This window comes from Callithrix jacchus, chromosome 10 (genome assembly GCF_049354715.1).
Source record: "Callithrix jacchus isolate 240 chromosome 10, calJac240_pri, whole genome shotgun sequence".
In the NCBI taxonomy this organism is placed as follows: Eukaryota; Metazoa; Chordata; class Mammalia; order Primates; family Cebidae; genus Callithrix; species Callithrix jacchus.
In genome coordinates this window covers 7387642-7509537 of record NC_133511.1, presented here as the reverse complement: position 1 = coordinate 7509537, position 121896 = coordinate 7387642, and the positions used below count along the sequence as shown (strand labels likewise).

Below are 121896 nucleotides of genomic sequence, written 5' to 3'. Positions count from 1 at the left end.
CCTCACCATGGTGTACAACAGCGTCTGCTAATATATAAATTAGATGTGTTCTTTTCAGATGAATATATTAAGTAATTTGTCATAAGATCAATTGCAATTTTTAAAATCCCTCCTGTTGAAATCTCTTTTATAGTAACATGATTAAGTCATCATGGCATATGATCTGGCGTTTACTCTGTGAATTGAGATATATTTGGCCGTCATCAGCTAGAATCTCAAGTGATGGATATGTCCCCTGTATGTAGTAGCTTCTTCTCTCTCTTCTCAAAGAAATTTCAAACGTGGGAGGGAACAGAGTCGGGTGATCTATCCTTTCATCTATTCCACCATCTCTCTTTATTTTCTTATTACTTTATTTCTTCTGAAGGGTTTATTTATGACCTAAACAAGATACAGAAATCTAAGCCAAAACATTTTGTTTCTTCAAATAACAAATAACATGCCTATAATCTCAGTACTTTTGGAGGACGAGGTAGGAGAATCACCTGAGGCCAGGAGTTTGCAAACAGCCTGGGCAACACAGTGAGACTCCATCTCTAAACATTTTTTTTTTGAGATGGAGTCTCACTCTGTCACCCAGGGTGGAGTGCAGTGGTGCCATCTCAGCTCACTGCAATCTCTGCCACTTGGTTCAAGTGATTCTTCTGCTTCAGCGTCCTGAGTAGCTGAGACTACAGGTGCGTGCCACCATGCTTGGCTAATTTTGTATTTTTTTTATTAGAGACAAGGTTTCACCGTATTGGTCAGGCTGGTCTTGAACTCCTAACCTTGTGATTTGCCTGCCTTGGCCTCCCAAAGTGCTGGGATTACAGGCGTAAGCCACCATGTCTGGCCTCTAAAAAAAAAATTTTTTTTAATTAACTGGGTGTGGTGGCATGTGCCTATAGACCCAGCCAGTCAGAAATCTGAGGCGAGAGGATCACTTGAACCCAGAAGTTCAAAGCTACAGTGAGCAATGACTGGGTTACTGCATCCCAGCCTGGGCGACAGAGCAAGACCCTGTCTCCAAAAAGAATAGAAAAGAAAGAAACAAATAATGCAGGAAACCCCCTGTAAATAACACAAACACAGGTGGTTTCGGCGATCAAACCAACTGGCCCCAGGTGTAGAACTGGAGCAAGACGTAGTACCCCCCCTCCCCCCCCCACTGCCCCCCACCCAAAGCTGAGAACCCTTTGCCGGGAATGAGCCTTTCTGGAATCTTTCCTGCGGGCTTCCTTAAAAGTTTCACTTTATACCCAACACATAAACACATACACAGCAGAGGGCGCCCCAGTATAACCCAAGAGCCCCAGGGCCACTGAACAGCTCTGAATTCTTACACTTCTGGTGATGTTTGCTCAACAAACATCTAATGAGCGTTTATTACGTGCCAGGCACATACTCTCTTTAGGTAATTCAGACACAAAGCTGAATTTGCCTCAGTTCCTGTTCTCAAGAAGCTTGTATGCAGTCAGGCAGGAGAGATGAGCGTGTGTGTTCACTAAAACTATCAACAGCTAACATTTATTTCCCAGTCACTGTGCTTCCGGCACCACGCTGAAGGCTTTGCCTGTGTAATCTCATCTGCTCTTCATAAGAGCTTTCCAAGGTAGGGCTGGCATCGCGCTGTGAGAAGTGTTATAATCGAGGAATGAAAGTGCTTGGAAAGGAATAAGAAGGACTTACGTCTACCCAAGGAAGTTAGAGAAAGAAAGAAGTGACTTATTTACGCCTATGCCTTTTCCTCAGCGGTCAGCTGGTTGAGTGCACAGGCTGTTTTGCTCAGAGGTGAGACCTCAGTGCCTTGTCCCAGTATCTGATGAATGAATGAATGACACTTGAGCTGGATCTTGAAAGATATTCACAAGACAGGAAAGAGAAAAGGGCCTTCTAGGCAGAGGATGCAGCATAATAAAGTCATTGACACACGACTGTGAGATACTCAGGGAATACCAAGTAATCTGGGGTAAGAATCAGAGTACAAAGTGGGAAGTGGGAGGGTCCGTTGGCGTCTTATTTAGCTCCTGCTGTATGACAAATCACCCTAAATCAAATGGAGTAAGCAATAAGTATTTATTATTGTTTATACAAGCCCTCTGGGGGTTTCTGTCAGACGTGACTGATTTCATCTGGGCTTGGTCATAAATAAGCAGAAACTTGGGGGTCATGCTGGGGGCTGGCTTGCCTAGTGTGGCCTCATTCACACGTGTGTGATTGGCTGGATGTTGGCTGGGTGGATACGGGTGACTGGGCCCTGTGTCTCTGATCATTTAGTAGGCTAGTGTGGGCTTGTTCATGTGGCAGTGGCAGGGTTCCACAAATGTGAGTGGACATGGACAAGGGCTTTTGAGACCTAGGTTTGGAATTGGTACTCTGTCATTTCTACCACATTCTATTGACCAAAGAGCGTCAAAGAACAGCCTAAATTCAAAGATTGGGGAAACAGACTCCACCCTTTAATGGGAGGAGCTACAAAGTAAAATTAGAAAGGGCGGGGATACAGGGAGGGGTGATGAACTAGAGACGTTTGCACTTAGCTACTTCTGTTGAGACTAGATACCAGAGAGTTTTCACCATCTGAATGCCAAGTATGGACTTTATTTTGCAAGAATGGGAAGATCTCAAAGGCATGATGTAGGTTTAGGTCTTAGAAATATAACTGTGGTAGTGTGACATGATACAATGTTTGAAGGGAGGAGAGATTGAAAGCTAAGTGCCTTTGAGGAAGCGAATTCAGCAGTACACGATGACGTAGGTTTGAACAAAATCTACGCTGTGAGTTTATTCTGTCCAGTCTGCCAAGTTAAACCAGGAACATCTTTATGCTCTGTCCCCGCCAATTCATTCTGCATAGGGCTTTAAAAATGTGAGTTTAACTATGTGGGGAAGAAATCAGTTTAGATAATTTCCAAATTCCTTCTGCATGCTAAGTTCCCATCATTCTAAGAAGAGCCTTGTCTCCGTTTGTTTCAAATGCCTTGAGGATAACATACCATCTAAAGGTGATTTTTCTTACATAAAAATTGTGGGGAATCGAGGAGGGTTTTTTAGCAAATGAAAAATGTGATCAGAGCTGCCTATGGGAAGCTAAATTTAACAGATGAGAGCAGAACAGATTAATGGTGGAAAGTTGTAGTGGGGGAGCCATTTGGAGTCCATAGACATGGTTCATACTCAAATTCATAAGGACCTGGATGAGTCAGGGAGTAGGCAGTTGGGGGTGGGCTGTGGACCCTGGGGGTGGGAGAGGAGGAATGATTTGCAGGGGAGTTTATTAAGATTAGAGAGAGGCCGGGCTGGTGGTTTACATGTGTAGTCCCAGCACTTTGGAAGGCTGAGGTGGGTGAATCACCTGAGGTCAGGCATTTGAGACCAGCCTGGCCAACATGGCAAAATCCCATCTCTATTAAAAATATGAAAATTAGCCAGACCTGATGGTGGGCGTCTGTAGTCCCAGCTACTCAGGAGGCTGAGGCAGGAGAATTTCTTGAACCCGGGGGGTGGAGGTTGCAGTGAGCCAAGATCGTGCCACTGCACTCCAGCCTGGGCGACAGAGTGAAACTCTGTCTCTCTGTTGTTTGTTTAGGAGCATTCTGATGACTAAATAAACATGCATTTATTTTTATTTGATAACTAAATAAACATGCTTTTCTCACATGAATTATAGTATAAGGTTTTTTCCCCCCATATTAGTACCTATTCTTTATTACCATCTCTTCTTGGCTATATGAACCCAGGTAACATCTGTGCCTCAATTTCCTCATCATAAAAAAGGGATAATGGGGCCAGGCACAGTGGCTCACACTTGTAATCCCAGCTCTTTGGGAGACCAGAGCGGGAGGATCACTTGAGCTCGGGAATTCAAGACCAGCCCGGGCAACATGGAGAAACCCTGTCTGTACCAAAAATACACAAATAAGCTGGGTGTGGTGACGTGGGCCTGTAGTCTCAGCTACCAAGCAGGCTTAAGAGGGAGAATCACCTGAGCCTGGAACACAGAGGCTGCAGTGAGCCCAGATTGCGCCATTGCACTCCAGCCTGGGTGCGAGCAAGACCCTGTCTCAAAAAAAAAAAAAAAAAGCGGGGTAGAATAATGGTAGTGTTTTTCTCATAGCACTGTTTTGAGGGTTGAGTTTATTTATTTATTTATTTATTTATTTATTAAGACAGAGTTTTGCTCTTGTTACCCAGGCCGGAGTGCAATGGCGTGATCTCGGCTCACCACAACCTCCACCTCCTGGGTTCAGACAATTCTCCTGACTCAGCCTCCTGAGTAGCTGGGATTACAGGCACGCGCCACCATGCCCAGCTAATTTTTGTATTTTTAGTAGAGACGGGGTTTCACCATGTTGACCAGGATGGTCTCGATCTCTTGACCTCGTGATCCACTCGCCTCGGCCTCCCAAAGTGCTGGGATTACAGGCTTGAGCCACCGCGCCCGGCCCGAGTGAATATATTTAAAGTGCCTTGAATAGTGTATGTTACAGTGTAAGCGCACAATAAATTTAGCTTTGAACATTATCATTTTTTATTATTAATATCATGATACAACATTATTCAGCACTATGGTATTATCTTTACCTATTTGGATTGTTTTCATTTTAAAGTAGAACAAAATGGGCATCTCTTTTTTTTTTTTTTTTTTTTGAGACAGAGTTTTCCTTGTTGCCCAGGCTGAAGTGCAGTGGCGTGATCTTGGCTCACTGCCACCTCTGCCTCCCTGGTTCCATCGATTCTTCTGTCTCAGCCTCCCAAGTAGCTGGGATTACAGGTGTGCGTCTCCATGTCTGGCTAATTTTTTGTATTTTTCGTATAAATGGGGTTTCACCATGTTGGCCCGGCTGGTCTTGAACTCCTGACCTCAAGTGACCTACGCACCTCAGCCTCCCAAAGTACTGGGATTACAGGCATGAGCCACAGCACCTGGCATGAGCATCTTTTTACATAAAATCTTTTTTGCTTTATCTCAAATTACATCCCAGGGACTGAATCCCACAAGGTTAATTACATGGTTAAAAGCCACACTCTGTTGGGCTCCACAGCCTTGTGATTTGACTTTTAAATCTCTGCATTACTCTGTGTGGTTGAAACCAAGGAGATTCAGGCCTAGCTTGAGGCAAAGCAGAGGTGAAGCTGAATGTTATCTAGGTTCCTCTGTCCTTCCCTGTACCACGATCTTTTCATATCCTCCTCCTCATTCATTTCTCAATTATTCCGCAGAGAACCCGCTGTGTAGCAGGTGCTGCACTGAGCAGGGCTTGAGCAAAGAAAGCCCAGTCCCTGATTTCAACGAGCTTCAAGTCCAGAGGCACGATTACAATTTGGCAATGCTGTTTTAGTGGGAGAGGACTTGAGCTGAGCTAAGCGAGCAGCAGAAAGCTCCCCCCAGTTAAAACTCTAAAACCTAGGGGTTCAAGGCTTTCTGGCGGAGATAAAATTTGAGATGAGTCAGGCAGAAGATAGCCAGATACTGACAAGAGTTTGACTCGGCCATTTTTATTTACTAGACATGAGGCCTAAGGCAGGTTTCAAACTTCTCTGGGCCTCAGTTTCCTTATACATAAAATGGGGGTGATTGTGCCTACTCCAAAAATTGTTGTGAAAAACAGAGTTGTTTGTGAAGCACTCGGTATATAATAGCCAATAATGATGGAGCACTTTCCAGGTGCCAAGTATTATACTCATTCAATATATTGTTGGATTTTGCAGGCAGTTACTTCAGGCAAGATAACTCATGAGTCCTCATAAGGACCCTATGATGTGGCTGCCTCTATTATCCCCATTTTACAAATGAAGAAACTGAAGCCAAAGGTATTGTGTTCGTCTGTTCTCACACTGCTATAAAGAACTCCCTGAAGCTGGGTCATTTATAAAGAAAAGGGGTTTAATTCACTCACCGGCTGTACGGGAGGCATGGCTGGGGAAGCCTCAGGGAACTTAACACTCGCAGGCGGAAGGGGAAGCAAGCACCTTCTTCGCACTGAAGAGCAGGAGAGGGTGCACGGGGAGCTGCCACACACTCTTCAGCCAGATCTCGTGAGAACTCGGTATCACGAGAACAGCAAGGGGAAAATCCACCCCCGTTATCCAATCACCTCCCACCAGGCACCTCCTTCAACAACGATCAAAATTCAACAGATTTGGGTGGGAACACAGAGGAAAGCAGCTAGCATGTTACATCGTTCCTAAGTAACAAACTGGGACTTTAACCTGTGCTTTTAAGGGCTACATTCTAGAATCTCCATAAAGCATCCCCACAAAATTGTGAATTATTTATTTTTTAATGGTATATTTTAAATTTTTATTTTTGTTAAAAATTTCAACTTTGATTCTAGATACAGGAAGTACCTGGGCAGATTTGTTACATGGGAATATCGTACGGTGCTAGGGGTTGAAGTACGGATCTCGTCACCCTAGTAGTGAGCACAGTGCTTAACAGGTGGCTTTGAAAAATCTACTCCCTTCCCTTTGCACTGTAGTACTCCACAGTGTCTATTGTCCCCATATATATGTCCATGTGTGCTGCTCCCACTTATGAGAACATGTGGTATTTAGTTTTCTGTTCCTGCATTAATTTGTTTACGATTATGGCCTCCAGCTCCCTCCATGTTGCTGCAAAGGACACAATTTCTTTTTGTGTTGCCCAGGCTGGAGTGCAGTGGCATGATCTTGGCTCACTGCAACTTCCGCCTCCCAGGTTAAAGCAATTCTCCTGCCTTAGCCTCCTGAGTAGCTGGGATTACAAGCACCTGCAAGCACGCCCAGCTAATTTTTGTATTTTTAGTAGATACAGGATTTCACCATGTTGGTCAAGCTGGTCTTGAACTCCTGACCTTGTGATCTGTCTGTCTCAGCCTCCCAAAGGGCTGGGATTACAGGCTTGAGCCACTGCGCCCAGCCTCATTCCTTTTTATGGCTCTGTGGTGTATGTGTACTGCAGTTCTGTATCCAGTCTATCATTGGTGAGCACCTGAGTTGATCCCATGTCATTGCCATTGTGAATCATTATTAAAAGAGGAAGAGCACACGATGCAGAGGAATCGGTATATTAAGGTCTGGGATGTAAAAGACGCTGTGACTTAGCCACATGACAGGTTCTGGTGGAATATCATTGAATCGGGGAGGATTTTTAGCTACTAGCAATAGAAATGAATTCAAGATAGTGTAAGTTAAAGGGAATTTGTTGGTAACATCAGGGGCCCACACAACAGACGTTAGGCTGAAGGACCAGGCTTCAGAAACATGCAGAATCCACGGAACTCTCAACAGGCATTGCGGGGAAGGAATCAGCTGGTGAGCAACAGCTAGAAAGAATGACACCCAATCCTAGCCCCAGCTGGCTCACATCCAAGTCCTCCCAGGAAGCCTCCTATTGGCCGGGCTTGGTACTGCATGCTAAGGCCAGAGGAAGGAGGATCCTAACACTTCATCTTCTAGTGTGAGAAATGTTTCTTTTTTTTTAATTGCATTTTAGGTTTTGGGGTACATGTGCAGAACATGCAAGACAGGTGCATAGGTACACACATGGCAGTGTGTTTTGCTGCCTTCCTCCCCTTCACCCACATTTGGCATTTCTCCCCAGGCTATCCCTCCCCAGCTCCCCCCCACCCGCCGCTGTCCCTCCCCTATTCCCCCCAATAGACCCCAGTGTGTAGTTCTCCCTTCCCTGTGTCCATGTGTTCTCAAGAAATGTTTTCCAAGAACCATCCCCTCTTCATGACTACACAGCGGAGGAGTTACTCACCTGCCAGAAAACGGAGACGTTAGTAGAGTGGGGGTGGATATTCGAAGCTCGGTAATGACCTAGACCACTGCATGTATTGAAAGTGATGACAGGTAATGTCGAAGCACTGTTCCCTAAGTCACCAAACAGGTATTCATTTGAACTCTGAGACTGTGTGTTCCAAGGAGAGGGAGAGACAGAGAGGTTTGATCAGTTTTCACACTGTCAGAAAAAGCAGACATAGTCCTCATTACTCTTGGGAGATTTGAAATGTTTCTGGAAAAAGATGATAGCTGAAAGATGACTCTTTTTCATCACACCTTTGAAGTCTAATGTGTACAGCTCTCTCATCCTTGGCTTTCAAATGACAGATTGCTGGCTTTTTTTCTCTTCTTACAGCTCCGTGATGAAGAGTTGATTCTTCCACCAAAATTAGGGTAGATGACAAATCCCCAAAATGACATTTTCTGTTTTATGCTGGCTTCTTCTTTCATATAGAGAGTTGGAGAATTTCAGAAGTGGAGAAACATTAGAGATTACCTAATGTCTTCATTTTCTAGATGAGGAAACTAAGATCCAAAGACATTCTGCGGCCAGCCCAAGGTCAAGCAGAAATAAAACTCAGATCTGACCTCAACCCTGTTTTTTCCTTTCTAGCATATAGCCAATGAAATAATTTTTTTCAGATTTTTTTTTAGAGCTTGCAACATGATTCAGATACTTCAGAAAACTGAACTTCCAAATTTCTAGGGAATATATTCTCCCCATTTCATAGGAAAATGTGACTCAGTTTCTCTCCTTCAGGCTGCTCCCCTTCTCCAGTTTCGGCGGCACTCAGCTCCTGTATCTTGCCAGTGTGCATTCGACCACAGCACAAGGATTGTTATGCCCTGCTCATTGCATGAATATTGTCTGCTCTCCTTAGCTCCTTTACCTTTGCCTAGACACACTGACAGTATTTCAATACCTGACAGTATTTCAATCAATGTACAAATGAGAACTTGTAAGTTGATTGGTTTGATTTGTCAGTCGTCTTTGTTTTGCAACTGACCTCTGCTTTCAACACTTCTTGGTCCTGCTCTCCATGGCATTGAGCTTCCCGCCTGTCCACTGTAACAACCTGCCTATGCTACAGCCATTGTCATTCCCATTCCGGCTATCTTCCCAACCATCAGAGTCAGCTCATTCTGAGTCTCTTAGGCTTAGCTGCTTCATTAACTTTGATGATCATATTGTTAGATATACATGGAGAGTGTTTCAGATGCCTATGGCTGCATTATCGATCACCACAAAATGTAGTGACTTAAAACCACAGGTTTTTATTGTTTCTCATGGGTCTACAGCTGAGTGGCCCTTCTGATCTGGGTTGAGCATGGCTGATCTTGGCTGGGCTGGCTTGTGCATCTGTGGTTAGCTGGCGGATCAGCTGGGGACTCGGTCTAGGATAACTTTCCCAAAGACAGCTTGACCTGCCTCCACACGGTCTTCGGTTCTCCAGCAAGCTAGCCCAAGCTCATTCGCATGATGGTGGACAAGCTGAAACAGAGGAACAGGAAACTCAAAGCTTCCTTTTCTAGCCTCTGCCTGCATCAAGTTTGATAGTGTCTATTGGTGAAAGGCAAGGCATAGCCCACAGTCAGTGGAGAAAGTGAAGAGAACAGATTCAGGGAGGTGCGAAAATGGAGGCTTCTGGTGCAATCAGTCTAGTACAGCATCCATATTAAAATAATTTAAAAACTATCCAAGCTGGTTGATTGTCATACGTATGCATATATGTAAGAATGCACATGTAGATAGAGAATGTCTATGTGAGTGCAGTTTTAACCCAAAGTAAAAATAATAACCAATGGAGTAGACATTAGTGGTTTTCTGTTGCCCTTCTCCAGTGTCCATTAGAAGTAGGAGACTATGTCTTCTAAAAGTCCATGATTAATTTGAAGGTGAATGACTCCTCCTCTTCTCCTCGTGTCTGCAGTTTTGGTGGAGTGGCACATGAGCGCATTTAGTCAAAGCACCACTCTGGCCTAGCAGCTGTCATTGTTCAGGGATGAGAGCGTGTCTCAAGTTGGGCTACTAAGAGACTCAATTCCAGGCCTTTATTTAAAACAGGCTGCCCTGCCAGAGTTCTTGCCAGGACCTGAACCTGATGGTATATAGCATGGGAGCTGCTTCAGTCACTTTGCCACTGTGGAGCCAAGGGATGGAGACAGACTCAATTCTGGTGATATTTTTTGAGCGCTATATTAATCTATGTCTGAAGCCAGATGTATGATTCATTTATTGATATTTATGGATGGAAATCTATAACTTTTTTATTTTATTTAAAGGAGTTAAAAGATTAGTACATATAAAGTGCTTAGATACATTTCTAGCAATAATAAGCACACAATATGTGCTATTATTTGTTTATAGCAGTTTGAGCTGGGTTTTCTGTTATTCGCAATCAAAGGAATTCTAACTTAGGCAAGCAAACGGGAGAATAAGATATTAAAAAGAGCCCATTTATAATAGTAATAGAGAAATTGCAAAAAAAAAACCCCAGCCGAATCCATAGGCATTAACCTAATAAGAAATGAGACCTGTATGAAGACAGTGACAAAGCTTTATTCTCCAAATCTGGTTCTTTGTCTATATACGCACGTCCACAATTCTAGTTTGGGCCCGGACTGCACGACCAATCTCCCAACAAGCTGGCCGCATCTTTTTGATGCTTTCAAATTCAGCCTAAAGTTCCAGCTTTTTTTTTTCTTTTTCTTTTTTTTGAGACACAGACGCTCTGTTGCTCAGGCTGGAGTGCAGTGATGCAATCAATAGCTCACTGTAGCTTCAACATCCTGGGCTCAAGCAATCCGCATACCTCGGCCTACCTAGTAGTTAGGTCTACAGGTGTGCACCACCATGCCTGGCTAATTTGTTTTTTTTTTGAGACAGGGTCTTACTTTATTGCCCAGGCTGGCCTTGAACTTCTGAACTCAAGGGATTCTCCTGCCTTGGCTTCCCAAAGTGTTGAGATTACAAGCATAAGTCACCATGCCTAGGCAAATTCCAGTTCTTCAACGAAGCCATCATCCAAGATCTAGTTGCCATTTGACATATGATAATGATTTGTGATCCTAATGTCTCAAAATGGAGTCACTCAGGTCACGTGATATTGAGCCCACAGTGAAGTTGTTTACCACATGTGTAATGAACTGAGGTAGTAAGATAAGGCTTGCTGTGGCCTAGAACCACAGACCTGAAATGAACCAATGAAAAGTGAATTTAGAAAGGTGGCTGAGATACTGAGAATGGCACACCCCTGGAGGTCCATAAATGCAGCGAGAACCTGACCTTGTCCAAGACGCCTTTTGACCCTCTGATGCTGAGGCATCCTCCCAACTTGGCATTTGCCCCTTCCCCACCCACTCGTGAGGCTCTGCCTGGGAGAAGCAGTGACCTCACTGCTGATATAAGTCAAGAACTTCCAGACCCACCCGACCACGTGTTGGTCTCCCAAGCCATCGCTGTGGTTTGTTACCTCCAGCGACTGCTTCTGTGGATGTTATACAGGATATTATTGCTTCATTAATCGTGTGTGACTCTCTTGCAACAAACTGTGAATTTGAGCACATGTCATTGGCTATTGAGTCATTGTGAAAGTCACAGTTAGCACACCTGGACTGCATGAACCTAAGTAACACAACACCATTCATACCCCAGCTCCCTGCTCTCTGACAACACTGAATTGCTTGTAATGCTCTTTCTCACCCTAGTGCTTTCATTCGTGTTGTCCTTATGCGTGGCCTCTCCCATAACACCTAGGATTTGGTACCAACCATTGCCCTCAGCTCGCTCTAGCATAATGAACTGTTTGTATGTCTGTCTCCCAACTCCTGGACCTGCAGGAAAGGAGTAGGTCTTATTTCTCTTGTATCCAGGTACCTAGCAGAATGCCTGGCATGTAATAGGCACCTTGATGAAGATTCCCGGAAGCCTGGAAAAAAGAATGCAGGATTCCCCAACCCTCTGATTGTGCCAGAACAGGAAAAATGAACATTTCTTTGAGGGATATTCCTCCCGCGAAACAGGACCATAAGGAAGTCAGCCCCAGCATGTATGAAGCCGATGAGAGGGAGAAAAAAAAAAAGACACAATACTCAGGATTGAGCAGTGAGATGGAAAATGAATATGGTCTCTTGTGCTAAAGCTGTCATTCCCTGCAGCAGCGGTAATAGCGAGACATAAATATTCATGAGGTCATTATTTAGAGCGTTATGAAGTGTCGGTGGAGGATGTACTGTCTGGAATTTTTGCTTCAGTGCCCAAATTTATTACTGGTAAAATTAAGCAAAACAAAACATACACATAAACAAAACTCAGTGGTCTCCGACAGCCAGGGAGATGGTGACAAACTCTCAAGGTCACGGCTAAGCAAAAGGACGTCCCTGGTCGGTGCCAGCCCAGGGGGCTCCTCTCTGACCAGGCTTTTTTCGGGAATATAGTTAGGGTTGGCCGTCATTGCTAATGGCAACCTGGCCTGAATGCTTAAGAGGATCTCCTCTTCCCTGCAAAAGAACATGCACAGATTCGCTCTCCTGAGGCTGTTCTTTCTTTCTCATAGAGTTATTTGTGTTATTTAAATCAAAACATTTATTATTTTCTCCAGATTACAGATAGCATACATATTCAGGGAAGAAAACATGGCAAACATAAACAATATGTATAAAATAAAAATAACTTTGAATCCTACCACCCAGAGAGAACCGTTTTGGTATATTTTCTCTCAGTTCCATTTTAACAGAATTTAAGTGCTGACCTGGTGGGATTGGCGGGTGGTTGTGGAATAAAGACCTGAGCTGAGCCCGAAAAGCTGGGTTTGCAGCACATCTGTGCTAGTTTCTTAAAGTGGGAAGCTGTAAGCATGGCACTCGGTTTTCTTATTTGTAAAGTACGGATAAAGACAATATACCACAGAATTAGTTTGAGGGTTAAAAGAGAAAATGATCCGGGTGCAGTAGCTCATGCCTATAATCCCAGCATTTTAGGAGGCTGAGGCGGGTGGATCGCCTGAGTCCAGGAGTTTGAGACCAGCCTGGCCAACATAGTGAAACCCTGTCTCTACTAAAACTATAAAAATCTGCTGGGAGTGGTGGCAGGCACCTATAATCCCAGCTACTCAGGAGAATTGCTTGAACGCAGGAGGCGGAGGTTGCAGTGAGCCAAGATTGCACCACTGCACTCCAGCCTGGGCAACAGAGCCAGACTCTGTCTCAAAAAAAAGGAGAAAGTGAATTGGTCCTAATATATTAGGACCATAAGCAGGTCTAGCCCATGGTGCGTGAAAGTGATAAGTGGGAGAAAACAAAGCCAGAATACACTTGACCCAATGAACAGCATGCATGAGGTGGCCAGTCATTGGTGGCCACCACTGTTATCACTGTATTCATAACTTAAGTCATCTAGTCTCAGAAATCATCCTACCTTCTTCTCTATACGTCACCCCTGCTTCTAACCAGTTACCAAATCTTGCTGATATTACTTATTTTGTGCTATGCAATATATCCCTTCCTCTCTGTGGGGATGAGATACTCAAATACATCCTCCAGTCTCTGCTCTGGTTTAGGCCCTCAGAATTTATTCCCTGGGCAACTATTCTTGTTTGTTTCTTTTTCTGCTGCCTTCCAACCATTCTTCAAGGGGCAGGCAGAAAGGATTTCTTACATAGATGCAGATGTGACCATATCAAGCCTCTGTGATAGTCACAGGGCTGCCTTATATGTGCTTCTTTATACTCATATTTGCATGAATATACATGTGCACATGTGCATGCATGTGTGTGCATGCGTGTTTGTATGTTTGGGAATTCTGAAGTTGAAGAAAGGGGTTTTGTGCTTTGGCCCCAGGAAAGGGATGGAGGACATGGAGTTGTGTCTAAATGCCATCTGGGCTTGGGTTCTCCCAAATGGAGAAGAAAAATTTGTGCAAGTCTGAAGACACTGTTTCTTAGGCATCTTTGGTGAGGCTATCGTGGCAGGGACCTAGGGACCGGGGGGGCTCTGAATGATTTGTCATAACATCTGTGTGACCCACAGCTGCAGTGTCAGCTTCTGTAGCAGCAAGGAGGCCAGGAGGGTTGAGCTTCCCAGCTGAGCAGCAGAAGGCAGCAGCCTACTGAGGGCTCTGGCATTTGCACCAAAGCCAAGGCCAATACTCTCTCTCTCTCAATCATTTGTGGAAGAGCACATCTGGATGTGTGAGTATTTCTAAATCTTCTTCCAGGAAAGATTTCGAAGAAAGGATCTGTGTTCCTGAATACGAGCAGACCTGCATTCAAATATGTGTCTCTCACCTATCTGTGACATGGAAGCCCCCTCTCTGCTTCCAGTCTTCCTTCCTTCCTGGGTCCATACCTATCGGAATGACTAAAATAAAACATAGTGATAACACTAAATATCAGGGAAAATACAGGGAAGTAGATCATTCATACATTGCTGGTGGGAATGTATGAATACAGCCAATTTGGAAACAGTTTTGCTGTTTCTTATAAAACTAAGCATGAATTCCTATATAACCTAGGAACTGTACTCCTGTGTATTCATCTTAGAGATATAAAAATTTATGTTTACATAAAAATATGTACACTAGTACTCACAACGTTTATTTTTAATAGCTCAAAACTGGAGACCACACGAGTTTCCATCAACACATGAAAGGTTAAACAAACTGGGGTATGTTCACTCCATGGAATACTACTCAGCAATAAAAAGGAGTGAATTCCTGATGCACCCAAAACCTTGGATGGATCTCAAGGGAATTGTGCTGAGTGAAAAAGCCAATCCAAAAACAGGTTATCAACTGTATGATTCTACTTATGACATTCTTGAAATGATCAAATGATGGAGATAACAGATTAGTGATAGCCAGGGCTTATGGGGCTTGAGGGAGGGAGGTGGCATATTTACGGTGATGGAACTGTTCCAGATATTGATTGTGGTGACGATTTCATGAACCTACCACATGCTAAAGTTGCATGGAAACACACACACACATACATGTAAAACTGGTGAAAGCTGAATACGTGGGTAGATTGTGTCAATGGCAATTTCCTGGCTGTGATCTTGTGCTATGCACGATGTTACCATTGGGGGAAACTGAGTGAAGGGTAGACGGAATCTCTTCGTATTATTTCTTACAACCTCATATTGTAAAGAAATACAATTATCTTAAGAAGTTTAGTAAAAGATGCTTTTGAAAGCTGGAAAAAAGTCCCCCAAATTAATGTACTTAAAAGGTATTAATTATAAAAACAAATAGACCCATAGCAAGTTAATGGTATTTTAAATAGATCCTGTTTAGATGATCCTTGTGTTCTATGTTAGTGTAAACAGTAATAATTTTTTAAAAAAGAACTTCTTACATTTGTACCGCATGTTCATCCATGTTAATTCAGTTTTTATTTAAATAGAGTCAGGAATATAAGTTAAGCACGGAAAAGACCTAAAGCCAGGAAAATAGCTGTGTGGCTGATGCTAAGAATGCACATAACCCCAAACCTACATTTTCGTAGAAACATGTTAATAGTTTTCTTATAATTGGCTAGTGTTTTTAATTGATTTAAATTCCTCATCTTTATTCTAGATCGCTCAAAAAGATTCAGATGGGTGACATTCTTTGGTTTACTTAAGAATGGATTCTATTCTGAAGCCACTTGAAGTGCTAAGGGAGAAAAAAAGTTAAAAAAACGAATGGATTCTACCTTGCTGTGCAAATGTTTTGGTATTCTCTTAAAATAGGGTTAGTCTGAGTACAATGTCTCATGCCTGTAATCCCAGCATTTTGGGAGGCCGAGGCGGGTGGATCACTTGAGGTCTGGAGTTCGAGACTAGCTGGCCAACATGGTGAAACCCCGTCTCTACTAAAAATACAAAAAGATTAGCCAGGTGTGGTGGTGCATGCCTATAATCCCAGCTACTTGGGAGGCTGAGGTAGGAGAATCACCTGGGAGGCAGAGGTTGCAGTGAACCAAGATCACCCCATTGCACTCCAGCTTGGGCAAAAGAGCTAAATTCCATCTCAAAAATAAAAAAAATTGGGTTAGAATAATTGGGCAGCAGAATCGTACTATTTTGATTGTATTGGTGCCTTTGAGCTCCTGGGTTCATTCTGGGAAGCACAAAACTCAGACTTCAAATAACTTCTCGAAATACTTGCTGCTATTTACTGAATTGTGCCTGCCCTCCCCCGCCCAGTTTATATGTTGAAGCTCTAACCCTCAATGGGACTTTATTTGGAGATGTGCACATTTGAGGTGATTAGGGTTAAATGAGGTCCTGAGGGTAGATCTGTAACCTAATAAGACTGGTGCCTTTATAAGAAGAGTAAATGGGGCCAGATGTGGTAGCTCATGCCTGTAATCCTAACACTTTACAGTGTTGAGAGGCTGAGGTGAGAGGATTGCTTGAGACAAGGAGTTCGAGACTGGCCTGGGCAGCATATTGAGGGCCGTACTCCCCGTCTGTAAAGAAGAAAAGAAAAAAGAAAGTTATTGAGGTGCAGTGGCACATGCCTGTGGTCCCAGCTACTCAGCAGTCTGAGGTGGGAAGATTGCTTGAGCCCAGGAGTTCAGGGCTGCAGCAAGCCGTGATGGCATGACTGCACTCCAGCGTGGGTGACAGAGTGAGACCCCGTCTCAAAAAAAAAAAAAAAAAATTCTCTCTTGCTCTTTTTGCCTGTGGTTGGGGAAAAGGCCATGGGAGCAAACAGTGAGAAGGGGGCCATCTGCAAGCCAGGAAGAAGGCCCTTGCCAGCACCCAACCATGCTGGCACACTGATCTGGGACTTGCAGCCTCCAGAATTGTGAGGCTGTTGTGTAAGTCACTGAGTCTATGGAATTCTGTTGCAGCAGTCAGAACAGACAAATGCCATCACCAAGCTGCAAGTAGGTGGTTCTGGTTAGTGAGGGGAAGCAAACAAGCTAACAAGTGAAGAGTCTACTCATTTGTTTTCTCCAGCATCTAGGAGGCTGGCCCTCCTGACAGATGGGCCCTCTGAGAAAGGTCATCCGTGGGAGTCTACCTGGGGGGCAGCACCAGCTTTGGCTACCAATGGAAGCGTCCCAAGCAGCATGGAGTGGGGATAGGCCACCCTCTGAGTCCCATGTCCAGGGTGAGGTCCTTCTCTCCATGCCAGCTCCTGTTGGCACCTCTGGGCGATGACAACAGAACACGAAGTCCTTTGTTAGAGGTGGGAGCAGGGTCAAGTTATAGCGATTGTGTAAATTGAGGGAAAACAAGGGAATGTTCGATTGATTTCTAAATCGTCGACAACTGAGACAAAATCTTGTCAGCTTTCAGTGAAGAGCAACTGGATCAATAATCCCTAGAGAAGTGCTTCTCAGCTGAATGTGCACACACGTCACCTGGGGGAGCGTTAAGATGAAGATCATCTTTTGGCATGTCTGGGAGGGGGTGGAGATGATTCATCCCTAACAGTGCTCATCGTGGGGGTCCCAAGGCTGGGCTTGGAGGAGCCGGGCACTAGATTTAGACTGTGAGATCCCTGAGACCAAGGCCACACTGTCTTGTCTCCCATGTGGCCCCCAGACTTGGCCTGGTGACTGGGACTAAAATAAGTTTTCAATAAATATTTGCTGAGTTGAATTAGTGGGGAACACTGGCCCCACGGACAGATTTTCTTGCTGAATTCTTTGTTAGAGGACACTCACAGCCAAACACCGGAGGGATGAAAATTGAACCATAATTAAACCTGTGTTTAACTAGCATTTTGGCGTTTCCCAAGCACTTATAGTTAATAATAGCTTATTTGATTTTTGCTCCTACAATAATCCTCTGAAGAGGAGCTGTCGTTGTTATATTTATGTCACAGGTGGCAAAGGCAAAGGCAGAAGGAGGAAGTCATTGACCTCAGGAAGATAGCGGCACGTGCACTAGAACGAGGGAGGGTCTCCGGGTTGCTAATTTTTCCTGCTGTGCTTTGCAGAAAGAGTAAAAAGTTCCCCGGAAGTGGATGATGTAACTCTTGGTACCAGATAGCTTGAGGCTGTTGATGTCCCTATTCCTCTATAATTGCTATACGCTTGGTATAGAGAGCTCATATGTCAAAAATGTAAGTATATGGGTGTAATATGAGGAGATTTCTCAAGAAATAATTCATGAGCTCTCTCTGGGCTTCTTGGACAAACCAGCTGCAACAAAAAGCTCCTCTCTCTTCCAGCAGAGAGCCTGCACCAGCTTAGCTTCCCTGAGAAGCAGGGTTCCTCCCGCAGGGCCACATCCCACAGACCTCAAGGTCTGCAGGTGCAGGCAGCTCCCACTTAGCTCCCAGCTGGCTGCAAGTCAGACTGCCTGGCTGCAGGGTGTTCTGATCAGACCCTGGCCCCTCTGGCAAGGTTGCTTTCATGCTTGCCGTAAAAGGAAGAACAACAGGGGGGCAGGACTCTCTCCTGCTGAGCTCAGATCTACTTCACCGGGCACTGGTGTTCCCTGTGAGCATGGGAAGTATCCTTGCTTTAGAAATCTTCCTAGTAAAGCTGATTCCAAAACCCATGCCTTGTGAAGCTGTGGAAATCCGCTGAGCCTTCGTAGGGTAGGTGCAATCACAAATGGACCATTTAGCTAGCATGACACAGGGGGCTTTTCAGGAGTCATCTCCGCTTTCTCTTCTCCTTACCACTCTTTCCTAGTTCCCATAAACTCTTCTGTGGTCTTTCCCAAAGCAAGCACAGTGCTATGAGAAAAAAAATAGTCCAGAGTTGGAGCCCCGTAACTTGCCCTGACCCTGTCCTACCCGTCCCTGTGGGGCTTCCATGAAGCATCCCAGCGTGTTGGCGGACAGCACAGTTCCTGTGAGTCTCTGAGTGGCAGCATTCTGAAGGCCATGTCAAGTCAATGAGGCAAAAGGACCTGAGCTGCGAAGGGAAGGTTTTATTTATGAAGAGCGCACACGGCCTAAGCCCTGCGTGGTTCTCCTTCCACGGAAACAAATGCCACGGAGCTTCCGGCCCGAGCTTGCACGGGTCCTGCAAACCCACCTTCCCGAGGCTCCCCTCAAGGGAGCAGGAAGGAGTAGGCAGTCTTCCTCTCCCGGGGACACAGGGATCAGGAGAAAGAGCTTGCGGTTCTAGAATTGTTCTTTGAGTATTAAGGGGAAAGAATTCTGGTCAAAACTGTGGGCAGTCCCGAGGGACAGTATGGCAGCATTTGAATTCACCGACATCTGAGTGAGACATATTTATTAATGTATCTGTTATCACTTGGGGCTCAGTGTGGGCGCATCTGTGTGTTTGTAATTCACCAGTGCCCTGACCGTGGAGAATCCCCGTTAGACAGGCAGCAGCATAGTGTCTAGGCTCAAGGCCTTGCGTTCAAGTCCAGGTATGCCATTTATTAGGCCGGTGCAAAAGCAATTTCAGTTTTTGCCATTACTTTCTTTTCTTTTTTTCTTTGAGATGGAGTCTCACTCTGCTGCCAGGCTGGAGGGCAGTGGTGGGCTCTCGGCTCACCACAACCTCCGCCTCCTGGGTTCAAGTGATTCTTTTGCCTCGGCCTTCCAAGTAGCTGGGATTACAGGCGCCCGCCACCACACCAGGCTAATTTTTGTATTGTTAGTAGAGACTGGGTTTCGCCATGTTGGCCAGGCTGGTCTTGAACTCCTGACCTCAGTGATTCCCCTGCCTCGGCCTCCCACAGTATTGGATTAGAGGTGTGAGCCACTGTGCCCAGTTGCTGCTACTTTCAGTGGCAAAATGGCAATTACTTGTGCACCAACCTAATACTTCTCTCTTGAGATCTTTGGCAATGTATCAAATTATCTAAGCCTTTTTGTCTATAGAAACAAATGCACAAGCAAATAAAAACCCATCTGATTCTCTGTGTTGCTAAGGAAATGAAGTGATGCAAGGTAAGGACTAGCACAGTCCTGGCACATGACCTAAGAACTGGCTAATTGTAAGCTCTTGAAATGGAACCTGTGCCAGAATCTCCTTCACATTCCAGGACTTGATGTTCTACTTGGTTCTGCTTTTCTGCCGTTTTGTCTCTAGATGACGGCAGCGACCACTGTTGAGCTCCCTGCAGAGATAGAGGCATTGCTTTAACAGAGTGTGTCTGTCACAGGGGCTCAGTGGCTATGGGCCTAGCTGATACCTTCCTTCTTGTCTCTCCATCATCTCCCATCTCCTATCCCCATATTCCACCAATTCTGGTCCCCCCACCTCACTCCCCTTCAATTTGGACCTGGCACTGTATGTTATGGATCAAGAAGATTTGTTGCCATGGAGTTTGACTGCCAGGTTTTATTTCCCCATTGCCAACTTAGGCCCCATCTATGCAGCTGAATTTCTCAGAGGAGCCCATACCTGTGATGGATCTCTAAGATTTGGGGTAGAATCCTGAACGTCGATGTCTGTATGATGGACTTCTCCTGCCAGAGGCTCCAAAGTAAAGACACTGGGTTATGTTTGCCTAACTCAGTTGCGGATGGACAATCCTTACCTCTGTCTCTTGGTCTCTCTTGGCCACGTGACATCTCAGGTTTCTTAAGCTGCCCCAGTTTACTCTGTTGTTCTAAAGACACAATTCATGGCATCCCCCTTCCCTCTCAACAGTGTTCTGTTTTGGTAGATGTATCGTAAGGTCACCGTGTCTTTTGGGATTGGTATTTATTTAAGCCTCTTTTCAAATACGGAAAAGATGGTGGATTACCAAGCACAATTTTTTCAGTACGGTGCCACAACACGAACTGTGAGAAGGAAAGTCAGAGTGAAGTTTCAGAAACAGCGCTTCAAAAGGTTTCCTTTCTGTAGTGCAAATGGGAATGTGTTTCTATCACAGCAAGCAGTGTTTTGGAAAACCTGGAAGAGGCTTGCCACACAATTTCCATTTTATGTGGTCAACCCTTATTCAATGGAATAAGATTAAGCAAGCTAAGAACAGTCAAGGGAAACACATACTCTCTCTCTCTCCACATGATGTTGATGCTTTTGAAACCTTTCCTCCTGTTTTTCTCACCTCACTTTGTGTCACTGGGTGGATGCATCTTCCACAAAGTGGTGTGAATGAGAAATCTAATAATACTCAGAGCTCAAAGGAACTGTCGGAGCTTGTTCATCCTAAGATCGTGCAGCAGTGTTCAAATACAATAGAAAGAAAGCATCCTAGGAGCGGAGCATCAACTATCTCTATCTGAACAGAAGAGACACGAGCTGGTGTAAGTGCCACATGCCGTCAAGCCGTGACAGTGACATGGGACCAAAATGGATAAAAAGAGACAATGAGCACATGTGGCTGGCAAGGCTGGACTGCATGTGGAATGATGCTCTCATCTATAGCAACTGCAGCTAGGGTGGAAAGTCAGGGCTCCTCAGGCAGGCCATTTCCTAGGTTCACAAGTCCTCACTTGCTTGGGAGAGGAATATACATTCTTGTCATTACTCGTGGTATCCACCATGTGCTAACCAACTCTTTTCCCTTCCTCGAGCTAAGAAAGGACACAGGGCCATAAGAAAGGCAGTGCAAATGCTGCCACATGGTACCTGGCTGAAAGGGAAAGGATAATGCAATCCCAGAGGGAGAGAAAGGACAAGAAAACAATGGGTGGTTAATGTTTCTGCTTTTATCTAGCAACAGACTTGCCGGGTTTCCTAGGAAGTGATGAGCGCATTCTAACTCACACCCAGTAGCTCTGAATGGTGGCGTGATTTACAGTCAGCTCCAGGTTGTCTCTCTTTGACATTCTATTCACTCACACATTTGCATATTCAGAAGCTGGATGAGCACAAAAATATTCATATGAAACCCACTGTATGTTACAGTAGAATGACATGTAATTTATTCATATAACTGACAATTAGGCAGTACTCAAAATTCATTTAAATAAGCAAGTGATTACACAAACATCTAATAATACTAAAATTGATAGTCAGAAGGTATAAAATACCATGGGTATGAAATGCCATGGTAAATACTATTCAACAGACGGCAATCGTAATTCCAAACTCAATCACGGTTTCTAAAATGATTTTCAGCAGTCCTGGAACGATTGCACTTTTCTCCTTCTAAGCAATTTGCTTCTTCCAGTGATACAAGGTTGTTATTTTCAAGAAATATTGCAGAGGGACTTAGCTTCGGGTGCTCTCTTGAAACCCATTCTTGCAAACTGTTTTTTAATATTGCCTCTTGACATAGAAAACTAGTGAGCACTTAGTTTCCCAAGCAAATACGCTTGGATCAGTGCCAGGGTATAACCCAGTTCAGCAAGAGGCAGGCAGTGAAAAACCTTTTGCAGCTTTTGAAATATGCTTATTTCTTTTCTGAGGCTCCAAGCATCATACGCTTAGGCATCCAAGCCAGTGAAGTTATGGGAATAAAACAGTTTGATATACAGATGACTGTGACACAATGTCAACTGGGCTGAGGAGAAGTTACAATATAATTCTGCAGTACTTCAAAGAAAAACAGCTCCTACCTAAAGTTACTTCTTGTAAGCCTCATTACATTTTCATGAAGCGTAGCTATGTTTGCAGGAATAGTTTGCTTATCATGTGTCTGCTGTATTATTTATTTGATTTTATTTTTTTGAGATGGAGTCTCACTCTGTCACCCAGGCTGGAGTGCAATGGCGTGATCTCAGCTCACTGCAACTTCCGCCTCCTGGGTGCAAGCAATTCTCCTGCCTCAGCCTCCCGAGTAGCTGGGTCTATAGGCATGCACCACCACGCCCAGCTAATTTTTGTATTTTTTGGTAGAGGCGAGGTTTCACCACGTTGGCCAGGATGGTCTTGATCTCTTGACCTTGTGATCCACCTGCCTCAGCCTCCCAAAGTGCTGGGATTACAGGCATGAGCCACCGTGCCTGGCCCTGTCTGTATTTTAAAGTCTTATACTTTATCAGAATGAGGTCCAAGCATGAGCCTGGCTTGAAAAGTTAGCAGCAGTAGTCATGAAACATATCAATAAATTAAAAGGCTTTCACAGAATGAGATTCAGCTAAACTGCCTACATACAAAATACAGCTAGAGAAATACAATTCTTTAATGCTGAATTATGAGGGGGAGGAAAAAAAATCTAAAAAAATAGAAAACTCTCTCGATACCTGGGTGTCAAGGCAAGGTGTAACACTGCATAATGCCACAATATGAGCAGTCACTGGATGACAGATACTCCAGAAACAATGGTCTCTGGGGATCTCGGAATTAAGACCAAGAGATGAAAATACTGTACCAAAAGGCATGCATGCAATCACCGTGTGCATTCAATGTGTGAGCTGCGACCTAAGCAGAGATTGAACGAGACAATGAGGCAGTGTTCCAGGGTATCCATTAAGACCGGCGTGGGGAACTACATGTTGATTAAACCTTCCGAGGCAGCAAAATGTGGGCACAGCGCCATGTCTGGGTTCTGCAGCTGCTTTACGATCCTCTTGCGGAATTTCTCCCGCACACGGTTAAATTCCATTATGTCCATGGGGTCCTCGTCGATCCAAAACTTATGAAATTCGTGCATCAGATAGCCTGTTGGAGACAATACAATGATAAGAATGCGGGAGAAAAAAAGTCCTTAATCACATTCAAAATCATTCTGAATGCTGAGGGAGATGCTGAACCAAGCCACAGCAACTACGGAGCTCCAAGACGTTAAAATCTAGAAAATACCACTGTTACCAAAAAAAAAAAAAAAAAATCACTGTTTAAGATGATTCTTTCAAACCGGTGCAGTAGAGGCCTGCATCTGCAAGCTGTTTGCAGGTGGCCCTGGAATCATTCTCGCTCTTCTTAAGCAGGAAGACAAATCAGTTCTGCCATCTCTAGAGTATGAAGCACGCTGAGCACATCTCTGAGAGGCTGACAGTGACTACTTCGTCCTTCTCCTCCTGATTAAATTAATGTAACGGTCCAATTTTTCAGAATTACCCCACTCAGTCTTTATTCTCTTGCTATGTGATGTAACTTAAGTTCTAAAATTACCCTGACAAATCAAACAAATGCATTCTGACACTCTATTATGAGACAACGAAAACTGTAAATCAGCCCCGAACAACGCAGGCTGGTCATTAAGCCACGTGACATTGTTAATAAGACTTCCTTGCTCTGAAGCAATAATTTCATATTCAAATACGTTCGTATCTCAAAAATGTTATCCATGAGTGATCTGGATGGAAACAATTTGGGGGATAAATGTTAAGTATTTCATAGAAGAACCTATTCATTGTGTTTTGTTCCCCACTATGCCCCTTCCCACTACCACATCTGTTTAATTATTTTTATCTACCACATTTAGTATTGAAATGTGAATAGTGTTTTTTTTCAAATTACTAGATACTTGTAGGTGGCAAACGACTCCAAGCTCAGATGTCTGTATGTATTAGAAAGACAAGTATTTAATGAAGTAATCCTAGTTTCAAAGAAAGAAATGCAGCCAGGCATGGTGGCACACGCCTGTAGTCCCAGTTGTTTGGGAGGCTGAGGTGGGAGGATCAGCTGAGCTCAGGAGGTCGAGGTTGCAGTGAGCTGTGATTGCGCCACTGCACACCAGGCTCGGCCACAGAGTGAGACCTGTCTCAAAAAAGAAAAAAAGAAATAAAAAGAAGACAAAAGAGAAACAAACATTATGCAAAATTTTGTCTTAACATTAGAAGGAGGTAGAAAATAGAAGACAGCCTTCCGGAGCCAGCAACCTGGTTTGAATCCTTGCTTTTCCACCTCCATGCAGAAGTGAAATGGGGAAGGGGCGAATGAGAAGAGAATTTGGAATAAACATACTCAATTCTAATAGTACTAAAAAAATCAATACTTTTTGTTTTTCTGGTAACTAGCTATATATGGAAAAACCCTCAACATCATTTTATAAACAAAATTTAAAAGCTCTTTACTCATATTTTATTTTAATTTAATACAAAATTACTGCCCCCAACACACATGGCCGGCAGCTGGTCCATTTCCACAGACCCTTTCCTCTGGTTACTTGTCTCATTACATTGTTAAGTATGCTCCTACTTCTTTAAGTACGTGGTCTCTCTGCAAATACAGGAGAAGGAGTAGGAAAGATTATTATACATTTTCTTTGGGTTGATTGTTCCATTTCTTTCTTTTTTTAAGTTAATTAGTTTTTTAGAGGCAAGACCTTGTGAGGTTGCTCAGGCTGTCCTTGAACTCCTGGCCTCATGTGATCCTGCTGCCTCAGCCACCCTAATAGCTGAGACTACAGGCACATGCCACTGTGTCCCGCTTGTGCCATTTCTTTCAGGACTACCCTGACTTTGGGCCCTCCACAGACAAGATGACTGTTTTTAACATTTCTGATGAGAGCACACACCAACCTTCACCCTGCTGGCCTTGAGGTTACACAAGCCAGGGCTCCACTATCACGGTCGTGGGAACCTGACCACATCAGAAAAGGTCCAGATCAGAAGTATCAGTTGCCCTGGGAGCCACCTCATCTGTCTCTGTGCATCTGATGCTTGGATTCCTGGAGGCAGCATTCAGGCCTGAACTTCTCTGGGGACAACACTGACTGCTTTTTCCAGGATGAGGAACCTGATTCTTAAAAGCTTCTTCCTTGCCAGGCACTGTGGCTCACACGTGTAATCCCAACACCTTAGAAAGCACAGGCAGGAGGATCACTTGAGGCTGGGAGTTTGAGGCCAGCCTAGGCAACATAGGAAGACCCCGTTTCCACAAAAAAAAAAAAGAAATTTTCTTTTCTTGAGACAGGGTCTTGCTCTGTTGCCCAGGCTGGAGCACAGTGGTGAATCTCGGCTCACTGCAGCCTCCATCTCCCAGGCTAAAGCAACTCTCATGCCTCAGCCTCTCAAGTAGCTGGGACTACAGGCGTGTGCCACCCTGCCTGTCTCATTTTTGTATTTTTGGTAGAGGTGGGGTTTTGCCATGTTGGCCAGGCTGGTCTTAAACTCCTAACCTCAAGTGATCCCCCTGCCTCAGCCACCCAAAGTACTGGGATTACAGGTGTGGGTCAGCATACCTGGCTTACAAAAAGCTTTATTAAAATCAGCTGACTATGGTGGCTTGCACCTGTAGTCCCAGCTACTTGGGAGGCTGAGGCGGGAGGATCACTTGAGCCCAGGAGTTTGATGCTGTAGTGGGCTATGACGATGCCACTGCACTCCAGCCTGAGCAACAGACAGACTCTGTCTCTAAAAAACAAACAAACAAATAAACAAATCAAGGTTCTTCTTCATGCTGGAACCAAATCTGTTACCCTGTATTTCACAGAACAATTCCAATCCTTCTCCAGTTCAAGTGTTCGAAGTGTCCTTTATGCCCCCAGCTTTTCTCTCTTCCTGTTTCTCACCGTTTGTCATACACCATGATTTGGAGCCTGTTTGTCATCTGGTTGTTTTGGTGCACACCAGCAGAAACGTGTTTCCTCTGGTCTCAGTATCTTATTCAACCAACCAAAAGAATTTAATCGCCTGTCCATTTCAGTGACTGGGAAAACTCCTAAATTATCCGCAGAATGATCTGAGGTACTTGTTAGAAATGCAGATCCTCTCAGGTTTAACCAGACTTGCAATTCAAGAAGATGAAACTCATGTCACTAAAGTTGAGATCCTTTGGTCTAGAAGATTCTCTGACCACATAGAATTTTTATGGTTCTAAAGTAAATCTATGATAATTTATAATTTCTTATTTCCTTACTATATAAAATACATACATAGTTTTTCTGACTGGTCTCTGAGGTCAAATAAACACAGCCATTTTGTACACAGAATCAGGTTTCCAATACAATGAATTAAAATCATCCATAATACATCTCATTAGTATTTCATGAGTGACAGCATGTTTTCTCCTGTTGACAGTGATAAACAGGCAATATAAAAAGTCATCTTTTAATGAAGAATTCATTTTCCTGCAATATACATAAAATGTTCACTTTTCAACGACGTGCAGGAATATTGGCGGCTCACTCTAAGGTGAGGTAGCGTGGCACAGTCACAGAAGAATGAGGATTCATTTGGTTTCCCCGTTTTCACACCTTACACACAATTACAGAAAAACATCTTGAAAGGTTTAAAGGGCTTGGGTTAGGGTAGAGGAGGGGGTGGCTCCTAAACTGACACTGTTCTCAAAATTCTTCCTCCAAAGATTGAGGACTGATTGCCTGGGACTCTCTATATCATCAGGAAAATAATTAGAGATTGTGTAACACAATCTTAATCAAAATCCAGAAATGGTGGTCTGGCTTCCTAGGTGCATATTATAATCATAAAACTCCACTCATTTATATAAACTGCAGTGTTTGAAAATTCATTTGGTCTGCTCTGTCAGTTAACTCATCTGCCCACGAACAAATATGGAACAGACACAGGACCAGGTACTGCAGATGAAGAAAAAGGCAGACGTCCTGGGCTCCCTAACGCTCAGTCTGCGGGAGAGGGGCAGACAGGAGTACATTTGACCCAGGACCAGGTACTGCAGATGAAGAAAAAGGCAGACTTCCTGGGCTCCCTAACGCTCAGTCTGCGGGAGAGGGGCAGACAGGAGTACATTTGCCGCTGATGATTTGTTCGCTAGGGAAGCCAACAAAGCAGCATGGAAAGGAGAGGGAGAAAACAAAGGCCAGGCTATGTTCCCAGCGTCTCATTGCATTTTCACGTCAGCTTTGTGGAACAGGTAACACAGACACTACAAATCCATCTTTCAGGTGAGGACATGGGGCTTAGATGAGTTCCTTGAATGGTCTACAATTACAGGCACAGCTGAAAGCTGGGAACCAACGCCTGAAACCAGCTGAACTTCTGCCACGGCAATAGGCTGCCTTTCCCAGTGCATTCTGTTCCTCTGGTTCTTATTCCTACAGAATAGTTCCTTCTTTTGGAGGTCAAAGAAAAAATAGTTTTCTTTTTCTTCTTCCGGCCATCGTACTTTCCCTTCTGCTCATTACACCTAACCTCATTCCATTTCAGTGGAGCTTCAGACTGAATGCAATTTTTGTAACATACTGCCTTGGCAGCTCAGTGTTCACTGAAGAATACTGTGAAGTCAGAAGGATAGAGCCATTATATTCTTATATTCTTCTAGCTCGATGGAATACTTGTTTTGAATACTAATTTGGCTCTCTGACTCCAGCCTGCAGCATATTTGTGGCTGCTTGAATGTCTCGGTTTTGCTTCACTGCATTCGGTCAGTCGAGAGTAGAGACATATGCAAGGACACAGGTAATTGCAAGATATTACAGAGACGTGCAGAACTGATCATGTCTGATTGAGGAACAATGACTCTAGGGTGCAGCGTGTTTCCCTCAGAGAGGCCTGAGTCCCTCTGCCTATATACACCACAATCCTAGGGGGATGACTGCTGCTTCCAAAACCTGACGAGGGCCTTCGGAAATATGTAATCCTACTGCATACTTGCTCATCTGGGCTAGGATTATCTTGGAAGTGTATCAATCCAGGCCAAGACTAATATTTTTTTTCTTTTGTAGAGATGGGGTTTCACCATGTTACCCAGGTTGGTCTTGAACTTCTGGACCTAAGTGATCCTCCCGCCTCAGCCTCCCAAGGTGCTGAGATTACAGGTGTGAGCCACCACGCCTGGCCTAAGTCTAAAATTTCCCACAGAAAGTAGACCCTCCTTTCTCCTGCAAAAAACATCAGCCAATACTTTGTCCATCCATCCATCCATGCATCCACCCACCCACCCACCCACCCTCCCACCCTCCCACCAGTTACTGAGCAACTCCACCCTGTGCCAGGCTCTGTGCTGAGGATACAGCAGTGAACAGAAGAAACCTGCCCTTAAATGCCAGTGTTGTATGACTCTAACTTTGACTCTTTCCTGGGAGCACTCCCCCATTGTGTGGCTCTGATATTCTCCCAGGTGCTGATGAATCAAAATCTGTAGCTTGCACCTTTCTAATTCTTCAAGAGCACTCCAGGGCCCGACATTATTAGAATGCCCACTCTGCAGCCCCATATGGATTTCGAAGAGCAACTCACCCTCAGTGTGTCTAAAACTACACTCTACCTTCCCTAAGAACTGCTTCCCTGATTTCCCTAATGATCATGGTCAGTATAGAATAGGGCAAGTATAAGGGGCCAGGGGAACACAGCAAGAGGCTTTCTTTATCTGCACGTTGATGCTCTTTGACATGGCTTACAGAGCTCTTCAGGACTGCCCTCTATCCTGCTTGTAGGCTTCCAGTGCCCTCTAGTTACTGCCCTGCAAACTCTGTACTCTGTTTTCTTGAATCCACATACTCTTTTGCTTTGTGGCCTCCACTGGACCACTCAGCCACCATTGCCTTATTTCCTGCCACTCATCCTTCAGGTCTCTTCAAAAGTGGCATTTGCTTTGGAGAAACTTCCCTGAATTCCAGGCTGAGTGAGCTATGGCTGCCACAGACATTTTCAGTGTTTACTTATTTATTTATGAGCTATAGTCTCATTCTGTTGCCCAGGCGGGAGTGCAGCAGCACAATCTCAGCTCACTACAAATCTCCACCTCCTGGTTTCAAGAAATTCTTGTGCCTCAGCCTCCCGGGCAGCTGGGCTTACAGGTCTGCACCATCACAACTGGCTAATTTTTGTATTTTTCATAGAGACAGGGTTTCACCCTGTTTGTCAGGCTGGTCTTCCACTCCTGACCTCAAGTGATCTGCCCTCCTCGGCCTCCCAAAGTGCTGGGATTATAGGAGTGAGGCACTGCGCCAGCAAGTTTTCAAATTTTTAGAAGTAGTATCTTTACTTCCTCAATCACTAAATTCTTCCCATTACATTTTATTTATTTATTTCGAGTCGGAGTTTCACTCTTGTTACCCAGGCTGGAGTGCAATGGTGCAATCTCGGCTCACCGCAATCTCCGCCTCCTGGGTTCAGGCAATTCTCCTGCCTCAGCCTCCCGAGTAGCTGGGATTACAGGCCCGCGCCACCATGCCCAGATGATTTTTTGTATTTTTAGTAGAGACGAGGTTTCACCATGTTGACCAGGATGGTCTCGATCTCTTGACCTCGTGATCCACCCTCCTCGGCCTCCCAAAGTGCTGGGATTACAGGCGTGAGCCACCGCGCCTGGCTACATTTTATTTTTTTAAAGACTTTTTTGTTTCCCTGAAGATAATGCTGGACCCGCTATATTTCAGGTATTTAGATGTCTGTCTTCCTCCGCACAGAACCCGATCCATAGTAAAATCTGAATCGTATTTGTTGGAGGTGCTCAGAACTGCTATAGGAGTGAATATAATCATCCAATTATCAAAGCAGGAGCTGTAATAATGTATGTAAGGAACTCACATCTTCCATTAACAAGTTGTAAACTATATGTGTTTTATAATTTCCTTTTCATTTTTATCTAAGGTATACACGCACATTGTTCAGAGTCAAATAGTTTAACAAGTCTTGTTACAAAAACAAAAAAGAAATGTCAAAAAAAAGCAGTTTCCTGCCCTAATTTCTGCTTTTTTAAAGCAACATTTCAACTCTTATTTATTTATTTATTTTTGAGACAGAGTCTCAGTCTGTTGCCAGGCTTGGGATTAGTGGCATGATCTTGGCTCACTGTAACCTCCACCTCCCGGGTTCGAGTGATTCCCTGTCTAGCTGAGACTACAGGTGTGTGCCGCCATGCCCCACTAATTATTTTTATTTTTATTTTAGTAGAAATGGGGTTTCACCACGTTTGCCAGGATGGTCTCGATCTCTTGACCTTGTGATCCACACGCCTTGGCCTCCCAAAGTGCTGGGACTACACGTGGGAGTGACCGTGCCTGCCCCATTTCAACTCTTTCAGCTGATTATTTTGGTTATTGATCTGCATAGCTCTAATCAACATGCTTTTCATTACCTGATAAGATTTTTTTTTAATAAGATAAAGATTTAGCTCCCTTTCACTCACCCCAGTCACATGGTCACTTATTTCCTCACCCTTTTCTTTACTTTGTATTAATAACTGCCTTCTCTGTTTATTTGCCTGGCTTCCCCTTAATTTAAGCCCATACTATCTCTTAAATATGCCAATGTCCTCTCAATATGTTAAAACATGGTAATATTCTGTCAATTTCACCTTCTTCAAAGTGTCTCTCTCACAGCCTTCTGACCTAGAATCTGGATTTATTATTTGCACCAGTCACACAGATATCTTGGGCTTTCCTTTCACTGCCCCCCTGGGATAGATTTCAATATTTTCTAGACCCTGTCTATTCCTTTAGGATTACTCTTTTATTTTGTGGAAATAAGCTTCCTGACAAAGGTGCAGGGAAGCAAAACGTTAAAAGACCTTGCATTAAAAAACTGCCTTTATTCTACTCCCATACTTGATGGGTAAGGCAGTAAGTTATATTGGGTGTAAAATTCTAAACTGGAAATCATATTCTCGTAGTTTTAAAAAATATTCTCTTAGCTTTGACTGACTGAGATGGGGTCGGGAGCGCAGTGGGGCAATCATAGTTCACAGCAGCCTCTACCTCCTTGGGCTCGAGCGATCTTCTCGCCTCAGCCTCTCGAGTAGCTGGGATTGTCACAGCTGGCTAAGTTTTTATTTTTGTAGAAACAGGGCCTCGCTATGTTGCCTGCGCTGTTCTCAAACTCCTGGGCTCAAGCAATTCTCCCGCCTCAGCCTCCCCAAATGCTGGGATTACAGATGTGAGGGGCGGTGCCCGGTCTCTCTTAACTTTTGAAGACAATATTCTATTTTTTAGGATACAATGTTGCTACTGAGAAGTCCAATGTCATCTTGATTCCCCATTCGTTATGTGACAGCTTTGGAAATTATCGGGGTCACCTCTTTCCAATGTCATTCAATTTCACAATGATTAGGACCTTGGTGTGAGTCTACATTTTTTTGTTGTTGTTGTTTGTTTTTGTTTTTGTTTTTGAGACGGAGTTTCGCCCTTGCTACCCAGGCTGGAGTGCAATGGGGCTATCTCGGCTCACCGCAACCTCCGCCTTCTGGGTTCAGGCAATTCTCCTGCCTCAGCCTCCTGAGTAGCTGGGATTACAGGCACGCGCCACCATGCCCAGCTAATTTTTTGTATTTTTAGTAGAGACGGGGTTTCACCATGTTGACCAGGATGGTCTCGATCTCTTGACCTCGTGATCCACCTGCCTTGGCCTCCCAAAGTGCTGGGATTACAGGCTTGAGCCACCGCGCCCGGCCGTGAGTCTACATTAATCTATGATGTTGGTGCTAATTAAGTATGAAAACTCATACTTCAGTTCCGAAATTTTTTTTTAATTTATTTCTTTAATTCCCCTTCCTTAATTTTCACCATTATTTTTCTGGCATTTCTATTATTCAGATATAAGACCTCACAGAATGATCCATTAATTTGACAACCTTTTTTATTTTCGATTTTTCATCTATGCCTTTTTGTTCTATTTTTTAAATTGTATTTTAGGTTCTGGGGTACATGTGCAGATCATGCAGGATTGCTGCCTAGGTACACACATGGCAAGGTGGTTGGCCGCCTTCATCCCCCCATCAGCTATATGTGGCACTTCTCCCCTCATTATCCCTCCCCACCCTCCTCACCCCCGCTGTTCCTCCCCTAGCCCCTAACTACTGACCACAGTGTGTGATGCTCCACTCCCTGTGTCCATGTATTCTAATTGTTCAACATCCGCCTATGAGTGATAACATATGGTGTTTCTGATCTCGTGTCAGTTTGCTGAGAGTGATAGTTTCCAGATTCATCCATGTCCCTATGAAGGACATGAACTCATCAATTTTTATGGCTGCATCGTATTCCAGTGTATATGTGTTACATTTTCTTTATCCAGTCTGTCGATGATGGACATTTGGGTTGGTTCCAGGTCTTTGCTATTGTGAACAGTGCTGCAATGAACATTCGTGTACATGTGTCCTTATAGTAGAAGGATTTATAGTCTTTTGGATATATACCCAGTAATGGGATTGCTGGGTCAAATGGAATTTCTATTTCTAGGTCCTTGAGGAATTGCCACACTGTTTGTTCTACTTTCTAGGAGGGTTTCGACTATCTTCCAATCCTTCCTGGAGATTCATTTCTGCTAAAACATAGATCTGAGGATTATTCAGAACCTGCACTCCCGAGTGCTATGCCATGAGGATTCGAGGGAGAGAAGCAACCATGATGTCTTTGAGTCAGACCGGAGGGGGGTACACTGGATGTTATGCAAGAGCCGGCAAAGAGAAGAATGTACCATGCCTGAAAACATAAGTGCAGGCTTTTGAATGAGAAAACAAAAAAATCAAAACCAAAACAAGAAGTTCAAAGGCTCCAGAGCAGCCAAATCACAAAAATCTCTCAGCTTTGACCCTTGTCTGGAGTGTTCTATAGAAACTTATATAAACCTCTCTATACATTTATATACTTATATATATTTCTATACTTATTTATATATTTATGTACTTATATATTATTATATATTTATATACTTACATTATATATATTTATATACTTATATATATATTATTATATACTTATATATATTATTATATATTTATATACTTACATATATACTTATATATATTTATATACTTATTTATATATTTATGTACTTATATATTATTATATATATTTATATACTTATATTATTTATATATATATTTATATACTTATATATTATTATATATTTATATACTTATACTATTTATATATATTTATATACTTATATATATAAATATATATATATATTTTTGAGATGGAGTCTCACTCTGCTGTCCAGGCTGGAGTGCAGTGGCGGGATCTCAGCTCACTGGAACCTTCACCTTTCAGGTTCAAGACCTTTTGCACAAGCTTCTGCCTCAGCCTCCCAAGTAGCTGGGATTACAGGTGTGCACCACCACACCTGGCTAACTTTGGTATTTTTAGTAGAAACAGGGTTTCATCATGTTGGCCAGGCTGGTCTCGAACCTCTGAGCTCTGGCAATCTGCCTGCCTTGGCTTCCTAAAGTGCTGGGATTACAGGGGCGAGCTGTTGCGTCCAGCCTGGAACCCTACATTGATAATTATACAACAGGATACTTACAGAATGTTTGCTGAAAGTGAGACAATGTTGGAGCTTCTGGGGCGATATTGTAGAAATGGGTTTTCAGAGCTCCGCTGACCAGGAGATTATATGCCAGGTCAGTTATATTGATGCCCACGATTGCAAATGAGTACCTATGAAATGTAAACCACAAAAAAAAACTGTGTCACATATAAAAATAAGCATTTAACATTAGCAGCTAAAAGACACTCCTACCAGCGCCATGGCAGTGTACAAATGCCATGGTAATGTCAGGAAGTTACCCTATGGTCTAAAAGGGGAAGAACCCTCAGTTCCAGGAATTCCCCTCCCCTTTCGCAGAAAACTCATTAATAATCTACCCCTGTTCAGCAAATAATTAAGAAACTAACCAGTAAAATAGCCAACCAGCAGCCCTTGGGCTGTTCCACGCATGGAGTAGCTATTCTTTTCTTTTATCCCTTTACTTTCTTAGCAAACATGCTTTCACTTCACCAAAAACAGGCATTTTAATAATTGATAATCTGATTTTTAACTAGTATTAAATTATCAGAGTGACAGGTCACCCTTCCCTTTCTACACTATCAAAACCTTGACTTTTGCAATTCAGCAGAAAATTTCAGTAATGTGTAACAAGAGAATTAGTAGTTCATATTCTTTGACCTTTCCATTTCCAAATATATGATAGGAAAAAAATATGAAGTGGACAAAGCTTTATAGATAAGGATATTCATTGTAGCATTTTTAATAATGTCAATGACATGGAAGCTATTCAAATATCCTAAAGAAGATAATGAAATAAATTATAGTAATCTCATACATTACGGTTGATTAAAATTATCTTCTTAAAGATGATTTAAGCAGGGTATAAAATATTATGAATGGAGCAAGCCATTTTATTATATACACACAGATGTGCAAGGAAAAAAACTAGAATAAAATGCCACAAAATATTAACACGAGTATGCTAGAGCAATAAGATTGGGGTGATTTTTTGTTTACTTTTCCGTAATAAATTGCATATTACTTTTAAGATTAGAAAAATATAAATAAGTATCTTAACAAAGTGTATATTTTCTAGTTTCTTATTTACATGTCTACCAAAAATTAAGGGAACTTGAGTTGTTAAATATTCTCTGCTGATATAAACCCAGCACAGAAAAAAATTCTCTGTTCAGAAATATTTTTGGATGATATGGGGTATTATAAAAAACCTAAATTAAATTTTTATCAACTAGCCCAATATTTGATAAAATCCTTAAAAGAAAACTACCAAACACAATTCTAATTGTAATTAAAAGGAAATGATTTTCAGAAATCACAATTCTAAATGCTTTCTGAAAATCATTTCCTTTTAATTACAACTTTCTACCTTGTCGGTTACTCATAGGTTAAGTAATTTCATATAACCATGCAGATAAATCTGCAAACATGTAAAAGATACTTTAAACATTTTAACTAGATTGTATATTTCCATCAGGACAAGTAGAATTGCACCCTTGTCTTTCATGAGGCTCCAGTTCCGGTTCTGGTTCTGGTTCAGACTGACCATCCTTCCATGTGAGATCCCATACTCACCCAATTGCCTTATCCATCCTTTTCTTCTCCCATTCTGCTTTGCTGAATTTGCTGAATAGATGAATGAATAAGTAAATAAATCAGATTTAATCTCTAATCGGTACTTGTTCTCTTTGAATGCTTATATTAAAACTGAGAACTATATGCAGAGATGTCTGTAGCTCAGTTATCCAACACTTATCAATTTAAATGTTACCAATTTTAAAAGACACAACACAATTTATATGAAGCTCAGAAATGGAGTTATTTAAGGCCATGCTGTTTACCTCCTATTCACTTTAGTACAGCTGTGGGAGACAGTCCTGAAGGCCAAACATGAAGATATTCTTCTACACTATCATTAATGGTCAAACGCCTCCTTCCTGAAACAGCTACTGAGGTAGCTAAATGTCACTCACTCTCTCGTGACTCCCACTGCATTTTGCTTGGTTTTACCTAGTGGTGCCTATCCTACCAGTCTTATTTGTGATGCCTGGTACATGGTAGATGCCAAATAAATGTTTATTGATAAGTAAATGACTGACTTAAAAAAGAAAGAAAAGAAAAAAGGAAGGAGGGAGGGAAGTAAAGAAGGTAAGGAAAGGAGGAAGAGGAAGAAGAGAGAAAGGGAGGGAGGAAGGAGGGGGAGAGAAGGAAAGAAGGAAGGAAGAAAGAAAAGGAAGAAAGGAAGGGAGGGAGGGAGAAAAAAGGAAGGGAGGGAGGGAGATAGGAAGGAAGAAAGGAAGAAAGAAAGGAGGGGAGGAAGGGAAGGAGGGAGGAAAGGAGGGAGTATTTACAGGTTTAAAAAATTCTGTCTCAGTAAGTGCTATGGTATTTCTTCCAGCTAAGCTAAGTCAGTAAGCCACAGAGGCTCCATTTTCGTCTGTTTTTGTAATTTGAGCTTCTGAATAAGACTATTTGAAGAAAGGGTTCTACCATAGAAGCCAGGTCAGTATATACTGGCTTACATTCTCTCTTTATTTTTTTTTTAGGAGACAGGACCTTGTTCTGTCACCTAGGCTAGAGTGTGGTGGTGCCATCTCGGCTCACTGTGCCTGCATTCCATTACTCTGTGTGCATCTGCCCCACTCCCATTCCCCTCCATAAAGCCAAAAGGAGGAGGTAGGAATCAGGCTACATTCTTTGTGACGGATGTAACTTTTAATCATTATTTTACACTAAGGTCATTTGGCCTTTTCTTATATTTCCAATGCAGATAGAACTGTAATTTAACAATTAAGGAGGTACTGTTTATTTATAAAGCTTTGTTGAAGAGAAAATGGGCACTTATAAATTCTTATATATAAACTTTGTATAAATTGTATAAACTGTAGTTGGTATTTGAACTCAATACAACGTAAAAACTAGTTATTATGAATATTTAGTTTCTCTCTAACTAGAAGGAGAGTTCTCCAGAATACACAGCAAAGATTTTATTATGTATGACACACATAGAACACACACAACACACAATCACAAAAATATTACACAGAATTGATATTGAACTATGTGTACTTTCTATTCTATAAACAGTTATAAATCAAAATAACTGTTTTTAATTCATATTAAAATGTGACACCTTTTTTTTTTTTTTTCCAGCGACAGGGTTTCACTATGTTGGTCAGGATGGTCTCGATCTCTTGACCTTGTGATCCACCCACCTTGGCCTCCCAAAGTGCTGGGACTACAGGCAGGAGCCACTGCACCCAGCCTGAGACACCTGTTTTTAAAATGTAACTTCTAGTTAACAAATCAAACAGCTGAAGAGGAATCAGGAGATTTTTTTTTAACCTTAAAGATTCATATCCAACTAAAATGATATATGTGTACAATTTAAGAAATTTTATATATAAGAATTTTTTTTTTTTTTTGAGACGGGGTTCAGGCAATTCTCCTGCCTCAGCCTCCTGAGGAGCTGGGATTACAGGCAGGCGCCACCGTGCCCAGCTAATTTTTTGTATTTTTTGTAGAGACAGGGTTTCACCATGTTGACCAGGCTGGTCTCGATCTCTTGACCTTGTGATCCACCCGCCTCGGCCTCCCAAAGTGCTGGGATTACAGGCTTGAGCCACCGCGCCCGGCCCCCCATATATAAGAATTTATAAGCACCTATTTTCTCTTCAATGAAGCTTTATAAATACACAATGTTCCCATATTTATTAAATCACATCTCTATCTGCATTGGAAATATAAGGAAAGGCCAAATGATCTCTACTTATTTGATACTTACAGGCTATCCTGGCCCAAACAGACTGCATTCCCCTCATCAGGAGAAAACACACACACACACACACACACACCACACACACACACACACACACCACACACACACACACACCACACACACACACACACCACACACACACACCACACACACACACCACACACACACACACCACACACACCACACACACACACCACACACACACCACACACACACACACCACACACACACCACACACACACACCACACACACACCACACACACACACCACACACACACACCACACACACACACACACAACTAACTAATTTTCTTCTTAAACTTGAATCCACTTTCATCCCTCAAGTTGCTTTAGTGTTCAATCAGTGGATGTTTACAAGAGCAGTAATGTGTCCTGCTTGCTGAACGATAAGACAGGAAACAGCTTTCCTTGTGTCTCTTGAATGCCTGAAATATTCAGGGCTTGACAGAACTTAGATTGATATCATACTCAATCCATGTATACTTTTATCAGACATCAGTGAAGGACAGCAGCATTTTCAAAGTATGCTGATCTGTATCCAATGACATTTACCATCGGTTTGAAGTAATAATATATAAACTTTATTGATCCAATTTTATTGTAGCTTGAGGGATAAAGCATAGTAATTTTATACACGTGACTACACACTTATGCAAACACACACACATGCTAGTCTTTTCTTAAATAAGAGTAGTCATTGCAAACCTCAAACACTTTCTCTCGGACGGCTGACACGGGAGATACAACTGTAAAGCTTTTCTTTAAGAACGACTCACAGACAAAGTCAGTCCCTCTGCAATGGTTAATCAAAAATATTGCGAGCTTATCGTTGTCACTTTCCAAGAACTATGGAGGACTGGTGTCTTCCGACTGATGTTCTCCAGGAATGCCACCTGAGCTCATGGACAGACTCCCCGGCCAATTTTAACTAGAGGGAGCTTAGAGTCTCTACATTACAGAAATACTCAGAAGATGCAGTTAAAAAATGAAAATAGTGAGGGCCGGGCACGGTGGCTCACGCTTGTAATCCCGGCACTTTGGGAGGCCGAGGCGGGTGGATCACGAGGTCAGGAGTTCAAGACCAACCTGGCCAAGAGGATGAAACCCATCTCTACTAAAAATACAAAAATTATCTGGGTGTGGTGGCGGATGCCTGTAATCCCAGTTACTTGGGAAACTGAGGCAGAGAACTGCTTGAACCCAGGAGGCAGAGGTTGCAGTGAGCCGAGATCATGCCACTGCACTGCAGCCTGGGTGACAGAGTGAGACTCCGTCTCAAAAAAAAAAAAAAGCTTGATTTTAACCATATAACAAGAAAGAGCTAAACAATGATAGTGTTTTTCTTAAAGGTATGACTTTTTAATCTTATCAAAGCTTATAAATGTAAATTTGGGAAATGAAATGTGACCTAACAAATCTTAGCCAAATGAAGCTAGAATGAATAAAGCAGTAAGGTGGAGGGGGAAAAAAGCTCAACTCAACCTATCCCTGAATTTTGGGAAGGTTTTGATAACATCTGGGATTTACTTAGTAAACATGAATACTAACAACTAATCCACCTCGTGCTGAAGAGAAAAAAGTAATATGAAACTGTGATTGCAAAATAATGGAACTCCTTCTAAGAAGAGTGACTAATACACACACACACACGCAACTACCATTTATAATAATCAAATTCAATAGATTAACAGAAGAGCAAAGTTGCTCTGTGCAACAAAATTCCCAAATAAAACGTTCCTCTCTGGGGCAAATGGAGTCAGAGCAGGTTTGGTGAGGTGTTCAGCCTTTAGGTGAGTGTTCAAAATGCTTCTCTAACCAGGTTTCTTCATGGCTGTAGAAAGACTGACATTTTCCAACTGCTGAGTCTTATCTGGTTTTCAGTTCATTGAAATATAGCCCAGCTGTAATTAACTATATTAGATTAAAAGTTTGAAACTGTTGGCTTTTTGAAACAAATAAATTCAGAGTTCCTTAAAAAAATTCTTGCCCATGCTTATTCTAAAACAAAATAAAAACAATAAAACACAAAACAAAGAAAAAATACCTTATTTCTTCTTTAGTGATATCCCTTCATGTAATCAAAGAAAAAAAATTAGAAAATAAACTGAAAATGCAAATAATTTAGAATCTAGAATTTTACAAGAAAGAAAAAAAAAGCTTCAGCAGTTCCAGATGTTCTCAGTTGGTCTCTGACTCCAAGACTTCCATTCTTCCTTCTAATCTCCCTTCATGCTTCTCGCCTCGGGACTCTCTCCCAGACCCTGCCCTTCTTCCATGCCCACCTCCTCAGTCTTCCTGGACACTAGTGACACTATCAGTCCCTTTAAATACATATCTCACTTGAATGGTGCCACTTGACATCCAAAATCTTGGAATAACTACCTGAAGTTTTAACCTGCCAGCTCAGCATTTGTCGCAAGGGCTTGTTCGAAAAAGCTTTAAGCCTCACTCTCCTAAGAAGCTCATCAACAGATACACGGAGGAGATGACGTTAATTTGATCTAACCCATAACACCTAATTCATCTTCTATTTTCAACAATTACCTGCATTTTGGATGGAGAGAGTCAGACAGGACCTGCTGAGCTGCTGTGGCATCCCTTTCTGCGAAGTACCTGCAGTGGAAGGGAAAGAAAACTCACTCTCTATATTTGCTTACTTGCGAATATATTCATTTTCATCCAACTTGAGGTCATTTCGGATGCAGAGATGGATACTGGCATAAGATTATCATTTCTTTCAGCTCCTCCGGGGAACAGCAACTTTTCTCAACAGAATTTTCCAAACGTAATCACACAGTAGAGTAGTTGCGAAACCCACGCAGATTTGGGAACGTATCCAGCAGATTTTGAAAATTTAATTAAGAGCTTTGCCATTACCCAGAGAACCAAGGCTTTGATTGTGAAGAAGGGTTATAGAACCAAGCGCAGAACAGTTCAGAGTTTGGAGGCCTTCAGAAGGCAGAAGCCTCGGTGAAGGAACATGATAAGAAGAGACTGGAGGAGATGAGAAAGGGTGTATTTCAAATATTCACTGCAAATTTGAATTCTGGATGAATGGAAAATATCTTCTGGGGTTTAGATATGTCAAAAACAGTAATATTTTATTCTAAGGGGAAAAGGGTGGTGAAGTTTCCTAATAAACACACTGGTTCTCTGGGTAATGGCAAAGCTCTTAAATTTTCAAAATCTACTGGATACGTTCCTAAATCTATGCGGGTTTCACAGCTACTCTACCATGTCATTACATTTGGCAAATTCTGTTGCGAAATTTTGCACACCCTCAAAAATAATTCATAAAAAGTTCTTCATAGAGACAATGATAAAATGATACATATATTATTTAATGTGATGTGTGTATATTTCCTGCATAAATCCAAAGGGTAAAGAAGTTCTTTAATTTCCTCTCAGGAAATTTCAAACTCAGCTCAGCAACTGCACTGCATGTGTTCATAGTTGTTAACGAAACTGAGTTTCTTTTCATTCTTTTGTCAGTCATCTGGGTTTCCTCTTTTACGTCTCATCTGTTCATATTTTTGGTGCAGTGAGTCTAAAAATGTCCTCAAATAAAAAAGACAAATAACCTTACAGAGAATAATACACTGAACATAGACTTTATCGTGTATGTGGATGTCAATCTCATCTTCTTTTACTTTGCTTACAGAGGCTTATCTGACTGCAGTTTTCACTTTTAATGTGTGAAATTTAATGATTCTTCTTTTCCAGTCGATGCTTTTTTTTTTTTTGCTCGTGTCTTTAGGAGATCTCTCCTTACTCAGATATCTCGATTTTCTTCTAAAAGTAGGAAGAAAGATTTGTTTTGGAATTTCAACTTAAGAACTGAGGTGAGGTAGAGATTTAATTTAATTTTTTTCAATGGAAGGCCAATTGTCCCAGTTATTCAAAAGCTCAGACTTTATCTGCGTACCTGTAACATTGTCATTAATGTTAACTTTCCTTTCATTAACATTAAAACATTTCATACAAGAATGGGTTATTATTAAACTGCTTAAATTTAAAATAAAGGGCAAGATCTAGGGGAAAAGAACTAGGGGAAAAATGGGATGCGACCAAAATGACTGGGTAAGGCTTAACTTCTTTTCAAAATACATCACTGCCCTAATATGGTACCGTTGAAGGACACAGAACCAACTTGAAAGGACCCTCTGGCTCAAAAAATAATAATGACTATACATACCGAATTGAAGTATGAAAAAAATAACAAGTACAATTAGCTGAGTTACAAAAAACATATAAAAACACAGGACTTAACAAATGGTGTTTTAAAAATAGAGAAATAGAGCAAAAAAAAAAAAAAAAAAAAAAGGTCACTAACAAGAGAAGCAAGCTACCAACTCCTGACTCTGAGAATTGGCAACCAAATAGAAAACTGAATATCTGTCCTGCCTATATTTCAGAGAAACCAAATAACTATAAGGGAAATGAAATCTTTAAAACTTTCAGGCCGGGCGCGGTGGCTCAAGCCTGTAATCCCAGCACTTTGGGAGGCCAAGGCGGGTGGATCACAAGGTCAAGAGATCGAGACCATCCTGGTCAACATGGTGAAACCCCATCTCTACTAAAAATACAAAAATTAGCTGGGCATGGTGGTGTGTGCCTGTAATCCCAGCTACTCAGGAGGCTGAGGCAGGAGAATTGCCTGAACCCAGGAGGCGGAGGTTGCGGTGAGCTGAGATCGTGCCATTGCACTCCAGCCTGGGTAACAAGAGTGAAACTCCGACTCAAAAAAAAAAAAAAAAATTTCAGCCAACAATATAAGAAAAATAACAAATAGAAAAGCAGTTTTTATACAATTAATTAGTTGGTTCAGTAAAGATCATGGGAGGAGGAAAGGCTGATGGTGGACTTTACACTGGAGGCATCAGGCTGGGAGCCTTCTGATTTGCCACAGCACAGGGCTGAGAATGGAGGGACTGAAGGCCTCCCTCTGTGAACCAGCCTGAACCTCTCCAGGCCTTTCTGCAAACCTCCAATTTTCAGGAAGTGCAGGGGATGGATACAAGTGCAAACAGACAAATCCAGACCATGGGACACATTACAGGACACCTGACCTGAGATCTTCAACGTAATGGCATGGAGGAGTGGGTAAAAGGACGGACAGAGCGGGAGAGACTGATCTGATTTAAAAAGACCAAAGGGCACAGTAAGTAAGTGCGACGTGTCCATCTCACAGGGAAGTGCACTAGGACAAACCGGCTGTAAACAGTATTTTTTAGAGAATCGGGAAATTTGAATACGTACTGGATAAAGATCACACTAAGGAATCTTTGTTAATTTTGTTCAGTGTGATCATGGCATTGTGGTTAATGTGAGGTAACACTGAAATTTCTTTCTCTTTTTCTTTTTTTTTTTTTTTGAGACGGAGTTTCGCTCTTGTTACCCAGGCTGGAGTGCAATGGCGCGATCTCGGCTCACCGCAACCTCCACCTCCTGGGTTCAGGCAATTCTGCCTCAGCCTCCTGAGTAGCTGGGATTACAGGCACGCGCCACCATGCCCAGCTAATTTTTTGTATTTTTAGTAGAGACGGGGTTTCACCATGTTGACCAGGATGGTCTCGATCTCTTGACCTCGTGATCCACCCGCCTCGGCCTCCCAAAGTGCTGGGATTACAGGCGTGAGCCACCGTGCCCGGCCCACACTGAAATTTCTTAGAACTGCTTTTTGAAATATAAAGGGTGAAATGTGGTGTAGACTTATTATTAACACCCTTCTGCCAAAAAAAAGTCACGAATATTTCAAAACCTCAACAGTTACTGAATCTGGATGATCAGTATAAGGGTGTTCTTTACAATCTTCCCTGTTTTTACATATGTTTGAAAATTTTAATAATAAAACAATTTTTAAATATATTTGAGATTTGCTTTAAAAATCCATGAAGTTTGCTGAAATACAAGGGAGGTAGCAGATACTTTTAAAATTTATGAACCTGACCTCTCAGGGAACTTGAATGTTTTCTTAGAATGTTATGGGAAGTAGCTTTTGAAGCTAATTACTCAACTTTTGCCATTTAATATGAGGAGACCAAAACATCACTCAAACCCTCAGGTGTCCATCATTTTACTTACTGCAAGTTGTACAGTCCCAGAAGTCCCATTCCTCGGAAATCTGTCTTAGGGTCATCGCCTTGGAAACCAATTTCACACCACTGCTTAGAAATCCGAGATTCCAGTGGAGTATTGGGCTTCAAGAATTTCCATAACTGTAGGAAAAAAAGAGAATTACTCTGTTGATATACACACACAAATACTCTTTCCTATTGATTCAGATTTTGTAAACTACATTATTAGGAGGAGCTCTGCAACTCTGGATGTATGCAAATACATTACAATTAAAGATGTGATCATCTTCCAATTATTCATGACAGCATTTCTCAAACTATGATCTGAAGCCTCCCTGGAGGTTCCCAGGACCTTTTCAGAGGGTCTGAGAGATAAAAATGAAACCACAAAACAACTATCTTATAATAAGAGGTTATCTGCCTTGTTGCTCTCATTGTCTCGTGAGTATACTGTGGAATTTTCCAACGGATGCATGATGTTATGATATCATTGCTCTGACGACAATGGAATGAGTATTTGTATATTTTAATATTTTAAATCTTTCCATTTTAATTTTAAATAGGAAATTAGATAGTAGGTAGATAGATATGTAGATGGATAGATTAGATAATCTCCCACAAAAAAGCTCTTTGGTGCTCTCAAAAATATTTAAGAGTATAAAGGAAAGAGAAAAGAGGAAAAATTTCAAGGTCACCTATTATTCAGATTCTCAGAAAATGTTTTAATATTATTTCAAAACTTTTAGCAGTGTTATTAACAACAACAAAAAAAGAGTGAACTGACTTGAGTTTCTTCTCTTTTTTTTTTTGGGAGATGAAGTCTCACTGTCACCCAGGCTGGAGTGCAGTGGCATGATCTCAGCTCACTGCAACTTCCACCTCCCAGGTTCAAGTGATTCTCCTGCCTCTGTCTCCAGAGTAGCTGGGATTACAAGCATACACCACCACGCCTGGCTGATTTTTGTACTTTTAGTAGAGGCGGGATTTCACCACATTGGTTAGGCTGTTCTCAAACTCCTGACCTCAAGTGATCCGCCTGCCTCACCCTCCCAAAGTGCTAGCATTACAGGTGTGAGCCACCACACCCGGCTGATTCTCATTTCTTAGGTCTCACCCATGACAGGAGTGGGAATAAACATTATCATGTAGCCAAAGAAAGGAATATCAGTAATGTTCATGAATAAACCTCGAAATACATTATCTTTTTTTTTTTTTTTTTTTTTTTTGAGACGGAGTTTCGCTCTTGTTACCCAGGCTGGAGTGCAATGGCGCGATCTCGGCTCACCGCAACCTCCGCCTCCTGGGTTCAGGCAATTCTCCTGCCTCAGCCTCCTGAGTAGCTGGGATTACAGGCACGCGCCACCGTGCCCAGCTAATTTTTTGTATTTTTAGTAGAGACGGGGTTTCACCATGTTGACCGGGATGGTCTCGATCTCTTGACCTCGTGATCCACCCGCCTCGGCCTCCCAAAGTGCTGGGATTACAGGCTTGAGCCACCGCGCCCGGCGAAATACATTATCTTTAAGAGTTACTGGAAGTAATTTCGATTAAAATAAATCATATTAATATATTACTGGACAAATGTAAATTCTAAGCATTATACTCTTTACTGCTTAATAAGCTGGTTCTATTTTTTAAAGTTTTCTGTAGAAAGATAGATTCAGCACATATCATTACTTGATTACCTGAGACCCCATAGTTGTATAAAGTTGCATAAATATGTAATGCTCAAACACTTATTTCTTTCTTTCCATTTTTTTTTTTTTTTGGTGGGGGGACAGAGTTTTCGCTCCTATTGCTTAAGTTGTAGTGGAATGGTGCGATCTTGGCTCACTGCAACCTCTGCCTCCCTGGTTTAAGTGATTCTCCTGCTTCGGCCTCCCGAGTAGCTAGGATTATAGGAACGCGCCACCATCCCAGCTAATTTTTTGTATTTTTAGTAGAAACGGGGTTCCACCATGTTAGCCAGGCTGGTCTCGAACTCCTGACCGCAGGTGATCCGCCTGCCTTGGCCTCCCAAAGTGCTGGGATTACAGCTGTGAGCCACTGCACCTGGCCCTCTTAGTTCTTTCTAATAGGGATGGGCATGTAGGCAAGTTTACTTTTTAGACTTATATCTTCATTACAGACAGGGTATAAACACAAATGTAAAATTTCCTTACTACTATTTCAGAAATAATTCAATTTCTAAATTGCTTATTCTACATTACATGATTTTAAAGCTTAAATAAAGCAGTAATACACAAAATACCTTGCTAAATCAAATTGTCACATACCTGACACAGTGTAAAACATAATATTCAATGACAGAAAGTACTAACTAATAAAAGCTGTTATTCATTTTCCTGTTATTTTACACACTAAACTAATATTATACTTATTATTCACATTATGCAATGTTTTATCTTAGTGCCACAACACGTGAATTCATTTTGTCTAAAGGGCGAAAAAAAAAAAGGTAAAAAGAAGGGAGGTAAATCTCTTGTGCTTGAAGACAAAACATCAAGCATGAGTATACAAAATTTCTTTTTAGATAATCCATATAAGAATGTGCCAGTGCTCTGCATTAATCAAAACAGAAACTGGCCAGGAGCAGTGGATCACACCTGTAATCCCAGCACTTTGGGAAGCTGAGGAAAGTGAATCACTTCAGTTCAGGAGTTCGAGACCAGCCTGGCCAACATGGTGAAACCCCATCTCTACTAAAAACCCCAAAATTAGCCAGGCATTGTGGCTGGCACCTGTAATCTCAGGTACTCAGGAGGCTGAGGCAGGGGAATCACTTGAACCAGGGAGGCAGAGGTTTCAGTGAGCTGAGATCATGTCACTGCACTCCAGCCTGGGCGACAGAACTAGACTTCATCTCAAAAAAAAAAAAAAAAAAAAAAAAAAGAAGCATATGAAAATATTCTGTAAACCTTACAGTATGCTGATCCAAGTTTTGCTACAGATTATTCCTTTATACTAACCCTGCTGGAGAAATATTTGTTTTTCAGAAGACTCAGCAGCATCAAGTGCGTGTCTAGTATAGTCTATAGCAGAACACTCTTGGAGTTTTATGAGCTGCACAAGGAAAAATCCACCGTTCAGTTGCTGTCCTTTGAATACAAGCATCTGGATGGGATTCACTCTGAAGTTTGACAGCAAGTGCATTTGGCTCAAGGCAGAATTGCCTGAATGTTCACACTTCCATATACCTACATCTTGGCATTTTAGACCCATCAACCATGTATCCATATTCTAGCTCCTTTGTTTAGTATAGTTGTCTGCTGTGTTTGCCTTTTAACATGGGAAACGCTTTTTTAAGTTATTCATAAGCTGTATATTCACCAGTGTGGCCCTCATGGTTTTTAAATAAAATTAGTATTATCTGGTTATAATGCCCATTAATAAAAGAATTTACATTTGGTAAAATTGCTGCTAAACAGTCATTGGGTTACAATCCTCATCAGACAAACCCATCTATTAAAAAAGGAATGTGCTTCAAGTTTCACACAATCCATTCACTGAAAATGCAGCAATGTTTTCCTTTGATTTTACCTCTGAGTTTAGATATTCTAAATTCTTAGTATACAGGTCCAGCTTACCTGAATCACTTTTATCTCATTTTGGAAAATGAGTTTTTAATATGCATATAGTATCAGGTGTAATCTAAATATAATATAATCTAAATATAAGTAGAAAAGAAACGTTAGTAACACTTAAATAATCTTACTACGCTACATACAGTATGTATGTATCACTATGCTAGGCTAGCATACTTGGGAAAGATTTACTTCCTGTACCAGTGGACTGTTACATACAAGCTGATGATGATGATAAGGCACGTGAATGGTGTTCCTACTGGAAACCTGCCCTGGCTACCCCTTCTCATTTCCGTTAACTCTTTCCTCCAACTACTTTAGCTGAGAAGCTTTTCACTGGACTGTGATTTTTATGGTGCTTAAGCCTACTTACATTTGTATTAATCGCTTGCAGATTATCCCTCATATGAGCAATTGCATTACACTACAGGAAAAATGTATTGGCACAGGCTCTGCCGTATCCTGGTTTTACTCAATTGTGGTAACTACTTAAAGAACAGTTATTAAAATAGTTTGATTCTTCCTGACATATATATATATATGACAGATATATGTGTGTGTGTATGTATATGTATACATATACATGTATATTATCTTATTTGTTTAATTTAATTAATTAATTTATTTTGAGACAGAGTCTCTCTGTCCACCAGGCTGGAGTGCAGTAGAACAATCTCAGCTCACTGTAACCTCTGCCTCCCAGGCTCAAGTGATTCTAGTGCCTCAGCCTCTCAAGTAGCTGGGACGACAGGTGTGCGCCACCACGCCTGGCTAATTTTTGTATTTTTAGTAGAGATGGGATTTCACCATGTTGGCCAGCCTGGTCTTAGGTGACCCTTGGCTTCCCACAGTGCTTGTTAGTAATCACTCTTTTCATCCCGCCGTCTAGCCGGCATTATACAGAACTGAAGAAATACTGTAGTATTTATTTTATATGCCTTCTCCACAAAGTTTATGTTTGAGTTTTATGCACATATGAGATTATTTGCAATAATTTGCAGGTTTTAAGGGTGCTGATGAAGGGTCATACATTTACCGGACTTCGTCATAATTCAGTGTCCTAATAATGATTCGAATGCAGACTGAACAATTTTATAATCTGTTGAATGCTGTTCAGTAAAGCACAGGAAGTTTTATTGCCAAACTGATTGTCACGAGGCACTCAGGGTGAAAAAAAGTACAGGTTGTGAACCAAGTATTTACACCCTTCTTCTGAACAGATTTAACACGAGGAACTTCTTTTTCATTAAAAAGTTATTTTGAAACTAAGACAAAAATGTTTTCATCTTAATTGTTTTTTTTTCAGACTTAGAGAATAATTTATAGCATATATATATATACGTATATATATATATATTTTTTTTTTTTTTGAGACGGAGTTTCGCTCTTGTTACCCAGGCTGGAGTGCAATGGCGCGATCTCGGCTCACCGCAACCTCCGCCTCCTGGGTTCAGGCAATTCTCCTGCCTCAGCCTCCCGAGCAGCTGGGATTACAGGCACGTGCCACCATGCCCAGCTAATTTTTTGTATTTTTAGTAGAGACGGGGTTTCACCATGTTGACCAGGATGGTCTCGATCTCTTGACCTCGTGATCCACCCACCTCGGCCTCCCAAAGTGCTGGGATTACAGGCTTGAGCCACCACGCCCAGCCAATTTTTATCATACTATGAGACAAGAATATACAGCAGAAGTGTAGGAATAGTAGTCTACTGAGAGTGTGTATAAATAGTTTGTGCCATTCTGAGCCTGCCAGTCCTTTTGAACAGCGCCCATCAGCCACAGTCATTATTGTACTCCTTAAGAATTCTTATCTCCACAGCGAAAGGAATGTTGACTTCAAAGTTATGCATTTATATTAATGGCACTGTAAACCAACGGGAATAGTAACTTTTAAAATAAACTTGCTAAATATTGAGAGACTAAACCAGTAGGTTAATCAATATATGTAGCAAATAAAATTGTTAAACTTATTTTGGAAGATAAAAGCCCATTATGCTAAAATACTTATATGAAGTGCAATTATATGTATATTTCCTATTTTAAAAAGTCCTTGAGGATTTTTATTACAGGCACGGTGTCTCATGCATGTGATCCCAGCTTCTTGGGAGGCCGAGGCGCAACAATTGCTTGAACTTGGGAGGTAGAGGTTGTAGTGAGCTAAGATCTCACCACTGAACTCCAGCCTGTGTGACAACAGACCCTATCTCAAAATAAATACATATAAAATAAAATAAACTTTGAAGTATTTTGATTCTCTTCTGATAGGTAAGCTCTTCCATGAAAAAATGAGAGTAGGGGATGGGGTGCTCTTGAAGGATGAGGTCATGCACTAGGAAGCCAACTTCAGATCTGAGAAACGGGGGTGGGCTTATGGTGGGGACTCCGAGGAATCCACTCATCTAAGACGGCGCTACTGGGAGTAGTTGTTACAAAGCCAACTGCCAAGCGCAGGAGACCAGGACTAGGAAAAGTGATTCCCATGGCAGAAGACAAGAAACAGGTGTGGAGACTGCACTCTGAGTCAGATGTTACCCATCATAGCCTGCTCGCTCTGCTGAACTCTCTTCACTTTGAACTGAATCTTTACACAAGTTTATCTGAACACGTCTGCTTGATCTCGAACCCTCTGCAGGACAGAAAGGGAAGGCGATTCATCTACCCTCGAGCCAGAGCATTGAAGGAGAAGCAGCTTCTCACCAAGGTCACCGTGGGATTGTCTCTTACCATCAGGAGAAGGTCTTTCATGCTGGACTTCCTGTTTTTCATTTAGTGCATGAATCCATCTAGAATTTTGTCTTCATTATTAACTTGGTTGGAATATTTTTCATAGAAATGTCTATATAAGTGATTCATATGGACAGTGATATTATTCAATTTCATCCCAGGCTATGTTCAAATGATCATAAAATCCAGATTTTTAAAATTCTTTAGAACTCTAGTAACACTGATAATGCTCTCTGAGGCTTAAAAAGCCAAGCATTTAAACACGTGGCAATACTACATATGACCTGAGTTTACAAACCAGGCGTCAGCAAACATGTTTTTACATTTAACTTAATTACTATTCTTATTATTTAGAGATAGGGTCACACTCTGTTGCCCAGGCTGTGTAGTGGTGTAACCATAGCTCACTGCAGCCTTGATCTCCTGGGCTCAAGTGATCCTCCTGCCTCAGCCTCCTGAGTGACTAGTACTACAGGCCTGCTTTACCACGCCCAGATACTGACTGCAAAGTTTTTGTAGAGATGGGGTCTTGCTATGTTGTTCAGGCTGGTCTTGAACTCCTGGGCTCAAGTAATCCTCCTGCCTCAGCTTCCCAGAGTGCTGGGATTACAGGTGTGTGCCACTGTGCCTGGCCACAAACTTTGTAAAAGACCAGTTGACAAATTTTAGGCTTTATGAGCTGTACGGTCTCTGTTGTAACTACTTAACTTTGCCTTTAAACTAGGAGAGTGGCCACGGCAGCCATAAATGCCATTGAAGTGCATGTGTCTGTGCCGCACATATTACTTGCTAAATGAGTGGTTTGCCAAATTTGGTTTGCTGACCTTTGCTCTAAACAGAAGTACGTAGCAAGGGTATTATTACCCATTTTAAAGATAAACAAGTTTAAGCTCGGGCAGTGAAATGCAAACCACAGATTAGCCCTGGACAGACAAACGCAAACGTGTGGTTTGTTGCTCAAGACCCAGTGTAGTGTGGCAGCTCAGAGCTCTCAGCTCCCACCCTCTGCGAGCTCGCCTAGTCACTTCCCTGCCCAGCTTCGGTTTCCTTGTCTGAAAGATGAAGACAGTAGTGGTGTATCACCACAAGGCTACTGAGATAATTAAAATAATGCCAGAAAACACCGACTGTCACAATGGCACAGACTAAACCCTCAACTAATGTTTTATCCTTTCTGATTTTATTATCGTACTTGAAATCTGAACAAACTGAAGAAAAGAGCAAAGATCCCACGCCTAAGTTTCCTTGGGGAGCTAGTGAGGATTTCAAAATTCAGTGAGTAAGGATTTAAAAAAACGAGCTGGCTTCTGCAGTGGGAATAATGGGTAACGGGGGGACAGCATGAATAAATTCCGGAGCATATGGTGTGTTGCGGCTCATTCTGGGTTCACGGTGAATGGCAGAAGATGGCAGAAATGTACTACATGTGATGATGGGGATACAGGAGCTGTAGCTTCAAGAAATACATTGGAAAGCCTTCAAAATGCCATGCTAAGGTGCGTGGGCTTTCTACTATAGGACATAGCCTGAAGTTTCTAGTCTAGGGAATGACAATGAATATATCTGTGTTTTGAAAAAAAAAAAAAATCCCTCCAACGGTATTTTAGGTGATGGGAGGGAAAAAATCTAATGGTTGATGGAATAATTAAAAGGCCATCATGGCCCAAGTTGGATAGCTAAAATAGGGCACTGGGCATGGAAAACTTTTCAAAGATACCTTAGGGTGCTGTATGGATAAGATTTAGTGATTTTTTTTTTTTTTTTTTTTTTGAGACAGAGTCTTGCTTTGTCGTCCAGGTTGGAGTGCAGGGGTGTGATCTGGACTCATTGCAACCTCCGTTTCCAGGGTTCAAGCAATTCTCCTGCCTCGGCCTCTCAAGTACCTGGGATTACAGGCATCTGCCACTAAAGCCACCTGATTTTTTAATTTTTAGTAGAGACAGGGTTTCACCATGTTGGTCAGACTAGTCTCCAACTCCTGACCTCAAGTGATCCACCTATCTTGGCCTCCCAAAGTGCTGGGATTACAGGCGTAAGCCACCACACCCGGCCAGATCTGGTGATTTTTAAAGATACAGAATATGCCCCAATTGGATTGAAAGCCACTTGATGGCAGAAATGATGCCTTTCCCCAAAGTGCCTAATGCAGAGTGAAGAGCCCTGACTTTATAATTTACCAGATATGTGAGTAGCAACCTAAGCTAAAATGCTGATAGTTTTTTCATCTCTAAAACAAAGACAGCCATCATTTCCTTGCCTACTTCCATATAGCTGACAGTTAAAATGCTAACACATAATCTAATCATAACCACAGAGAAAAGTCATATGCAAGTTCTTGAGATGTAGCTGATGAACTATGATAATTCATGCATTCGTTCATATTTGCTGAAAACCTACTGTGTGCCAGCACATATGTGACGGATCAGCTACAGACATGCCTAGCAGGCATCTGGATGTCACTGCTTCCCGGCAAGTCTCAGCTCTTCCGATGAATTGTGCAGGCTCTTGTGGCTATCTGTTAATTCCAACACCTCTTTTCTCTCTCACCTTTTATTTCCTATGTTTGGGTCATTGCGCTGAACTACCTCCATCAGGTAGGTCAGGAATAAAAAAGGCAATACGAAGAGATAAAACTCGGCCACTAGGTTAGTTAAACTTAAGCAGGGAGAAAAGAAAGAAAGAAACTATTTCCAAGAATGAGGCATCTTTAATTTTTAATGATTCACATCAGATCCAGCACTAATTAACAGACAAATGAGTCATCTGCTTAAGTACCTACATACACAAAAACATACACTCCTTCACACACAACCACAACAGGATACATTTTTAAAATTACATCTTCTGTTGACATTTTTCAATAAAATAAAGGAAGCTAAACAAATGTTTTCTTACAATTTTGTTACTGCCTTTTTGAATTCTAGGAAAAGGTAAGGAAGTACTCTAAAGCACGCTAATCCTAAAACAGCATCTATTTTCAGAAATGAATTTATAAAACATTTCTGATAAGTATATAGTTCTAAAGGTTTGTCTTAATTATTTTGGGGTGTTAATTTCTTTAGCCCCAAACTCAGTGTTTTGAGGGAAAATTTTACTGATGTTTCTTAATATACCATTAGATCCTGTAAGATTTTTAAGGTTTTGTTTTGACAGCCAGGAGTATTCAAAACTCCACATTGTTTCTCCAGCAGTTCTAGTGTGCCAGATATAAACCTTTACCTCTTCTAACTCTCTAAGTTACATGAATAAATAATCAGAATTAAGATCTTGGGTAATTTCCCAAGAGGGTCATTGCTGAAGCAGAAACCAACTTTATCTTCTCTGATGTGTATTAAAAGTCATAAATGGAAATCCCAAGTCACTCTTTGACAAATGCTATTTCTCCTGTTGGCTTTCAACACATGTTAAATGATCTAAACTTCAGCCAAATGTCAGAGCCCACAGAAATCACCTCTGATGCCTTCTTGAATTACAAAAGAAAATTGACTTTGAACTTAACTTCTCACAGGAATTTTCTGATGAAAAATGTACTTCCAACGCCTGTGCCAGCAAGAAAACCTGACCTTACCAACCAGTTAGGTGCCTGTATCTGATCCAACTTTGTACCCCTAATGTCCAAATCAGTGCCTAGCACATGCAGGTGCCTGGCAGATGTCAGCTGACTGAAGTGAAGAATTGAAATTTGTTCAAGCACTAACCTTCAAAAGCATTTCTTCATGTTGGGGATTATCAGAATCATACGGCTCTCTACGCAGTTTTTCCACATCTGCAATAAGGTTTCTGTACCCCACGATCTGCAGAAGGCAAGCCTGAAGAGAGATTCCCAGCCTAGGGTGTTCAAAAACAGAAGAGACACACATGAGGAAGAACAGAGCATTCACTTTTGGCATTTGTTCACTTGATGTATGCATGATAGAACTTTTCTATTAATATTCAGGAAATTGCTCAAATATGATCTGCTTAATAGAAGCATAATTCTTATTAAATCTCCATACAGACAACTGTAGAACCTAGCTAAAATTTGCCTCAAAGTCTGACATTTTCTTTTTTATTTTTTTGAGACAGAGTTTTGCTCTTGTTACCCAGAATGGAATGCAATGACGCAATCTCGGCTCACCGCAACCTCCGCCTCCTGGGTTCAAGCAATTCTCTTGCCTCAGCCTCCTGAGTAGCTGGGTTTACAGGCACGCGCCACCATGCCCAGCTAAGTTTTGTATTTTTAGTAGAGACGGGGTTTCACCATGTTGACCAGGATGGTCTCGATCTCTTGACCTCGTGATCCACCCTCCTTGGCCTCCCAAACTGCTGGGATTACAGGCGTGAGCCACCACGCCCGGCCAAAGTCTGACTTTTTCTAAAGCAAAATTGCAATGGTATGGCTTAAAAAATAAGGGATTTCTGAGGCCAAGATGGGAAGATTGCTTGAAGCCGGGAGTTCAAAACCAGCCTGGGCAACAGAGCAAGATCCTATCTTTACCAAAACCAAACAAAAACCCACAAGAGATTTCTTTATGCAGGTTACTTGAAAATATAAGCAATAATGGGTTCTTAGGGATTATATAGCACCCCCTAGGTGGGAATATCAGAATTACTTTAGAAAGATGTGTAGAAGACAATGAGGGTGAGGACAACCGAAAAAGCCCTTAGGGGCTTCAAGGCAAAAAAAAAAAATTCAAAACAAAATGAAGTGAAAACATAACAATAACAACACCACCTCCACTCGAGAGTATCCTCAGGGGAGACAGTGCTAAGAGGGAAGTCACAACTTTCCAAGATGTTCCATTACGTTCTGACCCCTGTAGTTGTCTGAACACTTTTTCTTATGCTGAAACAAAATCTGCTTTCAAATTCTGTTCTCTGAGCAAATTTATTTCCACCTTTCCCCTGCCATGACTATTTAAGATAGTGATTCTTCTAATCCCCAGGGAAAAAATAACTCTTATTTCTTTAATTCCCTCTCATGGGACATGATTTTCAGATGTTTTATTTTATTTATGTTTTATTTTTTGAGACAAAGTCTCACTCCGTTGCCCAGGCTGGAGTGCAGTGGTATAATCTTGGCTCACTACAACCTGGGCCTCCCAGGTTCAAGTGATTCTCCTGCCTCAGCCTCCCGAGTAGCTGGGATTACAGGTGCCTGCCACCACATCGGCTAATTTTTTTTTTTTTCTTGAGATGGAGTTTCGCTCTTGTTACCCAGGCTGGAGTGCAATGGCGCGATCTTGGCTGACCGCAACCTCTGCCTCCTGGGTTCAGGCAGTTCTCCTGCCTCAGCCTCCTGAGTAGCTGAGACTACAGGCACGTGCCACCATGCCCAGCTAATTTTTTGTATTTTTAGTAGAGTCAGGGTTTTGCCATGTGTGGCCAGGCTGTTCTCGAATGCCTGACTTCAGGTGATCTGCCTGCCTCTGCCTCTCAAAGTGCTGGGATTACAGGCGTGAGCCACCGCACCTGGCTGCTTTCCAGATGCTTTCTGATCTTTCTCAGTTCTCTCTACAGGTACACTGTTTGAATAACGGTACCTTTAAAGCATATCACCAGAACAGAAAACAATCTGGCAACTGTAACACACAGAGGATCATTACTTTCTGTGATCAGAATGCTGTTTTCCCTTTCTCCAGCCTCTAAAGTGAGGTAGACTCTCAATGTCTAAAGGTAGTACTTCATGTTTACTCATTCCTGCTAAATTCTTTAGAGTCGTGTATTTTCTATGGCTCAGAAATGGTTGAACATTGGCAATTGCATCTGATACTCTCCAATCTAGTCTTTTGTCTTGTTCACTTATGGACTTTGAACATGTTTGCTTGGTGTGGCGGTAGTCGTCATAATCACAGTACATCTCCATCTTTTTTTGAGGGTTAAATGACATGCACAGATGTTAAATCTCAAGATGAGGGCAAAAGAACTTAGAACTGTGTACCTGCTCTAAACATACAGGACAGTCAGACGGCCTAGGAACACTGAACTTTAATGAAGTCCTGTTCAGTGAATGGCTTTCACCATGACTTGTTACCATGGCACCAAACAACTGGAAAGGTATATATTCACATTTAGGACACCATAGCACTGGTCACCCAGAAAGTCAATGTCGGATGGAGAATAGAGCTAATTTTGAGGGAAGCAAGAGAATGGAAGGAATAAAAGAGGCAGGAACAAGAAAAGTCAATTAAATCTTCTCTGGCCGGGTATGGTGGCTCACACCTGTAATCCCAGCACTTTGGGAGCCTGAGGTGGGCGGATCACAAGGTCAGGGGTTTGAGACCAGCTTAGCCTATGTGTTAAAACCCCATCTCTACTAAAAATACAAAAAATTAGCCGGGTGTGGTGGCATGTGCCTGTAGTCCCAGCTACTTGGGAGGCTGAGGCAAGAGAATTGCTTGAACCTGGGAGGCGGGGGTCGCAGTGAGCCAAGACCGCACCATTGCACTCCAACCTTGGTGACAGAGCAAGACTCCATTTCAAAATAATAAGAATAATAGTAATAATAATTTTTAAATAAATAAATGAATTTTCTCTGTAGTAATTTTTAGTGCCACCATAAGCAGCACTTTAAAAATGTAATTAAAACAAAGTGAGGTTAATAGTAGTAACACTTTGGTAAGTTATAATGTATTTCCCCCATCTCTAAGCTATTTCTTTGTTTTCTTAGAAAAGTATTTAATTTTTTTATATCAGATCTTATCAATGTCACTCTGGAAAAAAAGAAGGCACCAGAATCCACATGGAGATTTTTTAAAAATACTACAGGTTCAGTATTCCTTATCTGACATGCCTGAGACCAGAAGTGTTTCAGATTTTGGAATATTTGCATATACATAATGAGATATCTTGGGGATGAGACATACGTTTAAACGTGAAGTTTATTTATGTTTCATATACACCTAATACACATAGCTTGAAGGTGATTTTATACAACATTAAATAATAGATGCAATCAGCTGGGCGCAGTGGCTCACAGCTGTAATCCCAGCACTTTAGGAGGCTGAGGCAGGTGGATCATGAGGTCAGGAGATCGAGACCATTCTGGCTAACACACTGAAACCTTGTCTCTACTAAAAATACACACACAAAAAATAGCTGGGCATGGTGGTATGTGGCTGTGGTCCCAGCTACTCGGGAGGCTGAGGTAGGAGAATCCCTTGAACCCAGGAGGCAGAAGTTGCAATAAGCTGAGATCATACCACTGTACTTCAGCCTGGGTGACAAAGTGAGACTCCTTCTCAAAAAAATAACATTAAATTAAATTAATAGACACAATCTGTCACAGGAGGTCAAGTGTGGACTCTTCCACTTGTGACATCATGTCAATGCCCAAAAGTTTCAGATTTTGGATTTTCAGATTAGGGATCCCCATCCTGAACCTAACAGGGTCTTTTAAAAAAGTGAGATCAAAAGAATGGAGGGCAAAGAAATGCTCTTGAATGCAGCTTATATAACTTTCATAGAACAAACAGAAAAGATTGGCTATTAAATGTAATCCAATCTCTAAATATGATTATAGGACTCATATATCCCTCTTGGCCGGTTTGAGTCTTGAATTTTTCATTCAATCTAATTTATAATGAATTGCCTTCTTATCACCTTCCCAGAGGAATAAAATATATGTTAGGTTTCAAAAAGACATTTACTACATAAGTAAATCAACCTTCGGAAGCTAAACAGGCAAAAGGCAGCTAAGGAACTGAAGTGGCCGCCGAAGAACACTATGGAGACCAGGTGAAATGAAGTTTTTGTGCCAAGCCCCTGGATAGCTAGTATCTAAAATCCTTCCAAGAGATAGACCTATGAAAGCGTGCTCTGAAATTTCCTTCAATTATGGTTCCTGCCTTTGGTAATTATTAATAAAAGCCTTTCTCAAAGGTAACATCTGAAGTTCTCAGACACGAACATCTAAAAGATAGTTTGATTGTTACCAACCTAAAACCATCTCTAAATATATCTGCATTTGGAATTTATTCTACCCAGTGTCCTTAGTGAAAAATTTTACTGAAAAATTGCTGTACCCAGTAGAAAATATAAAGCTAATTTTAAATGTCACGAATATTGCCAAATGCATTTTAATACTTCCAAGACGAGAGGAATAAATTATGAAGTTCTAAAGTCTTCATATAAAAACCATTTCTCCCTCCCACATGTGCCTGTCTTCTTGACAAGCAGGTGGAAATTGTCTCCAAGATCCTCAGCCTGTCATAAAGTAATATCCATGAAGGAAGTGAAGGACTATTCTAGATGGAACAGAACCAGCTTAAGCACATTTACAACTTGAACATTTACTGTCAATGTAAAACACAGGCACCAGGTAGAGTGACTGGGTGAATGGGCTCATCTTCCTCTATCGGGGCACCCATCACATTTCTTACATTCATTGCATCTCAGAAGCATAAACCACCAAGGAAGTACAAAGTTGTTGCCATTTACAAATATGAAAAAGGTACCTTTTTTCTTTATTTTTCATCTGAAAGTCAAAACATGGCAGATGATTATTTTGGGGAGAGAGGGAGGAAAAAAAAGAGAAGAGACAGAGAAACACTAAATACACGGCCATGTGACTCGTGTTCTGTATTTCTGACATAAGAAACATATTCTTACTGTGGATTTATGTCAGGATTAATTTTTTTCAGTTCCATGATATCTTCTATAGTTTTTTCAATAGCGTCAGGGTGAACACTCACAGAAGTCTGCAACAGCTGGAAAACATGTTTCAATCAGTTTCCTTTCATTGACACCAGAGGCTTTATGAGTATCTACTGGGATAGAGGCTTCAAGTATTTGCTTACGCTTCTATATGAAGATTTAAGTTAACTGATTTCGTGTACTTGAATTCTAATACATTTGATGTTTTCATGATGGGGGTAGTGCCGTTTTCCTGATTACTTTAAGCAGGAAAATACATACAATTTTTTTTGGCTTTGTTCTTACCATTTTCCCATTTCAAGCTACCCGTATTGAAATGTAATATTTTCATTTCTCTCCCATCATAGCTTCTATTGTTAATGGGCATTATGTTCACGACTAAAGAGTGAGGTACATGGGGAGATGGTCTTCAGGATGTCAAAATTAATAAGACAAACTTGTCAAGAATCTTGAAAAAGAAAACAGGTTTCCTCTCTTCTGTGGATGCTCCACTATGTGCTATCAAAGGGGGTGTAGTGGCTTCTTTGATGTTCCTGAAAAATCTTAAGTACAATGTTAAATGATTTGGATATTGAAGAGAGAGTAGGGAGTTAACACTGCTCCTATGTTCAAGTAATACTTAGTTTATGATTTGGGAAGAGGTACAAGGAAGAATTCATTTGATAATGAAGTAGTAAGTACCACACAAACCTGCCTAGAAATTCACATCGAGTGGCTGTTCTCATGTAAATAGTACGGTGGTTTGTAATGGGCAGATGATTCTTTCTTCTCAGTTGGCAGTAGCTTTTCTAGCCAATGGTATATTTTGGTTTCTTAGAATGTTTACCTCCTATGATAGAGGTAAGCCTCCACGTGAAAAGCTGCTGAAAAGTGGTTCCACTTACCTTACTTTTAGAATCCCTCAGTGATGTTTCTGTGAAAGCAGTAACAAAAACAGTCATTCAAAGATTCCCCTTCACACATGGTTCAGAATCACTATACCGAAAGACAACACCGTATCCTCCATGCTACCAACTGTACCTTTTGCTTACTTCTTTGTCTCGGGCTTACCGATTTTCATGGTTCTAGGAGCTCCGGGCTTGGTATTGTAACAGATCCGCTGTAGTTCACATCTCCCAGTTAGCTTCCTCATCACAAATTTCAAGCAGCGCCACAGAAAGTTACAGTAAAAATACAGGCAGACCTGGATCAACATTCTGTGAAAAACAAAAGACAGCACCCTTCCAACAGAACTCTGGAAGAGAAGAGAAAGCGGCCACCACCAGCAAGAAAAGAAGCCCAGGAGAAAATCAGGGGTTAGAAAGATCACTTGATACTTAGCAAATGTTCCTAGTCCTGTGTTACTTTGTTTGCAGTAGATACATTTACTACGACTGTAAGAAACTCCAGAATTTTCTACTCTAGAAAATTTGATATCCCAACAAACTGAGGATGAAGCATTACAATCTTTTCTTTCCCCTCCTTTGCCTAAAAACATCTTGGAAATAGATGAGTACCTTGAAAAAACTGCTTGTGTTTTAGGAGTCGCTCTCCCTTTGACTCGGGGGAAGAGCACGTTCTCCTCTCTTGCCTCCATGAACAGCGTCTGGGCTTGCCCTTGTCCATCTCCAGCCCCTCCCTAGCGTCCTCCTCACCCTCGGCCAAACCCATTATTTGATTCCTTCCCTTGCTCCCATTCTTTCCGCTCTCCGTCTGCTTTCCCTGAGGCACTGCAGCCCTCCTTGAGGACTTGGCTGTGGACACCTGTCTTTTCTGCTGACCTATTCCTACATTCCCTGGCCTTGTCAGAGTCCTCCTCAATTCACTGAGCAAACACCTTCTTGATTTTCCTAGAGGTGACCACCTTCTCTGATTAAAACGTTGCAAACACTCCTCTTGAGAACCTTGTTCCTGGCTCTTGCTAAAGAAAGTTTTCTTACTCACTCCAACAATGCCTCCGCAAATGGTAAACTGCATTGTCATCAGTCATGCGCTGATTCACACATCTCTAGCCCATGTAAATCCATCTTTTAGGCTCACTTTTAATTTCAAAAATGTGGGTGCCTACTATTTCATAGTACTGTTCAGAATTTTAAAATGATTCAAGCTTTCGTGGTAAAGAGGACTTATTCTTATATATTCTACCCATCTTCTCTTTATACTGTACATTCCCAAGAGGTAGAATTATTTATATAACTTCTTTTTGGTGTCATTTGGAAAATATTTTTCTTTAGTTTCAAAAGTTCACTAATTCCTTCCAGTTCTAAAATAAGGTGAAGCACGGTCATTCAGATGTACAGGAGTAGTTAACCAATAGCCCCAACAATGTGATCCAACCCTGAAAAAGAACCAAAACCTTGGCTGCGTTTCTTTCCTCAAATTGCTCTGGTTCCCAGTATCTTGAACAGCCTTGTGTTAAAAATAAAAATTCAGTCTGATTTACACAAAGGCATGGGGTCTGCATCTCATAAATGCAAAGGAAATGGAAAGAAACAGAACAAAACAGCCAGGCTGCTACGCTGAGATAACAGAATAGAATTCTGTGCGGGCAACAGGATTATGTCCTAGAACGTCTAATAAAGTGAAAATGTCCACCATATGTTTATCAAGTAGAAAAAAGTTAAAAAGAAATATGCATGGGATGATCTGCTTTTCCTTTAAAAAGTAAAACAAAAAATTTTAATAGTAATGTATAAAGCAGGATACATAACGAAAATGTCAACAGTGGTATTGATGGGTAATAAAATTATCTGCAATTTTTATTTTCTTTTAAAGATACTTTTTGTAATAAATGTGTATTATTTTACTTAAAAAATAAAAATTATAACAAAAATTATGATGTATAAACTGATCACCAAAAGCCATTGCGAAAGTGCATATAAAATTTCCATGTATAGTCAGCACAAAGTCAATCCGATTCTGCCAAAAGACAAAAAAGGATTTACTATGCTGTAAAGCCTAACATTCAACTGTTCTAGTCAGATATACTCTAGGGTCTGTAGGATATAGTTTAACAGCTTCCCAAAGAAACTACCCAGAAAACAACAACAAAACCCAAAATAACCCTAAATATATATGTATTTACATATATAAATATATATAAATAAGCATACGTATATTTATATATAAATAAGGATATGTATATATTTATATATAAAAATACATATAACCCTAAAAATAAATTTAGTGGGATATTTTAATTAGACAAGTGAGAAGATTTATAAAACCTCAGCTTGCTCTCTTGGAAAATGTTTTTCATTTTCTAACTACTGGATAGCTATGCAAAAAAAAAAAAAGATTGAGCAATATCTTGTTAACTGGTCCCCAGCCAAATGGTAATGATATTAACTACTGGGACATATATATATGTGTGTGTGTGTGTGTGTGTGTGTGTGTGTGTGTGTGTGTGTATTAACATATTAATATATACTATGAATTACTAAGTCAAAGATAAAAACTTCCCATAATATCTGTTCCATGTGCAGTTTTCAGGAAGTCCTCCCCATCTGTGGGCTTACACCTCAAATGAAGCCACCTTTTAAGTCTATGTGGCAGAACTCTAGCACAAGTGAGACCATGTGATAATCCAGTTCTGTTTGTACTAAATCTTCCTAGAGGAGAGGACCCGTTTGATTGTTCATGGAGTGTCTTTATATTCTTCCTGTTTAGGTTCCAAGGCATCAAGCATAGCTTAAATGAAGCTACAAAATGTTTTCCCCATGACCTCTGTGTCAGGTCTACACAGAGGAGGCTTGAGACCTAGAAGAGTCATCCTAAGTGGCAGGAAGTGTTCATATATAGAGTTACCCACAGCCCAACTGTATTTTCTCCCACTGGCCTCCCTGTATATGAGAAAAATGGCCGTGTTACTGTTTTGCATCAAGACAGTCTGACATCCAAAGGAAGAAAAGACATCACATTCTGTTTGCTTTGATCTTTTAAAAAAACTCCCTTGACGATGTTCACTGTCAAAGACATGAAACCCAGAAGAAATCCACAGTGGGGGTTGGGGGTGAAGCCTCATTTCTTAGGTTCGCCACTCTGTGAAGTACATCACATCTCTCTCACATGATCATAAACAATTTCAATTCTGCACATTTCAATTATGAGATGATATCCATACACTGCTTGTTCTCTCAGAATTCCTAGGCCAACAGAACCTGATAATGATACTTATTATCCAAGATATATTCTATTTTCTCCCCTTATTTTTCTAATGGACCAACATGCTCACAAATATTTAATTAAAACCTCAGCTTGCTATGCTAGGTACTGTATTTCCTTGCCATGCTAGTTACTATATATTTTTTATCCAGATCATCAGAACGAATTATGTTTTGATAGGTGTGATTTATTTTGTGTTTAAGTTATAAACCTTGTCCCGGGAGGTCATGGTCAGAGACGGAAACACCAGGGCGATCTCTTACTTCAGAAGCAACACAACTCGCTTCCTTATAAAAGGACCGGGCGAGGTGGCTCAAGCCTGCAATCCCAGCGCTTTGGGAGGCCCAGGCGGGTGGATCACGAGGTCAACAGATCGAGACCATCCTGGTCAACATGGTGAAACCCCGTCTCTACTAAAAATACAAAAAATTAGCTGGGCATGGTGGCGTGTGCCTGTAATCCCAGCTACTCAGGAGGCTGAGGCAGGAGAATTGCCTGAACCCAGGAGGCGGAGGTTGCGGTGAGCCGAGATGACGCCATTGCACTCCAGCCTGGGTAACAAGAGCGGAACTCCGTCTCAAAAAATAATAATAATAATAATAATAAAAGGACCAACTCTGCAAAACCTTCACATGAGCAACTTACGCCGGCTGTTCACCATCAAATATTGACTGCCAGAAGCTCACTTCTTAAATTTTCGGGATCTATTTAAGTCCCTAAATCGCAAAATTTATGGGAAAAACTGACAAGGATCAAAAGTGGAACAATAAAAATGATGAACAATTTTAAGAAAATGTTCTATTGGTTTGATTTGTTTACCCTTAAAAGGAAGCAATTAAGAAATAGATCTGTAAATGCTCTTGAGTTCATCAGTGGTTAGTTTAAGAAAGAAGGAAGGGAGGAAAGAAGGGAAGAAGAAAGGGAGGGAGGAAGGACAGATGAAAGGAAGGAAGGGAGGGAGGAATTAAGGAGGGAAGGAGGGAGGAGGGATGCAGGAAGGAAGGAGGGAGGGAGGAAGAGGAAGGAAGAGAAGAAGGAAGAGAGGAAGGAAGGGAGGGAGAAAAGGTGTATCTATTTCTTATTTGAGTGTAAGGATTTGGGGATTCATTGGACCCTTTCCTCCTTTTAATTTCCTTTGTTTTATGTCCTTTTTTTTTTTTCTGACTGCATGCTCTGGGAGAAGGCATTTCAAATGTACCTGTGAGACAGAACCCACGTAAACTATCTGTTGCACTAATCTCAACCTGTTTCCTACCCTCGTCACCTTCTGAACCCTCTGCTCAGGGGGTTTATGGCTCTGCTCCTTTCCCTCCCAGAACGAATCAGCAAACCAATACACTTGGTTATAATGGGTAATATTTGCTTTTCTTCTTCATAACATTAGACTTAGTTTTCTTCATTCTGATGGAAGATTCCTGACTCATTACTAAAAAGATGTTAGATTTTCTAGGAACGACAATCAAATCCTCAAGACTAGATGTAGAAAATACTGATCACCACCTTCTCTTTCTAATAATTACATACACAGGCGGCCGTTTTTTGTTTATTTTTGTTTTTTAATCACAGCTTTTGATAGTGTTCCAAGAGTTCCCGTAGCTTCCTAAGCTGAACGCCTTGCTTTGAACACTGGGAGAATCGGATTCAATGATAAGAGCTACTACACATGCTCCATTTCCGATCTTTCTGTTACTGCCTTTTATTAATATTCTGCACCGTGATGTTTATGGCTGAGTTCACAGCAGTGCTCTTCCATAAAGAACTTATGATCACGCTTATTATTTAACATTCATTCTATAGTTTGAACCAGAATAGCCACCCCATGTAAATTATTCAAAACGGATTATCTCTCTGCTACTAAATAAAAGCAAGCTCCCGTCTTGTGGTGCTTTGTTAGAGAAATGTATTCAGAAGGGATGGGGCCTCCAAACAGGAGATGCCCCTAAAACCACGCTGCCCCTTGCCTGTGGGGTGAGGGTCGTGGGTACCTGTAATGCAACACTACTCCATCAGCTTAAATTTGTGACTCTGACGTCTTCTTTTGGAACAATAGAGAAAAGTGGCTTATTTTGAATAGTTTCAATGAATGTGCTAATGAAAGTAATTCTTGCTTGAAGAAATCCTGTAATAAATAAAAAGTACACTATTGTTGATGAAAGATACATACAAATATAATCACAGTTCTTGGTTCAAATCACAGATTCCCAAATGAAATACATTTCGTCTAAGCAGCCGTAAAGAAGAGCAAGCTGCTCAGTGTTCCCAGCAGTTACTTTAGGTGCTCCATTGAAGTTCCTAAGCAGGGGCACTGACAGTCAGTTGGGAATTAACTTATCAAAAGGTACTTTGCCTAGTAAATGGGACCATCGCTATATGAGCTTTCTATCAGGAAGGAGAGGCTGCAGAGGACTCGGTACATAAACTGGAAATGTGAAATCACACAAAGAAATCCTCCATGGGTCTCTAGGAAAACAAGAGTGTTTCCCTCCTTTAAAGCAAGGCAGAGGCCCCAAGATCCAACACCCAGAGAGTGTGAGGCTCTGTGGTTTTTTTCCCATTATTCTTTTTCTGAAGAGATCACACTAACTTCTGAAAAGTAAAAACTAAGGAGATTGGTGGGTCTATATCTATCATGGATCAATGTTATTCAAAATTATATTGTTACAGGAAAAAAGACACTCTTTATAATACATTCCAGGGAAACTGCATCCACAGGCTTAGAGAGCAATAACTGATTGTGGGATAATTAAAATAAATGAATTAATAGTATATCTATTGCCTTTCAAAGAAAAGGAGGTGCAGGTTTCTTAATGTTTTAACATCATTATTCAACTAAAATTTTGATGCTTAAATATACTTTATAAGATTTACTTATATTTATTTATTTTTAAGGACACGGTCTTACTCTGTTGCCTCGGCTGAACCAGCCTCGACCTCTCTGGGCCCAGGTGGTCCTCTTACCTCAGCCTCCCGAGTAGCTGGGACTACAGATGCACACCACCATGCTCAGCTAACTTTTTATTATCTACAAAGAGGGGGTCTTGCCATGTTGACCAAGCTGGTTTTGAACTCATGGGCTCAAGCAATCTGCCTGCCTCAGCATCCCAAAGTGCTGGGATTACAGGCATGAGCCACTGGACCTGGCTACAAGATTTTTAAAAATCAGATTATTTTTTACTCTTTGGATAATACTTTTATTGACTTATTTATAAGAGGAAGCGGTGAACACACTTTGACATTTTAAAAGTATTTAAATGCAAGCTCAAATATAAACTTTTGTTGGTAAATATATTTAAGGAGACCCAAAAGAAGTAAATGTATAAATAAATGAAAGTCATCAAAGGTATTATTCATGCTCCATCATCCATTTATAGGGTTCAAAATATTCTATAGGGGATAAGAAATGGGCCTGTTATTATTATAAATTTGCTACATAACGTAATTCAAAAGCATTTGAAACAACCCAGTTAGAGGACGTGCTCAGTATTGTGAACAAATTCATTTGTTAGAGACCTAGAACAGTTGAAAGAAAGAAATCTGAAATGAGTTGGGGGGAAAATGAAAAATGATCATTGAAAGGTATTTCAGTTTATTTATTCCTTCATGGAACCAAACGCAAACTGAGACTGATGGTGCGGTACTGAAGACACGAGAGTGGGGGTCATGGCTGTGGAAAAAGTGAACACGAGTCAAGAACTTATTTCCTGCAAGCCAGGGGACCTCCCTGTCCACCAGGAGCAAGGAAAAGGACAAGAAAAACAGAATGTTGAAAAACAGTGTGGCAATTCTACGAAAGAAAAATGCCCAGGGTGTCGGAGAGGCAGAGGAGAGAGAGAGAGTACATTCCCCTGAGGCTGGACAGGGAAGCCGACTCCACCATCCCACGAGGAACAGCCAGAACGGCCTGGAAAATCAGCGTGCCTTCCTCACGTCAGAACAGAAGTGAAAATTCCAATAGGTAAATGAATAAAATTCGAACTAACATTTACTGAGTGCCCGTAGCTCTTGGTTATATTGCTCATGCTCCGCAGGAAGAGCTTAACAGATAGTGAAGTGGACAAGGAGCTGGTCTTGGAGAGAAGAGGGAAAGCCAAGGATCCCAGAGGATCTCGGACAGCAGCTCGAGGGCAACGGGCAGGCTCCGGGAAGGTCACCGACAGGAGCCTGCTCAGAAAAAGATGCAGGTTAACGTATTTCAACCAGAGTATGGACACAGCTTTTGTTTGTTTTAATGCAGGGAGCAAAACAATGTAAAATACATGTGTATATGTGTGTGTGTGTATTTGTGTATGTTTATATATACGTGTGTGTCATATACATGCACGCATACATGTACTAGTATACATACATACATATATGTACCATAAAAAAGAGAACACTACAGCTAAAAGTACCAGTCTACAGTGAGAGAGGCATTTGGATGCACAGGCCATAACCTTCCCTTTCTCAGGACTTAGCTTCTGGATCTCATAAGCTCTGTCAATGCCTCAAGCAAGGCTGATCCAATTCTGGAGCAACTACGTGCCCCTGCACCTCCTGCTCTTCAGAAGCAATGGAAAGTGGGTCATACTCAATCAAAAGTTGGACTAACCTATCTGGAAGTCAGACTTGGCGTCCAGTCCCAATTTGCCACCATGAACTATGTGACTTTGGAGAGGTTACTTTGCTTCTCTGGGTTTCTTCTTTCTCACATGTAAGGTGAAAAGACAGTACTAGATTTCTGGCTCTAACAGAAGGCCAGATGTGTTAGAAGGAGGAAAGGTTTTTTAATCTGATTTCTCCTTTCTCTTTGAGGTCCTCTAAGTCAGGGTGAAAATGTTAATGCGCTCTGGGCCGCTTTATGCTGTGCTTGCAAAGGTGACCGAGAACTGCCCCCAACCTGATTTTTGCAAGTATCTTCTACCCACCCCAAACAAGGTTCACATCTAACACACTTGGACCACTGGTGCTGATGACCCCAGTCACGCCTTCCTGGCCTTCTTCACAGCATTCCACACCTTCTATCCTTATTTTAAAATATTAAAATCCTAGTCTTTCCTTTATCTCAACATTGTCTCAATGACATGTTTCCTGAATATTCCTTCACAAAATGTCTGTAACCTGTCACTGATCGCATTTCTTTACGTATCTTAGTTTTTATGCATACGCCCCATCTCTTACCAGGTGGTATGATACTTTGGAACAGAGAGATCTCACATTCATTTATTTTTGAGATGGAGTTTTGCTCTTGTTACCCAGGCTGGAGTTCAGTGGCATGATCTCAGTTCACCGCAACCTCTGCCTCCTGGGTTCAAGCGATTCTCCTGCCTCAGCCTCCCTAGTAGCTGGGACTACAGGCAACTGCCACCATGACTGATTAATTTTTGTATGTTAAGTAGAGACAGGGTTTCGCCACGTTGGCCAGGCTGGTCTTGAACTCCTGACCTTAGGTGATCCACCCACCTCAGCCTCCCAAAGTGCTGGGTGAACCACCATGCCCAGCCCTCACATTCATTTTTGTATCACCCACAATACCTTACTGTGGGCACACAGTACTGGAGTAATGTGATACTAACATGAGAAACAGGTTGGAAGTCACACAGGCCTGCATTCAAATATCTGTGTGACTTTAAGTTACTTAACTTTACCAAGCCTCCTTGTCCTCCTTTTCCTCCTTTGTAAAATGGGATATTGTGTCTTCCTTAATCACATTTGCTATGAAAAGAGAATGCAAGTGGCATAAATACTTGCATTATTAGCAATGAATGCATACTAAATGCATTAGAGGACCAAGATGTTAGTCAAGTATGAATGACTTAAAAATCTGATTTGTGGTTATTTTTGCTAATTGTAAGCCTTTATTTACCTCATCAGACTAGAAAAGTAGTCTTTTCCCCGGATTGCCTCAGAGTTAGGACATGGGATAAGTCTGCTGTATTGCTGAGTGTCTCCCACAGAGGTTTGAGATTGGCAGATATGTTCCTTTCCTCTTTTCTGCTTGAGAAAGGAAAATATGAAGTGAGATCTAGGGCCAAGGAACTGAGATTCTGAGCTGGAACAGTTGGAAGCAGTGATTTATATGGGCGACTTTAAAAATTTCCCTTCTTAATTTCCAAAATTAATTATGTTCTGATAACTTTAAAACCTATAACCTCAATAACTAAATCCAAACAAGGGAAAAGATCTTCCACACAAGACTTCAGACCTCTCTGCTGTACATACCAACTGAATTAAAGTTAGTGAAATATAGTACAAAAATGAAACCCTAAGCTTTTGCTCATCTGGGACTTTAAAAAGTACTCCTTCATTTTCTGATCACATGTAGGTATGTTTTGTTATCCAATGTTTTTTTTCTTTTTGAGATGGAGTCTTGCTCTGTGGCCCAGGCTGGAGTACAGTGGTATGATGGACTCACTGCAATCTCCACCTCCTAGGTTCAAGCAATTCTCCTGCCTCAGCCTCCCGAGTAGCTGGGACTATAGGTACCCATCACCATGCCTGGCTAACTTTTTGTATTTTTAATAGAGATAGGGTTTCACTATGTTGACCAGGATAGTCTCGATCTCTTGACCTTGTGATCCGCTCGCCTCAGTCTCCCAAAGTGCTGGGATTACAGGCGTGAGCCACCACGCCTGGCCTCATGTTTTCTTTTCATGCACATCATGGCTAAAGTCAGACTGCATGATTTGGGGATATGTATCCAATATCCCATTTCCAACCTCAATTTAAAATACACCTGACCAGACATGGTGTCTCACGCTTGTAATCCCAGCACTTTGGGAGATCAAGGCAGGTGGATCTCTGAGGTCAGGAGTTCAAGACCAGCCTGGCTAACATGGTGAAACCCCGTCTCTACAAAAATACAAAAATTAGCCAGGCATGATGGCTGGTGCCTGTAATCCCACCTATTCTGGAGGCTGAGGCGAGAGAATTGCTTGAACCCATGAGGTGCAAGTTGTAGTGAGCTGAGATTGCACCACAGCACTTTTGACTGGGTGACAGAGCCAGATTCCATCTCAAAAAAATAAATAAAATAAATAAAATACACCCTTTAGCCAGGTGTACTAATCATATAGCATTTATTTCTTATATTTCATAAGATTTTTGACATACATTGAATATTTTCTCTATTCTTTTATGCTCTGAATATTTATACCATTAATATATCTGATGGTAGCAATTAAGTATCATGTATCTTAAGTGTGAATCAAAATCCATTTTTTCCCACAATGTGGTTTCTCTAAGAGTAACCTAATTTCTTCTGGGACTGTACATGGAGCGTTTTCTTCTAGAGCTTCTCAGAAGCTGACAGATTAATCACTGCGTGGGCTTTTAAATAATGCTGATTTCTTCCCAGTGAAAGTCAGCTCCTCATTCTCCATAATATATTTGCTGAGCTCAGGAATTAACACCTAATTTATTCAGGCTTTGCTTACATAACCTTCTCTTTGGTTCAAATGAAAAGATTCCCAAAATCGTTCAACATCTGTGGAAATGGACTACAGGAAATGAATCGACTAAGGGAGGGAAGTGATCGAGTTTCCTTTTATTATTTCGAAATCAGTGGTCAGTGAAAATCCTCACGTTTCTGTTTTAATGTACAATCTGTTATCCTAGCGCCAGCTTCACATCATCAATGCCATATGATATTTATAACATATACACTCCAAGCTACATGAACGTTTTTTTATCAGAACCCATAACTAGTAGGGACATGTTGCTCCTGCACCCCTGGTGCTAGCCTGTGCAAAATTACAGTGGTAGATTTTCACTGAACGAGTACAAATCAATGAAAAAATACCCTCTGCTGAACATGTTGCACCTATTCAGTTTAACAATAAAACTAACAGAACCAAAGGCTACTGTTTTTCCTAAAACGACTGGTTTTGAGGCTGCTCAACACACTTTTCTAAAACAAATGAGAAACTGAGGAAGAAATTGAGTAGTGAAGGCTTGGCGACCTCACCACCATCATCACCACTTTTTCAAAGGGAGCTCCTGACTTCGAAGCTTCATCTCACACTGAAGCTTTCTGTTAACGTGATTTCGCGGCTGAAAGATACCACATTTACATTCAGGAGGTGTGCATCGATGCCAAATTTTCATGACTGTGTAACTAGATCAGTTAATTACCATGACAACCAAGAACATATTAGGTCAAATACTTGGCTGGCAAATGTCCACGTGATTTTTCAAATCCCATATTTTTATGCAGCTGAGATAAACAGTATTCTGTATAATAAAACCAATGCTGATGCTGGTTTAACAGTGACCTCCTCAGAGGTTGTCACGATTCTAAGATCCAGTAAACTACCTGTAGCCACATCAAAATCCAGGAAATCCCACAAAAGCTGATCTGGGTGCTCCAGAAAAAACAATGGAACCAAAACCACTGGGGGTGGGGGGTAGAATCTTAGATATGGCCATTGAAGGAATCAAATCATTTCTTGAAAGAAGCAAGCCTATTAACTTGCTTAGAGCAAACAAGCCTGAGCAAAAGACACAGGCAGGTCACCATCTTGAGGAAAAGAAGCCTGATCTTCTGGGAAGATTTTGTATTGTGTTGTATTTTCTCACATTCAGGACCTGACTGACTTTATTTTGCCATATTTTAATATTATACAAAACTTATCTGGGAATCCCAGTAATAGACAAATGAATGGCAGTCAATACTCTTAAAAATAACTGTAACTTTAGGTCCAGTCAAATGGTTTTCAAAACTAAACAACATCACCCAAACATACCAATTTATGGCATACTCTGTCCAGAACAATCTTCAGGGAACCAACAAGTGACACAAATTTCAGAGACATCACTGAGATACGAAGAGCAGAAGCTTAGAACACACAGTTTGACCCCCTTTCCCAAATTTTAAAATGCCCGTATGGATTGGCCAGCCAACCAAAATCTAAATTAAAGGATATTTTAAAGGACACTTATTTCCCAAAAATGATTTGACATAAACTGTATTAAGTGATTCATTGACAGCTATTTCCTTAAACCCTTCAGGCCAGCAGTGTGCCATTCTGTAGAGACACACGGCAGCACGGCTGTCTAAAGTGCTCATGCTTTTGTGCCCACGTTCTCTCGCCGTCTACAAGCATATAGAGTTAGCAGAGGAACCTCGTGGCCGAGTTATTCTCAGCAAAAATGCAACGTTATTTTACAGAATCTTAAGAGATCACAGATCACAAACGATGACCTGTAATATGACCCTAAGCAGTGAGGAGGCTTCTCCACTGCAGAGGGCTCAGCCAGGAAACCGTAAACACATACCTCAGGAAGTGCTTCATGGTGCCCGTGTTGACTGTGCAGGCGCTATACGAACTGTCCTCAGGTAATGGCTTCCAAATTTCTTTGTCAAGGTAAGTGTCAACTGTGGGAAGAAATTAGATATTACGTATGTTTATTAATAAGGCTGGAAGCCCCAAACCAAAAATTTCTGCTTACTGAAGTAGGCAGGTAACATGCCAGCCACTCAGAACATTATCAATGGCACTACCCACACAGCAATGCGATTCAATGGATGGAGATTACAGCTATAGACTTTCGTGTTACAATTATATCAATACTATCAGCCTTTCTTTGTTTTTATTTTTATTTTATTTTATTGAGAAGGAGTCTTGCTCTGTTACCCAGGCTGGAGTGCATTGGCATGATCTTGGCTCACTGTAACCTCTGCCTCCCAGGTTCAAGCAATTCTCCTGCCTCGGCCTCCCTGGGATTACAGACACAAGCCACCATGCCTAGCTAATTTGTCATATTTTTAGTAGAGACGGAGTATCTCCATGTTGGCCAGGCTTGTCTCAAACACCTGACCTAATGATCTGCCCGCCTCGGCCTCCCAAAGTGCTGGGATTACAGGCATGAGCCACTGCGCTCATTTTAAACCAGCTGCTGGAGAAATTGTGAATTTCATGAGCAATCTCCTCAGTAGTAAGCCTTTCCTTTGTTTTAGGTATTGTTCCTGTATCTTTAGGAATAGTATTCATAAGAAAAATAAACATGAAGAATAATCAAATTAGCCATCTGGGTTTCCAGATATCCAGTAGTCTTAAATCTGGCAGCCCCAACTTTGTAGAAGAAGCACAACTCAAAAAAAACTAGAAGCAACTAACTTTAAGATAAAAGATAACTGCTAAAGAGCTCAAGGACAACTGCTAAAGAGCAAGGTACTCCACACAAATGAATGAACGCAGGCCCCATTTTCTTTTGGCACCGTGAACAGAGCTGTGAGATTTGATATTTGCATAGCACTTTCCAGTTTATGATTTGCTTTCAGAAAATGTACATCAGGTTATCGGGCTTCTTCCTTTGGATAAGGAGGACACCGGGAGCAGCCAATAAAGCAGCAAGTTAGGATGAGATGGGATAAAACAGACTATACGAGAGAGTGTCTGGAAGCGGAGGGACGTTATCACATGAGAAAAGAGACAAATGGAGCATCCACTGCAGCAGCAATGCAAGGAATGGATGTATGACAAAGAGCTGCGGGCAGAGACACACTGCCAGCTAGAAGGGCTCAGGGTGGGGGAACTCCTGTTTAGCTCGAAGAAAAGCCAGTCTCTTATTTAACACGTTTATTTCTGCAGATGTTCCATATATGCTTGAAAAAACTGTCTATACACCAATTTAAGACTGGTTGCTTTTGGCAAGAGAGGTGGGGTTTAGGATTGGGGAGGAGAAAAATGATCTTCAACTTGGTGTGTTTTATTTCTTAAAATAAATCTGAAGCAAAATAAAAGGAAAAATAACATTTATTTATTTTGAATAGTGGGAACATAGATTATCCTTTGTACTTCTGTGGTTTTTAATAAATGAATCCAAATTTTAACTTAATTTGGTAGGTCCCACCCAACACTCAGATCATAGTTTCTAATACATTCAACAATAAAAGCATCTAGGGGACCTTGGAGAAACGGTTCATTCTAAAGCTGGGTCAGGGCAAGGTGAACCTGAAGCATCTTGTACCACAGGAGAGTGAAGAGGTACTCAAGATAAACAGAATAGGAGTGTGTCAAATAAACACAGCAGCCAACTGAAAGAACTCCCAATGGTCAAATAATTGATGTAGCTACCCTGCCCTCAAGGAGGTGGTGCAGGCCAGGTGCTCAGGCTCACATCTGTAATCCCAGCACTTTGGGAAACTGAGGCAGGAGGATTACTTGAGGTCAGGAGTTCAAGACCAGCCTGGCCAACATTGAGAAACCCCGTCTCTACTGAAAATACAAAAATTAGCCGAGAATGGTGGTGTGGGCCTGTAGTCCCAGTTACTCGGGAGCCTGAGGCAGGAGAATTGCTTGAACCCAGGAGGTGGAGGTTACAGTGACCCAAGAATGTACCACTGTACTCCAGCCTGGGTAAAAGAGTGAGACTACATCTCAAAAAACAAACAAAACAAAAAGCCTCCCTATCCCTTAAATATAAGCTGAACATACAACATTCTGAGTACACTGTGGAAAGGGGAAAAGAGAATAACTACAGTAGGATCAGGTGCAATGGCTCATGCCTGTAATCTCAGCACTTGGGAAGGTGGAGGTGGGTGGATCACTTGAGGCCAGAGTTCAAGAACAGCTTGGCCAACATGGTGAAACCCATCTCTATTAAAAATACAAAAATTAGCTGGGTATGGTGGCAGGTGCCTGTAATCCCAGCTACTTGGGAGGCTGAGGCAGGAGAATTGCTTGAACCTAAGAGACGGTGGTTGCGGTGAGCCGAGATCATAGCACTGCACTCCAGCCTGGGCAACAAAATGAGATTCTGTCTCAAAAAAAAAAAAAGAAAAAGAAAAGGTCAGGAGATCGAGACCACTCTGGCCAACATGGTGAAACCCCGTCTCTACTAAAAATACAAAAATTAGCCAGGCCTGGTGGCATGCACCTGTAGTCCCAGCTACTCAGGAGGCTGAGGCAGGAGAATTGCTTGAACCCAGGAGGCAGAGGTTGCAGTGAGCTGAGATGGTGCCACTGCACTCCAGTCTGGGTGACAGAGACTCCGTCTCAAAACAAAACAAAACAATACTCTGATTGTAATATGAAGAACGTTATACTGCGGTAAAATTATAGGTATAAGATACCATCTACAAATGTGTTACAATGATCCAGGCAAAGATAATAACGGCAGGTTATGGCAAGGGACAGACAGAAGAGTGAAAGAGGTGAGAGATGATGGTGAGAAGGCAGACTCAATAGGAACTTTGTTAATTGATTAATCGGGGGGTGTTCGGTAAAGGAAAAGGAGGAGTTGAATATTATACACACGTTTGTGGCCAGCAACTGGATAGACAGCAGAATTATTCTTTAAGATATACAATTTTGAAGAAGCAGATTTTGGGATCTGGTTGTACAAGAGGTCTCTGGAACATTTTGAGATTTCAGGACCAAGTGGTAAAGATTCGTGGATCTGAAGGTCAGGAAGACAGCGCAGGTTGGAAACAAAGATTTGAGCTTCCTCCGCATGCAGATGTTAATTAGAACCATAGTTCCGAAGGAATTACTAAAGAAGTAGCATATATGACACCTGTTCATAACCAGACTCGTTGTCATTAGGATACAATTACAGGAGAATCCTCAGGCAAATAAGGTAGTACAGGATGGACTGCATGTTAGAAATAGTCTATCTAAATTTTTAAGAAGTCTTTACCTTTAAGTGGTTTGATTTCATTTAGGTATAAAATCAGTTTGCCTCAAAACAATTGATTTCATAATGATGTGAGGTAAATGAAATAATATAATATTTTAACTCCCTGCTCCTCACATAACAGTTCTCACTTATCCCTTGAAAAACCTTCTTGAACGCTTATGTGTCCAACATGGTGCTGAGTAAGGCAGCATCGTTTCATACAGGGAGAGACCCTTACTATTTAAGAGAAAACTTGGCAACTATGGCAGTGAGTGTGCGTGTGATTAAGAGCACAAGTTTTGGAGACAAAGTTCTTGCCTGGGATCTGCCACCAGCCAAGTGGCAGCCTTAGATAAGGTGCTTGACCTCTCTAGGATTAAAAGGGTAAGTCACTGAATGAGCTGGTAGGGTTTTTCCAAGAATTAAATGAACCGAAGCATGTGAGGCACTTGGCATAGTTACAGGTAAGCAATATACAGTCAGTGAGTAGCATTTACTCGGCATAGTTACAGGTAAGCAATACACAGTCAGTGAGCAGCATCTACTCGGCATAGTCACAGGTAAGCAACATACAGTGAGTGAGCAGCATCTACTCGGCATAGTCACAGGTAAGCAACATACAGTGAGTGAGCAGCATTTACTCGGCATAGTCACAGGTAAGCAACATACAGTCAGTGAGTAGCATTTACTCGGCATAGTCACAGGTAAGCAACATACAGCCAGTGAGTAGCATTTACTCGGCATAGTCACAGGTAAGCAACATACAGCCAGTGAGTAGCATTTACTCAGCATAGTTACAGGTAAGCAACATACAGTCAGTGAGCAGCATCTACTCGGCATAGTCACAGGTGAGCAATACACAGTCAGTGAGTAGCAGTTATTATTAGTATTATTATTTTGTCATTCTTCCTATGTTCTCTTCTAAAGTAAAAGATCATTTTGTCAAGTGAAGAATCACTTAGGAGACTGTTAAAATAAATTCTTGCAAGTTGATGTGACCTGAACTGGGATGATGACAGAGGGGAGAGAGAGAATTGAACAGAGGTAAAAAAAAATATTTAGAGGGTAGAGGCCAGGAGCGGTGGCTCACGCCTATAATCCCAGCACTCTGGGAGGCCGAGGCGCATGGAACATGAGGTCAAGAGATCGAGACCATCCCGGTCAACAAGGTGAAACCCCATCTCTACTAAAAACACAAAAATTAGCTGGGCACGGTGGTGCGTGCCTGTAATCCCAGCTACTCAGGAGGCTGAGGCAGGAGAATTGCCTGAACCCAGGAGGCGCAGGTTGTGGTGAGCCGAGATCGTGCCATTGCACTCCAGTCTGGGTAACAACAGCAAAACTCCGTCTCAAAAAAATATATATATACATATATTTAGAGGGTAGAATCAACCGGACTTACTGATTAAATGGGAAAAGTGAAGGGAAGGAAAAAAACCATTAGTTTTAATTGTCTGTCCCCCAAACAGGAAACAAAGGTAATAATTAGATCTCATTATCTGTCCCCCAAAGAGGAAACACCAAAAATGGCTTTGGGTGGCAGAAGAAGCCTGTGAAAATGCTATTTGACTCATTATTCATGGGATAGTCATTAAATAATTATGCTGAATGTTTAATATAGAAAACACAAAATCACTGTTTATTTTTTAAGGCAAATAGCTTTGTTTTAAAGGAGACCCGCTTGTTAACATTCTATTTACTGTTAATTAGACAGTCTGTGTTTAGCACATCATAGCTGTGTGTGTGATATTCCGAGCCACTATTGACAAGAAATGCCCTTTGAATTATTTTCCAATGAGTGGTACTGAGTTCACCTATTTCTTTCTACTAAGCCTCTGCTATAGCCAAAACAGCATTTCTCAAGTGGCCAGGCAGGACCTAAGCCTGGGGAGAATTTTTTCAAAATAATTTCAACTTGTATTTTAAATTCAGGGAGTACATTTGCAGGTTTGTTATATGGTTGTGTTGGGTGACGCTGAGGTTTGGGGTACGATCAATCCTGGCAGCCAGGTAGTGAGCATAGTATCCAATAATCAGTTTTTCAACCTTTGCTCCCCTCCTTTCTCCCAACTCTAGCAGTCTCTGGTGTCGACTGTTGCCATCTTTATGTCCGTAAGTACCCAATGCTTAGCTCCCACTTAATAAGTGAGAACATCTGGTCCTCTGTTTCTGTGTTAATTTGCTTAGGATAATGGCATCCAGTCGCATCCATGTTGCTTCAGAGGACATGATTTCATTGCATTTCATGGCTATATAGTATTCTACGGTGTATATATAACACAGTTTCTTTATCCAGTTCACTGTTAATGGGCACGTTGGTTGATCCATGTCTTCATTATTGTGAATGGTGCTGTGACGAACATACGCATATGTCTTTTTAGTCGAATGATTTATTTTCTTTTGGATATAAAAACAAATCCATTGTTGGGATTGCTGGGTCAAATGGTAGTTCGTTTTAAGGTCTCTGATGTATTGTCAAACTGCTTTCCACAGTGGCTGAGCTAATTTACATTCCCACCAGCAGTGTATAAGCATTCCCTTTTCTCCACTGCCTTGCCAGCACGGCTGTTTCTGGACCTTTTAATTGGCCGTTCTTGCTAATGTGAAATGCTATCTCATTGTGGTTCTAATTTGCATTTTTTTCATGTTTGCTGGCTGCTTGTATGTCTACTGTTGAGAAGTGTCTGTTCATGTCTTTTGCCCACTTTTTAATGAGGTCGTGTTTTGGTTGTTGAATTGTTCAAGTTGCTTATAGATTCTGGTTTTAGACCATTGTCAGATGCATAGTTTGTGAATATTTTCTCCCATTCTGTCCGTTGTCTGTTTACTCTGTAGATAGTTTCCTTTGCTGTGTAGAAGTTCTTTAGTTTAATTAAGTCCCGCATATCAATTTTTGTATTTTGTTGCAATTGTTTTTGAAGACTTAGTCATAAATTCTTTCCCAAGGATAATATCCAGAATGGTGTTCCCTAGGTGTTTTTCTAGGATTCTTATAGTTTGAGGCTTTACATTTAAATCTTTAATCTATCTTGAGTTAATTTTGTAGATTGTGATAGGTCAGGTTCCAATTCCATTCTTTGGCTTATGGCTAGCATACTATCCCAGCATCATTTACGGAACAGGGGGTCCTTTCAGGATGGGGAGAATTTACATTCACACTTCATCTGCATAGCATTCGAACAATAAGGCAGCCATGATACACTTATCCTCTGTTTTTACAAACCAGCCTATTGACTTTAACACGGTTACATATAAGTAACTTACCCAGTTTATATCTGTTTGATCAATTGAAAAATACAGATATTTACTTTTTTTTTTTGAGACAGGGTCTCACCCTGTCACCCAGGCTGGAGGGCAGTGGCATAATCTTGGCTCACTGCAATCTCTGCCTCCCAGTTCAAGCAACTCTTGTGCCTCAGCCTCCTAAGTAGCTGAGATTACAGACATATACCACCATGCACAACTAATTTTTTTTTGAGACGGAGTTTCGCTCTTGTTACCCAGGCTGGAGTGCAATGGCACGATCTCGGCTCACTGCAACCTCCGCCTCCTGTGTTCAGGCAATTCTCCTGCCTCAGCCTCCCGAGTAGCTGGGACTACAGGCGTGTGCCACCATGCCCAGCTAAGTTTTGTATTTTTAGTAGAGACGGGGTTTCACCTTGTTGACCAGGATGGTCTCGATCTCTTGACCTCGTGATCCACCCGCCTCGGCCTCCCAAAGTGCTGGGATTATAGGCGTGAGCCACCACGCCCGGCCCTAATTTTTGTGTTTTAATTAGAGAGAGGATTTTGACATATTGGCCAGCTGGTCCTGAACTCCTGGCCTTAAGTGATCCAACCGCCTTGGCCTCCCAAAGTACTCTGATCGCTTTACCACGCCTGGCCCAGATATTGATGATTGTTTAATTCAGCTTTTCTCAGTTACTAGTTACATATAGAAAAATTCACCCTTTTGGTCCAAACATAAACTTTAATGTCACCTGTTTCACAAAAATCAAGATGAACATAAAAACCACTCTGTGCCCTGTTCCTTCTCAAACACTTCTTCTCTAGAGGTGTTTTTCACCTGAGGGGGACATCAGAATTACCTTCTCTATGTTATAATAAATTCCTAATATTGTTCCAAAATGATCTCTTTCATGTCTCTTTCCCCTCTGGACTGTGTGCTTTTCTACAACACCCATGGATGGGTACAGTGCCTGACACACTGCGTGCTTAATACATATTTGTCAAAATGAACTTTGTACTCTTTTAGAAAAGTGCACTTTTTTTTTTTAAACCCAGCATTACTCAATCATAGTACTAACAAAACTGCAAATCTTCCAACTGGAAGAAAACAAATCTGTAGATTTATTTTTAACTAACATAAAGAATATGATTCTAACCCTGGGTTTCCTAACCCATTCCCATGATCTGTAGTAATTTCTCTCAATGTGTACAGGGACATTGCCCTGAACTCATCCAAAGGGAAGGATCAAATGATTGTGCTTGTCACATCAAACGCCCCTAGAGATCAGTTGATACTTCTGTGGTAAGCTATGGGGTTATCTGTCTCGTCTTCTTTTTTTCTCCGCCCCCAGCTGGGAGAAAAGGGGCAGTAATGAGTGTGGTCTGCTACTTCTGAAAACTCATCCTCTCACCTGGCATCAAGACACCTGCCTTGCCTCCTTTGAGCAAGAAGCCCCCTGAGGCTCTTTGTAAAGTGCTACGGGTAACCCTAACTCTTAGAAGTCAATCTCTCTACTAAGCACCCCAGGAATGAATTAGAGACTCAACTAGAAGGGACAGAACTCCTTTCTTTAAAATCTTGAAATCCCTACACGACACGAAGAAAACTACTTTCTACGCAGCCCTTCACATTCTAAGTTTATCCCCAGTTAACAACCCAAATATCTGTGGACTCATACTATTTATACATAAATAAAAGATAATCTACAAAGTAAATACTACTTCATTTTTATAATCTTCCTAATTTGAGATTATCCCAGTTTAATAAAAAGTCGTAGAGAGCACATTTATAAACAAAATTTAATTTTAAAAATTGTCTTAAAGGTTTGTGAAATTAATAATAATAGCTAACATTTACAAAGTGCTTATTATGTGCCAGGCAATATGCTATAAGCTTTACTCATATTAACTCACTTAATCTTAACTGTCATCTGATGAGGTGAATAATAACAATTATCTTCATTTTGCAACTGAAAAAATTGAAACACAGAGAGCGTAAGAAACTTTCCAAGGTCACACAGCTAGGATGTGGCGGAGATTCAAACCCTCAAAGCTTGGCTCCCAAGGTAGGGCTATTAATCACTTTCCTGTGCTGCCTCTGGAAACCAGAGGTAAAATTCTGGATTGACATGAGAACTGAAGAGAATACATAGTGTATTCATTTCAAACTCAACTGCAAGCTGGGGATAATCCAAGCCTGGAAGTACATACGCATCTGAAAACCTAGGAGTGTTCCACTGGGAGCCACCTGGAGGACTCCCACATGAAAACAGTTACCCTGCCACTGAAAACCAACCTCTTTCCTTTCCTGAAGCAAACGTATTACAGATCTAGAAGTTTCTAAACAGGAAAATTTGATGGGAAGAAATTATACAACGAATTGAAAATACATGAGTTTTATATTATTCTTTATTGAGGCTACATTTCCAAGGCAATAAAAATTGTTGGCAGTATAATTCTAAAATAACTGAAAGTAAAAATATCCCCCACCCAAAATGTAAATCAAGGTTTTCTAAGCCTTGGGCTTAGAAAATCTGATGAAATTCAAGCTTCTGGTCCACACTGTTATTTATGTGGTGATCTCAGCCTACAGTCTTCAGCCTTTTCCTTCCTCTCGGCCTACCTCTGCATGCTTTAGTCCTCGTAATATATCACACCTTTCCCCTTTATAGATGAAAATATGTTAATTTTATGCTATACATATATCTAGTGGCTGGTAAAATATTTCAAATCGCCTAGGAGATATGTACTAACTTGAATGAGTTCTTGAATTTCCATGGTCCTTTAGGTTTCCCTAATTGCTTCTTTGTGTTTTCTTTTCACCAATTGGAAGAAAAAAACCAATCACAAAAGTCACCCTCAAAATATAATTCCTGTAGTTAGTAACAACTAGAAGATGAAAACACACTCCATGTTCCACTCTCCTAGATTTAGATTAAAAACAAAGTTTAGGCAAAGTTTATTATTTTTTTTTGTTACGGTTTTTTTTTTAGCAGTAATGAAAAACAAAACAAAACAAACAAAAAATATTCCATGTAACAATAAGGTTGTGGGGGGCAGGGAGTTCACACACAATTTGACTTTCAAGATCAGTGTATCTAAATTATTTGCCACTGATTAATTTGCTCAGCTTGGGCTATTCTCGTTTCAGGTGAAAGAAGAAAGAAAACAATCACATGTTGAACCATAGCCTCATAAATAATAATGTTTTTAGCCTCCTCTTCTAAAGGTAAGATTGATCCAGCCAGGTGCGGTGGCACACGCCTGTAATCCCAGCACTTTGGGAAGCTGAGGCGGGTGGATCACAAGGTCAAGAGATCAAGACCATTCTGGCCAATATGGTGAACCCTCATCTCTACTAAAAAGACAAAAATTAGCTGGGCATGGTGGTGCGCACCTGTAGTCCCAACTACTTGAGAGGCTAAGGCAGAAGAATCGCTTGAACCTGGGAGGCAGAGGTTGCAGTGAGTGGTGATCACACCACTGCACTCCATTCTGGGGACAAAGTGAGACTCTGTCTCAAGAGAAAAAAAAAAAGATTGATCCAAAGTTGATCTAGGTATCAGAAGGAAGCCTGTAGTTAGTTTGGTTCAATACCATTTGCCCTATATATTAAATCAAGCGAATTAACATATCTATCATCTCATTACTTTACATTTTTTTGCGGTGAGACACTTGAAATTTACTCTCTTTGTTATGTTAGAAAGGCAATGGAAGAAGTTGAAAAAGGCCAAAACTAACAGATAACTAAAGCCAATGTTGTTGTCGTTGTTGTTTTTGAGATGGAGTCTTGCTTTGTCACTCAGGCTGGAGTGCAGTGGTGCAATCTTGGCTCACTGCAACCTCTGCCTCCCGGGTTCAAGTGGTTTTCCTGCCTCAGCCTTCCAAGTGGCTGGGATTACAGGTTCATGCCACCATGCTCGGCTAATAACTCCTGCCCTCAAGTGATCCACCTGCCTTGGCCTCCCAAAATGCTGGGATCAGCCGGGCAAGGTGGCTCAAGCCTGTAATCCCAGCACTTTGGGAGGCCGAGGCGGGTGGATCACGAGGTCAAGAGATCGAGACCATCCTGGTCAACATGGTGAAACCCCGTCTCTACTAAAAATACAAAAAATTAGCTGGGCATGGTGGCGTGTGCCTGTAATCCCAGCTACTCGGGAGGCTGAGGCAGGAGAATTGCCTGAACCCAGGAGGCGGAGGTTGCGGTGAGCCGAGATCGCGCCATTGCACTCCAGCCTGGGTAACAAGAGCGAAACTCCGTCTCAAAAAAAAAAAAAATTCTGGGATTACAGGTGTGAGCCACCACACCCTGCCACAAATGTAGTTTTAAGACGTAATTAATTCCCGTCACAGCTCCATTAATTCTTTATTATGTTCTGCATGTATCCATGTCTGTGGATGGTTTTCAAAGAATCAGAGAAAGTCCTCCAAAACAAGCCTGCCCTCCTAGCAGAAACACATCTCTGAAGCAACATCAGGCAAGAGCACAGACAGCTTGTGGATGAGTAGATGGGAAGCACTTGCCATGTGAGGGGCTGGGCTCTCGCTGAGCTGACCCACAAACACAAGGGTCAAATCTTTCAGTCTTCTGAAATCAGATGGGCCAAATACCAGATTCAGATAGGTCTGAATTAGCAAATTCAGATAATGGCTAAGTTTGCATCCTGCTTCATATGTTGTCAGATCCTAAGAGGCACGATGTCTATGCAAAGAGGACCTAGACAGGTGAGGGACTCACAGATTTCAAAGAATATAATGCAGGAAGACTATACTACATGAAACAAAAGGAGAGAGAAGAGAAGGAATGGGCAAGGAAGAAAACAGAAGGAAATAAAAGAAAATGTTCTAAGGTTATTTGTGAGCATTTGAAGCATGAATAAAATGCAATTTTTGACTCTATACAGCCATGCACATGAGGAGAAAAGAAGCAATATGAAAAATTACCATCATGGACAAATGAAAAATCTTTCAAATTATCCATTTACATTCCACACAGGCTATGCATCATCTCATGTTAGAGGTACAATGCTCATGTATAAAGAGCTCCCTGAGGCCACATTCCAGAATTTTCCTTTCCTCCTCCTGTGACTAGCTTGAAAAACACTGCTGACACTCATTAAAATGACAACAAAGAAGGTTTTTTTCCCTTCATGAATAAAACACTCATGCAGTGTTAATTTCTGAGATTTAAGCAAGGGAGGTCCATGCCAGCCACAGAATTCAGGGCTGTTTACAAATGTATTTATGATCTGTTTCAAAGTCAGTGATTTTCTGGATTTCACTGTGGTTGCCTACATCCTATGCACCATTTTCATGGAGGCAGCAAAGTATGCAGGATTGATGAAATTCACCTCTCAAGGCTGGGAACCCTGGCTCATGCCCATAATTCCAGCACTTTTGAAGGGCAAGGTGGGTGGATCACTTGAGGTCAGGAGTTCAAGACCAGCCTGGGCAACATGGCGAAAACCCATCTCTACTAAAAGTACAAAAACTTAGGCAGGCATGGTGGCATGTGCCTGTAGTCCTAGCTACTAGGGAGGCTGAGGTAGGAGAATCACCTGAGCCCTGTAGTTGAGATTGCACCACTGCACTCCAGCCTGGGACACTGGAGGGAAATCCTGTCTCAAAAAGAAAAAAAAAAAAGGAAAAAATTCATCTCTCAGCTACAAAAGAATAAGGAGACTTCAAAATATATATTATTAATATATTTTGCTCCAAACATCATCTGAATTTTGTAAATTCTCAATTTTATATTTTACTTTTAAAATTAAATTTCTCAATGAAACCGTGATAAAAGAATGATAAACTTATGCTTGCATAAGAATTCAATGGACATAATTCCGCCAATCTGATGCTTTTGGCAAAATTTTTGCTTTCATACAATCAGAACATAGTGAAAGCATTTATCTAGAAACGTTTGACGGGAAAGTTCAAGCAAATTGGGGCATTCCAGCAGCTTGGAGGCAGGCAGAGTACTCTGTTCTCAAGGCAGTGCTACCCCTGACCATGCAGAAGAGGGAAAAGCATCTGCTTAAAGGAATTCGACCATTTAGACTGGGCTTCTGCAACAATTCATAAAGTAAAATGAAAAAGCAGTTTTTAACACACTTTAGAGCTACGATTACACATGGCTTAACAGATGTTTGCTGAGTGAATATTATTTTATTCTTTCCAGTGGTATTTCATTAGTGCCATCAATGGTAGAATCCACCATTATTTTATGTGCCCCTAAGGAAAAATAAAATGCTGGTAATTAAACTACAGTGCATCTAATTTTAGTGGTGTGGGGGGAAAAAGGGTGTCTTAGAATCAGTGTAACATAGTAAGACTGATTGGTTGGTGTAAGAACTTATTGGTTGGTGACAAAGAGTACTAATGACCCTCAGCAAATCACACTACAGGATTCTCATTTCCTCAATCTGACATTTTTATTCAGGTTAAGCCAGGTTAAGTAATTCCAGAATATGTTATATGTTGTCGATAAAGCAACTCATATCCTTCTAGCCTCACCGGAGAGCCTCCCAGCGCTCTTAATCCAGTCTCTGAGCCCTGGATCCCTTGCGCTGTCACAGTCCCTCCAGCATACCTATCCATGCACACACTTCTCACACATACACAGTGCTCAAGACAACTTCCTTTTAACACACAGACAGCTCGGATCATAAACATCTCTGGAGTAATTAGCACTTCTTGCCTCTACACAAACGGTGGGTGATTAAGTACATTCTTGGTTGAAGGCAGAGTGTGCTCTACTCCAAGCTTCATTTTCCTGTCCTGTCTCATTCAGCCTCTAACTCATGTGAAGCTGCTTCTTAAAATGCCCTTTTTGTGTCAGTTTGCTGAGGATGATGTTCTCCAGATTCATATAGGTGAGTGATGAAAAATGAGAACACATGGACACAGAAAGGGGAGTACTAAACACTGGGGTCTATTGGGGGAAAAAGGGGAGGGCCAGTGGGAGGGGGAGGTGGGGAGGGATAGCCTGGGGAGAAATGCCAAACATGGGTGAAGGGGAAAAGGAAAGCAAAGCACACTGCCATGTGTGTACCTACGCAACTGTCTTGCATGCTCCGCTCATGTACCCCAAAACCTAAAATCCCATAAAAAATTAAAAAAAAAAAAAATGCCCTTTTTGTGGCTCCTGTGTTCCGATGTTCTCCTGGTTTTCCACCTATCTCACAATCATCATTGCTGATGTAGATAACATTTTTTTTTTTAGACAAGGTCTCGCTTTGTCGCCCAGGCTGGCGTTCAGTGGTGCAATCTTGGTTCATTGCAACCTCTGCCTCCCAGTAGCTGGGATTCTCCTGCCTCAGCCTCCCGAGTAGCTGCTATCACAGGTATGTGCCACCAGGCCCAGCTAATTTTTGTATTTTAAATAGAGATGGAGTTTCTCCATGTTGGCCAGGCTGGTCTCAAACTCCTGAGTGAGTTTTTGAAGTCTGTGTCACGGATTTCTATTTATGCAAGACAAATAAAACACATGAAGTCCCATTGATATAAAAGTAAATTAAAAGGTACAAACACACAGGACTAAGGGCAACAGAAGAACCGGATGTCAGCAGAATTCTGGAAGCTGAAAGGAATGAACAAAAGGTAACTGGCTTAGCCGAACTGCCTGAGCCTGCAGTGGGGTATGTGACTCAGAAGGAATACAATTTAGAATACAGAAACTCAGCCTTTGTTAGGAGTTAGAGGTGCCCGGTTCCTCTAAAAGTGAGAGTGTAAGAAGAAGCCAAAACTAGAGGCTTGGTTGAAAGGTTTTTGTTGTTGTTTGTTTTTTAAATACAGGGTCTTGCTCTATTGCCCAGGCTGGAGTGCAGTGGCACGATCTTGGCTCACTGCAACCTCCACTGCCCGGGTTCAAGCAATCCTCCTGCTTCAGCCTTCTGAGTAGCTAGGACTAAAGGTATGTGCCATTGCACCTAGCTATTTTTTTGTATTTTTAGTAGACGTGGTTTTGCCACATTGCCCAGGCTGGTCTTTAGCTCCTGAGCCCAGGCAATGTGCCCACCTCTGCCTCCCAAAGTGTTGGGATCACAGGTGTGAGCCATTGTGCCCAGCCTGGTTGAAAGTTGTCATAGGCGTAGTTAGGACCTAAGTCTCCTTTTTCATCTTTTGAAATTATGCACAACCCCTCTCCATTCTATCAGAAGAGACGAAATTTACTTACAAAGAGGTTGAGCTAGAGAGGCTCTGAATTTGGTGATTCAGGAAAATGAGACTGAGTTGCCATATTAAATACAAGGAGGTTGCATGAAAATCTACTCGGTAAATGTGAGATCCTTGCCATCCTTCTCCTACTCAACTCCCAGAACAGAGGCAGCCAGCATACCACTCCTCAGGTAGGATATTAGAGGAGTTAACGCTCAGGAAATTAACCAGACACACACAGCTCTCCCACAAAGAAGCATTAGCCCCCAACGGGGCTACTATGTAACAGGTGGTCAACAAGACCCACCTGTGCACAGACAGCATTTTAGTGCCTCAATCTTAAATATGAACAGATAGCCAAGGATTATCAGACAGTTAAGGGACATTTCTGAAATGAATTACAGAGACCCATAGCAAAAGGAAATCTAAAAGAAAAAGAAATAATGCAGAGAAGAAAACTATCAAAACATTATAATTTTCACAGATATAAGGAAAATATTATCCTCATTAAATAGGAACAGGAATCAATAAAAAGAAACTTTAAGAGAATTAGAAAATGTTCTTGGAAATTTTATAGAAGTGTCTGAAATCAAAGACAAAGTTGAAAATATCTATCATATTTGAGGGAATCACGACAAAAGTCGTGACAAAAAGCTTCAACATCCAAATTACAGATATTCTAGAGAGAAAGAAAATTGAGAATGTTGATGAATAAATTATCAAAGAAATAATACAGGAAACTCTCCGAGAACTGAAGAACATGAGTCTCCAGATCAAAAAAACCCATAGGGTACCCAGCTCCTTGAATAACTAAAGATCCTCACCAAAACACATTATGATAAAATTTTACAACATGAAAGTTTCCAGAGGAAGAACAAAAACAAGCAGTTCACATAGAAAATACCAAGTCTTACGAGGATTCAATTTATCAACAGGAACACAGAAGCAAAAAGAAAAACTCCAAGAAAAAATTCTTTCTAATCTAGATTTCTATACTTAGCCAAAATATGCAGTGCAAGGAGAAAATGACAATTTCAGACACACAAGACCTGCCATGTATCTTTCAAGTATGCCTTTCCTGGAAGCTTCTGAAGAAGGCATTCTACTGAAATGAAGATGGGGAATGAGAAAGACATTGGACCCAGGAATCAGAAAATCCCATACTGGAGAAAGGTGAGAGGATTTCTTAGAATGATGGTGAATGAGGCCGGGCGAGGTGGCTCATGCCTGTAATCCCAGCACTTTGGGAGGCCGAGGTGGGTAGATCATGAGGTCAGGAGTGCGAGACCAGCCTGATCAATATGGTGAAACCTTGTCTCTACAAAAATACAAAAAACAGTTGGGTGTAGTGGCATGTATCTGTAATCCCAGCTACTCAGGAAGCTGAGGCAGGAGATCGTTTGAACCCAGGAGACAAAGGTTGCAGTGAGCCAAGATCGTGCCACTGCACTCCAGCCTGAATGACAGAGCAAGACTGTGTCTCAAAAAAGAAAAAAAAAAAAAATGATGGTGAATATAAGGCCCTTAACAACAATCTCACCAGTTCAGAGTGCATTACAGCTTAAGGATGTCTTCATAAAAAACTGGAACTGACAGATTATTTGACATGTATGAATGTAGCAGAAAATATTCACAACTCTGTTGGTTTGGGGATAAATTTGGGATATGCATTAATAAAAGTAATAGAAAATAAGATTAATAGGCTGGGCATGGTGGCTCACATCTGTAATCCCAGCACTTTGGGAGGCCAGGACAGGTGGATTGCTTGAGACCAGTTCAAGACCAGCCTGGACAACATGGTGAAACCCAGTCTCTACTAAAATACAAAAATTAGCCGAGCATAGTGGGACCCTTCTGTAATCCCAGCTTCTTGGGAGGCTGAGGCAAAAGAATCGCTTGAACCCAGGAGACAAAGGTTGCAGTAAGCCAAGATCATGCCACTGCATTCCAACTTGAGCGACAGAGTGGGATGCTATCTCAAAAAAACCAAAAAATGAAAAACAAGATTAATAGAAATTAATAGAAGATAAGAAAAAGAAAACTAGAATTACTAATTCTTGAGAAAACAAAAAGTTGTACAAAAATATAACAAGCTAAAATAAAATTTACATTGTCTAAACAGTTTATTTAATAAAAATAGTGACATTGGGAGACTTGAGGAAGGAGAATCATGTATAAGAGAAACGGATTAGATATGAAAGTTAAATTTTCACTTCTATAGTAGAAAATCAATAGATCTGATACTTTGAATATACTGAGAAACAGCAGTATAAAGAGTTAAAAGAATTAAAGTTGTATTCCTAAGAAACACAAATCTGGAGTAGAGATGGATTAGGGAATGAGTTTTTCCACTAAAAGTCTTGTAGCAAAACAATGTTTTAAATGAGGTGTAAGTGTTCCTTTGATATAAACAAAAACTTAAATTTTAAAAAGCTGCCGTGGGGCTGTGATTTCAGCCCAGGTGGTGGCACCAGTTACCTCTTGAGATCCAGTGCCATTAAACCTGGACTTAAATCACACTTTTAAAAAAATTGAAAAGGGGCCGGGCTCGGTGGCTCAAGCCTGTAATCCCAGCACTTTGGGAGGCCAAGGCGCGTGGATCACGAGGTCAAGAGATCGAGACCATCCTGGTCAACATGGTGAAACCCCGTCTCTACTAAAGATACAAAAAATTAGCTGGGCACGGTGGCGCGTGCCTGTAATCCCAGCTACTCAGGAGGCTGAGGCAGAATTGCCTGAACCCAGGAGGCGGAGGTTGCGGTGAGCCGAGATCGCGCCATTGCACTCCAGCCTGGGTAACAAGAGCGAAACTCCGTCTCAAAAAAAATTAAAAATAAAAATATAAATAAATAAATAAAAAAGAAGAAGAAGGAACTAAGGTTTGAAGAACCAGAGCATTTGCCTGCAGCAAGTGGAGGAATTATGAAAACCCACGCCGCTTCTAGGACGGTATCCATCGGGCCACACAGTGCAGATGTGTGTGAGTTGGTTTTGACATTAGATGAAGATGAACGGAAAATATTTAACAGGAATGTGGAAGAGTCTGAGTAAACAAATGCTGACATGGTTCAACATGATATAACGTGATATTGCGTGATATTACGTGATATAACGTGATATAGTGTGATATTATGTGATATAACGTGGTATAACGTGATATTGTGTGATATAACGTGATATTGTGTGATATAACGTGATATTACGTGATATAACGTGATATAGTGTGATATTACGTGATATAACGTGATATAATGCGATATAGTGTGATATAACGTGATATAGTGTGATATTACGTGATGTAACGTGATGTAACGTGATATTACGTGATATAACGTGATATTACGTGATATAACGTGATATAGTGTGATATTATGTGATATAACGTGATATAGGCTCATTAGCTAGCAGCACGTCCAAATCATTTGATACAGTACTATGAATTCTTAGTTTAGGGCCAAAAATAATTAAAGGACAGATATGGCTTTCCTGAAAACTACATTGGAAATGGCAAGAATACTTTTTACACAACTCCTCAGCTACAGCATATATAGAAAAGAAAGCTGCAGGATGAAAAACAGAAGAGATATTGTTGCAGAACTGCAATATGACATGTTAGCATCATACAAATTTCATAAAGAGCAATCAGTAGGCATTGAAGTGGATTTGTTGCTGTTACTGTTTTTTTTTTAAAAAAAAAAACCTCCAAAGACAAAAGTAACTTAAAACTTAATTTAAATAAATAAAAATTTGTTTTCTGAAAAAAAAAAAAAAAAAAAAGGTGCCACAAATTATAGATTTTTTTCCAGGAGTATATTTTTGAAAACTCATTTGCTTTTAGAGATACCTACTGAAATATTTATAAACAAAATCATATGGTATCTGAGATTTGCTTCAAAATAATATGGATAGATAGAGGGTAGGGTTAGAGATCAAATAGCATTGGTCATGATTTGATGATTTTTAATTACTGGGATTCATACTATCCTATGTACTTTTGGATATATATGAATTTTTTTTAAAAGGTATAAAAAAACAACAACAAGGTGCCATCTACATAATTGAGAATCACCGCAGGAATGCTAGGCATTTTTTTTAACAGCCAAGCAAGGCTATAATAATTAGCACCCAAATTGGTTTACAACAGAAGTTAGAGGTAAATCTATTACTCTTTAATAGCCTTTGAACACTATTTAAAACAACAATGAAAAGGAATTTGGTATTTAACCCTATCATTTGGTTCTCTTAGGGTCTCTTTGAACCCTCTAGTCTGGGGTCCCCAGTAAGCTGTTAGGATATAGTCTTTTTGGAGACAGGTCTGGCTCTGTTGCCCAGGCTGGAGTGCAGTGGCACAATCTCGGCTCAATGCAACCTCTGCATCCTGGGTTCAAGTGATTCTCTCACCTCAGCCTCCCAAGTAGCTGGGATTACAGGCACATGCTACCATGCCAGGCTAATTTTTGTATTTTTAGTAGAGATGGGGTTTCACCATGTTGGCCAGGTGGGTCTTGAACTCTTGTCCTCAAGCGATCCACCTGTGTCAGCCTCCCAAAGTGCAGGGATTACAGGCATGAGCCACTGTGCCTGGCAGAGGCATTTTTAAAATAATTATATATTGAGCTTTTTCCTTAGAGGTATAACCTACAACAGTGTATGTTAATAACATCTTAGATTCAATAAAATATGGCAGATGAGTTGAGCAGAAAAAAATAACAATTAAAACATGGCACACTTTTAACAACGCTTCCTAATTTCATAAATGTTAAGCTGAAGGAAAAAAATTTTCTCTTGGAATGGATAAAACGCAGTATTTTCCCGAAAAGTATCCTTTCTTATCCCAGCCCTTCATCTACACATTAAATCAGTTTTTAAAATGAGCATGACCACGGAGTTACATCTACCTCCCTTTAAGTTTGCCAGTAGTATCCCCACCTCCTCCACTTGTGTTCATAGCACTGGTTCGAAAATACCAGCTTTGTATGTCTCTTCTTCCGGCCAATGCCAAGCAAGATGCCTTGTTCCATGAATACTCAGAGAATGAAAAAGCATTCCATTTTGTGCCTTTCACAGTGCCGTGTGCTCAACGAGTCCCACATAAATACGGACTTTCATTCTGTTTATCACTGCAAGAAACAGAATCTAGCTCTGCCAATAAGCAGAAATGGAATTTGTTCTGAAGGCAACTCACAGAATCTCCAGGTTGGCTAGAGAACTGGGTATGAGGTTATGTAGCCAAAAATAACTTAAAACGATGACACAGAACTGACCCAGTAAAGAGACCTCTACTGCCACCACCAGGCACAGACTGGAGTGGCCCCACTGACCCTCCAGCACTGGTCAAGGGATATTATGGACTGGAACATCTGCCACCGGGGCAGAGTTTGGGTCATGGGCCCAGGCCCAGGTACAAGAATGTCTGGGGAAAGGAAGCATCTGGCACTTTCAGCTCCTAGAGATGGGAGTGGGCTCTGCCTCATCGTGCAAGAGCCCCTGTGACGGTGAATTCTGTCTGTCTACTTGGCTGGTCAAAGAGTGCCCAGATTAAACATTATTTCTGGGTGCACCTACGAGGGTGTTTCTGGATGAAATAAGCATTTGCACTGGTGGACTCAGTACACATTTCTCCTTTCCAGTATGGGTAGACATTATCAATCCAAAGAGGGCCTGAATAGAACAAAAAGGAGGAAGAAGGAAGAAGTCACCCACTTTTGCCTCCTGCGTGCCGGGGCATTAATTAGTCTCTTCTTGCCCTTGTGACACCACAGCTTTCCTGGATCTCTAGTTTGCAGACAGCAGATTGTGGGGCTTCTCAGCCTCCATAGGGGAGTAAGCCAATTCCTCATAATAGGTCTCTTAGTGTAAATATATCTCCTTTTCCCTGGAGAAACTTCACCAGTATAACCCTCAACATGGAAAAGAGATTCAGATGGCATTGTTGAAAAAGAATGACAAATGTCCACTCTATGCTATGAACAAATACTTTCAAAAGTCAAAACACAATGCAGAGTAAGGACAGAGTACAGGCAGAGTAAGGACAGAGTACAGGTAGAGTAAGGACAGAGTACAGGTAGAGTAAGGACAGAGTACGCGCAGAGTAAGGACAGAGTACAGGTAGAGTAAGGACAGAGTACAGGTAGAGTAAGGGCAGAGTACAGGTAGAGTAAGGGCAGAGTACATGCAGAGTAAGGACAGAGTACAGGCAGAGTAAGGACAGAGTACGCGCAGAGTAAGGACAGAGTACGCGCAGAGTAAGGACAGAGTACAGGCAGAGTAAGGACAGAGTACGCGCAGAGTAAGGACAGAGTACAGGCAGAGTAAGGACAGAGTACGGGCAGAGTACGCGCAGAGTAAGGCCAGAGTACGCGCAGAGTAAGGCCAGAGTACAGGCAGAGTAAGGCCAGAGTACAGGCAGAGTAAGGACAGAGTACGCGCAGAGTAAGGGCAGAGTACAGGTAGAGTAAGGGCAGAGTACAGGTAGAGTAAGGCCAGAGTACAGGCAGAGTAAGGACAGAGTACGCGCAGAGTAAGGACAGAGTACAGGTAGAGTAAGGACAGAGTACGCGCAGAGTAAGGACAGAGTACAGGTAGAGTAAGGACAGAGTACAGGTAGAGTAAGGGCAGAGTACAGGTAGAGTAAGGGCAGAGTACATGCAGAGTAAGGACAGAGTACAGGCAGAGTAAGGACAGAGTACGCGCAGAGTAAGGACAGAGTACGCGCAGAGTAAGGACAGAGTACAGGCAGAGTAAGGACAGAGTACGCGCAGAGTAAGGACAGAGTACAGGCAGAGTAAGGACAGAGTACGGGCAGAGTACGCGCAGAGTAAGGCCAGAGTACGCGCAGAGTAAGGCCAGAGTACAGGCAGAGTAAGGCCAGAGTACAGGCAGAGTAAGGACAGAGTACGCGCAGAGTAAGGGCAGAGTACAGGTAGAGTAAGGGCAGAGTACAGGTAGAGTAAGGCCAGAGTACAGGCAGAGTAAGGACAGAGTACGCGCAGAGTAAGGACAGAGTACAGGCAGAGTAAGGACAGAGTACGGGCAGAGTACGCGCAGAGTAAGGCCAGAGTACGCGCAGAGTAAGGCCAGAGTACAGGCAGAGTAAGGCCAGAGTACAGGCAGAGTAAGGACAGAGTACGCGCAGAGTAAGGGCAGAGTACAGGTAGAGTAAGGGCAGAGTACAGGTAGAGTAAGGACAGAGTACAGGCAGAGTAAGGCCAGAGTACGTGCAGAGTAAGGCCAGAGTACAGGCAGAGTAAGGCCAGAGTACGCGCAGAGTAAGGCCAGAGTACAGGCAGAGTAAGGACAGAGTACGTGCAGAGTAAGGACAGAGTACAGGCAGAGTAAGGCCAGAGTACGCGCAGAGTAAGGCCAGAGTACAGGCAGAGTAAGGCCAGAGTACAGGCAGAGTAAGGCCAGAGTACGCGCAGAGTAAGGGCAGAGTACAGGTAGAGTAAGGGCAGAGTACAGGTAGAGTAAGGACAGAGTACAGGCAGAGTAAGGACAGAGTACGCGCAGAGTAAGGGCAGAGTACAGGTAGAGTAAGGGCAGAGTACAGATAGAGTAAGGCCAGAGTACAGGCAGAGTAAGGCCAGAGTACAGGCAGAGTAAGGCCAGAGTACGCGCAGAGTAAGGCCAGAGTACAGGCAGAGTAAGGCCAGAGTACAGGCAGAGTAAGGGCAGAGTACGCGCAGAGTAAGGGCAGAGTACAGGCAGAGTAAGGACAGAGTAAGGACAGAGTACGCGCCGAGTAAGGACAGAGTACGCGCCGAGTAAGGACAGAGTACGCGCAGAGTAAGGACAGAGTACGCGCAGAGTCAGGACAGAGTACGCGCAGAGTCAGGACAGAGTACAGGCAGAGTAAGGACAGAGTACGTGCAGAGTAAGGCCAGAGTACGCGCAGAGTAAGGCCAGAGTACAGGCAGAGTAAGGCCAGAGTATGCGCAGAGTAAGGCCAGAGTACAGGCAGAGTAAGGCCAGAGTACAGGCAGAGTAAGGACAGAGTACAGGCAGAGTAAGGACAGAGTACACGCAGAGTAAGGGCAGAGTACACGCAGAGTAAGGGCAGAGTACAGGTAGTGTAAGGGCAGAGTACAGGTAGAGTAAGGGCAGAGTACAGGTAGAGTAAGGACAGAGTACAGGCAGAGTAAGGCCAGAGTACAGGCAGAGTAAGGCCAGAGTACAGGCAGAGTAAGGACAGAGTACAGGCAGAGTAAGGACAGAGTACGCGCAGAGTAAGGGCAGAGTACAGGTAGAGTAAGGGCAGAGTACAGGTAGAGTAAGGACAGAGTACAGGTAGAGTGCACTCAGAACGAACACGTGTTCATCTTTCATCGTTGTCTAATGTGACTAGGTGTGCTCTGCAATTTTATTTTAGCACTTGGACACAAGCCTATTTTATGGCTATTCAAAATATATATATATCATTTTGAACAAGCATTTCAAATATGATCTTAGATAATTAAAGAATAACTGGAAACAGGCTCTTTAATTTAACCTAGTGTTAGTCACAGAGTAGATGCACCTATTTTTAGTTAGATTGATTAATTACCTAGGGAATAACTAACACATGGAAAGGAATAAGATCAGATATTCATTATAAGTCAAAGAAATGATGTACAATAGTTATCTATCACATACATGTTACTAAGCTGAATTAGATACTGGCAGATTTGTGTATAAGCGCCTGGAAGCTCAATTTGAACTGCAGGATAAGATTTAGGAGGTGTTTTTAGGTCATCTGAACCAACGTCCCACCCAATGAAAGCATTCTATCACTCTGACAGGTGGCTCAAAATGCATCACTTTCATGCAGTGTGTTATATATTTTGCTTCTGACTTCCTTAGATCTGGACTCTATTCATCTGTGAATCCAACCAAAGCAGAGCCTTAATTCCTTCTGTACTGTCTCCTAATGCTCAAGTGAACTAAAACTATGTTTTGAAACCCAAACTGTTGGTAAAGTAGGACTTCTACATTATGTCCTTAGCAAGTGATTTTAGAACCTAAATGAACTTCACATCCATCCTTTTAAAATATAATCTTAGTTCCAGTGCTTGTTCTGGGCTAAGAGATTTCCAATTTAATCCTGATTGTCATCCAAATTCTCTATTGCTTTAGCTTTGCATTTTGATCTATGTACATCTGAGTTCTTGATAAAATTGTAGAAATGTTATGGTCAGATAAAGAGCTGTAAGGTAGACTAACAGAAACGAGCTTCCACGCTGGCTTCCACACCTATGAACATTCTTTGGGTGTAGCTGATAAACCCAGCTATGACACTACATTCCAGACTTCTTTCTGCCTCTCACCCATAAAGATTACTCAATATTCTAGTTGATAAATGTGTGCTAGAGGGATTGTGGATATATAAAAATTTGATAATTCTGGCCTCTCCTTGAAATACTTCAGGTTATCTACAGTTTAAAGGAATAGTAGAGAAAAATTTTGGTACAGCACAAACTCTTTAGTGAAGTAAAAACTGTAACTCAACCCATCTGTTTCATAAGTCTTGATTTTAATATTTTGGATTCACATATTGGGCTACATATACATTATCCATGAGACATAGTATGAAAGTCAAAATTCTATGTATTTTAATAAAGTCTTTTAAAATTACTACTAATAATGTACATAATTTAAATAGCTTCGATAAATGTTTACCATTTTAAGAGAATGTACAATTGAACTTCTCAACTAAAAGCAATTATTATTTTTTTGCTCATTTAAGTGGATTACGAAGCAAAGAAAATCTGAAATTAACATGTCAGTATTTATGGAATAAATCTTATTTACGGAATATGGAGTCTTCAGAAAATCTGGCTTCCAAATTTTGAAGGGTGGAATATTCCTATTTATTTAAAGGAAAAGGTAAGAAATGTACAGTAAATTCATTCCAAAGGTTGATTCACATTTTAAATATTTATAATGCCAACTGGTAAAGTAAAAAAGATTTAGGGAACAGAGTTTCTGATGTCACTGATGATATCTGTTAAACCAAAAAACAGCAGTGAGATAAATAAATAATTAGTTTCATTATGAATGAAACCTTCAAAACATATGGTAGCCTTTGGCCAACTACCTGCAGAAAGAGGTATTTCTGCAGAAAGAGAAAAGAAAAACAGAAAGGAGAGTTATAATGTTGAATGAGCTCTTATAACCAGCATTCTAATTACCCAAGTCCTAATCCCAATAATTAAAATGGAAACTAGCGTTTAAAAGTTATGTAAAGACTGCATCTGCAGTTTTTAGCCTGCATGAGACTGATTTTTTTTTAAAGAGGCTTAATGAGCTCTCCTAAGGCATTTGCCACAATCATTTTTCTTTGCACCAAAAAAGCAAAAGCAAAAAAAAAAAAAAAATCAAAATGTGAATTATTTTGATGGCATCTAAAATATCATATAGAGTATCCAGGCATTGTCCAACTTGTCTATTTTCATTGAGAATAAAGTTATTCATCCCTTGGAACCACAGCAACACTTAGAGTTTATTTTATAGATACTTAGATTAGGGTTGGCACAATATTATTTTTTTAATGTGCGCATCTTCCATTTTATAGCATAGAAACTGATATAAAACATGACTTGCTCATGGTCAGCATAAGTGAGCTGGAAGGTTAAAAGCTCCCAGGATGAAGGAACATACTGTCTTCATACTGTCAGAATTCACTGAGGACTTAGAATGTAAAATGCAGATTGGGCACACGGTTTCGGTGAAGGCTCTCTCTGGGTGATAGTCCACATGAACTGCCATTGGGGACTGATTACCACAGGAACCCTTCCTTGAATAAGCTGTGCTCGTGTGAAGCCTTGCTGAACACAAAACCTACGTCTACTCGCCTTGAAATGTTAGCAATGTCAATACATTCCTGATCACATCTTTTTCTCATATACTGTCAGAATGACAAGGCAGAACGTGTTTAACAGACATTGTAAGAGAAACAGTAAAAAAAAAAACCTGAAATAGAACTGTTTCTGCTCTGTTGAAAGGATAATTATTTGATAAGAAAGACCCTAATGAGCTACTTAATTATAAGTTTTAGCATAGGGTAATTTTTATAATTTTAAGAACTTATTATAAAATTTTAAGTGGAAATTTAATCACACATATGAACACTCAAACACATGACGCTCTTCTGAAGGATGGATCCTAAGAAAACTAGATTTACTGGCCGGGCGCGGTGGCTCACGCCTGTAATCCCAGCACTTTGGGAGGCCGAGGTGGGTGGATCACGAGGTCAAGAGATCGAGACCATCCTGGTCAACAAGGTGAAACCCCGTCTCTACTAAAAATACAAAAATTAGCTGAGCATGGTGGCGCGTGCCTGTAATCCCAGCTACGCGGGAGGCTGAGGCAGGAGAATTGCTTGAACCCAGAAGGCGGAGGTTGCGGTGAGCCGAGATCGCGCCATTGCACTCCAGCCTGGGTAACAAGAGTGAAACTCCTTCTCAGTTAAAAAAAAAGAAAAAGAAAACTAGATTTGTTGACAGAAGTGCAATCTAGAGCAGCACTCTATTATCAGTTGCTGGAGTTTGTAAATTGGATCTTCAAGAAATGAGTAACTGTTCTCTACATGGACTGCACGGGTTTGATCATCAACTTCCCTGGAAGCTTACTATGTTATTCAATAATGGAAGTAGCTTCTGGGTCTTCAAAGACACATATGTATGTGATGTGCTGGTTTTTTGGAATTAACTGCATTTGGAACATTCTGACTACATCCTCTGTGGTACTACAAGCATAGAGTCATTTTCACATAGTGCTATTTCTGTAAAATGTACTCTTTCCATCATCAGAATCTAGTTCTTTAAAGACAGCTGGACCAAGTCAGAAATGATCTCAGTTTAATTTCTTTTCCTACTTGAAGCAACAGATTTGCTAAAACCAAGACATCTGCTTATCTTATTTCAGAGATTTGTGCCAAGAAGCAACTATTGATCGGCATCTCAAATATTATATTTAAATATCTACTTTTATATAAAGGTAATAAAACATTTAAATGATATATTCCAGTATTGTGTGATGACGACTTTTTAATCTGAGGAGACCAGGATGGTAGTAGAATAGTAAGTGAGCACTTAGGGTATGAGTCAAGAGCAGATCAACTGCTATGTTAAATACATTGAGGTGCATTCACTCAAGTACCATCTGCCAATTCCTGCAGTTGTCCCTTTGCAGCTATCTCTTCCATTCCCATTGGCAACTATTTAATATCTTTCTTTTAGAATCCTCCTCACTTCCCTCATTCTCAGCAGGCCACTCTGTCCTCTCAGTGAGGCTACCAGATCAAATCCTTCAACATCCAGCACCACTCTACTATCTATTAACACAGAGGGTTTTTTTTTTCTCATTTTCTCCCAGGATAAGAGTTCACTCTCTTATTCAAGGCCAGCCCTTTCAAAACTGCTAGGCATCTCACTCCCTGACTGTAGCTGCCCAGCATAATTCAGTGTCTCTCCCAGGCTCCTACAGCAGACACCCCCCTCCACCACCATAAACACACAAAACTGGCACAGCAAGTCCCAGAACTCATGACGCAGATCCCTCCCCCTGCCCCATTTCCCCTTGTCCTCTTTGCATCCTTGGCACCTTCCACGAAGCCTAGCAAGCAGAGATACCCAACCAATATGTGTTGAAGTGAAACTGTTCACTTTTAAGCATGAGTTATTTTCAAAAGCTTGAACCAGAACTAAGCTTGTCCCAGATTGTCTGCAGAACAGCATTGATTTCTGCTCCACTTTATTTTTTCAACCCATAATGACCCAAAAAGGAAGAATGAAACATTTTCAATAACTAGGGTGGCCAGAAAAATACAGGCTGCCCAGTCGAAACTGAATTTGGGATAAAAAACTAATAATATTTTGTAGCATAAATATGTACCACATATTATATGGGACATAGGTATTCTAAAAACGATAAATCACTTTTTATCTGAAATTCAAATTTAACTGGGTAGCCTACATTTTTATTTGCTAAATCTGGAAACCCTAACAGATTTTGAGAATTTGTTAAAAATTCTCAGAGGACTCAGAGAACGCTTCCTTTAAGGTACCTGGAGATTTGTATGTGAGCTCTGCAAACTTCTCAATCATCCAGATTTTATGTCTGTTAAGGCAACTGGGTTTCTTTTGAACATCTAAATAACATGCTTTAAGAAATGCTGCTTAATTTATTCTATGACATTTTCACTTATTTTGTCAATTTCATAGGATCTTACTTCTAATACAATATATCAAAGATTTTACGAAGAATACTGTAATTTTGTGCAAGATCTTTTGGAAGGCTAACATTTATAGAGTTATTATCATGCCTCAGTTAAGTCCTGGCTGCATGTATTAATTTTGGAAATTTTCAATTAAATCAGCAGAATTCAAGAAAAGAAATAAGTGAATCTTTCATTTGGGGATTTCTTTTCTTCATTAATCAAGCCCAGCAATACATGCTATCCTCACTAACAGGCTTGCAGAAGCAGCCTGGCAGGCGGAGGTGGAGCCTGTGATGTAACTGCAGTAGGTCTTTGTTGGAAAAGCCTTCCCTAAATGTAAAACATCTGTAAATTTGAAGCACTTCAGCTTCACTGTGTATGGGCTGGCAAGATTAAAGAGTTGCTTCTTTTAGCATCCTGTACTGGAGGCTTAGAATTTTGGTCCGCAGAGGAATTCCTTATAGGTCCTTATGAAGATTACGTATCTGTCTCACCAAAGCGGGGGGAAAGCAGGCTTTTTCTGCAAAACAGGACTATTTCCAGTACTGATTGCTATGTGTGCTGGTTTACTGGTAAATGGTGTTGATGCAATGGGAGTTATAACCCAAGGTGCAGAGAAAGGTGCCCTACAGCCCGTTCCAGTCCTCAACGTTCCCTACATTAATGGGTTCTTCTTTCGGTGTTCTTGACAGTGATGTCTTACAGAGAAGACATTTATTTCTTCTTCCTATGAAAAAGACTAAGATGAGAGAAATACCTCCCAATGTAGAGAGATATAAGAGTGTGCTTTTGCCAAAATACTAACTAAACTGACCTCAGAGAAAAGTTCTGGGGGAGAGAATGACTAAGTCTGCTGTAACTACGTGTTGTCATAATATGTTTATGAATTAAGACATTTATCCCAATACAAGCGCACTACCTGCTTTCCACCATATTGGCAGCACCAGTTAAGGACGGTTGTCAAGCTACCGGCACAACACGCATCCACTGCGGAGATGCAGAACAATGCCTGGATGCCTGCCCAAAACTGGTCTCCCAAATGACAGACTCAATTTATAGTACCGATCTATGGCCCACTGGAGGTTAGCAGCGTCTTTTTACGAGTTGGTGGGGAAAGGGATGAAATGTGGAAAGCTCGGGCACTGGCTGGGGCTTCCACCTGCCTGTGCAGAGCGGAAAGGCTGACAAACATACTCATTAAACTTGATCTGAAGCAAGTGAGCCCGTGAGGTCTTCCCTGAAATATTCATAAGGTGTGTTACCGGACTCGCCGCTTAGAGGTTGAGAAGAAACACTGAGTCAGAGCCGCCCATACCCACACTTGGAGAGAGAAAGAAAAAAAAAAAAACACCCATGACAGCTCACCCCAACACCACACTCCACTGCTCTGCTTTTAACAGCCCCGTTTCAGCCGTCAGCTGTCAGTCCCCACTCGCCTGTCCAGTTCTACCTGCCCAGGAAAGAGATGCTCTGATACTGACGTGCGGAGTTTCCCAGCAGTTGGAGGAGGCGCAGCGCAACAGCCCCGCCGACCGCTCCTCCCGGCTCGCTGCGCGGACGGAGGACCCCACAGGCCCGCGGCCCCGCCGCCCGGCCGCCTTGCTCCGCCCTAGGGGCTGAAACCCGCAGGGCAAGGGGTCCCCGGGGTCCCAAACCGGCCCCTCGCCCCAGCCAGGCCGCCCTGGTCCCGCCTTCCATTTTGGCTCTGCCTGGGATCCCTTCCCCAGACCTCGGCGTTAGGTCGCTAGGCGACCCGCGCCCGGGCCGAGATGCAAACGGCCTCTCGGGTGTTAATCTGAGAGGAGAGGATAGAGGGAAAATCGCGGTCCTGGGTGACCCCCGAGCCCCCGCACCGAGCACAGTGCACTTCCATTCGCGTTCCCTCTCTGCCCCCGATGCTTTCATTTCTGCTGCATCCCAGGCACCGCGCTCGCGCTACGCCTTGCGTCCTCGCCGCACGTCTCCCTCCCCAAGGTCACTCGCCCCTCGCCCCGTGGCTCCCCTGGGGTCGCCAGTCACCTGGACTCTGGCGGCGGCAGGCTCAGCAGCTCCGGGCGCGCGGCGGCGCGTTCTTCATCTCCGCCTTCCCCAGGCGCTCCGGCTGCGCGCTCCGCGGCGGCGATGGACGCGCTCGGTCCCGGGCGCCGAGGCTGGACAGGGGCGGCCGCGGCTGCAGCACTGGCTGCGGGCGCAGAAGGGGCGGGGGCGGGGCAGGAATCTGGGTCGCCAAGAGCGGAGCAAGCCGGGATGCACCCCGGGCGGCGGGCGGCGAGGAGGCGACCGGGAGCGGCGGGGGAGGGCGCGCGGAGGTTTCCCTGGGAGCCAGGAGCGGGCGGCGACTGAGCATGCCCAGTCCGGGAGCCGGGGGCGCGGGAGCGGTGCGGGGGGAGGGAGCGCGGCCCCCAGCGCCGGAGTCTGGGGGGGTAGCGTTAAATCTGCGGACCCCGCTGCGGCGGGAGGTGGCTGCCGTGGCGCCCGGGCGGACTCCCCGGAGACGTCCAAGTCAGGAAGACAGTGGACCTGAGATGACCTGTCAATAGGATTTCCAGACAGTCCCGGGCCAGGTGCGCTCCCCGCCCTCTCCCGGGAGAATTGTCCAGAAGCCGAAGTTTGTTTTAGTTCAGCTCCAACGTCCCCCATCTCACTAAGCACCCAGTGACTCTCCCAATCCTGACGCCCACCCCTCACCTGCCTTCCCAGGCCCGCAGAACCTCACCTCTCAGCCCCACCGGCAGCCCTTTCCCACTCCCGGCCCAGTCGGGTCAGGTTCTCAAAGAGCCAGCTCTTTAATTAGGTGTAATTGAGAGATGGTGTCAATCCTGCCAGGTTCATAGCTGCATGTTTCAGCAAGGGCTTCAGAAACAATACCGTAACCCCGGGGTTAATTATGACAGAGTGAATTCCAGAATTACAGACATCCTGATCTGAGGCTATCTGGGGAACGTTGCTTCGTGGGGTCCCAGAACCCACTACACACACACACACACACACACACACACAGAGAGAGAGAGAGAGAGAGAGAGAGACAGAGAGAGAGAACCTGTGCCTTCAGGATTGCATTACATGTTTGGCGAGGAACGTTTTCTCCATAGCTGATAAAAAAAAGTCTCTCTAATGAAGCCGCATGGGGTTGGGGAAAGACGCTGAGCTTCGAGGTAGGCGCTTATTTTAGGTTCATTTATCACCCCAAGCCAGTTACCTGGCTGTCCTGCGCCTCCGTTTCTTCACCTGTAAAACGGAGGCTGGTAATACCTACCTCTGTGGGCTGTCGTGATGATTACCCGGGCGGGCGGCGCAGAGCAGCTCGGATACCAAAGCATCTACCTGTCATGGAGTGGGTGTTTCGTGAATAAAAGTCTCTGCTGGTTCCACCTCCACTATTCTGAGTTTAGGAAAAGTTGGCTTCGTGATAATCCTTAAATGCTGAACATTTATTTCCTCTTCACATTAAATGACCTTAAAGCCTTGACCTTTCTGATTTTTTATCATTGTTAAAAGCATTAGTATTTACTTTTCTTTCAACGCGTTTCTTCATACTTCCCTGAATAAACCTCTTGGAAAAAGCTAGACCTTTGGAGGGAAAAGCATCTCAGGAGAGATTCATTAGGGAAGATTTATCCACCTGACAAAAGAGTTTTACTCCATAGTCTTTTAAAAGGTAGTTTACTTGCATCTCCCCGTGGTCCTTGTTTCACAACTATTGCATGAGGAAGTGTATCCATGTATGGAAGGAAATTTACTTCCCCACCGCTACTGTTGACTGTTTCAGTATCAGCGTTCAAAAGATAAACATTATTATCCCCCAAACATACTATTTTCTTCGTAACACTTTGCTTTATTCATGGTGTTCCACCCTTTCTGGAATACCATTCTATTCTACTTCGTGAAGTGCTACTCATCTTTAAACTCAAATGTCACCTTCTTTCTGAAGCCTCCCTGAATCTCAAGGCAGAGTGAACGCTCTGCTCTCACAGCACCAGTGCATACTGCTATCACACCGCTCATCACAGTCTTTCTTTTTTTTTTTTGTAGACAGAGTTTCACTCTTATTGCCCAGTCTGGAGTGCAATGGCGCGATCTTGGCTCACTGCAATCTCCGTCTCTCAGGTTCAAGCGATTCTCCTGCCTCAGCCTCCCAAGTAGCTTGGATTACAAGCTTGTGCCATGATGCCTGGCTAATTTTTATAATTAGAGATGGGATTTTGCCATGTTGGCCAGGCTGGTCTTGAACTCCTGACCTCAAGTGATCCACCCACCTTGGGATTCCAGGTAGCTGGAATGCCATATGATAAATGGAAAATGGTAGGGGAGGGCCGGAGAGTTTAATCTCTGCAACAAATTGTATCCTTTATCTAACCATTAGGAATGGCATTTCTAAAATGTCCAGAATCAACCTGGATCCCCAGGTCTCCTGCATTTCAAACGTCTCTCCCAGGGTCTTACATCCCACTCCCAAACCCTCACCTTTTCACCATCTTTGGCCTCTATTTATTTCAATATTCTCTGTTGTACATCATCTGTTTGAATCTACCTACTGTCTGAATGACAAGCTTTTCTCTCTGATTCTCTTATTGTCTGAGTGTGAGGCAGCTTTGGTATCACTTAGAACTGACTTCTCCAAAGCATATTTGTACACATGTATTCCATTAGAGATAATCTTGCAAATGTTTAACGTGAGCAATTCAAGAAGAGGGTCTCATTCATCTTTGTGTTACAGAACTTAGCAGATGACCAGTATGTAATAGATCCCCAATGTAAAGTGTGGAAGGAATGACTGATTGTAAGCAGGTTCTCGGCTCTATGTGCCTCCTTAGACTACAGTTCTTTTCTAATTGGTTTTCCTGCTAACCCTGCAATTGCTTCACTATGATTTGGCTCAGTTTTTCTTTACATAACTTGTCTTCTATGACAAATCCACACATTTCTTCACTTCTGGGTTCTGCATTATTTTTGGATAGCAAAACCTATTTAGCAGATTAACATTTAGTCAACAGAAAGGGTAGTTGAAGAAACTGAGATCACATGATGTGGCATTTACAGGTAAAGAGTGAAGAATCCAGACAGGAGAAAGCTGTGCCTCTACAGCCTGCCCAAAGCCACAGCAGGAGAGCTGAAGAGGCAGGGAGGAGCTAGGAGACGCTTCGTCATGACTTAGACTCCACACTGGCCCATTACAAGTGACACAGAATTTGAGTCTTTTCCAGGCAGGTGGTTATACTTCCTTGCTCAGAAGATCTCCTACTGAACTTTGTCATTTGGAATTTATTTAAATATAAATGTCCTCACCTAGGAATGTCTTCCTTTAGCAAGGTTAGGTTGAGCAATGGACAAGCAAGTAGGAATTTCCCTCCTGGATCATTTTGTGGGTGGGGTGGAAGTCATGGCCCATTTATTTATTTTTTGAGACGGAGTTTCGCTCTTGTTACCCAGGCTGGAGTGCAATGGCGCCATCTCAGCTCACCGCAACCTCTGCCTCCTGGGTTCAGGCAATTCTCCTGCCTCAGCCTCCTGAGTAGCTGGGATTACAGGCACGCGCCACCATGCCCAGCTAATTTTTTGTATTTTTAGTAGAGACGGGGTTTCACCATGTTGACCGGGATGGTCTCGATCTCTTGACCTCGTGATCCACCCGCCTCGGCCTCCTAAAGTGCTGGGATTACAGGCGTGAGCCACCGCGCCCGGCCCCATTTATTTATTTTTAATCTAGCACTGGCCTTAGGCACTGTAACTTGAATTGGTGGGAGGAAAGTATTCTTGGATGTATTTGCTTCACAGTAAAACTAGAAAGGAAATCTCCGGCCTTAAAAAGCATTAAGCTTGTCTAATTTTGCCTAATTGTTGTGTAAAGTTTAGAAATTAATGTAAGGCCACTCTGCTTTCCAATGGAATGGATTTTATAAGCTTATAATATTCTCGACATAAAACTAAAGCGGCAGCTGGACTCAACATGCTCATTTATATCTATTGTGATAAAATTGTGACTGGAATTGCATGAGGTTAATTATCATGTTAGAGAATGCTTTAAACAAACGAAGGCTCTCAGACATGCTGCTGTGGCCGTTCTCTAACTGTGATCTAGAGAGGGTTTCCAGTGGCACAAGGACTCATTCAAACTATAATTCATTTAATAACTATTTATTAAGCACTTAGTATATGTAAGGTACTATACTAGATCCTAGGGATACAAAGCTGGATAAGACAGTATGATTTTGAGTAACTCAGATCTGGACAGAAGCGCACGCGCACACACACACACACACACACACACGCACACACAGTGGGCTTTCTCTCAAGGTTGGTTTGCAACATAGAATTAAATCTGTATGAAGTCTCCTTGCTGGGCATGGTGGCTGGTTTCTGTAGTCCTAGTTACTTGGGAGGCTAAGGTGGGAGGATCAGGTAAGCCCAGGAATTTGAGACCAGCCTGGTCAACATAGTGAGACCCATCTCAATAAAATGAAGAAAATCCCAGCACTTTGGGAGGCTGATGTGGGTGGATCAACTGAGGTAAGGAGTTCTAAACCAGACTGGCTAACATGGTGAAACCCCGTTTCTACTGAAAATACAAAAATTAACCAGGCATGGTGGTGGACACCTGTAATCCCAGCTACTCCAGAGGCTGAGGTGAGAGAATCACCTGAGCCAAGATTGCACCCCTGTACTCTAGGCTGGGTGACAGAGCAAGATTCTATCTCAAAAGAAGAAGAAGGATAAGGAGAAGAAAAGGCCCCTTCTTCTTTCATCTCAGTTACCTAGTCAGGCTCCTCTGTGCCTGGTTTTTGTTGAAAAAAGCAAAATGTCATTCTCCTATGACAGTGTGGGTTAAAACCTTTTCTGAGTGCTGGTGCTCAGGCCCCACTCCTTTTAGATAAGTCCAAGGGAGTTGGATTAATCTCTAAAAGATGGCTGATCCTGCCGGTACCTCAGAACAGGAAACTGATGTCAGACAACAGGGTAAAAGAATATTTTGTGACTGCCACTGGGTATGATGTTCCCACTTGGAAGTTTTAGTGGGCTAATCCTGCAATGACCTTTACCCATGGCAGCTTCTAGGAGAGGTGTTAACAGTCATAGGCGGCAGCTTGTTACCAGAATTTATTTTTTAAGGAGAAAATTTATATTTTGAAGGCATAAAGAACAGTCAAGTTTAGTAAATGGGAGAAAATTTAGGCCTCTACAGGTCTACAAAAATCAGACTTAACCAGCTGTTTTACTTCTTCCTGAAAATATGTGCTACTTAGCTTGAAGTGAAACCCTTTGGTGAAACTCAGCAATGATAGGTTGTCTATTTTTGATGCCAAGATAAATGTTGAGGACAATGCAGAATGCCCACAAAATACATATTTGGCATGGACAACAAATTAAAAATGTATCTATCAAAAATGAAGCAACCAGATATGACCTAAAATTAAAACTAGATGGGAATCCTTACTAAATGGTGCTGGGTTATACATGGCTCCCTGAGACGTTATTCCCTTAATAATCAAAGCCCAGCCAACTTCTTAGATATTTGCAGTCGTGTAGAGGAAGCTCAGGTGTACTCAACAGTTTTTTTCAAAGCCCTTCTCTGCATCTATTGAGATAATCATGTGGTTAGTACTAAACATTTGAATAGCTCCTTGCCGATCCTAAGTTTGAAATCACCCTCAACATTGTTGTAGGTGTCTTCGTGGTTTTTGCTATCATTGCCAATGGCATCATGAAACACCACGGAGAACTAGAACTCATTGCCCTCCGGTGGTCAAGTTTGAAGGAATCAGTGTCCAGGAGCCTTAGAACTTCCTCAATAGCATCTAACTAACTCCCCATTGCTACGGCATTGACTTGGAGGATACAGTTAGGAAGGCTGTGGCCAGCACAGCACAGAAATAGCCACGCTTCTTCTTTCTAATCTACTGGGAGGAGAAATCTCCATCCTAGGAACAGGGGCGAATATCATCACGGGGAAGAAAATATCCATTTGGGGGGAAAAGGGAGGGCGTAGAAGAGGGTCAGCAATCAGTCATAAAAAATCTTCAATCTGTTCTTTTTTCTTCGGGAATAGATACCCAGATAGCCTAAATGATTCTGATTTCACCTAAAATCTTCATTAAAATAATGGTCTGTTTTCGCCCGTTATGTCCTTTATGGTGGTAAAGCTGTCCGTAGACAGTAAGTACTGGCTGACTTTCAGGCACAAGCTACGTGGCAGACATCGTGGATTAATGAAAACTTTGAATCAGGCCCTGGACACTGAAGATAATTCTGCTGGACATTTAGTTTAGAAGAATTAAAAAACTAAAGACCAAAATCTCAGACAAAATTACATCTAAAACAGATACCTCGCCATGTTAAACTATTGAAAGGACGCAGCTGCAACGTTCTAACAATAGTTAGTAGGCGGTGCAATATTTTAACGATTTTCTTATTCTGGTATGTGTGGCAAATTTGTAAGGTTGTTTTATTCAAAATTATTTTCTTTTTATTTTCTTTCTTTCTTTTTTTTTTTTTTTTTGAGACGGAGTTTCGCTCTCGTTACCCAGGCTGGAGTGCAAAGGCGCAATCTCGGCTCACTGCAACCTCCGCCTCCTGGGTTCAGGCAATTCTCCTGCCTCAGCCTCCTGAGTAGCTGGGACTACAGGCACACACCACCATGCCCAGCTAATTTTTTGTGTTTTTAGTAGAGACGGGGTTTCGCCATGTTGACCAGGATGGTCTGGATCTCAAAATTATTTTCTAATAATTTTGAGCATAAAACATAAAGATTAAGTCAAATTGTACAATCCATGTTTATACCCCACATGAGGATTGTACAATTTGACTTAATTTTTATGCTATTTGCCTCACAATAGACATAAACACGAAGGCTTATGTGTGGCTGTAGAACAGAAGTTTAGTTTTATTTCAAAACTAAAGAATTCTGTCACTTTGTCACCCAGGCTGGAGGGCAATGGCATAATCTCAGCTCATTGCAACTTCCGTTTCTTGGGTTCAAGCAATTCTTATGCCTCAGCCACCCAAGTAACTGGGATTACAGGCATGTGACACCATACCCGGCTAATTTTTATATTTAGAGATGGGATTTTGCCACGTTGGCCAGGCTGGTCTTGAACCCCTGACCTCAAGTTATCCACCTGCCTTGCCCTCCCAAAGTGCTGGGATTACAGGTCTGAGCCACTGCAGCCAACCCTCTTTTTCTAGAATCTGCCAGCTTGTGGTAGAAAGATTTTAAAAAGTAATCAACTGTTTTCTTTTCCATGACAGTTATACAGTAGAAGAGAGTTTGATTTAGGTTTTTGTCTCAATTCTGAAAAAATTTTTAAATATTTTTACTAATTTGAATAAAATTTTATACTATATGAGCTGTTAGCAACAAATTCTGTACTAAGAAGCAAAGAAAAGTAATCTTGCCACTTTGCAGTTCTTAGTAAGTCTAAAGCCTCACATTTCCCCCTATTTTTGAAAATGTAAGTTGGTAGTGTCCTTTAGATAAGTAATGAATGAATGGATGAATGATGAGGGGCAGATAGGTGAGTGGGTGGCTGCATAGATGGAGAGAGAAAGGGAAGAATAAATAAATAATGTAACTCATGCATGGACGAGGCATTCGTCTGTTCAGAATTTTCTGAGACCATCTAGATTTCAAATATTTTCTCTCACTGTCAGATTGTGTTTCAGATGACAGGTCTCAATTTTAGGTTTGTAAAATATAATATACAAAAGACATTTCTCCTGCTTATTTACTATGGAAACTAAAGAGATGAAGATTACTGTGACATTCTGTTTTCATTTAACATGTGTTGAGTGCTGGGTGCTGGGTGCTGGGTGCTGGGTGCTGGTGAGCACTGGAGACGTGAAGGTAAATAATGTGGAGACTGCCCTCAAGAAGCTCACAGCTTGGTACCAGAAGAGTCAGGGGAGCAGATAAACAGTGCAAAGGAGTACATGGTAGACTAGAGATATGAACAGTTTTCTGATGGGAGCCCACTGAAGGAGTGTTTACGATCTATTTTTCTTTAGTATGTCCCAGAATTTCGTATACACAATAAAAACATTCCATCAAGGAACAAGCCTACTCTTAGCTCAGTGACACATCGTGACAGTGCCCTGTGACTCATGCAGTACAGGTATGTAGGTCACGTAAAAGTCTGTGGCTGTACATTTCACGGCACCATGTGCTGAAGTGTATTAATGACAATATAGAGTGGCCCGGGGTGATGTGCCCTTGAAAGTTTCGACTTTTCAGCTCTTGAAATTCCACGTAACAGCTGAGCTTAGAGCAACCGTTCTTTCCTTTATTACTCCCGAAAGGGCATTTCTTCTATGAAGCATCTCTGAAACCTGAAAACGTTATTTATGAATTCACCGGGATTAACTTCCTTTACTTCAATTAAGGAAGATTTCTTGAGTGCCTACTATGAATAAGATACAGAGCTAGAGAGATTCTACATGTTCAGGTCCTAAAAATTGGTTGTAGCCCAAAGATAATAATAGTATCACCTGAAAGTAATAAAAAAGGCATAAAAATAACAAACCCGCATACCTGCTCTTACTATGTGCCAGGTACTGTCCTAGGCACTTTACATATTAACTCAGTGAAAATGGCTTAGGGGCTCCCACCAGCTCTGACTTGATTGTTTTCTATGGTCCTGGGAATAAAGGGATGAGAGATTGTGTTAAATGTACAGGGAAATAAAGGGCCCTTTAAAGTCCCCTTTTTACCTGTCAGATCGCTTTACCTGGTATTTCCTTCAAGCCAGTATGGGAGGGACTACTGTAGATGGTAGAATTATCAATAACTTTTAAAGACAGAGACGTAGCCAGTGATAATCGGGAGAAATTTGGAGGCTCAGGAGGCACCAGTAGAAGAGCCAATATGCCTTTTATGGCTTATAGTATCTTTTTATGAGAATAAGAAGCACGCTCTTGTTGAGAAACATTGTTTACCCTGCCCCCACGGCTCCTTTGGGGAGGATGCCTTGTGGTTTGTAATTAGTGGCAGGCAGGTTACAGCTGCCCACTTGGTATACTCCTGAGTTATGTGTACATGTAGAAGACCTGTGTATTAATGAGAATCACCTGTCAAACAGCAAATAAAGGCCTGGATGAATCTCTGCTCAAGGCCTTCAGTCCTGGAGAGCTGCATCCATTCTGTTGGCTCTCTTGGTGTCTGCCCCTCTCAATACCTTCAGCTCCCTTGGGTGGGAGTCTCCCGAACGAGCTGGCTCTTGGCATGCTTTAGTTAAATAGAATTCAATTATATTTTTCCTGTTCTCAATTTCATTCTTATCTCTAGATAAAAGTTCTGAGGCATTTGAGTCCCTCGTGTATGAAAGTAGACAGGTACCCTAAAACGAGAAAGTAGGGGGCGGAACACTCAAGAAGAAAACAGAAGCTGCCACAGCAACGCCATCGTACTTCAAACGTCCCAGTGCAGAGTCAGCTCCAAGTGAGACAAGTTGCAAAAGTATCCACAGAGGCTTTTATGGTGGTCGTTCTCATAAAAATGGCAGGAAAACTCACTGAAGAGCAGCTATAGCTCCACCTTAATGAAACATCATTCCTAATTCCATGGAATATTAGGGACATGAACGACAGACGTTTTGTTCTGTGAGTGGAGAACTTGGTAGAGAGTTTCCAGCACACCTCGTTATGTGAATACTGTCAAACCTGTAGATGGTCTTTACATTCTAGTTGAAGCTGGTTTCTGCTGAATGGGAAGAAAGGGGCCAGAAATACTTAGAACAGTGGTTCTTTCTCAGAATCCTCTGGGTAAATGTTTTCCAAATAAACATGCCAGAACATCACCTAGACTGCGTGAGTCAGAACCCCTGGGGGATCCACACCCATATGCTTTTTGAAAACTTCCCCAGGTGATTCTAAGAACCACACACTTAGGGGAGTGAGCCAAGTAAAAGCAGCAATAGAAGCTCCTAGGTTGTTTCCTATTTTATTATATTCTTGCAATAAAATAATAAAACATATATGTTGCCCCAGGCTGAATCTTCTAACAGGCCTGTTGTGACTAGGCTACAGCGTGGTTAGTTCCTTTATTTGACTGACTGAAATTAGTGCATTCCTAGCACAACAGTCAGAACATTTAATAGGCTCTCCACACAGAGAAGCAAGAGCATCAGCGTCCCCAAAGCTTGCCGTCCATTACCGTTAACATTTATTAGGCTGTGATAGGCATGGTAAGGCCAGATGGGACTGGCCAGTTCATTTACAAGGGAACATGATATTGCACTCAAGGATGGGGAAAGAGCCTTAAAGCAAAACTTTTTTTTGTTTATTTTTTAAGAATAACAGCTGGCTGGGTGCACGGTGGCTCACACCTGTAATCCCAGCACTTTCGGAGGCCAAGGCAGGCAGATCATGAGGTCAGGAGATTGAGACCATTCTGGCCAACATGGTGAAACCCCGTGTCTACTAAAAATACAAAAATTAGCTGGGTGTGGTGGCATGTGCTTATAATCCCAGCTTCTCGGGAGACTGAGGCAGGAGAATTGCTTGAACCAGGGAGTCAGAGGTTGCGGTGAGCCGAGATTGCACCTCTGCACTCCAGCCTGGCAACAGAGCGAGAGTCTGTCTCAAAAAAAAAAAAAAGAGAGAATAGCTACCAACGTGTTTAGTGCCTTACTTTGTGCCAGGCGATTCGGCAAGATTCCAGGCAGTCTAACCGCAAGCCCACGCTTAAATTTCGTGTGATATTATCTTGCAAAATCATACCAGTTGACTGCTATTTGGTGAGGAGTGGAGAGCGCCAGTTTTATCCTGTTTTTGTCCTTTCCTAGACTGCTAGTCACAAGCAGCCTCGCACATAGTGGAAATTGGGACATATTTTGGAGAAAAAGTGAGGAAGAGTGCATATCACCGTGCCAAGAGACGCACACTTTCTTTCATTCCTCTTGCCTTCCTTGTCTCCTTTTATCTTTTCTTTTCTTCTTCTTCCTCCTCTTTTGTCCCTTTTTATTCTCCATTGGTTAGGCCATTAATCAATAGACATCACTCACAAACATTTTTTGTGTCCATGGAAATCCTTTTTAGTGATCATGGGCCCGGGCCAGGGTTTGGGTCCAAGGAGCCAAATACTATGCCAGGCAAAAGAGAAATAGTAGAAGCACAAGGTAAGAATGTAATGGAGAGCAAACACAGAAAGGGCCAGGAACTTATCCAAGCTCCGCCGAAGGAAGGAGGGGCCCCAGGTGGCTCTCCCAACAATTAGGACGCTAATTAAGTTCACAGGAAGGTTGGAGGGAAGGGAGGAGGTTACATGTTTGAGATGACTAAGATTAGGAGCCCAGAAGAGGAATGCAGTCAGATACAAACAATATCCATGCAAAAATGGGGGATGTCCCCAGAGGAGGGTGAAGCTATCGGGAAGCACGCTTAGACTGGGATGGACCAATACCAGATAAGACGACTGTCATTTAAATGTCAATGAAACAACAAAATCAAAGGTTACCATCAAAGGGATGTTTGAAATAATCAATTCAGGTCAGATTTAAAAATTTTAGCCACTGAACGCTTATTCATGACTTTCTACTGTGATCCCCAAGATGTTAAACTGAAAAAAGCAGATTCACTCTCAAAGCTGGGATGGGCCAGTGTCCCACTCCTCTGTGCTTGGCGGCTACTGAGGCATCTGTAGGAAGCCCTAACAAGGCTCAAAGGAGCACGGTTTGAAAATCAATGGTTTCGTCCAACTACCCCATTTTACAGAGGAGCAATTGAGTTGCATGGAAAGGTGACAGAATCTGCACCCCCACGCAGTGGGCTCTGTCCTACGACTCTGCTTTTAAACCAGCAAACAATAAATCAGCAAATACATGTTGAGCACGACCTGTGTGCAGCACTGGGTCCTGGATGCTGCAGTGTGGGATACAAAGGTAAACAGTGGCCTTCAAAGAATTTCCAGCCTAATTAGGGAAAACTGAGTAATAACGTAAAAGTTAAATAGTTGAACGAGCCCAACTGGGCTCTGGAACTCATTCCTATAATCTCAGCACTGTGGAAGGCTGAGGTGAGAGGATCTCTTGAGCAGAGTTTGAGGCCAGCCTGGGCCACACAGGGAAACTCTGTATCTAAAAAAAAAAAAATTAGCTGGGCATGGTGGTGCACCCCTGTGGTCCCAGCTACTTAGGAGGCTGAGGTGGGAGGATTTTTTTTTTAATTTTTGTGGGTACATAGTAGGTGTATGTATTTATGGGTTACATGAGATACTTTGACACAAGCATGCAATGAGAAATAATCATATCGTGGTAAATAAAGAACCCATCACCTCAAGTGTTTATCCTTCATGTTACAAACGGTCCAATCATATACTACCTTAGTTATTTTAAAATGAACACTGAAATTATGATGTTTTTTACTACAGAAACCCTGTTGTGCTAGCAAATACTAGGTCTTATTTATCCTTCCTATTTTTTGTACCCGTTAACCACCTGCTCCCTACTACCCTTCCCGGACTCTGGTAACCATCCCTTTACGAACTCCATGAATTCAATTGTTTTAATTTCTAGCTCCCACAATTAAGTGAGAACAGGTGACGTTTGTCTTTCTGTGCCTGACTTGTTTCACTCAACATAATGACCTCCAGCTCCATCTATGTTGTTGCAAATGACAGGATCTCATTCTTTTTTATGGCTGCATAGTACTTCACTGTGTATAAGCACCACATTTTCTTTGTTCATTCGTGTGTCGATGGACACTTTGGTGGCTTCCAAGTCTTGGCTACTGTAAACTGTGCTGCAACGAACATGGGAGTGCAGCTCTGTCTTCGGTACCCTGATTTCCTGTCCTTTGGCGTTTCAGTCTCCAGGTCCACACAGGAACCTCGCCTCCAGGCATGTGCTTCTTGAATGTGCGCACCTCTCTTAGTACTTCTTATTTGGTTTGGCATAGCCCAGCTCTAACTTGGCACACCTGAGAGTTGGGCCTTCCTTTGAAGCTTGTCACTTCCATGAACTGTGGCTTTTCTATGTCCTCTGAAGGCCGTTACTTCCATGGTTTGTGACCTTTCAGTTTGGAGACCAGTCTTCCCTTTTGAGATCAAAGGGTGTTCTCATCATGTGTTTCGTGGCTTCAGGGCCTTCTAGGTGATCAAAGCCTGAAAACCAAATCCTTCAGGAATTTCTATGTATCAGGCTTTCTTGGAGGTTTTCTTGTCCCATTTGTATAAGAAACAGAACTGGAGCACTCTGACCTCAGAACCATCTCTGCTAAGCACTTACTCCAAACCTGACCTGAACAGGAGAGTATGAGCTTGGATCCTGATGTAAACGAGGACCGTTAGGACCTATCTCCCATAACTTAAAAGAAGGATGACCGATTCTCACTTGATCCTGGACTCTGGCCTAGACGAACAATCCAATACATTTTGGTCTTAACCTTGCTTATGAAACCCAAAAAGTGTGGCTAATGGAAGTAATGCTCCTGGAGCACGTTTCTCCTCAGGAAATGCAAACAGGTTTCTCAAATCTAAGTGGTTTTGTTTAGAAAACCAAACAAAAGTTCTCAGCTTTTTTTCCATTAGTGTGGTTTGACTTCATTTCTCCACTTTCACTGTTCCCGGTAATTATGGCTCCAACCACCCTCCCTGGTGTAGATTTGTCTAGAATAACTACAGGCAGTTCTAGAGAGTCTTGAGATCAAGCCATGCTTTAAAAAAATGCACAACCAAGAGTGTAAGGCATTGTATTAGAAATGAACTTCTTACCACAGTATCTCTTCCTCTTGTGGTGATGAAGCCTTTCCCATCTCTTCAAGGTAAGGAAGATCATTCATTGGCCTAATTGACACCCCTGTTTCAGTCCTCATCACTATTTCCTTAAATAGCTAACTGGCAAGGAAGGGGACATTTGTGAACAATACCATTAGATATTAACTGCTCCACAGACGTCTTCGCATACCCCAGGAAAGTGGACCACCCTCCAAATACCTGATGGTTTTCCATTGCCCAAACACCTCCTGGCCCAGACCCTCATCCTCCCAGGAAGCCTGCTCGTCTGCTTCCCACCACTGCTTTAGGAACTGGTGAACCAGAAGCCCAGCCTAGTCCACTGGCACTAGCCATTATATCAACACTTTTGGTTCCCAGTCAGATTTGCTTTTTTTCTGTTCTGTGCCTTGTGACTTAAATCCTAGTTCATCTTTCAATAGTTATTATGGTGGTTCGGTGTCTCTGTAACTTCTCATTTTTTTTTGGTGTCAGCGGGGCTGACTTTTGAGAGATTCTTTGTTACTAAGGCTTAGTAACATCTGCCTGAAACCCCTAACCTTTGGTTTTGGTAGTTGGACTCCTCTTTGGACACTGAATTGGAGGAGCCGGGCATCACTCCATGGAAGTGGCACCTTCTAAAGGCCTCCTTATCAGCCAGAAACCTTTGGTCATTCAGGAGCTCTTGAGACAGTACAACTACCCAATGGGTTCACCTTGTCCTCTGCCTGGACAGAGCCGATTTATCAAGACAGGGGAATTGTAATGGAAAAAGAATAGTTCACGCAGAGCCAGCCGTGCTGAAGACCAGAGTTTCACTACTGTTCATATCAGTCTCCCTGAGCATTCAGGGATCAGAGTTTTAAAGATAATCTGGTGCGTAGAGGGCTTGGGAAGTGGGTTGGTTGGTCAGGTTGAAGGTGGAATCATGGGGAGTTGAACTGAGTTCTTCTTGCTGTCTTCTGCTCCTCCTGGGCATGACGTCAGAACTGGTTGGGCCAGATGACCAGTCTGGGTGGTGTCAACTGATCCATCGAGGGCAGGGTCTGCAAAACATCTCAGGCACTGATCTTAGGTTTTATGATCGTGATATTATCCCCAGGAGCAATTTGGGGAGGTTCAGACTCTTGGAGTCAGAGGCTGTATGACCCCCTAAACTGTCATTTCTAATCTTGTAGCTTTTTTTTTTTTTTTTGAGACAGAGTCTCGTTCTGTTGCCAGGTGCCAGGCTGGAGTGCAGTGGCTCACTGCAACCTCCGCCTCCCGGGTTCAAGCAATTCTCCTGCCTCAGTCTCCCGAGTAGCTAGGACTACAGGCACGTGCCACCACCACGCCAAGCTAATTTTTGTATTTTTTTAGTAGAGATGGGTTTCACCATGATGGCCAGGATGGTCTTGATCTCTTGACCTTGTGATCTGCCTGCCTCGGCCTCCCAAAGTGCTGGGATTACAGGCATGAGCCACCGCGCCAGCCATCTTGTAGCTAACTTGTTAGTCCAGCAAAGGCAGACTGGTCCCCAGGCAAGAAGGGGGTCTTTTCAGGAAAGGAATGTTACCAATTTTGTTTCAGAGTCAAACCATGAACTGAATTCCTTCTCAAAGTTAGTTTGGCCTACACCCAGGAATCAACAAGGACAACTTAAAGGTTAGAAGCAAGACAGAGTCAGTTAGGTCTGATTTCTTTCACTGTCATAATTTCCTCAGATATAATTTTGCAAAGGCGGTTCCAATAGTGTTAGTATTTGCCCCAAGATACTTTGTTTCTAGACGTTCTCGTTTCCACTGCTGCCACCTCCTGGTCAAGGGTGCCTGCTACACCGAGAAGAACATAGGTAGTCTTTCTTTGGGTCCTAGATTTTTATGTCTTTTAACAATTTGTCACTAATCTTTTGTTTCCTGAGTTCTTTGCCAAGGCTTGCCTAACCACCTCACCTTACTTCACAATATTTGTTTATATTCATTGGCCTGAAAGAGTATTTAAAACTAGGGAGGAATGTCTAATACGAGGGACGACATAAGAAATAAGTCAGAAACTCACAAGCCTCAAATAATAATGACAGGCATGAAAAACATTTGTTAATATGAGATCATGGTCCACCAATATTACGAGGTCAAACATTCAACTTCACTAAACATTTTGTTTCCAGTAATGTTTTCAAAGCTTTTCCCAATATGATACGTTCCTTAGTCCTTTCCTGCTATTATAACAAAATGCCTTATGAACGACCTAGTCCAAGCAACAGAAATGTATTTCAAACAGTCCTGGAGACTGGGAAGCCCATCATCAGGGCAGAAGCAGACTCGGCGTCTGGTACAGGTCTGTTCCTCACGGCACCCTCTTTCTATATCTTTGAATGGCAGAAGGACAGAAGGAGCAAGCACATTCCACCATTCTCTCCTTTGTAAGGACACTAGTGTCATTCACGAGGGTGGAGTCCTCATGGCTTAATCACTTCCGAAAGACCCACCTCTCAATGCTATTGCAGTGGGGCCTAAATTTAAGCTTACGAATTTTGTGGGAGAGGGAGGACTCCAGCATTCAGGCCATAGCAATGTGTTGTTTCATGAAGAGGGCCATTATCAATGCTAATTAACTATTAATTCCTCATCCTAATTATGTCAACTGGCCTCCTAGAGATATTGAAAAGTAAATTCTAGGTCTGGTTAATTTTCCATTGACCACGTGGTCCCCTAAGCCATATTTAAAATAGGTGAGGAAATAATGATACTCAATCTTATTTCTGACTTTGAAAGCAGGGGCAAGAGAAGAAAATAAGACAAGCAATGCTGTTTGTCCTTTAGAAATATTACTGCATCTAAACTTTGAATTAAGATTCTGTATATACTATCTTTCTTAAAGATTTTTAAAATTATACCATTAAACTGCCCTGAATGCTCTTGCATAACAGATGCACCCACTTAAACAAAACTTATTTCCTCTTTGTTTTGTCTAGATTTTTGTCTCATACTTGGAAAACTTCAAAATATAAAAAAGGACATGGCTTCTTTGCAATGTTGTCCCTCAGCAACAGTGCATGCAGTGGGTAAAGAGGGAACCTTTGGGTTAGACTCCTGGCTTCATCACTCACTGTGTCATCTTGGGAAAGTTGCTTAAACTCTCTGAGCCTCAGAGCTCATTCGTAAAACTGGGAGAATAAAACTTGTACGACTGGAGAATTCAGGAATAGTGTATGTTAAGGACCTTGTGCCGGGAAGTGTACTTGTAATAAAAGGTAGATGTAAAGAAGTACATGTTTTGATGTATAAAAGTTGGCCCTAGGCTGGGCACGGTGGCTCACACCTGTAACCCCAGCACTTTGGGAGGCCAAAGTGGGAGGATCACTTGAGGCCAGGAGTTCAAGACCAGCCTGGCCAACATGGTGAAATCCTGTCTCTATTAAAAATACAAAAATTAGCTGGGCATGGTGGCAAGTGCCTACAATCACAACTACTTGGGAGGCTGATGTAGGAGAATCGCTTGAACCTGGGAGGCTGAGGTTGCAGTGAACTGAGATTGTGCCACTGTACTCCAGCCTGGGTGACACAGTGAGACTCTGTCTCAAAAAAAAGTTAGCCCTTTTACTCATGCAATAATAGATATGAACGCAAATCACTCTTAAAAATATTTTCTATTTAAACAGCTCATAAATTTTGTCTTTAAGTCTTAGTTATTATACTTGTAAAATGGGATATAAGAGATGCCAATAATTAGAGTTGTTTTTATTTTTTATTAAAATTTTATTTAAACTTTTGTCAAATTACATAAAACAATGCATTATTCTTTAATAATTTAATAATCTGGATTTTGAATCATCTGCTTCTTGGTCCTTTGTACCTTATAAAATTAAAATATTTCCCTTGAAATGAGAATCCCAAATATACTAGAAACCTGGCAGCCTGGCACTCTGGGCGTGATTTCTGAAGACGTCCGTGCTGACAAGTAACATAGAATCTTTTTTTTCAGTGGTTGAACACTTGCAAAAAGTAGCAAAATTGCTTGTTTTTTTTTTTGAGACGGAGTTTCGCTCTTGTTACCCAGGCTGGAGTGCAATGGCGCGATCTCGGCTCACCGCAACCTCCGCCTCCTGGGTTCAGGCAATTCTCCTGCCTCAGCCTCCCAAGGAGCTGGGACTATAGGCACGCGCCACCATGCCCAGCTAATTTTTTGTATTTTTAGTAGAGACGGGGGTTTAGTAGAGACGGGGGTTTCACCATGTTGACCAGGATGGTCTTGATCTCTTGACCTTGTGATCCACCCGCCTCGGCCTCCCAAAGTGCTGGGATTACAGGCGTGAGCAACTGCGCCCGGCCGCAAAATTGCTTGTTAAACCTGCAAGTTACCACTGGGCCCTGGCCTCAGAGATTTTGGAGCACACACTGCAACCCACTGGGGTTCAGAGAGTTAACCTTTCTATTTGCTTGTAGCTGACTGGTATGTCTAGCAGGGTTGGAGACCAGTTAACCAAGCACGTCAGTGATTCCGATGCAAGTATTCTAAGAACCAGCCTTTGAGAAACATGCCCTAGTGCAGTGGCCTCTAAAGTGAAGTGTGTATGGCTTACGGGATTTAGAAGAATATTCTGGAAGTTCTATTTATACATTTATCTAAAGCAAATTCACCTCTGTTCACATTTAATATCCTGGAAGCTTTGTTACGTGTGTATGTCTGATGTTACATGTCACAGACTTTATGAGGGGTGCTCCAGAAGAGAAGAGTGGGGGCTCACAGGGGAGCGGCCTCTGGCATCCTCCCTGTTTTGATTTAAGCGTGACATTTTTTTGTGCCTTGGTAAATGGATTTTTGGATTACGTAATCCAAAAAATATTTTTTTGCAAATGGACAAGTGAATTAGAAAACTCTAAATTCCCTGCAGTGAAGATGAATAAAGACAGCAATTCAAGCACAAGTAACCAACAGAAAATGGCAAAATTAATGCTTCTAGCATGAGATCTCAGGCCCAACCTAACAGGTAAGACTATGTCATCAGAACTGACAAGAAGACTATTCCCCAAATTAGAAGTGATCACAAATATAGTTAATGATGAAGCTTGTCCTCTCTGGGCAAGTATCTTTGGGCCTTTGAGAGATTAATGATAGAATAAAGCCATCAAAGTGGCAAGATATTTTTTAATGAAATGTTTATACATTTTTTAAGAGATTTTTTTTTCTTGTAGATTTAAGGGAAAGATTTTTAAAAGATTGTTTTATTTTATTATAACCTTTTAAAATCCACAAATCCCACACCTCTAGCCACTCCAGAGATTTTCCTGCGCCCTGAGTTGACTGCTAGTTCTTTATTCTCATCTATTTAAAAAAATCTGTGTAGAAAAGAAAATTATTCTGCAAAGAAAGCAGGCGTTTAGCCTCAATAATAAATAGATCATTTTGGGGAGGTTAATGCTTCACAGCTAAAATCGTATGCTTTACAAATGACTAAAAAAAAAAATTTCTCCAAGCTGAGTTTTATGTTTTGTATTATAAATTAAAGGCTGACCCTTTTCCTTCTCTTTTTTTCTTGGTTACTTTTTGCCTCTAATTACTGTACAGGGAATACTTTCACCATATGACTTATGAAACTGCAAACTTTTCATTGAATTTTTATCACCAGAGCATGAATAATGTATTCAGTCCTGAAATGTCACAGGAAACATCAAACGGTTTTACATAAGGCATTTTTGCTGAAGTGTAAGAAGCCAGCAACCTGGGAAGCAGCAGAGAAGACACAAGTTTGGAAAGAAAACTTGATACAAATTTGTCATTTTTCCAGGAGGGATAAAATAAGTAGCAGAAGAGTAAATGAGAGGAAAGACTGAGAAATAAAAGGTTTTTTCTAAAACCATAAATAGAAAGAGAAGCAAAGCTAGTACAGTTGCCACTGGGGACAAGTGAAAGAAAACTAGAAAGTAGCCAGAAACAGATGGTGGGGCAAGGGGGTGTAGGGAGAAGGTGGAGGCTGGAAACCTCATAATCACAGGAATTGAGTTTGAAAGTGCAGTAAAACAGTATCACAGTTACTGTTGGAACTACAGTAAAAATGTAATAATTTTCAAGGACTGTTTGGGGCCATTTTCAATATTTTTCTGATCAAAGACTCTGGAAGTAGAATACAGTAGCTGTAAGAATTCTACTTTTGGATGCTTTCTTAGTGGATGAGGGTGCTCATTACTCCGCCGCCCAGGCTGGAGTGCAGTGGTGCAATCATAGCTCACTGTAACCTCGAACCCTGGGCTCAAGTGATCCTCCCATGTTAGCCTCTCCAGTAGCTAGGACTATAGGTGCATGTCATCATACCTGGCTAATTTAAGAGTGGCCATTCTTCAGGAGGCTGAGGCAGGAGAATTGCCTGAACCCAGGAGGCGGAGGTTGCGGTGAGCCGAGGTCGCGCCATTGCACTCCAGCCTGGGTAACAAGAGCGA

General features: G+C 41.9%; 1 protein-coding gene and 1 non-coding gene across 6 annotated transcripts in view; both read right to left on the bottom strand.

The window, feature by feature from the left end:
- Positions 1-21507: 21507 nt before the first annotated feature.
- On the bottom strand, positions 21508-102061 carry ELMOD1 (ELMO domain containing 1). 5 transcript variants are annotated; one of them, XM_078339377.1, is made up of 12 exons: positions 101803-102061; positions 71862-71961; positions 64595-64728; positions 59517-59700; positions 59351-59379; positions 58422-58519; positions 53531-53660; positions 43531-43664; positions 39991-40059; positions 35222-35272; positions 33665-33798; positions 21508-23213 (listed from the first exon to the last, which is right to left on the bottom strand). In XM_078339377.1, exons 4-12 carry the CDS (start codon positions 59659-59661, stop codon positions 23041-23043), a joined length of 963 nt encoding a protein of 320 aa, XP_078195503.1. In that variant the 5' UTR covers positions 59662-59700; positions 64595-64728; positions 71862-71961; positions 101803-102061; the 3' UTR covers positions 21508-23040. The 5 variants fall into 5 exon arrangements, with proteins under 5 accessions (XP_078195503.1, XP_035120329.3, XP_002754407.3 ...); XM_035264438.3 differs by lacking the exon at positions 64595-64728; XM_002754361.6 differs by lacking the exon at positions 64595-64728 and having other exon boundaries at positions 59517-59662.
- A 19828-nt stretch (positions 102062-121889) lies between these two features.
- Positions 121890-121896, bottom strand: part of LOC118145875 (U4 spliceosomal RNA) — a 137-nt gene continuing 130 nt past the window's right edge. Inside the window, exon 1 of the small nuclear RNA XR_004731363.3 lies at positions 121890-121896. This exon is cut by the window's right edge and continues 130 nt beyond it. This is a non-coding gene — a small nuclear RNA (U4 spliceosomal RNA).

Excerpts from the sequence above, each read along its gene's own strand:
- ELMOD1 (XM_035264435.3), bottom strand. The coding sequence starts at position 101,481 with ATGGAAGGCGGGACCAGGGCGGCCTGGCTGGGGCGAGGGGCCGGTTTG. Across the intron at positions 53,661-58,421 it reads AATCCTGACATAAATCCACA|GCTGGGAATCTCTCTTCAGG; the intron begins GTAAGAATATGT and ends TGAACACCCTAG. Across the intron at positions 40,060-43,530 it reads CTGGGACTGTACAACTTGCA|GTACTTCGCAGAAAGGGATG; the intron begins GTAAGTAAAATG and ends CTTCCACTGCAG.